Source organism: Mesoplodon mirus (assembly GCF_964341445.2).
Source record: "Mesoplodon mirus genome assembly, chromosome: 6".
Classification (NCBI taxonomy): Eukaryota; Metazoa; Chordata; class Mammalia; order Artiodactyla; family Ziphiidae; genus Mesoplodon; species Mesoplodon mirus.
Window position 1 is genome coordinate 123848734 of NC_138982.1, and position 144179 is coordinate 123992912.

Sequence of the window (144179 nt, forward strand, 5' to 3'; positions counted from 1 at the left end):
ATGATTTTTATGTAAAACCTGAATCATTTGGCCTTTGAATTACAAATGAGAGCTAAAGTTAAGCAGTTTACATTTTTTATGATGCTATCAAAAATGTAATAGCATCTGAGTTACAACACTTAATGCATTTAATTTCAATCAAACTCATTATAGATGGATCTAGAGATAGGAGGTAAATCTAAGCGCTTGTTTGAGTTGGCCTTAAAGAAACTACAGGAGAACATACACAGCAAGTACAAACTTAAGAATGCAAATGTGTACAAAAATACAACTCTAAATTTCTTCTCCTGAACTTAATGCTAACATGAGCGTCAACTGTAACCAGTATGTTAATTCAATGTAAGAATAATCTAATAAGAGTTTTTTCAGTTAACCTAGGTTTCCCTCTTCCCTTTCTTCACAGGGTAGATAAAAATTATGAAAAAGTGGGTACATGGTCAGCACACTGACAGAGGAGCTGCTGATATTTGGTCAATATATTTCCTTATGTTCATCCAAAGAGACATATATGGTTGGGACATCATGTCATCTGGTTCTAACATTGCTTTCTCAGTGCATTGTATTAACTGAGATGTCCTTGATCTGCTGTTATCTTATATATATATATATATATATATATATATATATATATATATATACACATATACATATATGTATTAATTTTTATTGGAGTATAATTGATTTACAATGTTGTGTTAGTTTCAGGTGTACAGCAAAGTGAATCAGTTATATACATAGATCAACTCTTTTTAAGATTATTTTCCCATATAGGTCATTACAGAGTATTGAGTAGAGTTCCCTGTGCTATACATACTGTAGGGTCTTTATTTGTTATCTATTTTATGTATAGTAGTGTGTATATGTCAATCCCAATCTCCCAATTTATCTTTCCCCACTCCTTACACCCTGGTAACCATAAGTTTGTCTTCTATATCTGTAATTCTATTTCTGTTTTTCTTCTATTTGCTACAACTTTCCTCCCTCAAACTATGAAGGCTCTCCAAGCCCCACTCTTTTCTCATCTTTATCCCCAGGTTAAAGGTCTTTCAGTGTTAGGTAACAGAATACCTGTTGAAAAGCAAGTTAAATAATAAGGTTCTGTTTTTAAAATGTAATAAGATTTTCATTTCTCTAATAATTAACAATGTTGAGCATTTTTTCATGTGCCTCTTGGTCATCTGTATGTCTTCTTTGAAGAAACGTCTATGTAAAAAGTAGAATAGAATAGAACAGAATAAAAAATAAAATAAAATAAGAAGTGTAGGAGTAATTGTCCTACAATTAATTTATCAGAATGAAAATGTCAGTACTGTGGATGACTTTAATTTACTGTTCTTGTCCTTCCCGTTTATACACAGGTTGGATGTTACAGTTTCAAATATTATCTAATCTTATAATGCAAGCAATCGAGGGACATGTACCATAAGGACATTAATGAAACACCAAAAGTTGTGCTTAATGACCATAACTTAGCCTGGCTTCATCTGTCATACATCACCAAACACGTATCATTTAACTTATTGCTCTAAAATATTAAATTAGTTATCTGGGAACTGCAAACTATAATCACATTGAGAGAGCTCTTTTTTTAAAATTAATTTATTTATTTTATTCATTTTTGGCTGCGTGGGGTCTTTGTTGCTGCAAGTGGGCTTTCTCTAGTTGTGGCGAGCAGGGGGTACTCTGTTGTGGTGCATGGGCTTCTCACTGCGGTGGCTTCTTTTGTTGTGGAGCATGGGATCTAGGTGCATGGGCTTCAGTAGATGCAGCACGTGTGCTCATTAGTTGTGGCACACAGGATCTAGAGCGCAGGCTCAGTAGTTGTGGCACACAGGCCTAGTTGCTCCACGGCATGTGGCATCTTCGTGGACCAGGGCTCAAACCTGTGTCCCCTGCACTGGTAGGAGGATTCTTAACCAATGTGCTAACAGGGAAGTCCCGGAAGAGCTCTTAACCCCTATGAAAATGGTCTAAATTGGAAATAATGACATCCCCAAGATAAATGGATATGTGTATAAAACAAATATAGTCTTATACAGAAAGATTTATAGAAAAGAATATTTTTCATAATAGTCCAAGCTGGAAACAATCCAAATATTCAGCAAGGAGAAGGGATAAGCGATAAATGGATTGTGATATAACAATAACATGGAACCTTACTGAATTATCAAAAGGGGAAAAACAAAACCATATTTGCAACAACATAGGTGATCCTAACAACATGCTGAGCATAAGAAGCAGAGAGAAAAAAATACTCGTTGCATGATGTCATCTACATGAACTGCAGACAGGATGAAAGTTCAAATAATAGTTAGTTGAGGAATTGTGAAGGTGAGGGCTGACTGGGAAGGAACATGATAGATTTTTTCATCTAAGATGATGTAAATTGCCTATATCTTTGTACCAGTGTAAGTTATTCAGGTGTGTGCAAATATAAAAACTCATCACACTGTATGCCATATATAAATTTTACCTCAATTACCAAAGAAAAGTGACATACTGATACAAAACTATAGTTTCTGAAAGATTCTCTGGTTTTTCTTTATGTTTGACATGCATTGGGTAACAAGACCCTGAATTTCCTAAAGTGAAAGAGAAAGTTTTGATATGTCATAAAAGAATAATGATGATACAAAACTTTTTCTTCTAAACTAAATGAAAAAATGCTTCTTTGAACTTCAGTGATACTCCAGAGCCTATCAGGAGATGATATGGGAACACCATCTCAGTTAATAAATAACACCTTATCTAAACTAACAAAAGCTGTCATAGATAAAATTCGCTAATAAATATTTTGTTAATTCATTTTATTCTTTGGATTTTATTGTCTATAAATAAAATCTGACTCATTGGACATTTTGCCTTATTGTATATTACAGGTCTGAATACGTAAATAGGGTAGGAAAGCATTTGAGAGAGTCCTGTGATTAAATTCAAAGTATAAGACTATAACTTGAAAATTATTTTATTTTGATAAGCAGAGTTTTCTATGTAGTATTAATCTGTATCTTTTTATAATTATTAAGTAATATTTTTTAAAAAATGAGAATTAACTCCAAAAGCATAATCAAATGCAAGATTATATTAGAAGTATCTACAGAAACATGTTTTTATATGTATGATATTTATGCATCTATCAACAAAAAAGTCTTGTGTTTGACTGAGACAATATTTTGAAAAGACTTTAGAAAACAGATCCATTTATTATTATTATTGTTATTATTATTATTACTAAATTGAATTCTTAGATTTTTCTACCTGTAAATTGTATACTCTTTCTCATTATGACAGCTTGCCTTTTAATTTGATAACTATGTATACACTTATTGAAAATTACATATTCTTCCCACATAAATAACACTTTTTAAAGTCTACATTTCCTCCACTGTCATCAAATTATCTTCCTCCCCTCACCTCAGTGTTTCCACATTTCTCTCTATTTTTCTTTCACCTGCAAGCAATAAGTCTGTATGAAGATTAAATGTAGGAACACGATGTAGGATTACAGAAGGAAACATAAAATAAATTTAACAATGGCAAATTCACAGTGTTTAATAATGTACTTTATTAAATATATGATATTTCAATTTTACCTTCTCATTTTAAGAGAGTAAAACTAAACATATTCTCAGATTATCAAAAAATATAATCCAGAAAATTTGTTCTTACTTTATTAATCATTTTCCTTTAAACAAGTATAACATTTAATTTACCCATATGTAGAAGTAAACTTAACCATTTTACCAACTGGTGTGATAAACGAATCGTTCATCTTTTTACACTGTATTCAACTCAACTGTTTACTTGCATACTTTTCCTACTAAATCACAAATTTCCTAAATACAGGACCTAAATTCAGGGAGCACTCTTAAATTACAAACTTTTATTATTCATTTAGGTATCACTATTACCTATTTTGGTATGTGAGATATAGTTAATAGTCAATAAATATTTTTAATTAAGAAATATTTCTTACCCAAACTGTTTTCTAACCATCGAATTCTATTTTTTTACTTTGTTTGATTATCTTAGCTCAAATATTGTCAATATTTTAAGTTAACAAGATTTCCAATTAAAAAAAAATATTGAATGAAAGATTCTTTAAATTCTATAGTGCTTTACAATTTTCAAAAGTTTCACACAGATGATTTCATATAATTTGATAATAACCCCCTTTGTTTTCTCCTAGCCCTATATTGCCCCTCCCCTCTTCCCTCTCCCCAGTGGTAACCACTAGTTTGTTCTCTTTATCTGTGAGTCTGCTTCTTTTTTGTTTTATTCACTAGATTGTTGTATTTTTTAGATTCCACATATAAGTGATATCATACAGTATTTGTCTTTTTCTGTCTGACTTATGTCACTTAACATAATGCTCTCCAAGTCCATCTATGTTGCTGCAAATGGCAAAATTTCATTATTTTTTTTTATGTCTGAGTAGTATTCTATTGTATATATATGTACACCACATCTTCTTTATCCATTTCTCTGTTGATAGACACTTAGGTTGTTTCCATATCTTGGCAAATGTAAATAATGCTGCTATTAACATTGGGGTGCATGTATCTTTTCAAATTACTGTTTTTGTTTTTGTTTTGTTTTCTCATATATATATATATATATATACAGGAGTGGAATTGCTGGGTCATACGGTAGTTTTAGTTTTTTGAGACACTTCCATATTGTTTCCCACAGTGGCTGCACCAATTTACATTCCCCCCAACAGTGTACAAAGGTTCCCTTTTCTCCATATCCTCGCCAACATTTGTTATTTGTGTTCTTTTTGATGATAGCCTTTCTGACCGGTGTGAGGTGATATTTCATTGTGGTTTTGATCTGCATTTCCCTGGTGATTAGTAATGTTGAGCATCTTTTCATGTGCCTGTTGGCCATCTACATTTCCTCTTTGGAAAAATATCTATTCAGTTCTTCCACATATGTTTTAATCGGGTTGTTTGTTTTTTTCATGTTGAGCTGTATGTCCAATCCATGTGTCCAATTTTTAACAAAAATAATATGGGAATTTAAAGGTCTGTCAGTTTTTATGCAGCTTAGTTTAGTTATCTGTTTTCCTTTTAACATCTTGAGCTAAATAGAAGAAAATGGGCATCTTAATAAAGTGTATGATAATGGAAAAAAGAAAAGTGAATTTTTCAAGCATGTGTGAATTTGGTCAATGAGTGGATTTTTAAAATTATTTAATTAATTTATTTATTTTTGGCTGCACTGGGTCTTTGTTGCTGTGTGTGGGCTTTTCTCTAGTTGCGGTGAGCAGGGGTTACTCTTCATTGCAGTGCATGGGCTTCTCATTGTGGTGACTTCTTTTGTTGAGGAGCACAGGCTTTAGTCATGCAGGCTTCAGCAGTTGCGACACGTGGGCTCAGGAGTTGTGGTGCACAGGCTTAGTTGCTCCGTGGTATGTGGATTCTCCCCAGATCAGAGATCGAACCAGTGTCCCCTGCATTGGCAGGCAGATTCTTAACCACTGCACCACCAAGGAAGTTCCAACGATGTAGCACTATTTTATTAAGTCAAAAAGAAATTTGAAGACAGAAAGTAACTGGGCGAAATGTAAGTCTGTAAAGGAGACATAGGAGGCCACAAAAAACAAGCATCCACTATTTGACATTTTTGCCTGCAATTATGTGGTTGTTCTCACTCCCCTCTTCCCCTTCTACCTCCTGACTCACTACTTACTACTACATGTAGATTTGTCTTCCTCTGTCTGTTTTTCTTTTTTTCCAGTGAAGCCCAGCCCAAATTCTAGCCACAATATGTACTTCAGTGTTCTAAAGAAAATAAATAAATACAAATTTTCACAAGGGTTGTTAAAAGTATGTTTTTTTCTATACCACGTTTTCAAAAATAGTATTATATTTCTTCTAGGGTTTCCCTGAAGTAGTGTTTCTCAAATATGGCTGATTATTTTAATAACAAAGGGAGATTTTAAAATACAATGAGATCCACACATCGGTATATTTTTTAAAGCACTCCTGGTAATTCAAATGCACAGCTATCGCTGAGAGCTATTGCCAAAAATCAACTAAAACAGATGAGTCATTTAGTGGGCATTTCATACATAACTGATGTCATCTTCAAAATTAGGCAAGAAAATGATTTGTTAGAATGATTTCCATATATGAACTGAGATAAAAGCATTTACCATGCTTAGTTGAAAAGAAGAATAAAATATAAATTTCCAAAACAAATATCTCAGGAAAACACCTTTGGAAATGCAGATAATTTGCTGCTTATTAAAAAAAGTCTACTTTTAAAATCAAGCATATTCCATTTGTCCTCTTCTCCCCCTCTTTCTCTTGGCCCCAAAATAGCACAGAAGGTACAAGGCAGCAACCTATTTTTGCCTTACTCTTTGTGGAATTCTTAAAAAGAAAACATGACTTATAAGATAAGTGGTACTTAATGTTGCAAAGCATTTTTGTAAAAATGTGATATTTGTATTTGAATAACTTTAATTTGGAAAATAAATTTTATTTTTAAATGCTTTAAAAAGGAAATTAATTTGATTAATTCACGTTATGAAAAACAAATTGATAATAAAAGTGGTTATGTTGTGAATGCAATATAAAAAACGTTTTTTAATACACTTTTTTTTTCTTTTTCTTAACACAGATTTTCCAAGGACTAAGGTTCTACTTTCCCCAGAGCTAAGATGATTTGATATCTCAATTTGGCCTGGAAAGCTAAAAATTTTATTCTATATTTTAGGAAACTTCCAGGTCAGAGAATCTTACTCCAGAAATAAGTACTGTATGTATCTTCTTAGTGAGATATCTAAGATGACCTCATTTTGTGCTGGTTCACAATGCAATACATGATTCCTTGTACTTTGCCACAAATTGTTTAGTTTCTCTTCTAAGACTCATTCAGTCCCAAGAGTTTGGTTTTATTTTGTATGAAGGAATCCTGGATGCCAGAGAAATTCAGGATTTAAAGATATTTCTTTTTTTCTATTCTTATATCAAGACCACATGCTTAACTCAGAGGCTATTGATATTTAAGACAAATAGATTCACTTAATCTGCTAGTTACTGTTTCCCTGACTTTGCATTTCCCTGAGGAGAGTCTTTACTCTCAATTCCTCCTGATGTGTGGAAGTGAAGGAAAAGGCCTTATTTAACTGATTTGTTGACACCTCCACATTTTGGTGAATTAGCCAGGCACCGTGAGAAATAGATAAGGAATAACTTTAGGGGAACAGTGTTACATATTAAGATTAGGGATCCTTGTTTATCACAAGAGCTGGTTCTAAACGTGTACCAAATGAGTTTGAGCTTGGTGGTTTATGGTTAGTTTCTACTGACTACTTTTTTTACATGTGTGCTTGACTAGTTTTAATTGCTGAGCAAACAATATCTAAGTGAGCAAGGACAGACTGTTTTGGTAAGAATTTGTGAATCTGATTTTGGCAAGCCCTATCCAGGTACTACTGAAATTATAAGGAAAAGAGAATTTTTATATATCTAGGCCCCTTAGATATCTACGGACTTGGTTTCTTAGGCAAGAGTGCAAAAAAAACATGTTCAGTTTGGAGTTTTACAATATTGGCCAGTGCTGTCAGACAAGCAGCCTCAAACTTACTTAATTGCTATGTTGTCTTTGACTGTTCACAGGACCAAAGGAAGGAACTGTGAATAAGCTAACCTCTTGGATCCATGTGGCTTTATTTAATAGGAAAAAAATTTCCATCCCTCACATGGTTTCTAGTTAACTACCTGCATAAACTCTGAATATAGCTTTAGGTAGTAGACATCAAAGCTTTCATCACCCACAGAAAGGAAAAGTAGTACATTTTATAAAGAGAAAAAACAATGTTAAGCAGTGGGGCACATCTAGAATATGTGATATTCTTTGATGGAAATTGATAAACAACTTGTTGAAATTATTACAAATCAAATACTTAAAAGGAAAAATTTAATACATACCTATAATAATCTTGAAATCATTTTGCTCTAGAAATCAAAAAAGAATGGGAGTGATTTGAATTTAAAATGTCATTACTAGTATCAGAATGAAAATGAAGAGAGAATAAAATAAAAATAAAATACTAAAAAAAAACGCTGTTTATACTTATTTACCTGTTTTAAATTTAAAAATCAGAGAATACAACAGTTGGGGTGACTGTGGATAAAAGAGTTTTCTTGATGTTGAATGTATAAACGACTCTGAAAAAAAAAACCCTTGGATTTATATCATTAAGTTGAACAGTTATATATACCTTATGATACTGTAATTTCATCCTTATATATACCCAAGAAAAGCTTTAATATCTGTGTGCCTGGAGACATCTAAAATATAGGATCACTGAATAACATTGCATTCGAGTGATGTACTGGAACCAAACCAGATTCTGATCCAGTGGGTAACCATATTATAGATAATTCACACAGTTAAATAATTACAGAACAGTGAAAATGAAGGGGTCACCTAGCTGAATATTAGTAATAAATATTGTGTTGAGAAAGCAAGTCCCCAAAGGCTATTAATAGAAGACAATTTTATATAAAGTTCAAATATAAGTAAAACAGTATATTTTACATGTATATTTTTTGAAAAATAAAGCAGGCTATGATAAATCTCAAATTCAAAATAAGGATTACTTTTAGGAATGATAGAATAGAAGAGGGACTGGCAAATATACAAGCACTGTTGACAGTAATTAATCCTCATCTTTGACAATGTGTCTGTGGCTGCTCATCCTATCATAAAAATGTCATGATTGGCAAATGATTCAAGGAAACTGCAGAGAATTCAGTATAGTGGGGTAGGAAGCTGGAGAGTTTGGAAGTGACAGATTGTCTCTTCTTGGGTCTTGAGCCTGCCAGCTTTTGGAATAGAACTTACACCATCCACTCTTCTGGTTCTCACAGCCTTCAGACTTAAACTACAACTGTACCACCTGCTTTGCTGGGTCTCCATTCAGGTTGTTGACTGCAGACCTTGAGACTTCTCAGCCTCCATAATCATCTTTATTGAGATATAATTGACATAAAACATTGTGGAGAGATCAGACCCCAGCTCCCAGCCAGCTGGGAAAGAGGACCTCGTAGCCGTAGCCACAAAAAAACTGGAATCTGCCAACAACATGAATGAGTTTAGAAGCAGGTTCTTCTCAAGAGCTTCCAGTTACCTGACCGGGGATCAAACCTGCACCCTCGGGACTGAAAGCTCAGAGTCTTAACCACTGGACTGTTAGGGAATTCCCCACTTCTTACCACCTCTGACACCCTCGTCCAAGCCACCATCATCTCAGGTTTATCCATTGAGAGGGACTGAGGGTGGAAACATCCCAAAGCAAGGAGCCCACTTAGCAACTGGATCTTAGATTCTGAGTGCCAAGAAATCTGGCAGAGACCATCTTCATCAAATGACTCAAGTAAACAAAGTTAACATCACAAGGAATGCAACAAATTGAAATTGTGCACTCCCCTGATAGGATGCAGGAGGAAGAACACAGCATCACTTGTGTGATATTCCTGCCAAAGTGCATCACTTGGGACCTGTGACTTATGCTAGTGACAACTCCAGTGGAGTCCTGTAGGACATAATACATTTTCCACATGGATAGGAATTATCAAAGCAAAAACTACACTAGACAGAGTTATAGAGCCATGTGGCTGACAGGGTATTGGTGCTCTGGCCTGGTGTCAGGCCTGAGCCTCTGAGGTGGGAGAGCCGAGTTCAGTACATTGGTCCAGCATAGACCTCCTGGTCGCTCGTAATATCAATTTGTGAGAGCTCTCCCAAAGATCTCTGTCTCAACACTAAGACCTAGCTCCACTTAACAACCATCAAGCTCCAGTGTTGGACACCCCATGCAAAACAACAAGCAACACAGGAACACAACCCCACCCATTAGCAGAGAGGCTGCCTAAATTCATAATAAGTTCACAGTCATGCTAAAACACACCACTGGATTCAATCCTGCCCACAAGAAACACAAGATCCAACCTCATTCACCAGAACAGAGGCACCAGTCCCCTCCACTGGGAAGCCTACACAAACCACTGAATCAAACTTACCCACTAGGAGCAGACACCATAAACAACAGGAACAACAAACCTGCAGCCTGAGAAAACGAGACCACAAACACAGTAAGTTAAGCAAAATGAAAAGACAGAGAAATACACAGCAGATGAAGGAGTAAGCTAAAAACCCACCAGAACAAATAAATGAATAGGAAATACGTAGTCTACCTGAAAAAGAATTCAGAGTAATGATAGTAAAAATGATACTAAATCTTGGAAACAGAATGGAGAAAATACAAGAAATGATTAACAAGGACCTAGAAGAATTAAAGACCAAACAACAATGATGAACAACACAATAAATGAAATTAAAAATTCTCTACAAGTAATCAATAGCAGAATAACTAAGGCAAAATAACAGATAAGTGACCCTGAAGATAAAATAGTGGAAATAACTACCACAGAGGAGAATAAAGAAAAATAAAGGAAAAGAAGTTAAGAGAGTCTCAGAGATTTCTGGCACAGCATTAAATCACCAACATTGGAATTATAGGGGTCCCAGAATAAAAGAGAAAAATAAAGGGACTGAGAAAACATTTGAAGAGATTATAGTTGAAAACGTCCCTAAAGTGGAAAAGGAAATAATAGTCAATAAAGTCCAGGAACTGCAGAGAATACCATACAGGATAAATCCAAGAAAAAACACACCAAGATATATATTAATCAAACTATTAAAAATTAAATACAAAGAAAAATATTAAAAGCAGCAAGCAAAAGCAACAAATACTATACAAGGGAATCCCCATAAGGTTAACAGCTGAGCTTTCAGCACAAACTCTGCAAGCCAGAAGGGAGTGGCAGAATATACTTAAAGTGATGAAAGGGAAAACCCTACAACCAAGATTACTCTACCCAGCAAGGACCTCAGTCACATTCGATGGAGAAATTAAAAACTTTACAGAGAAGCAAAGCTAAGAGAATTCAGCACCACCAAACCAGCTTTACAACAAATGCTAAAGGAATTTCTCTAGGCAGGAAACACAAGAGAAGGAAAAGACCTACAATAGCAAACCCAAAACAATTAAGAAAATGGTCATAGGAACACACATATAAAGAATTACCTTAAATGTAAATGGATTAAATGCTCCAACCAAAAGACATAGACTGGTTGAATGGATACAAAAATAAGACCAATATATATGCTGTCTATAAGAGACCCACTTCAGACCTAGGGAAACATACAGACAAAGTGAGGGGATGGAAAAAGATATTCCATGCAAATGGAAATCAAAAGAAAGCTGGAGTAGCAATTCTCATATCAGACAAAATAGACTTTAAAATAAAGACTATTACAAGAGACAAAGAAGGACGCTACATAATGATCAAAGCGTCAAACCAAGAAGAAGATATAATAATGGTAAATATTTATGCACCCAACAAAGGAGCACATCAATACATAAGACAAATGATAACAGCCATAAAAAGAGAAATTGACAGTAACACAATGATAGTAGGGGAGTTTACACCCCACTTTCACCAATGGACAGATAATCCAAAATGAAAATAAATAAGGAAACAAAAGCTTTGAATGACACGTTAAATAAGATGGACTTGATATTTATAAGACATTGCAACCAAAACAACAGAACACACTTTCTTCTTAAGTGCTCATGGAACATTCTTCAGGACAGATCATATCTTCAGTCACAAATCCAGCCTTGATAAATTTAAGAAAATTGAAATGGTATCAAGTATCTTTTCTGACCACAATACTATGAGTCTAGATATCAATTACAAGAAATAAAACTATAAAAAATACAAACAAATGGAGGCTAAACAATACACTACTAAATAACCAAGAGATCACTGAAGAAATCAAAAAGGAAATCAAAAAATACTTAGAACAAATGACAGTGAAAACAAAACAACCCAAAACCTATGGGATGTAGCAAAGGCAGTTCTAAGAGGGAAGTTTATAACAGTACATTCCTACCTCAAGAAACAAGAAAAATCTCAAATAAACAACCTAACCTTACATCTAAAGGAATTAGAGAAGGAAAAACAACAACAAAAAAACCCCCACCTAAAGTTAGCAGGAAAAAAATCATAAAGATCAGATCAGAAATGAAGGAAATGATAGCAAAGATCAATAAAAGTAAAAGCTAGTTCTTTGAGAAGATAAACAAAACTGATAAACCATTTGCCAGACTCATCAAATAAAAAAGGGAGAAAACTCAAATCAATAAAATTAGAAATGAAAAAGAAGTAACAACTGACACTGCAGAAATGCAAAGGATCATGAGAGATTACTACAAGAAACTAGATGTCAATAAAATGGAAAACCTGGAAGAAATGGACACATTCTTAGAAAAGCACGACCTTCTGAGACTGAACCAGGAAGAAATACAAAATATGAACAGACCAATCACAAGCACTGAAATTGAAACTGTGATTAAAAATCTTCCAACAAACAGAAGCTCAGGACCAGATGGCTTCACAGGTGAATTCTATCAAACATTTAGAGAAGAGGTAACACCTATTCTTCTCAAAGTCTTCCAAAATATAGCAGAGGGAGGAACACTCCCAAACTCATTCTCCAAGGCCACCATCACCCTGATACCAAAACCAGACAAAGCTGTCACAGAAAAAGAAAACTGCAGGCTAATATCACTGATGAATGTAGATGCAAAAATCCTCAACAAAATACTAGCAAACAGAATCCAACAGCACATTAAAAGGATCATACGCCATGACCAAGTGGGGTTTATCCCAGGAGTGCAAGGATTCTTCAAGATACACAAATCAATCAATGTGATACACCATATTAACAAATTGAAGGATAAAAGCCATATGATCATCTCAATAGATGCAGAAAAAGCTTTTGACAAAATTCAACACCTATTTATGATAAAAACCCACCAGAAAGTAGGCATAGAGGAACTTACCTCAACATAATAAAGGACACATATGACAAACCCACAGCCAACATTGTTCTCAATGGCAAAAAACTGAAACCATTTCCAGTAAGATCAGGAACAAGACAAGTTTGCCCACTCTCACCACTATTTTTCAACATAGTTTTGGAAGTTTTAGCCACAGTAATAAGAGAAGAAAAAGAAGTAAAATGAATCCAAAGCAGAAAAGAAGAATTAAAACTGCCACTGTTTGCAGATGACATGATACTATACATAGAGAATCCTAAAGATGCTACCAGAAAACTACTAGAGCTAATCAATGAATTTGTTAAAGTAGAAGGATACAAGTTAATGCACATAAATCTCTTGCATTCTCATACACTCATTATGAAAGTTCTGAAACAGAATTTAAAGAAACACTCCCATTTACCATTGTAACAAAAAGAATAAAATACCTAGGGATAAACCTACCAAAGGAGACAAAATATCTCTAGGCAGAAATCTGTAAGACACTGATGAAAGAAATTAAAGGTGATAGAAACAGATGGAGAGATATACATGTTCTTGGATTGGAAGAGTCAACATTGTGAAAATGACTCTACTACTCAAAGCAATTCACAGATTCAATGCAATCCCTATCAAACTACCAATGGAATTTTTCACAGAAATAGAACAAAAAAATTCACAGTATGTATGGAACCACAAAAGATCCTGAATAGCGAAAGCAATCTTGAGAAAGGAAAACAGAGCTGGAGGAATCAGGGTCCCGGACTTCAGACTATACTGCCAAGCTACTGTAATCAAGACAGTATTGTACTTGCAAAAAATCAGAAATATAGATCAATGGAACAGGATAGAAAGCCCAGAGATAAACCCACACACATGTGGTCACCTTATTTTTTGATAAAGGAGTCAGGAATATACAATGGAGAAAAGACAGCTTCTTCAATAACTGGTGCTGGGGAAACTGGATGGCTACATGTAAAAGAATGAGATTAGAACACTCCTTAACACCATACACAAAAATAAACACATAATGGATTAAAGATCTAAATGTAAGGCCAGACACTATAAAACTCTTAGAGGAAAACATAGGCAGAACTTTCTGTGACAGAAATCACAGCAAGATCCTTTTTGACCCACCTCCTAGAGAAAGGGAAATAAAAACAAAAATAAACAAATGGGATCTAATGAAACGTCAAAGCTTTTGAACAGCAAAGGAAACCAGAAACAAGATGAAAATACTATCCTCAGAATGGGAGAAAATATTTGCAAATGAAGCAACTGACAAAGGATTAATCTCCAAAATATACAAGCAGCTCATGCAGCTCAATATCAAAAAAACAAACAACCCAATCCAAAAATGGGCAGAGGACCTAAATAGACATTTCTGCAAAGAAGATACACAGATGGCCAACAAACACATGAAAGAATGTTCAACATCACTAATCGTTAGAGAAACGCAATCAAAACTACAATGAATTATCACCTCACACCTGTCAGAATGGCCATCAACAAAAAACCTACAAACAATAAATGCTGGAGAGGGTGTGGAGAAAAGGGAACCCTCTTGCAATGTTGGTGGGAATGTAAATTGATACGGCCACTATGGAGAACAATATGAAGCTTCCTTAAAAAACTAAAAATAGAACTACAATATGACCCAGAAATCCCACTACTGGGCATATATCCTGAGAAAACCATAACTCAAAAAGAGTCATGTACCACAATATTCACTGCAGCACTATTTACAATAGCCAGGATATGGAATTAACCTAAGTGTCCATCTACAGATTGAATAGATAAAGAATATGTGGCACATATATACAATGGAATATTACTCAGCCATAAAAAAATGAAATTGAGTTATTTGTAGTGAGGTGGATGGAGCTAGAATCTGTCATACAGAGGGAAGTAAGTCTGAAAGAGAAAAACAAATGCCATATGAGAAAAACAAATGTCATATGATAAATATCATATGATAATACATATATATGGAATCTAAAAAAAAATTTGTTCTGAAGAACCTAGGGGCAGGACAAGAATAAAGAAGCAGACGTAGAAAATGGGCTTGAGGATACGGGGAGGGGGAAGGGTAAGCTGGGACAAAGTGAGATAGTGGCATGGACATATATACACTACCAAATGTAAAATAGATAGCTAGTGGGAAGCAGCTGCATAGCACAGGGAGATCAGGTCTGTGCTTTGTGTCCACTTAGAGGGGTGGGATAGGGGGGTGGGAGAGAGATGCAAGAGGGATGGTATATGGGGATATATGTATACATATAACTGATTCACTTTGTTATAGAGCAGAAACTAACACACCATTGTTAAGAAATTATACTCCAATAAAGATGTTAGCAAAAAAAAAAAAACACGCCAATAACCCCCCATAACAAACAAACAAAAAGTCATTTTTTTAGAAAATAATTAATAGTAAAGGTCCATTGTCTGTAGCAATGAAGTTAATATGTAATAAAGATTTTGATCAGTCCAGTTTTATGCCAAAGACAGAAGGGGTTGGGCAAACATATAAAGAAAAGAAACAAAACAAAAAAAGGCAAAAGTTCAAATTAACCAGACAGAAGTTTGCAGATTAAATAATAAGTGAGCAGTGTTCCAGCTAGAGAGAAAATTATTTGATTAAAAAATAAAGGGAAACACTTAACACAGTTTCCTTATATCAGATACTGTGCTACCTAGTTATATGCATATTAACTTATATGCATTACAACAACTCCACACCCCTACCCCCATTTTACTGAAGGAAGCATGGGCATAGAAAGTTTACATAACTAGGAAGTGGGAGAGTTTGTGCACTTCACCAGTCCATCATCACATGATAACAACTGCTAGATTGTGTTATAAAAAAAAAAAATATTGTCAGAAAACAAAGATAAAGTAGAAGGAAAGAATACCAATATCCAGTAAATTGTGCCAGTTTTTCATAGAAAGATAACTGAGAAGCAGTTAAGAATCTAATATCTTAATCAAACCCTACTAGAATGATTAGGAGAGTAAGAAGAGAAGGAGATAAGAGCATGTCCCTTAACTTCAGATAGACATTGCTGTTATAGGAGAATATATACTCAGTGATTCAAAAATCCAAAAATCCAGGAGTGACCAGGCTTTAGGAAAGGACCCATGCAAAGGTACTGAAGCTCCCTCTCCAAGGAGCTAGGGTAACTGTGAACCCTGAAGTCAGTTTAATTAATGTGGTCGTCTAGCATTTTTAGGGCCTTTTTAGGGGAAGTACTAAGCTGCCCACAAGTGGGAGATTATCACATCCTGATGGATGGGTCATGGACTTGTTTGTTAAACCCAGTGTATTAAAAGAGGAAAATGTTGGAGATGAAAAGAGGGATCTCCATTTCCATGACTTCAGGTTTTCATGTGGAAGTATTCTTGTGACTATTATTCATGATTTCTCTCTTCCTTATTTACTTCTCTCTCTGAAGGGTAATCTCCTTGGCTCTAGTTCCACTATTTCAGGAAGGTGAAAGTATTGTTACTCTAACTAAAGCAGTACCTAACCTTTCTGTACCTAAAGCAGTAGCGTTGTAAATCATAATCCACCGAATATTGTAGCTTTTAAGTTAATGTTTTAACATCAGCTTTTGAGCAACACAATATTTAAATTACATTTTGATCCAGCAATTCCACTTCTGGGTATGTACCCAACAGAACTGAAAGTGGGGACATAGGGAGATAAATAGATTATTTTACAACTGTGTTCATAGCAGCATTATTCACACTAGCCAAAAGGTGGAAGCAACTTAAGTATCCATCAGTGGATAAATGGATAAACAACATGTGGTATATATATACACAATAGACTATTAGTCAGCCTTTAAAAGGAAGGAGATTTTGACATATGTTAAGCATGGATGAATCTTTAAGACATTATGCTAAAAGAAATAAGCAAGTCACAAATGGACAAACACTGTATGACTCTATTCATGTGAGATACATAGACTTGTCAAATTCATGGAGACAGAAGTAAAATGGTGGTTTCCAGGAGCTGGAAGAAGTGAGGAATAAAGAGTTGTTATTTAAAGGGCACACAGTTTCAGTCTGGGAAGATGAAAAAAAAATTCTGGAGATTGATGGTGGTGATGGTAGCACGAAATGTGAATCTACTTAATACCACTGAACTGTTCACTTAATAATGGCTAAAATGGCAAATTTTATGTTATGCATATTTTACCACAAAAATTAATTAGTTAACTAATTTTAAAAATCTTATTAGATGAAACAATAAATGGACTTTCTAACACATTAGTATTATGTGAAGGCTCTGAAATCATTAGCTTGTAGCTTTTGTTGCAAACATTGTAAGTTCATCCTTCTCAGAGCTTTCACCCAAAAAAAAGCCTTTCAAAAAGACCTTTGTGGGGCTGGAACTGCATTGCCTTTTTTTTTTTTTTTTTTAACCACAGTTACTTGAAAAGGAAAAGAAAACAGCACTACCATCTAACTTGTTTGTTTATTTCTAAAAGTAAATAATTAGTATATTCAAATAATTCTTCAAAGTTAATTTTAAAACATTTTCCAGTAAAAGTTTAGATGATTCACACCTAAGTGTAAAAGTAATAAACTAGCTCTTTGGAATTTTTCTCATGTTCTACCACTCATACAAGATTTACTTCAAAATGCTCATATGTTTCTCTGACAAGAATTAGATTTCAACCATGCAGTACAGCCAGACATAACTCCAAGTAGAATTTTTCAAAACAGAGCCACAGGTTATGTATCTACTAAAGGATTAATTTGATGTAAACAAAATTAAACTAAGAACTTATCAAATCAATTATAAATAAGAGTAATAAATTATATTTAGTTTTGTTTTTTCTACCTCATGAAAGCATTGAATTAAACAGGGGAGTTGTTTGACAATATATTAAATGTGACACACTCCAAAAGTACATTATAATTTATAAGCACTATTTTTTGTCTGTATGTATTTATGTGTGAGGTTATGCATGTGTGTGTGCATGTGTGTTTCTCCAAAATTTAATCCAAAGTTATCTTTAACTCTATCAAATAGCATGAAAGAGACATGCTATTTTTTTACCTACTATTTATATATCTGAATAAAATGCAGATAAAAGCTGAAGAGATCAATCTTTTTAAAAATGGAAAGTAATCCTTTCTGCCTCCAAATAAAATTGAATTACAACATTCTTCTTATTTTTCTAGGTGTCCATGTTGCTTAAAGATTGTAAGTTAAATTTAAAAAGTAGCCAGAAGTCTGTATCTAGAATATGACATTTTCACTGTAATAGTCATCATTATTGTAATGCTTGTAAAGTCCAATTAATGACAAATGTCAAAATCTTAAGTGGATATACTGTGTGCTATAGGAGGGCTAAGATTCACAGAGAGAAATCTACTTTGGAGAGGTAAAAAAAAAAAAGGAAAATTATGATGGCTTTTTTTCTAGGGAATATTCTCTAAAGATATATGACAAAGGTGTGCATTAAAGGACCAAATTTAAAAAGAGTAGAATAAAGTGGGATATTTTAATCTATTTTCTACTTTTTCAACCAGTGTTTCTCTAAGATTAATAGTACCTTTAAAAATTACAGTAAGACTGTATATGAGGAAATGTGACAGTGGGAATACTTGAATTAGAGGAAAGTAAAATAAAATGAAATTGAATGTTAAGCAAAGGTAATAAAAGTGAGAGTCTACACATGTCAAAAACTTTAAATATAGTATCATACTTAATATTCACATTGTATTCTAGTACAGGTATTATTAACTCCCTTTTCAAATGAACAACAGCAGCAAAAAATTAAAAGAGATTAAGTAATTTGCAAAAGATATATAACTTGTAATATAGCTAACACCAAGTGCTTGCTTATTCACTGACTCTCTGCAGCATCCCTCCAAATGAGGCAAAGCACATTGTAGATTATGTATTTGATGAAGTAGCATTTTTTTTTTCTGTGAAACTGAATTCAGTTTTCAGAGAAAAAATGTATAATATAAACTAAGAGATTTTAGAATACCAGACAAAGGTGTCTGGGTTTTTTGAATTTTTAGTCTTGGCTAAATTGTGGCTGAGTAAGCACCAGGTCATGGAAGTTCAGTTGAGGTTAAAAATGACAATATGGGGCACTATCAGGGGAGTTTAAAGGCTCAATTCCTCTGAGAACCTGTGTGACTAAGAACTTGGATTCATAGAGTTAATGGACAAGCAGAACTTTAAGTGATGTGTTGGGAAAAGTACTGTTAGGTTACTTTGGGATTGTGAAGTTACAGAAAGCAAAGACACTGTTCCAGGACCTGCCATCTGTAGGTCAGGTTGACCTTCCTGCTTGGAGGCCCTCATTAAGGGTACACGCTGTGAACACATCTTGAGCCTGCTGCTGGGGAAGGGTTTGAGGAAAAGGAGCACCTCTTGATCTTTACTGAGTCATTAGAGAGACTGAGTGGTTACAGAATATGATGGAAGAGATAACTCTAACAAAAGTTCAGATGTTTTAAACTTATAAGATCCCAAAGAAATAGAGGAGAATCAAGGTTATTGCCCAGGATACAAGATGACGTAGACACAGAGATGCAGGGCCCAGATGCCCCTTTAAGGAAGGACTTGCTGTCAACTCTAGGAAGTCAGTCACTAGACAGACTCCAGCTGTCAGCTCCTTTAGGACCTTGTCTCCACCTCAGTTACCTTTCCAAGGGCCACATCCTTCCAAGAAGCCTGCATTCAGTGGTTTTTAAGGCAGGCAGTAAAAAGGATTGGAAATATCATCTCCATGTGGGCTTTCTGACCAGCAGTCTTCACCCCAGAGCTTCCTGTGGGATTGGCTCAGGCTTTTCAGGCCTGTGAAGACAACTTGATTCCTTCCCCTGCCAAATCCAGATTCTGACTCCTTCTTTTCACAAGTGTGGATCCTTGTTAAATATTAGGCAGGCTGCATCTCAAAATCAGCCTCTGGAAGACCCAACTTGTAAAATCAAGGCTCATAGATCAAAGAATATGTTTCCTAAAAGTTAAAAAAAAGAGAAATATTTAACCATTAGTGGTATGCAGTGTTTTCAGAAGAAGGTTAATCTTGGAAAGAATAGCAATCTAAGCTCCAGTTTATGAATCCAATCCAAGCTCTCAGGTCATGAAAATCTGAGAAAAATCTCTGGTCCTCTTCAGTGGTAGAAACATTGAGACCAGAAAGAGAAGACCAGAAGTCAATTTCAAATCTATCATTTGTTTAATTGCTTGATCTTGGGCAAGTCATTTATCTCATTAAGCTCCAGTTTCTTTCTTGGTGAAATGTCAATTATATAGGTAATCAGAGTACATCCTTTTTTTTTTTTTTTTTTAAATTTGAAACATTTGGTATTCTACCTTCTCTGTTCTGGTAGCCTTTGTTAATTATACCAGAATGTTCCAGCAACTAGAGAAATGGATTTTTACTCAATAAATGATTGAGATGAGCTGTACACAAGATATGACATTAAACCAACTGATTATTAACATTTCTGCTATATTTCAGAAAATAAAGCTTCTCCCTAAATTCCCCAACTCTACCTGAAGTAATTTTGACATTTTTGTCAAAGAACTTAGTGTATAAATGAACTATTTTATTCTGATTAAATTTAGGTCATTGGAACAGAGTGGAATTTATTTATAAGAAAGCCACAGAAATATTATTTCCCTCTATGCAAAACTATTGAAAATCCCACAAGGTTTCTTCTTGTAAAGTATCTGAGAAGTGACCCTCACATTATGATGACTCTTTCAAGCTTCCTGAATAAACTGACAGTTTTTTTCCTTTGTCCATCCAGGGTACATGTGCCTATTTCTTTCAGAACACCTGAGATGCATTGTATTTCATTGAATTAATATCTATTTCCCTCTGCTAGACTATAGGATCTTGAAAGCAATGGCTACTTGGGCTCTGTATCCCCAGCACATTCCCAGTGACTGACATATAATAGATGAAAAAGATGAGTAATGAAAAATTGGTTATGAGTGAGTTGGGTATATCCTATAATCAAATATGTGGCTTTCAAATTGCTCTCAGCTGAGTTCCTTAAAGATCCTTATTTCATAGTTGGAGAGGGAGACGATGGAGGATCACTCCCTTTCCTTACTCCAATCACAAAATAATTATAGACATTTTAAACCAATAAGAGCATTGGGTCACTACACGTTTGTGCACATATTCTGCCTCTACTCCTTCCTAACAGTGTGACCCCATGAAAACTTTCTGAATCTCAGGAAATTTATCTTTACAGTTGGTTTAGTAATCTCTGTCTCACAAAATGGTTTTGAAGAGCAAGTGAAATTACACATGCAAACCCTAACGTGGTACCTAGCACACAGTATGCCCTGGCAGTTATTTCTCCTCTCATCAAAAAAAAAAAAAAAAATGGGCTTCCCTGGTGGCGCAGTGGTTGAGAGTCCGCCTGCCGATGCAGGGGACACGGGTTCGTGCCCCGATCCCGGAAGATCCCACATGCCGCGGAGCGGCTGGGCCCGCGAGCCATGGCCGCGGAGCCTGTGTGTCCGGAGCCTGTGCTCCGCAACGGGAGAGGCCACAGCAGTGAGAGGCCCGCGTACAGAAAAAAAAAAAAAAATAAAAATAAAAAAAAAAAAAAAAAAAAAAAAGAATAAAAAAACTGCATCTTGTGATGAGTTTCCTCCAAATCACTAGGAGGTGATATAGCTACCAAGATCATTATAGCAATAGAATCTTGGATTCTAGATAGTCTCTCCTATGTAAGTTTATTCTGGCTCTCCGAATCTTAGGCAATTTATTGATGTTCTAATGTTTGTCACATCATGTGATCTAGGACATGGACTTCTCCCACACAGCTCAAACTGAGATTTTCTGATCAAAACTTATAAAATAAAAAGCACTTTTCTCAATGCACTATTTCACAACTTCTACTCATTTTTAACTGCCTCCCAACAAAATGATTAATAAGCCTGCCACTACACAGTTACTAATTCGGAAATGATTGTTTTAAAAATGTCTTATTTTCTCACTGTGCACTTTTTGTATTGCCTGTCAATAATGATGCATCTCTAACATTACCATAATATGACTGACTTCATAGGAATTTGAGAAGTTAATGAGACAATGGGTTTAAGGATCTTAATAATGCAATACTTTAGTACATTTCATCTGTATGCTTGAATACTACGGTACTGTTACTAGGAATCTTACTAATGATTTTATTTAGCTACACTTCCCAAATCCATGAAGTAAACAGATATTCTACATACTGGATTAGGGAAAACCAATTGTACTATAGTAACAGGGACTCTTATTTTTAAACATCTAGATTTATTTTGCCTCCTCCTGTGAGACACTTCCATGTTATCTTCTTCTCTCTTTGTTCTCAGCTATTTATTAGGCTGAGTATAATGAAATGTATAACGATACAATATGGCTTTACCTCCTAATATATACCACTCAACTACAAATCCAGAGCATATCTCCCAGTAGTGATCTAAATACTTTGTGAAACAAGGGCTTCTAGAAGTTTTATGGTTTCAGATCTCACATTTAGGTCTTTATCCATTTTGAGTTTAATTTTGTATGTGATGTAAGGAAATGTTCTGATCTCATTCTTTTACAAGTAGCTGTCCAGTATTTCTAGCACCACTTATTGAAGAGGCTGTCTTTTCTCCATTGTAAATTGTTGACTCCTTTGTCATATATTAATTGGCCGTATGTGTGTATGTTTATTTCTGGGCTATCAATTCTGTTCCATTGATCTGCATCTGTATTAGTGCCAGTACCATACTTTTTGATACTGTATCTTTGTAGTATAGTCTGAAGTCTGGGAGGGTGATACCTCCAGCCTTTTTCCTTTTTTTCTCTCAAGACTGCTGTGGCAATTCAGGGTCTTTTGTGGTCACACATAAATTCTAGGATTATTTGTTCTAGTTCTGCAAAAAATATCATGGGTATTTTGATAGTGATTTCATTAAATCTATAGATTGCTTTGGGTAGTATGGTCATTTTAGCAATATTTACTCTTCCAATTCATGAACACAGGGTAGTTTCCATTTCTTTGTATCATCTTCAATTTCCTTTATAAAGTTTTATAGTTTTCAGAGTACAGTCCTTTCACCTTCTTGGTTAAGTTTATTCCTAGGTATTTTATTCTCTTTGATGCTATTTTGAATGGGATTGATTTTTTTGCTTTTTCTTTTGATTGTTCATTATTATATAGAAAGGCAACAGATTTCTGTATATTAATCTGTATCCTGAAACTTTACAAAATTCACTTATTAGTTCTAATAGCTTTTTGGTGGAGACTTTACAGTTTTCTATATACAGTATTATGTAATCTTCAAATACTGACAGTTTTACTTCTTCCCTTTCATGTTTGATGTCGTTTTCTTTGATTGCTGTGGCTACAACATCAAATACTATGTTAAATTGAAGTGGCGAGAGTAGGCATCCTTGTCATACTCCTGAAATTAGAGGAAAAGCTAAAAGCTTTTTCACCATTGAGTATGATATTATCTATGGGTTTAACATAAATGGCCTTTATTATGTTGAGGTATGTTCCCTCTATGCCTACTTTGAGGAGAGTTTTATTAAGGATGGATGTTGAATTTTGTCAAATGCCTTTTCTGTATCTATTGAGATGATCATGTGATTTTTATCTTTCCTTCCATTAATATGGTTTATCACATTGACTGACTTACAAATATTGAATCATACTTGCATCACTGGAATAAACCCCACTTGGTCATTGTGTATGAGCCTTTTTACATATTGTTGGATTTGCTTTACTAATATTTTGTTGAGGATTATCACATCTATATTCATCAAAGGTATTGACCTCTAATTTTCTTTTTTTGTGGTGTCTCTGGTTTCGGTATCAGGGGAATAGTGGCCTCCTAGAATAAATTTGGGAGTTTTCCATCCTCTTCAATTTTCTGGAATAGTTTGAGAAGGGTAGGTGTTATCTTTTCTTTATATATTTGGTAGAATTCCCCTGTGAGCCATCTGATCCTGGATTTCTGTTTGCTGGGATTTTTTTATTATATTCAATTTTAGTACTAGTGATTCATTTGTTCAGATTGTCAGTTTTTTCCTGATTCAATCTTGACAGGTTGCATGTTTCTAGAAATTTGTCCATTTCTTCTAGGATGTCCAATTTGTTGGCATATAACTGCTCAGAGTATTCTTATGAGTTTTGTGTCTCTGTGATATCAGTTGTTATTTCTTCCCTTTCATTTTTTATTTTGTATATTTGGGTCCTCACTCTTATCTTCTGGATGAGCCTGGCTCAATTTTGTTTATCTTTTCAAAAGACCAGCTCTTGGTTTCATTGATCTTTTCTATTGTCTTTTTGGTCTCTATTTTCTTTATTTCCTCTCTGATCTTTATTATTTCCTCCCTCTGCTGACTTTGGGCTTTATTTGTTCTTGTTGTTGTTGTTTTTCTAGTTCCTTTAGATGGTAGGTTAGGTTGTTTCTTTGATATTTTTCTCTTTTCTTGAGCTAGACCTGTATTGCTATTCCCTCTTAGAACTGCTTTTGCTGATTCCCATAGATTTTGGAGAGTTGTGTTTCTATTTTCATTTTTCTTGAGTCATTTTCTGATTTCTTCATTGACCCACTGTTTTTTCAGTAGCTGATTTTTAATCTCTACGTGTTTTTACTTTTCCCATTTTTCTTTCTGTAATTGATTTCTAGTTTCATACCATTGTGGTCAGAAAACATTCTTGATATAATTTCTATCCTCTTAATTTTGTTAAGACTTGTTTTGTGGCCTAGCGTATGATCTATCCTGGAGAATGTTCCATGTGCACCTGAAAAGAATGTGTATTCTGCTATTTTGGGAAGAAATGTCCTAGAGATATATGTTAAATCCAACTGGTTTATTATGTCAGTTAAGACCACTGTTGCCTCATTGAATTTCTGTCTGAATGATATATCCATTGATGTAAGTGGGGTGTTAAAATCCCCTTGTATTATTATATCATTGTCAGTTTCTCCTGTAAGTTCTGCTAATATTTGCTTTAATTATTTAGGTGCTCCTCTGTTGGGTGCATATATGTAAATGAATTTATATATTCATTCCTTTATCATTATATATGTCCTTTTTGCCTTTCTATTATAGACTTTGTTTTAAAGCCTATTTTGTCTGATGAGTGTTGCTACCCCCATTTTCCTGTCATTTCCATTTGCATGAAATATCTTTTTCCATTTGCTCATTTTCAGTCTGTGTGAGTCTTTAGCTCTGAAGTGAATCATTTGTAAGCAGGACATAGATGGGTCTTGTTTGTATTTTTGTTTGTTTGTTTGTTTTTTAATCCAATCAGCCACCCTATGTCTTTTGATCTTTTGATTCGAGCATTTGGTCCATTGACCTATAAAGTAATTATTGATAGTTATTCACTTACTGCCATTTTATTAATTGTTTTCTGGTTGTTTTTGTAATTCTTCCCTGTTCATTTCTTCTTCTCTTTGTTTCTTCACTGGTGGTTTGATGATTTTCCTTAGTAGTATGCTTGTGTTCCGTTCTTTCTAGTTTTTGTGTGTCTATTGTAGGTTTTTGATTTGTGGTTACCATAGGGCTCATATGTTGACCTATAACTATAACTGTTTTAAACTGGTAGTCATTTAAGTTAAAACACTTTCTAAAAGAAAGAAACACTTTTTTACTCCTCTCTTCTACATTTTGTCTTTTTGATGTCACATTTTACATTCTCATGTTTATTCCTTCACTGCTTATTATAGTTATAGTTGCTTTTACAATTTTTTGTCTTTTGTTCTGAGTACTATCTTATTTAAGTTGATTGAGTGTCAGTTCTTACTATGTATTTGCCTTTCCTAGTGTGATTTTTTCCTTTCCTATAGATTCTTAATTCTCGTGATAGCCTTTTCTTTTCCACTTAGATAAGAATGTTTAACATTTAAGGTTAGTATTGATGAACCCTTAATTTTTGCTTGTAGGAGAAATTCTTTATCTCTCCTTCTATTCTAAATTACTATCTTGCTGGGTAGAATATCCTAGGTTGTAGATTTTTCCCTTTTAGCACTTTGAATAGATCATGCCACTCCATCTGGCCTGCAAAGTTTGTGCAGAAAAAATCAACTTATATTCTTATGGGGGTTCCCTTTTTTATGCCTGTTTTTCTCTTGGAATCCTCTCTTTAACTTTTGCCATTTTATTTATGATATGGTATTAGTTTGGGGGAGTTCATCTTGCTTAGGACCTTCTGAGCTTCCTGTACTTGGATACTGCTTTCTTTCTTCAGATTTAAGATGTTTTCAGCCATAATTTCATCAAATACATTTTTGACCACATTCTCTTTCTTTTCTCCTTCTTGTAGCCCTATAATACAAATGTTAGTATGTTTGATGTCATCCCAAAGACCTCATTAACTGTTCTCATTTTTTAAATTTGTTTTTCTTTTTACTGTTCTGATTAAGTGATTTCTATTATTCTGTCTTCCAGATCACTTATGTGTTCTTCTCTATCACATGGTCTGCTGTTCATTCCTTCTAGTGTGTGTGTTTTTGTTTTCAGTTATTGTATCCTTTAGTTATTGTATCCTTTAGTTCTGAATGGTTTTCTTTTTCTTTTTTTAAAAAAAATATTTTCTAGTTCCTTGTTAAAATTCTCATTGTTCATCTATTCTTTTCCCTAATTCAGTTAGCATTCTTACTACTAAAGGTTTGAATTCTTTATCTGGTAAATTGCTTATTGCTGTTTTATTTTTTTCAGGGTTTTTCTCTAGATCTTTCAATTGAGACCAGCTTCTCTCTCTTTTCATTTTGCTTAACCTTCTCTGTCTACATGAATTTAGGTGAAACAGTTACCTAATGCTGTCTTGAGGGGGTGTCCTTGTATGGGGTCATCCCTATTAGTCTGTGCTTGTTCAGTGCCTTTGGTGGGAGACCTGGATTTGATGTGAGCAGAAGTCACATCTTTACCCAGCTTATGCTGGCAGCTATCACTTCTGTAGGAGGTGGGGCTGGAGATGGTAAGGCTAGGACAGGAGGCAGGTGTGAGGCAGGGCTTCCCCTATGCTTAGTTACCATCACTGCCCTATGGAGTGCTGGTGCAGATCCCAAGTTGATGGAGCAGAATCCCTGAGTGTTGGGTTCGAACTGGCTCTTTTCCCTTCAAGTGTATACTTATCTTCTCTCAGCACCAGGAATCCCACCCCAGAGGGGAATGGCACTGGAACAAGTTGGTCCTGTGTAGGGTCTCAGCTCATGACATGACACAGGCTGTGGCGAGCTGGCCACAGACAGTGGTCCAGGCTGCCTCTGATATACCACCTGTGTTAGCACCAACTATGGCAGCCCCCTTTGAGTCCAAGTCTCCTTGTGCTTCATAGCCTATTGATGAGTCCTCCCAGCTTCAGCTGACCTTGTCTTGTGGAGCCACACTTCAGGGTAGGCAGGGCACACATGGGTTTCTTGGGGGTTATCAGGACGTGGGCTATAGGAGTCCAGCCATAACCACTTATTTTAATTTAAGTAGAATAAATGACTCTTCAGAAACACTCTATTATTTTATTGAATTATTCATTTAAATTAAATTATCAATTACAACAATATGGCAATGGAAATTGTTGATTAATCCTAATAGTTACTTTAATGTAGCCTGGTTGAGAAGCTTTGACAGCAAATAGATATTACTATGTATAACACTTACATTGGAAATGTATTAATATAATACTTATCTCTACACAAGAAGTAGTTTCCTTTCCTTTTATATTTTTAATGGATGTGAGTCACACAGCTTTATTTTTATATAATGAACTCTAAGTTCATGGTTGTGATGGTTCTCCCATAGTAAAATAAGGCTTCAGAGAGGAGACATTTTTCAATAGTAGTAAATAAAATGTTTTAAAAATAATGATAAACTTGCCTGAAAGTTTTTTCTTCAAGAAGATATAGAACATTTATTTGTACTTTCATATTATATGCCACCTAGTAGCCATTATCTCTATAAATAGATGAGAAACATGAAGGCTTACTCAAAAAATCTCTGAAATAACTTGCAGAAAGATTATTCTTATAAAGTGAGTGGATATTTTGAGTAACTCTGTTGAAAATAATGACATTAAATTTCCTTTTTAGGTCCATGGCCCCTACTCTTCAGATGTTCTCTCCCACATTCAATCCTCTCTACCTTTTATCTCTGAATGGTAAATGTCCTTATAATGTGTCATTTGTTGGCACCAACTCTCCTGAGCTTCCTTTAATCTCTGCAGCATTAACATTAGCTAAGTTACATTTGCTAGGTTAGATTAAAATTGTGTCTTTATTCATCCAATCCACACTGATTGTTTTCCAGAAATGATTAAGTCATTTCAGGTATTATTTACATTTTTAATTTCCTCTAAGTTGCATATTTAGGACATTTTATACAGAGATTCAAATATATGACTTCAAAAATAAAAAAAATTGTTAATAAAATCTACTTTTATACAGTTTAATATGCATAAAAATAGATTTAAAAATACATTTTCAGAGTAAGAGAATAGATCACTTGAGTGTACAAGTGAACAGCCTTAAAATATGGAGTAGTTTACCAAGAAGAACATAAGATTGATTATGAAACTTTTTGGATTCTGTTCCTAGCTCTGCTGTTGCTTGACTTTGGCAAGATCTAAAATATAGTCAACTTTTCACTTGCTTTATGCATATGAACTAAATTAAATGATTCCCCTCCCACCCATATGGTGGACTTTCTGCACAGATGCAGTTAGTATTACATGCTGTGCAAAATCCCAGCTGTAAATGAAAATGGTGCTTTCATTTATTTTCTATTGTTTTTAGTTTTTTTTGAAAATAAGCTTAAGAAGCAAATGAAAAACAAAAACTAGAACCAGTGTATTGACTCATTCTACAATTAAGTGATGACAGATAGAAAGGGCTGGAAACAGAAAGGAAAAACAGATACATTTAAATGAAAAGAATGATGAAAATGGTAAAACTCACAATATTTGCAAGTTTCTTAAAATGTATGTTCTTCAAAAGAAATGTCCTCCAAAAGAAATATTCAGAAGCCCCAATTTCCTCCAAAATTATATGGAAGATAATGTGTTCTCAGGGAAAATACTGTGTTCTGTTTACTTCCAAAGAGTATAAAAATCTGAAAGCAAGGTAGGGTATTTGTAGTACCTCAAATATATATGAATTAGTATTTGATTAAAGCCATGGGTAATTATCAGCTTTAATATTAATTTATAAAAGAGGTGGGTTTAAAATAAAAGTAACTCTTTACAGTAACTTAAGTCTTCAGGTGTATTTATGAGGAGTTACTGGTCAGAATTTTCTTTGGTTCCAAATTCCTATATGTTTCTCAGTAGAAAACCAGTTTTAAAGATTCTTTAGGCTAAAAGCCAATCTGGAAGGATTCAGCATAGATATGTGTGTGTACAAAACAGCCAGAGACAGAGAGATGTGCCTGAATACAGATGTGAAGTTTAGAAAATAATGCACACAAAAACTCCATTGTTCACGATCATTTTTTTGATAAAGTCTTTTCTGTAGCTAGGAAATCAGTTCTATCACTGGCACAACCTGTCTATATCTAACTCTGTCTCTGTCTTTATGTTTATAACTCTAACATATCTATCCCTATCACTTAGTTGAAACCTCTTGAGTCGGTCTCCTAAAGTAATTTGTGTAGTTGCAAAGTGTCTTGTCTGTAGTCCTTTAGGAAATTGTATTTTCCTCAAGATATTTCAACAGCATATAATAATGAAACTTTGATGAAATTAATACATTTCATTTGAAAATAATTTTTTTTAAAGTTCATATTTCTCCCAAGTTCAGCCTCCTACCTTTACCACAAGAGTACATAATAAGGATTAGGCAAAATTAACAAAAAATGCTATGAACTTTGTTGTCTGTTCTCTTGACTCTCCTATGTAATTCACTGTACCTAAAGTGGATCTTTGATATCATGTGATATATATTGCCAATTTCTTCCCAGAGAAATCTTAACTATTTTCAAATTGCCTACATTTCAGAGTGAAGAATCTTACATACCCCTGCAAATGTTCAGAATCCTTATATTAAATAATAGACAAACACTAAATGGACATACATTATATATTTAAAAATGTGTTTAAAAAATTCTGGGCTAGACCTCAGTCACAAGCAGAGACTGAAACAAATTCTAAGGAATTAGATTAATTAATTAGTTAATGAAAGGAATTCTGTATGTCACTGAATTGCACTAATCATACATGAAGTAATGTCAAATGTTGTAAACTTTAGTGTTCTGGTTATCTATTGCTGTTTATACAACTACCTCAAAATTTAGTGGCTTAAAACATCATTATTTACTTTGATCACAGAGCTGCAATTCTGGCTGTTCTGGGGTGGGATGGCTTCTCTTTATGTCACAGAGTGTCACTGATGTGGCTAAACTATGGCTGGAGAATCTGTTTCCAGGATGATTTGGTCAAATGGCTGCGAGCTGAGCCAGATTTGCCAGCCATGGATCTTGTCTTCTTTCCTAATGGGCATCTCCTTAAAGCTATCTGGGGCTCTTCCTAGGATATGGCTGGGTTTTAAGAAAGATTATTGCAAAAGACAAGAAGTGGGAATTGCCACTTTTCTAAGGCCTGAGCCTAGAACCTGTCACAGCATTATTTCTGACATTTACTGTCTGTCAAAGTAGTCATAAAAGTCTCCCATATTCAAGTAGAAATCATATCAACTCCACCTCTGGGTGGAAAAATATCAAAGAATTTGTAGTCAGCTTTAATACTTACTTAATACTTTAATACATATTTAATATATCCCTTTTGCTTTAATAAAATCAAAAGAAAATCCAATTTAGAATACAATCACTGTGTAGCTCTCACTCAGTAAGACTCAAAGTTAACATGCCATTGCTTGTAAAATTTAAAGTGTATGTTTCCTAAAGTTGTTTATAAAATTGAATGTAATAAATTTTCAAACTGATGTCTGACTATCACAAATACTGTGGTAGGCCATAATCAAGGTCACATTTGTACCAAATGGGCCAGAAGGAAACATTCCACTGAAGTATGAAAGCAAAGAGTTGCTTTTTTAGTAGAGATAGAATCTCTATGTTAGCTGAAAGTAACAAAGGACAGCAAGTCCATTGTTTATTTTTTTCTAACCTGTTCAATTTTTCATTCTACATGGGATTTATTCATCAATGAATTTTACCTCAGTCTCCTTCAGGAGGGCACTTATGAGCACCAGGAGCTATTTGCCCCAGGTGCATCCTCATCTTGTGCATCCTTTGTATTATATTCTTTATTTACCAGGACAGGGGTAAACTGAAGAGACAGAGAGTTTAGCTAACTCTGAGTTATCATTTTTGCAGCTTTTGAACCCTGATTAGGCTTTGTAGTCTAGCTCACAAGCTGACAGAGTTGTCAAAGGCAAATATTCCAGACTCATGAAAGAATTTGATGCTGCAAAAAAACAAGAGCTCTTTGGAGATCATATTTTAATAATCAAAGGGCAAATATTATTTCCTCTAGTCTCAAGACCATCTCTGAAATATATTTCTCCAGTACATACAAAAAATAATATACTTATTTGAATTATAGACTCAAATCTTTAAAGCGGAAGAGATATTCAATACTAGTGATTATTAAACCTATACTTTGCAAATGAGGAAAATACTGAGCATTGTAGGAGTTTGTTTCAGTTACACAGCTCATTAGAAGCAGAGTAAGAGTTGAGACCTAGGCTTCTGGGTCTCCAGTTTAGAGATTTCTTTATGATTATTATACATCAGGGTTTTCTACTAAAATAAGCCATCAGTATAAATCATGTGGCAGACTATTTAAAATCTTCATTTTATTAGCAATTGTATAAGGAAATCTCTTTTGTTGATTACCAGAATTATGCTGAAAAAAGCAATATACATTAATAAAGAAAGCATGGAGCAGATATCTGGCTAAGATGATAGAATGTTATGTTTCTGCTACTGAGATATACAAATGCTGAATATAATATGTAAAAATATGTATAAAGTGTAAATATATACAAATATGTACTTATATAATTTGCAATATATATGTATGTATATATATATATATATATATATATATATATATATATATATATATATACAATTTATAAGAGAGAGAGGGAGAGAATCAAGCTTGAAGTTAACAAAGGGAAATGTTCAGATGCCTTAGCAGCAGATGATGTGGAAGCTGTTTGGCTTGTGTTTAAGGTAATCTAGTTTGCTTGGGATATTCCAGTATATCCTTATTGTCTGGATTAAATAATATCACCCCCTTATACTCTCAGATGTTTTCTGGTTTGGGTGCAAGGTTACATTGTCACTACACACATAGGGTTGTGGAATACAAATATGCTGGGTTTGTTTCAATACCCATAAAGTGAGGATGGATACAAGGCCACGGACCATGACAAAACAAAAATGATCCTAACCATGAGTGGGCAAAGACACTGCCAACTCTGACTAGGAAGCCAACTGAAGTGAAATATGATGAGTTAAAAAGAGTGTCACCTGTGGCTAAACAGAAGCCTAAGTCTGAACCCCAAAATTTCTGGTGATACATCCTCTATTTAACGAACTAACATAAAAATCATTCAGACATAAAGGGTTTCTAGAGTGACGTATCAGTGTTGATTCCATCATGAAAACAAAGTCATTTTAATGAAATAATTGGTTTAATAAATGCATTGAGATTAGATGATTGTTGGAGAGCTGGAGCAGCTATAGTTCAAGGAGTTTTCACCAAATATAAAACCATTGCTGGTGGGAGGTAAGAGAAACAAACCTCAAAGTCTTCATCTTAAGCATTAGATTGGGTGGTTCTCATGGGCTGGACTGAATGATTGGAAGCTCCTATCAAATGCCTCAGTCAGCAGCAGGAAAATGGTTCTTTTCACTTGCTGGCTGACAAGCTACAGTGATTCTTCAGTCTGACCACGAGTAAGGAAGAAAATACCTTTTAAATATTGCATGAGTTGTCTTACTCGTAAACTGTAGCCCAGAGTTTTAGAGGAAATGGGGTTCTGTAAAGGAAGTTCCCTGCTTCTCCTCTGCCATGCAGAGTAAACCAGAAAAGGGGGATGAGGTGGATGCTAAATTGACATTGGACAACCCAGCATAGGCCCCACAGAGATGAATGCACTCCCATCCCCCCATGAAGACTTCTACAGCCCAGAGAACACCTGACACTCCTTCTGAAGACAATTCCTTTGGAGAAAGGCTCACACAGAAAACTGAAAAGCATGTACATGAATCTTTTTCTAATTTGAATTTGCAGAATTAAAGTGAAAATTCAGATCCAGAATCTAGAGATTCAAAATGATCTGAAAACGTATTTTACAATAAACATAGTTAAATTATTCAGAGATAAAAGTAGAAATAGAGTTCATCATGGGCCTAGAACATTTTTAATATATAAATCCCAGAAATAAATCATATCTGCATTTAAATTTAAAAGTGAGTTAATTAGTTACTCATTATTGTTATTGGTTAATTATTTGGCCAACAGATCTTAGGAAAACACGAAGGACACATCACAGTGAATTTAAAGATGATGATTGAAAGAAAAAGAAGAAAAAGATGATGATTGAACTAAGCAGACAGAATAAGAACCTGGATATATGTCTAAAGGAACACCAGAGGGTGAAGAAAAGTGATAGGGAAGGGAATCTATATTTAAGTAGAATGTGATTTCATTTTTATCTAGAAATATAGAAATTTTTATCTAGAAATATAGAAAATATGTTCTCACATTGAAATAGTACAGTGAAATCTGAGTAGGAAAAGTAAAGCAATCTTCACTTTCAGAACATCAAGAGTAAAGACATACTTTTTACACTCACACACACACACACACATATCCATACATATATGTGTATGTGTGTGTGTGTATTATGGTAATAATTGAACAACTTTAAGATAAATGGTAACGTCTAAATTCATTTACAACTTTACAACTTTAACAACTAGCCATTTGACCTTAAAAAAATCACATAATCTTTTCAATCTTAATTTACGCATCTGAAAAGTGAGAATAACACCATTGATTCTACTCAATAAAAAGAAGCCATACTATTTTGAGGTTACTTAAGAAACTGTAGAGGAATATGAGCTACTTGTTAGCTCCATCAGTGATTTCAAAACTTAAGGCACCATTCTATATCTTTCATCCATTTAATCATTGTTTCAAATATTAAAATGACCATGGATATGAAAAAATAGAATAAGAAAATTATTGGAATGTGTTGGGAAGGAAGTTGTAAAAGTGGGTGAATGACAGTTTTTTATAAAGTCTCCTAATTTGCATTAAATCATTCTAAATGTATTTAAATGATGCTATTATATGGAATAAAATTCTGTAATAGAGTACAAGTTCAAGATTAAATACTGCTTTCAAGTATAAGAATTACCTATGATGAAGACTGATGGTTTCAGGTTGTTCTGACCTCCTTAGAATTAGATCTAAACAAAGAAGCCTTTCAGCTTTGGAGACACCATATAAAATTGTCACTTTTCAAGATTTAACTGAGTTATATGGAGGTGGATGTGCAGAATATTACCTGTATTAAGCTAAGTATATACTAATGGTTTTATTTTAAGAAAGAATGATGATTTGGAAAATTAAGACTAAACACAAATCTTCCTGCTCTGTTAAAGATAGTTGTATAAGTCACCTTAAATCTTCAGGACATGGCAGTTATCAGTAAATCAATAAATGAAATAAATAATTGCAAACTTGAAATTTTAGAATGGAAAATGTAAATAAAAAATGTTTTTGGTTTTGTTTTGCTTTTTTACAATGCATAATCCAAACTGAAACCTCAAGTATTTTATAAAATATAGTATATAGTATTTATAGAAAATGTTTCAGTCAGAAAAAAATCAATGTATAAAATACGATGAATCCTCAAAGAACAGATCATTTTAAAACCAAATTATTTTATTCAAACATAGAAAGAAGCTTCATAATGAAAACAGCAATATGAGTAATTTTTTATGGAAAGGCTCCAGAACACTTTTCCCCAAAGAGGTTAAAATAAATTGGGACCATCTTAATCAAGGTTATAACTTCCTTGAGGCTTATCTTCTGACAGAATCATTTACTTTTCTGTTAGCAATTATTGTCTGGGGCTTTTCTACTTCCCCACAGTCCCCAGTCTATAAGTCAAAGAATGATCTGATATTTAGTAATTTGCACTTTAAAAAAATAGTCTAAGCTCAATTAGAATTGAGTCACAATTAGGTATAAACTAATATAGCTTTAATATTTCTGGTTTATGGGTGGTCATCTAATTAGACAGTGAGCCTTTACAATGCTACCTTACTTCCATTGGAAAGCAGTGAGAATGGGGTTTCAGAGAGGAAAGAGGAAGCCAAGCCCTTGGGCTGGTATCTTGAAGAATGGAGATTTCCCAATGACCGGACATCTCACCCAGCAGCAGTGTTCACTTGACTATACTTTCAATGAAAATAGCAGAATGTATTCAATATTTCCTTGTTCCCCAAGATTTTGTTCAATCATGAACAATACTGAATGTTGATTTGCTATGTATTACCAAAACAAATTGATGAGATAAACCTGAATTCATTTCTTGCCATGGTAACAGAGAACACTACCTCAGCAGAGGGGAAGGAGATATTCATTGAGATTTTAAAGCCTGCTTTAAGGTGGGTCCTTTAATGTGAAGACTTGGTTAGGACTGGGTGAGAAACATAATAAAATTGTTTAGGATTGTGGACACAGTAAGGAGGGGATTTTGAGGCAAGTAGGACAAAGGGTCTTGACATGTACCTTTCAGTAAGTTACTGGAATGAAAAATAAAATTATTTGTAATTTTATCTTCTTGGTCAAGGGTTGTCTGTGATACTAATGTGAAGTTGATGAAGTCAGTGGAAGAATAAAGGCATGTTAATGTAGACAGTAAACTGTGCAATGGAGTCTCAGCTCTCAGCAGGGAATTTCCACAAAACAATATCAAGACTGATGAAGCAAGACAAGAAAGCAGACTCTAGAACAGAGAAATAGCAGGCTCAATGAAGAGCAACATTTATGCACAAAGAAAAACAAAATGATATGATTGGATCTTAAAAGAAGTATGGCTTTAAACATACACATACAAATAGAGTAACACCAGAGAATAAAAATAGCATTTTTTTTGAAATTAAAAGAAACTTCAGTATGTAGGCTAATTAGCAAGATGGATATGGCTGAAAAGTAAACTAACAAATAGGTGTATTTAAGTGAGGATTGCTTCCAAAGGGAAAAAGGATTGTGAAGTATGAAAAAAGATGTAAGAGACTTGGGAAAATCATATTAAGTTCCAACATCCAAAAAGCTGGAATGCCAGAAAAAGAAATCCAAGAGACTACTGAGAAATCAAGGATTCAAAAATCAGTTTCTAATGCTCAGTATGGTGAATATAGACAATGATATTGTATTAAAATCATCAAACTTGATAAGACTAGATCTTAATTATGCACTCCTCAAAAAAGAAATGAAGATTATGTGATGTGATATGGATGCTAAGTATTGGTACAATGGCTATCATATTACAACATATAAATGTGTCAAACCAAACTATTGTACACCTTAATTGTATACAATGCTATACATCTAACATATTTCAAATAAAATTACAAATAAAAATTTAAAAATGGGGTTCACCTGAGGATGTTTTAAAACAGACTTAATTATGCATTTTTATCCTAACCAACTATTTTGTTTTAACCTCTAATAAAAAAAAAAAAACATTTATGAGGGGGAGCTTCAAGATGGTGGAAGAGTAAGACGTGGAGATCACCTTCCTCCCCATAAATACACCAAAAATACATCTACATGTGGAACAACTTCTACAGAACACCTACTGAATGCTGGCAGAAGAACTCAGACTTCCCAAAAGGCAAGAAAATCTCCACGTACCTGGGTAGGGCAAAAGAGAAAAGAAAAAACAGAGACAAAAGAGAAGAGATGGGACCTGCTCCTCTGGGGAGCTGTGAAGGAAGAAAAGTTTCCACATACTAGGAAGCCCCTTCACTGGCGGACTCTGGGGATGGGTGGGGGGAATCTTCAAAGCCATGGAGTAGAGTTCAGCAACAGGGGTGAAGAGGACAAGGTGGAGAGATTCCCACACAGAGGATCCATGCTGACCAGGACTCACCAGCCTGAGATGCTTCTCTGCTCACCCACCAGGGCGGGTGGAGACGTGGAGCTGAGGCTTGGGTTTTGGAGTCAGATCCCAGGGAGAGGTCTGGGGTTTGCTGTGTGAAGACACAGTGAGGGAGCTAGTGCACCACAGCTAGCCAGGAGGGAGTCAGAAAATGTCTGGACCTGCCTAAGAGGCAGAAAACCATTGTTTCAGTGTGCGTGAGGAGAGGGGATTCATTCACCATCTGCCCACAGATGGCAGAGCACCACCTAAGCCAGCTCCAGAGATGGGTGCAAGCCACTGCTATCAGCTCGAACCACAGAGATGGGCATGAAATGCTAACGCTGCTGCTGCTGCCACCAAGAATCCTGTGTGCAAGCACAGGTCACTATCCACACCTTACCCGAGAGCCTGTGCAGCCCGCCACTGCCAGGGTCCCAAGACCCAGGGACAATATCTCCGGGAGAACACACTGCATGCCTCAGCCTGTTGCAACATAACAGTGGCTTCTGCCACTACAGGCTTGCCCCTATCCCAATTTTGACTACTGTACCCTTCCCTCACCCTGGCCTGAGTGAGCAAGAGCATCCTAATCAGCTGCTGCTTTAACCCCCACCTGTCTGGGCAGGGAACAGATGCCTGAAGGTGACCTACACACAAGGGTGGGGCCAAAACCAAAGCTGAACCCCAAGAGCTGTGCAAACAAAGAAGAGAAAGAGAAATTTCACCATGTAGCCTCAGGAGCAGTGGATTAAATCCCCACAATCAACTTGAAGTACCCTGCACCTGTGGAATACCTGAATAGACAATGAATCATCCCAAAATTCAGGTGGTAGACTTTGGGAGCAACAGTAGACTTGGAGTTTGCTGTCTGCGATGGATTAGTTTCTGATTTTTATGCTTATTGTAGTTTAGATTTTAGCACTTGTTATCATTGGTGGATTTGTTTATTGGTTTGGTTACTCTCTTCCTTTTCTTAAATTATTTTTTTTATATTTTAATAATTTTATTTAAAAAAAATTCTCCTTTCTCTTCTGAGCTGTGTGGCTGACAGGGTCTTAGTGCTTCAGCCTGGTGTCAGGCTTGAGCCTCTGAGGCGGGAGAGCAAAGTTCAGGACATAGGACTACCAAAGACCTCCCAGCACCAGGTAATATCAATCGGTGAGAACTCTCCCAGAGATCTCCGCCTCAATGTTAAGACCCAGCTCCACCCAACGGCCAACAAGCTCCAGTGCTGGATGCCCCAAGACAAACAACTAGCAAGACAGGAACACAACCCCCCTCCATTAGCAGAGAGGCTGCTGAAACTCATAATAAGTTCACAGACACCCCAAAACACACCACTGGCTGCGGCCCTGCCAAATAGAAAGACAAGACCCAGCCCCATCTACCAAAACACAGGCACCAGTCCCCTCTACCAGGAAGCCTACACAATCTACTGAATCTACCTCAGAAACTGGGGGCAGACACCAAAAACAACGGGAACTACGAATGTGTAGCCTGTGAAAAGGAGACTGGGAAACACGGTAAGTTAAACAAAATTAGAAGACAGAGAAATATGCAACAGATGAAAGAGCAAGCTAAAAACCACCAGACCAATGAATGAAGAGGAAATAGGCAGTCTACCTGAAAAATAATTCAGAATAATTATAATAAAGATGATCCCAAATCCTGGAAATAGAATGGAGAAAACACAAGAAACGTTTAACAAGGACCAAGAAGACCTAAAGACCAAATAAACAATGATGAACAACACAATAAATAAAATTTAAAAAATTCTCTAGAAGTAATCAATAGGAGAATAATTGAGGCAGAAGAATGGATACGTGACCTGGAAGACAAAATATTGGAAATAACTACTGCAGACTAGAATAAAGAAGAAAGAATGAAAAGGATTGAGATGGTCTCAGAGACTTCTCGGACAACATTAAATGCACCAATATTCAAATTATAGGGGTCCCAGAAGAAGAAGAGAAAAATAAAGTGTCTGAGAAAATATTTGAAGAGATTATATTTGAAAACATCCCTAACTTGGGAAAGGAAACAAACAATAACGTCCAGGAAGAACAGAGAGTCCCATACAGGATAAATTCAAGGAGAAACATGAAAAGACACATATTAATCAAACTATCAAAAATTAAATACAAAGAAAAAATATTAAAAGCAGCAAGGGAAAAGCATCAAATAACATACAAGGGAATCCCCATAAGGTTAACAACTGAGCTTTCAGCAGAAAATCTGCAAGCCAGAAGGGACTGGCAGGACATATTCAAAGTGATGAAAGGGAAAACCTACAACCAAGGTTACTCTACCCAGCAAGGACCTTATTAAGATTCGATGGAGAAATTAAAACCTTTACAGTAAAAAAGGCTTAGACAAAAGGTAAGAGAACTCAGCACCACCAAACCAGCTATAAAACAAATGCTAAAGGAAATCTCTAGGCAGGAAACACAAGACAAGGAAATGACCTACAATAACAAACTCAAAATAATTAAGAAAATGCTAATAGAACAAACATATCAATAATTACCTTAAATGTAAATGGATTAAATATTCCATCCAAAAGACAGGACTGGCTGAATGGATTAAAAAACAAGACCCATACACATGCTATTTACAAGAGACACACTTTAGACCTAGGGACACATACAGACTGAAAGTGAGGGGATGGAAAAAGATATTCCATGCAAATGGAAATCAAAAGAAAGCTGGAGTAGCAATTCTCATATCAGACAAAATAGACTTTAAAATAAAGACTGTTACAAGAGACAAAGAAGGACACTACATAATGATCAAAGGATCAATCCAAGAAGATATAACAATTGTAAATATTTATGCACCCAACATAGGAGCACCTCAATACATACAGCAAATGCTAACAGCCATAAAAGGGGAAATCGACAGTAACACAGTCATAGTAGGGGACTTTAACACCCCACTTTCACCAATGGACAGATCATCCAAAATGAAAATAAATAAGGAAACACAAGCTTTAAATGATACATTAAACAAGATGGACTTAATTGATAATTATAGGACATTCCATACAAAAACAGCAGAATAAACTTCCTTCTCAAGTGCTCATGTAACATTCTCCAGGCTAGATTATATCTTGGGTCACAAATCAAGCTTTGGTAAATTTATGAAAATCGAAATCATATCAAGTATCTTTTCTGATCACAATGCTATGAGACTAGATATTAATTACAGGAAAAAACTGCAAAAAATACAAACACATGGAGGCTAAACAATAAACTACGAAATAGCCAAGAGATCTCTGAAGAAGTCAAAGAGGAAATCAAAAAATACCTAGAAAACAATGAAAATGAAAACACGACAACCCAAAACTTATGGGAAGCAGCAAAAGCAGTTCTAAGAGGGAAGTATTTAGCAATACAATCTACCTCAAGAAACAAGAAACAGGGCTTCCCTGGTGGCACAGTGGTTGAGAGTCCACCTGCCGATGCAGGGGACATGGATCCATGCCCCGGTCTGGGAAGATCCCACATGCCACGAAGCAACTGGGCCCGTGAGCCATGGTTGCTGAGCTTGCATGTCCGGAGCCTGTGCTCCGCAACGGGAGAGGCCACAAAAGTGAGAGGCCTGCGTATCGAAAAAAAAAAAAAAAAGAAACAAGAAACACCTCAAATAAACAACCTCTCTAAAGCAATTAGAGAAAGAAGAAGAACAACAACAACAAAAAACAAAGTTAGCAGAAGAAAAGAAATCATAAAGATCAGATCAGAAATAAATGAAAACGGAATGAAGGAAACAATAGCAAACATCCAGAAAATCAAAATCTGGTTCTTTGAGAAAATAAACAAAATTGATAAACCATTAGCCAGAGTCACCAAAAAAAAAAAAAGAGAGAAAACTCAAATCAACAGAATTAGAAATGAAAAAGAAGAAGTAACAACTGAAACTGCAGAAATACAAAGGATCATGAGAGGTTACTACAAGCAACTATATGCCAATAAAATAGACAACCTAGAAGAAATGAACAAATTCTTAGAAAAGCACAACCTTCTGAGACTGAACCAGGAACAAATACAAAATATAAACCGACCAACCACAAGCGCTGAAATTGAATCTGTGATTAAAAATTTTCCAACAAATAAAAGTCAGACCAGATGGCTTCACAGGAGAATTCTATCAAACATTTAGAGAAGAGCTAACACCTACCCTTCTCAAAGTCTTCCAAAATATAGCAGAGGGAGGAACACTCCCAAACGCATTCTATGAGGCCACCATCACCCTGATACCAAAACCAGACAAAGATGTCACAAAGAAAGTAAACTACAGGCCAATATCACTGATGAATGTAGATGAAACAATCCTCAACAAAATACTAGCAAACAGAATCCAACAGCGCATTACAAGGATCATATGCCATGATCAAGAGGGGTTTATTCCAGGAATACAAGGATTCTTCAATATATGCAAATTGATCAATGTGATACACCATATTAACAAATAGAAGGATAAAAACCTTATGATAATCTCAGATGCAGAAAAAGCTTCAGACAAAATTTAACACCCATTTATGAAAAAATCTCTCCAGAAAGTAGGCATAGAGGGAACTTACCTCAACATAATAAAGACCATATATGACAAATCAACAACTACAGGTCTCAATGGTGAAAAACTGAAACCATTTCCTCAAGATCAGGAATAAGACAAGCTTGAGCACTCTCACCACTATTATTCAACATAGTTTTGGAAGTTTTAGCCATAGAAATCAGAGAAGAAAAAGAAATAAAAGAAATCTAAATCAGAAAAGAAGTAAAACTGTCACTGTTTGCAGATGACATGATACTATACATAGAGAACCCTAAAGATGCTACCAGAAAACAACTAGAGCTAATCAATGAATTTGGTAAAGTAGCAGGATACAAAATTAATGCACAGAAATCTTTTGCATTCCTATACAACAATGATGAAAAATCTGGAAGAGAAATTAAGGAAACACTCCCATTTACCATTGCAAGAAAAAGAATAAAGTACCTAGGAATAAACCTACCTAAGGAGACAAAAGACCTGTATGTAGAAAACTATAAGACACTGATGGAAGAAATTAAAGATGATACAAACAATTGGAGAGATATACCATTTTCTTGGATTGGAAGAATCAACAATATGAAAATGACTATACTATCCAAAGCAATCTACAAATTCAATGCAATCCCTATCAAACTACCAATGGCATTTTTCATAGAAATAGAACAAAAAATTTCACAATTTGTATGGAAACACAAAAGACCCGAAATAGCCAAAGCAACCTTGGGGAAAAAAAAACAGAGCTGGATGACTCAGGCTCCCTGACTTCATACTATACTGCAAAGCTACAGTAATGAAGACACTATGGTACTGGCACAAAAACAGAAATACAGATCAATGGAACAGGATAGAAAGCACAGAGATATACCCATGCACATATGGTCACCTTATCTTTGATAAAGGTGGCAAGAATATACAATGGAGAAAAGACAGCCTCTTCAATAAGTAGTGCTGGGAAAACTGGACAGCTACATACAAAAGAATGAAATTAGAATACTTCCTAACACCATACACAAAAGTAAATTCAAAATGGATTTAAAATGTAAATGTAAGGCCAGACACTATAAATCTCGTAGAGGAAAATGTAGGCAGAACAATCTATGACATAAGTCACAGCAGGATCCTTTTTGTCCCACCTCCTAGAGAAATTGAAATAAAAACAAACATAAACAACTGTGACCTAATGAAACTTAAAAGCTTTTGCACAGCAAAGGACACCATAAACAATACAAAAGGACAACCCTCACAATGGGAGAAAATATTTGCAAACAAAGCAACTGACAAAGGATTAATCTCCAAAATATACAAGCAACTCATGCAGCTAAGTATCAACCAAACAAACAATCTAATCCAAAATTGGGCCAAAAATCTAAATAGACTTTTCTCCAAAGAAGATATACAGATTGCCAATAAACATATGAAAGGATGCTCAACATCACTAATCATTAGAGAAGTGAGGTATCACCTCAAACCGATCAGAATGGCCATCATCAAAATATCTACAAACAATAAATGCTGGGGAGAGTGTGGAGAAAAGGGAAAGCTCTTGCACTGTTTGTGGGAATGTAAATTGATACAACCACTATGGAAAACATTATGGAGGTTCCTTAAAAAACTAAAATTAGAACTACCATACAACCCAGCAAACCCACTACTGGGCATATACCCTGAGCAAACCATAATTCAAAAAGGATCATGTACCACAATGTTCATTGCAGCACTATTTACAATAGCCAGGACATGGAAACAACCTAAGTGTCCATTGACAGATCAATGGATAAAGAAAATGTGGCACATATATACAATGGAATATTACTCACACATAAAAAGAAACGAAACTGAGTTATTTGTAGTGAGGTAGATTCTGTCATACAGAGTGAAGTCAGAAAGAGAAAAATAAATTCCATATGATAACACATATATATGGAATTTGAAAAAAAAGAAAAGAAAGGTTTTGATGAACCTAGCAGCAGGATAGGAATAAAGATGCAGACATAGAGAATGGACTTGAGGACATGCGGACAGGGAAGTGTAAGCTGGGATGAAATTAGAGAGTAGCATTGACATATATATACGACCAAATGTAAAATAGATAGTTCGTGGGAAGCAGCTGCATAGCACAGGGAGATCAGGTCAGTGGTTTGTGACCACCTGGAGGGTGGGTTAGGGAGTGTAGGAGGGAGATGCAAGAGGGAGGGGATATGGGGATATATGTATACATATAGCCAATTCACTTTGTTATACAGCAGAAACTAGCATATTGTAAAGCAATTATATTCCAATAAAGGTGTTTAAAAAAAAAAAAAAAAACAGGGCTTCCCTGGTGGCGCAGTGGTTGAGAGTCCACCTGCCGATGCAGGGGACACAGGTTCGTACCCCGGTCCGGGAAGATCCCACATGTCACGGAGCGGCTGGGCCTGTGAGCCATGGCTGCTGAGCCTGCACGTCCGGAGCCTGTGCTCCACGACGGGAGAGGCCACAACAGTGAGAGGTCCGCGTACCACAAAATAAATAAATAAATAAATAAATAAAACCAAAACATTTTTGCTTCACCAAGCAATGTTTTGCTATTTGTAAAAGCAAAAATAAATAGTTGCACTGCTGAGATGACCCTGAAATCATAGTCTCTGACAATTCTAGAAAATGTCCCTTAGTTATGCAATGTGCAATATCTTGTGTCAAAGATGGTCCAATCCAGGACAGAAGTCCCTTCTTCAACATTTCCTTGAGGTCATGAGTATTGCGACACTCTCCATGTCTGAGTGACCAGAAAATTTTAGGATATAAAATCCTATATATCCTGGAATGGATAAGTTCTTCCATTGTCTGGAATTCTCTGTCCTGTGAGTGTACAAAGTAGACTGATGGCAGATCACTTGTCTGAAAACTTTATCTAAATCTTTTGATGGAATCCTTATCCAGTTAAAGATTGTTTTCTGAGTGGTTTGGTGGAGTGGTCTCAGTTAATTTTAATAATGTTTTCCTAACAACATCCACGTTGCCTGTTACCACAAGACACATTGTTCCATACCTTTTATTTCTACATCTGGATGTAAAGTCCCTTGAAAAGGGTGCTATCAAAACAAATCCATTTTACTAAGAAAGGTATGCATGTTCCTTCAAAGTGCTATTCAGAAAAATAAGCCCCACCTGTTAACTGCTTATCACCAATGACACAAGCTAGTTATATTGCTATTTTGGGGCAGGAACAACAATTCTGTCTTTGAGCAGGTAAAGAAAATCTTACTAAAATATCCTTTAATTACCAGCTTTGTCCTTTCTTTAGGTTTGTAATGATTGTTAGCTATATTCACAGAAGAAGCATCCTGCCTGGTTCTGGTGCCCACTGTTACAGCCAGGCTTAGATAACATCTGCTAATTTTGATCTGAATAAAATCATCTCATTTTATTCATTTTCTTTTTTAGCACTAACATAATACCTCTCTTCATATACTTTATCATAGAGGTTACATACTAAATGGAAAGAAGGTGATGCATTTTCATTTTTTTCTTCATCATTGTCAGACCAAAACAAATCTGGATTTACTAAGGATAAATTGTATTTGGAAGGATTATTGCAAGGGTGAAAAGGACTATTGTAATAGGGGGTGGGAAGTATTATAATAGGGAGAACACTCTGATCATAAGGTTTATCGAGCATCTCAAGGGTTAGGCAAAAAGAGTTTTCTTTTATAGAGAGAAATGAACAAGGTTAAAAGGAAATGCCTGACAGGGAGTGAGATGAAAAGGTGGCCTGATCAGAGAGGAGATCAGAGAATGTTTTACTCTGAGGCCAGCCTATTCTCAGGAAGGGCTGTTAAAGAAAAGTTGCATGCTGCCCAAAGATAGGGACCTGTGGAAGGTGAGAAGCTTAACCAAAGTTTTTTTTGTTTTGTTTTGTCTTGTTTCGTTTTAACATGCATTTCGTTCTGATTGATCAGTAGGGACAAGCAGTTCGGCTTCTAATTTATGAAGCAAAGATTGAGAATTTGGAAGGTGTGGATCTGGTTTTGTTATAGGAAAACAAGGGGAACATCCATGATTCTTATCTAAGTCATGTTGGGAAGGGCGGGTGATCAGAGCAGACCTTTTCGTGGAACACAAAAGGGTGGGGGGTTTCTTAACCTTTGCTGTTTTTCAGAATCACAGGGTTCAGGTAAAATTCAATATTGTCATCATAAAGAACATTTTAGATAGGCACCAGAGATGCTCAAACTATGTCTTGAAATTTCAAAGCACAATTCTATAAAATCACTTAGAGTCATCCTGTGAGGTTAGAAGTCATATATTTAGAGGTTCTTCTTTGAATAAAAGCCTGAATTTGGCTGTTACATTTATTGTTTGTTCTAAGTAGCATATCTGTACATACAACAAAATAAGAATGGCATCTGTTCATATTTAAACACCTGAAAACTGTAATACATCTATCTGTAAAGCTGGTAGTGTTTTTATGGATTACATATGATATGAGTTTTGTCAACACAGAAAAACCTAGAATAAGCAGCCAAGTCTTCTATTTTCTCACTCAAAATGTAACAAATGAGTAGATAATTACTCCAAAGTTACATATAGAATATAACTCTTAAAATGACTGTAGAATATAGAATATTAGTAAACTATAGAATATTATTCTATAACAAAATTTCCAAAGCTCTAAACTATATAATTTGAGTGTGGCCAGCCTTCCAATGCTGATTCTGCAGTTTGTTGCAGAATCAATAGTTTTGTCACCTTGGTAAGTTATTAAGTCCTTTGTGCCTTATTTTCTACATCTGTAAATTGATTACACCAATGCCCACTAAATTAAATGAGAATGGGGATGTACAATTCATTCCTTGCATGTGGATTAAAGTCCCAGTAAAACAAAACAGCAAAAAAAAGGGGGAATTTTTGAATTAATAAATTCCTTTATGAATGAATTCTGGTAATATGAATAGTCAATACATGATACCTAAATAAGAACGGGCAGTTGATCAAGAAAAGATGCTACAATTCTTGAATCTACTCACCTACTCAACTCTGTTCCTTACTCTTATAATTTTTTCCCTAGAATAAAATCCACAGGCATTCCATCCTCATATTTTTTAAACTTTATGAAATATTTGTTCTATTAGAACTAAAAACTATGACAGACACATGCAGTTTTAAAAGCAAATCATTTTCTTGTCATACCCCTAGAGTTTCTTCAACTAGCATAATAATAACTGGGCCATTATTCCTCTGAGAACTGAAAATGAATGTTCATAAATAATTGTTTCTAAAAGCCATAATAACAAGGACTTTAAATGTCACATTTACTTATCTTTATTTCCTGCCGTGTAATTTTAATATATTTTATATGTACTATGCATTATCTCTTTCTGTAGCATTATCTGGAAAATGTTGAATTTTTCTGTAACTGAGACTGGAAGAAAAATCTAGAGGAATCTTTGAGACTAATAATTGTGTAAGAGGTGCTATGATTCAATGCTCAGGAATTTTTTGTCTTTATGAGCATCCTTGATAATATTATTACACTGTTTAATAAGAGTGTCAGGGAGCAATGGGACGAACATATAATCCTTTAAGAGCAATTAACAAGAAAGTTTTGATGGCTTACTTCTTCCTTGCATGTACGTTTCTGTCAGGGAGATTTCACTACTAGAGTATAGCACATCGTTTTTGGCAGCAATGATATGAGTCTGTTAAAAAGTAAATTGGGCAATGACAGCAAGAGAAAATGGAACTATTCAAGAGCTGTGCGCAATTATCTGAGGTCTCTAAGAACAAAGTGAAGCAGCTGCTGCTAAGGAAAGAATCAGCAGTAGTTGCCAAAACGCAGCGAAAAATCAACCAATCATGTGGGCAAACATTTTAACACAGTATCTATCCACTGTGGAACCTCAGCTCACCCTGTATTTAACCCTGGACAAAAGCCATAAAGTCCAACAGACAAAAATCTCTGTTAACATTGTATATGGCAAAGCAACAAACTTGTGATCTACAGCCCTTGATATCTGCTGTTTTGGCCATTGTGTCATTTTCTACCTGGTCTACCAATTAGGGGTGAGGGCATTAACAAAAAAAAAGTAAAAGAAAATGCACGAGAGTTAGTTTTCCCAACGTCATTTTTCTCTACCATGTGCCTAAAATGAACTAAAGAAACCTCAGCTGAAAGTGGAGTGGGAACAGGCCTGCAGGGGGAGCTCTCACACCCCTCCATGCATCGTCAGTTGCTCCAAATAGGAAGAGACTTAAGCCTGCATCTCTCACAGGAAGGTGCCTCTACTCTACTACCAAGCAGAAAGAAAGAAACTTCTTTCCACCCCATGACAGCCCAGTTAGGGACTAGCAGCCCAACCAATGAGAAGTCTCCATATTTTTGGACTCCCACCTTCCTCCAATGAACTCTGTTTATCACAGCCCCTCTCAACTCCCCGCTTTACCGTATAAAAGCAGGTTCCCCCTTCTTGTTCTCTGGATTTGCCTTTGGTCTGCCATAGCTTGCATCTCCCAAATTGCAATTCCTTTGGCTATTCCTGCATAAACTCACTTTTACTGGTAAAATAATGTATTATATTATTAAAGTTGACACTTGTATAGACAACGGATACCTACACATCCATCACCACTTAAAGTGTCCATAGGAGGTTTGTTTATAATCTGCTTTGTGGATTGGAACAACGAAAGAATGAAATCCAAATCCTTAGAGGTTAAGCCTAAGTACATTTATCAGATCCATAGCATTAAATTGTGGTTGTAGTTCATAAAGTCAATGTCAAGTGTTTAAAACTTGCAAATACACAAACACACAAAGTGGAATTTTTTCCTCTTGAATGATGGCATTTCTATGTCCTCAACAATAATATTTCAACATTGTCATTTTTCAGATTAGTATACCAAGATTCGAGGAGGGTAAGTGAATTTCTAGAGTTGCAACAATTAAAAGTACCTACCTCAAAGGGTTGCAGTATGAATTAACTAAATAGGTATGACTTAGAAAGACTTTATAATGGTGTTTGACACATAGAATGAGCTTAGAAGTGTTTGCTCTTATTATGACCCCTGTTTTCAAAAGACTGATTTTTTCACCTTGTATTGCAAAGCTTGAAACGCCAGCTATGTCTAAAGTATCAACTGCCCTTTTAGAAGAAATGGAAACACTCCAGGATTCACTTTCAGCCAGGTGCTCTGCACTTCCTGGAGTGATGCTGGCCACAAAAGCAACACTCCTAGAAGATAATGCAGCACCACATGATTGCAAAGTCAAGGAGGTCTAACCCCCAGAGACACTCAAAGGAACTTGATTTAGATTTGACCTGCGCTTGACAGCATTATTGGTATGAAGCAGGCAAAGGTCCAAACAATGCGCAGCCCAGACAATGGAGGGGAGATCCTGGGGATGTGAGGATGGCCCCACAGAACACCGTTACTCAGCTGTGTCATTCCTGACATCAGGACACAAGCTGGCTTCAGGACTTGAGTCCAAGCTTACAAATGCCTTAAGTTAAAAGTGATGGAATAGAGGCAACAGAAGGCATGCTACATTTTTATTGTTATAACAACTTGGTGTTGTCTTTTGATGTTTACAAAACATTTTTTTCAAAATATTATCTCAGTAATTCCCTATAAAAAGAATAGGCAAATATCTTTATTAAATAATCATAATGTAAAAAATAGTATAAAGAGGAAGGTACAAAGTCACATATCTCCTCTGCAAAGTCATTTCCAATACTACTCCTCTTAAAAAAATAGAGTAACAATGCTAAAACTACCAGTCTCAGGCTGGATAGCCAGACAGTCTGATTATAGAGATATTTGTTAACATTATGGGCTTCACAGTTTGAAAATGCCACTTCCAATAGGGGTCAAACAAGTATCACCAGCAGAAGCTTGTGTTGGGTTCAACCCAACTCAGTGAGTGTGGAGTTGAAGAGTGCTTGCCCTTCTAAAGGGGTCAGCTGTTCCCAAGATCAAATGCTGGGCTGATACCCTAATGGGATTTCAAGATCTGAAATTCTTCTAAAGCTAGAAATTCCAATTTCAATGTGAATTCTCCCCATTTTAAAATTAGATGATTAATTCAATTTTGTAAAAACACTACTTCAAACACAAAAATCCACTAGTGAGATTCTGCTATGTCCAAACCCTTTATCCCCAAAAGTGGGAACTTTAAATCAGAAAGCAGTCTTAGAAAGAGAAGTGGGTACGTTTTATAGCAGCACTGGGTGGTAGTGGTGGGACAGTATAAATGCTGTTTAAACACTGAGGGTACAGTATTGCTACCAAGGGGTAGCTTAGTCATGTGTGGTGACATTAGTCTCCCACAGTCTTTAACTCTGCCAGTAAAACCACCTCTAATATATATATATATATATATATATATATATATATATATATATATATATATATATATATATATATATATATACATACATATGTATATATATTTCTATGCCAATTATTTTATAGGAACATTTTGAAAGATATTACATTTTCTAGACTGGTTTAAATTTTGGAAAGATTTTAGAGGCTATTAGAAACTAATACAATTAGATTTAAGTGAAAAATACTGAAAAAACTTGCCATTTTTACAGTTACATTCACCATATTTGAAAAAAGAGTTTCCTTGGTCTGACAGGGAGGCAAGCAGAGAATTTTTGGAGAGGGGCAGTGGGGACCATATACTGTGATGCCAATTTTGTTGGAATGATTGATTCAGATTTAACTTATACATTGCTTTTTTAATAACTAAAAAAAAAAAAAAAAAAAAACTAAAAGCTAAAATAGATAAAACACGGACACGTGATTGAGAATGCTATGAAACTAAGTTATGATTAATTCAGTTCTGTGCAACTGAGGAAAAAGATATAAATGTCACAAAAGCATAAAGGCAGTGGGATAGTTATGCAAACACAATTTCAGCAGATATCCTTGACCTCTCCTCCCAACTAGTCCCTACTTCCTTCCTCTATGAGACTCTGGTGCCAATAAAGAGACTAGGAAAGTGGAAATACATCCATAGTTCATGTTCTATCTGCATTTTGTAGTTTGCAAGAACACATTTCTTGGAACACAAGGAAAGGACTATATTTCCCTTTTGGAATGAATAGATAAAAATTACCTTTATTTCCCCCTATGCTGAATCACATTAGTCCATCCCTAAACCAAAGCACATACCTCTCCTCCAAAACAGAGTTCTTAACACCCAACTTACCTGTAAAAAAATGCTTCTACTAATAAAAGTCAAGATAACCATCTGGGGATATGTAGAACTTAGGCTTTGGATTGGATATAATTGTTTGAAAGCCAGCTACAATTCATATTAGCCCTGTGACTTTCAACAAGTCACTGTATCTTTCTGTGTTTCACTTACATTAAGACAGGTAACAAAAGTGCCCTGCTGGACTGTGTCCCTGATCAGGTTTTATTATACCTGGGTACATTTGAAATCCTGGTAGGGTAGCATGAAAGGAAGCTGATTTGCAAGTGGCTGTTTAATTTTGTTTTTAGCAGGTGAAGGGGAAGTACAGAGGCATGAAAAGGGGGAAGATTTGATGAATCTACCCAACACCAAGCCCAAAGTGTGAGTGATAGATCCTACAGAGATATTAGTTTCAGCACAAACTTCCAAGACCCAGATTTGCAGGTCTTGAGCATTCATTAACCTCTTTCCAAAAAAAAAAAAAAAAAAAGGATACGCTGGAATTCTGTATCTCTATGAGTGATACATCAGCAGACAGCAGCAGAGCAGTGGTGGAGACCATGTTGTTTAGTGGATAATACCAGATGCAGGTTGTTCACATGCTTGGCCTGTTGTCCAAAGAAGATGCCCAGTAAGAGATTGAAGATTCCCAGTGAAAGAGGTACTGGAATAGTGTCTTTTAGCAAGGTCAGAATTCTAACGTGAATACATGTAAGGGCACCACTAGGAATGCTAAGAAGTGTGCATTTTGACACTGCTCTTTTAATTTGAGCAATTTAGGCTGTAGTTCTAACCATCTCAATTTTAAAGCAGTGTACTAATCATTGACAACTAAATATGATCAGCAAATCAAAAAGTTCTCTGTTAAAAAACAATATTTTAAGGCCTTAGAAGATAATTCTTTATCTCCCGATATTGGTGCTCTCTTTTGTTACAATCTATTCCTACAGCATGAACTTTCTAGACCAAGTGGCTGTTGATAACTTGATATTTTTAAGAAGTGGTAATGCAGGTGACATGTAGCAATGAAGCCATTTGGTACTTTTTATTATTGCCAAGAAATCTTGATTATTAACTTTGTCTCCTAATTACTTTCAGTAACCATTAGCTTTCAGTCTAAGCACATTTTTCCTCAAAACTACCAACCATGACAGGAGTAAACCTCATTCCTTAAAACATGTTACTCTTGCTTTCTTTAAATATGCCAAAGATGAAAGTCAGAAGCTCAGATAATGAATGAAAATTTGGCTTAAAAACCTAGTTATTTTGTAAAATTAGCAATAATGAAATCTGGTAGTGTCACAGCAATGTCAAGCATCCAGAAATCTACAATGAAATTTTCTGTGTCACTCTCAGAAATAGTTCTTCTGACTGGTGAAAACACATTCACAAACTGAAATCTTCCCCAAGCAAATGGAGCAAAATCAAATTCATTAGTGTTTTATATAATTACATAGAACAGTTGTCAGGGACGTGCTACAGGGTGTGGCACACAGCTCATGCTCTTTAAAAATAATGGATATATGAATGGATAGATAAATAAATGAATGAATAAATGCTATAATCAGTCAAAATATTTTGCTGTAAATAAGATTAATGGACTCCAGCTAACTTAAGTAGAAAACAAAATCATTGGAAAGATAATAGAAAGATCACAGAATGGATGGAAATCTTAGTGAAACTAAGATATGAAAGCTAATGGGGAGAGTGACTCAGCACTCAGCAGTAAGAAGCAAATCTAAGGACACATCATGGAAACAACTGGCTGATATGTTATGTGATGTAGCTGTAGATCAACTGGTTTTACCATCAATGACCTCATGGTGCTCCCATCTCTGATATGAGCATCCAATATATAGGCTCTTGGCCACACTCCCAAGTCATCTGGGCATTGTCTGGCCCTTTGGGATTCTATAGTAGGAAGGCAAGACCCATACTCTCAAGGATACTCACACAGTAGAAATACTGCTACAGTAGAAAGTGAGTTTAAAGGATGTAAGAAACTAGCAAAATTCACTACAATATTGTAGAGTAGGATATCATCTTTGTTTTTGATATCTCTATAGCTATACATATGGTAACTGATTAATTCTGATTAAAGGGCTGTGAATGAGTTTATTTGCTTGTTTTCAGTTTGTCTGTATTTGTATTTATTAAAAACAAATAATTGGATTAAACTATCAAAGAAAAGAGAGATAATTTTCTGCTTTAGTTTATTAATTCACACATTACTTTACTCATTGATTAATTTGATAAATGTTTATTGAATAACTATTATATTTTAAGGGCTATGTCAGAAACTAAATATTATACTGCAATGAACAATATTCCTAGCCCTTATAAAGTATACAGTAAATTAGAAGAGAACACATTACACAAATCCATAAAGAACTACACATTTGATATGGAAAGAGGCCATAATTAGTTATCAATATAAAGTCTAACTGAGGAAGTGACATAAAAGGTGATGCCTGAAGAATATAAGAGTTTGTTGGGCCTCCCTGGTGGCGCAGTGGTTGAGAGTCCGCCTGCCGATGCAGGGGATACAGGTTCGTGCCCCGGTCTGGGAGGATCCCATATGCCGCGGAGCGGCTGGGCCCGTGAGCCATGGCCGCTGAGCCTGCGCATCCGGAGCCTGTGCTCCGCAACGGGAGAGGCCACAACAGTGAGAGGCCCGCGTACGGAAAAAAAAAAAAAAAAAAAAAAAAAAAAAAAAAAAAAAAAGAATATAAGAGTTTGCTAAGAAAATTGGAGGTAGACCAATCTAGGCCAAGGGCACACTTCTCTGTAAAGAGCCATATAGTAAATATTTTCAGCTTTGCAGGCCATATGACCCACCTTGCAATTGCTTAAGTCTGCCTTTGCGGAAGGAATGCAGCCACAGACAACACACAATAACCAAATGAGCACACCTGCTTTCCAGTAAAATGGCACACTCTTGGCCCATGTGTAGTAGTTAGTTGACCCTCTAGCTGAGCAAAGAGCACATTAGGCATGTATGAAACCATGAAGGCACAAAACCTGAATAGATAGTTTATCAAAACACAGGACATTCACTGAGCACTGTTTCTGAAATAGGAAATACATGTTAAATACTTGCAACTGTATTCATATATCATATTGACTTAGAATTACAGTTTTAAATGAAGGTTTTTCAGACTGTGATTTTAAAAGTTTTGGGTTTTGCGAAATAAATGGGAATTTTTGCTATTTTATCCCATGGCATAAAAATACTATAAATGAACTTGAAATAATAGGTTATATGAAAAGTAGAAAAAAATATGTCAATTTATCCTACTCTGTTGTTTTGATTTATTTATTCTAATTATCAAGATGTAAACTTTATAATTTGTTAGAAAGCTTTCCATTTTTTATTGGTTTTCAAATCCATTGCAGCAGAGATGCGTGTGCTATTTGGGATACACAACTATGTGCAATATTCCCTCTGTTTCTGATAATATCTCCTGTCTCATTTATTATCTTGTATATTTCCTATCCCCCCATCATACATGCACACACATGTTTTTCACTAAGCTTATGACAGACTTTTTGAATTTACTTTTTCCCCAGAGCTAGATTTTATTTTTTATCATTATTCAATTTTTTTTTCCATTTCATCAATATCAGGTCTTATCTTTAATTCACTCTTACCTCAGTCTTAATTTCCAAGTGGTTAAGATAGTTTTGTGACCTTTTAAAATGTATTTTTAACTTTATTGGATTATATTCAAAGATTATTACCTATAAAACTTTTACCTTTCTGAATTTATGAAGATTTTTGTGTGGTAAATACAAAAGTTTAAAGGACATAGAGATTTTTGAAAGATGTACTTTTTATAGATATTCATTAAATCATTATTAAGATTAATTAACTTGTTTTTTAATGTTAGCATTGCTTAATTTTGAGAGTGGTTTATAAAAATCTCATAATCAAATTGATTTTGTCAAGTTCTTCTTAGATTTTATACTTAATTATACTTAATAATTGCATTAAGTATTTATTTGATTTCTTATTATTTTATGCATTTATGATGATCATATTTTCCACAGTGTGCCTTTTTTATATAAAATGTTTCATTTTATTTTGATTAGTAAGTTTTACTTTAAATTCCACTTTGACATATTAATACTGCCATTGTTTTTTTTTCTTTTTAACTTGCATTAAACTAACATCTCTTTTACTATCTCTATTCTATAATTTTTTAGATAGTTTAAGTGTATTTATTGAAAAAATGTAACATTTTAATTTTTAAACTCGTATATTAAACCTCTGTCTTTTAAAAAGATAATTTATTCCATTTTCAATCATTTGTAATTAATTAATATACCTGATTCTTGTCACGAGCTAGGAGTTATTTCACATTGCTCCTCTTCTTTTGTTGTTTAGCTCATGTGTTTTCTGGTTTAAGAAAAAAACACTTTGTTATTTCCCTTTGATCATTAAGAAAATGTGTTGTTTTTATTTTATTAATAATAACTATTTTTCCTTACCCTGCTCTCCTCTTCAGAGATTTCTTCTTTTATATGAAAAGAAAATAAAACAGTAAATTAAATAAGATAATCCAACAAATATTTTCCCAACCCAATTCCCCTAATTCCTCCCTACATAAACTTCAATCTAAAATTTAAAATGCATGTTTTGCCTTACTCTTCCTTATATTTTCATTCCATTGCTCTGCCCTCATACCACCATGAGAACTTGGACAGGAAAAAAGATGCAGATGTAGAGAATGGACTTGAGGACATGGGGAGGGGGAAGGGTATCTGAGACAAAGTGAGAGAGTGGCATGGACAAATATGCACTACCAAGTAAAATAGATAGCTAGTGGGAAGCAGCTGCATAGCACAGGGAGATCAGCTCCATACTTTGGGACCACCTAGAGGGGTGGGATAGGGAGGGAGGGTGGGAGATGCAAGAGGGAAGAGATATGGGGATATATGTATACATATAGCTGATTCACTTTGTTATACAGCAGAAACTAAAACAACATTGTAAAACAATTATACTCTAATAAAGATGTTAAAAAAAAAAAGAGCTTTATTTACTCTCACTCCCCGTCTCCAACCGAACCCCTATTTTCTGGGTTTTGTTGAAGTCATTTAATGTTTTTATTTGTAATTATTATTATAATTACCCAAAGAATGTCCTTTTGGTTTCAAGACTCTAGAAATTTAACACTTAAGTTAATATTCATTTAGTGTACTTCTCACCACTGATTCTTCATTTTTCCTAATTTTGAGTGTTCTTGTTCTTTGATGGAGTAGTTGAATAATTTTTCATGTGTTTTTTGACATAGATTACAGAAGCTATGCTGTTTAAATCCTTGCTTAACTTCAAAGATCTTGACTTAACTCATGAGTTAGCTCTGATTGTTAACTGCTATTTTGGTGGGCATACAGACCTTGGACTATAGGTCTTTTCACTTAGTATTCTTTAGAAGCTATTCCCACTGATTTCTAGCTTCCAATGAAGTAAATGTGAATTTTGTTCCCTGAACTTTTTTTTCTCCTTTTTCATAAGTTTTTCTGTATAGGCAAGTTATTATTTCATCAAGTCATTTAATGTTGCAATTGAGTAACTGCATTGCTATTTTGTTCATGTCATGATCCACTTTTTCTAAGCAGCTCCATTTTGCTGTGTATATTATTTGCTTCTGCAGGTTGAACTCTCTCTAATACAAGGTCCTCTGAGATGGGTAGTCAATTTATATGCATATATATATATATATATATATATATATATATATATATATGGCCACTAGGTTCATGTCTTGTCAATGGATTGCCTTCAACTCCACACACAGCTAGGTGGTGGTCATGTTTTCAGCTCCATAACCATGGTAGAGCAGGAAACCAGGTCATTCTGCTCCTTGAAGAGGAATATAAAAGAAGGAGCCTTACTCACTATGTTTTTATTTCCAGATCTTCCTGTGCAAGTAGAACATGGCCAAGTCTTCAGCGACTTCTTACAGTAGAGGAAATAACACTGTGATAGTTAAGTTTATATCACTTTGACTGGGCAGTGAGTTGCCCAGACATCTGATTAAACATTATTCTGGCTGTGTCTGTGAGGGTGTTTCTTAATGAGATTAACATTCAAATCAGCAAGCTGAATAAAGCAAAGAGCCCTCTCCCATTAGGGTGGACCTCATGCAATCACTTGACAGCTTAAGTAGAACAAAAGGTAGAATAAGGGAGAATTTTTTTTCTCTGCCTAATTATCTTTTAGCTGGGACACTTGTCTTCTCCTGTGTTCAGGCTCAAACTGAACTTATGCCATTCTCCAGCTATCAACAGCAGATCACAGTATTTCTAAGCAACCATAATCAATTATGTGAGTTAATTCCTTATAATAAGCATATCAAGTATAAGCATAATAAGTATACTTATGTGTACATGTTTGTTTGTTTGTTAACATATCCTTATATCCTATTGGTTCTGTTTCATTGGATTACTCTAATACAACTTCCTTACCTTCAAATATCTCTTATGATCAAACTCTCTGCTGGCTGGACCTAGCCATATCTACGCCTTATTGTGGGGACTTCAGTGTCACTATCCAGGACTTTGTCTGGCCCTTAGACACTAAGACTGCACACATTTTCCTTCCATCCTCTGAGGATGATAAAATGAACACATGTCATGCAGATGAATGCATGTCCCTGCATCTGTATTTGGGAAAAGAATATAACTCAAAGGTGGGAAGGAAGGACAATGGAAGTGAATTTAGGTCTTTCTTGATACCTCCTCTAAGAAAGACTGAATTGAACATCTAAAATAAAATCGTAGTACTTTAAATATTCATAATACTTTGATTAAGGTATGCCTCTAGCTCTTTGAAATATTCAATCCTCAAAATATCTGAGATGGAGATTCCATAGTATATGTAATGATGACATCTAATAATAGTATGATGACTAACATTTATTGAGCCCTTTTATAATGATATGTAATTTATATTTATTATTTATTTTAATATTCACAACACCACCATGAGGTTGGCTCTACCTTTTTTCCTCATTTTACAGCTGGAAAAAAAGCTTAGCTTTAGAGAATTTAATAATATATCAGACAATAAGTAAATGAGCAAGGACTTGAACTGATGCCTTATTCCAGTTTTTCTGCTCATAATCACAATACTGTATTCTAAGTAATATAATTCAAAGAGAATGAGAAAGAAATACCCCTGTCTAAAACATTTCAGCTTTTATACTCATTACTCCTACTTTCTGACTCTGCTTACTTTGAAATATCCTTATCAAGAATATTTGAGTAAAGTAACTATGCACTAAATTTCAAAAGGCAATATTCTTATTTAATTAGCAAAAACTTCTGTGACTTCACTAGCACAGGATACGATTAATTACAGGTAGCTAAAAGAACAAGTTTAACTTCAAAAGCCTTATATAACTTGCATATCTTGTAAGAAATTCTATCTGCTTACAGTTGCAATATGATGTACTAAAGCAAGTTTATACTTCTTGAACAAAATTTTCTAATCATTTACTATAGAAAACAATGCAATTATTTCTATGACAATTCAATCAGGCATATTAGTACAATATATTAAAATCAAGAGTTTTTTCTCCATATGTACTTTAATTGAACATTGTTTGGATTTTATAGGAGGAACTTTTACATATTTGATGCAGTCAAGGTATAGAAAGCACCAGTTACTGAAATTTGATGATGTAAATATAAACTATGTTGCTTAAACTTATTGGTGAACTTAGAAACAATGAAGCAATGGTTCTTTAGAGCTTTTCTTTTTCTAAGAGAAATGTGTAACTAAATATGCTACCCATTATTTTTAGTATTTTAATGTCTTTAAATGGCAGAGTGATTTTTATATTCATATGAGTTTTCTATTCCATTTCTCTTGGAGAATCATAAACATGCAACATTTATGGTGACATGTAATTCTTAGCTTGCATTTTATTATCTTTCTTGTGATTAAAAACTATGTTTCCAGGAATAGTCCATTTTTATGACTCATTTCTAAAATTATATTAGATAATTTAATTACAAAATGGTATATGATTGCTTCTTTCAAGTGACTTCATAGAGATATTATTATGATTCTATTTTTGGTTTTCTTAGAGGAAAGGAAGTAGTAAAGAAGAATATGTTAGGTGTCTGTCAATAAAATAAAAATCATCCAATGTTTTATAGCCAAATAATTGAAACCAAATACACAACAGACTTATACTTTGAAACATATAAAATAAAATTTGAGATTTAATATTAATAATAATTTCTTTAAAAACTGAGAGATATGGATAATCTGAAGAGATTAGTTGCTTTGGGAATAGAAAATAGACAGTTGCTCTCAACAGTAGTTCAGGTGCAGAATCACAGAAAATGTTATGGAGAATGACAGATAAGGAGTAGCAATGTCAACCTTAAGCATTTTAGTTTCAATATTTGAGTGACTACATCAGTTGGAAATATAGGGACAGTAAAATGATGAATAATTTCTGGATGAGAGAAAATAAGTTCAGTTTTATATTTTACTGATATCAGGTAAATATTTCAAAATGTGAATGTGGAACTCAAAAATACTTTTTTTCAATATCAAATGTTCAAGCATTCAGATGGGATAGCATAAGAAATAAATAACTGGTTTCAATGAGTTATATGTGGATTTTAACAAAAACAGCTAGAGACAAGAGGAGAATGCTTGTGGCTGAAGTTTGGTAGTGAAGGAAAGAAAAAGGCAATATCTAATTTTTAAGATATAAAGATAGTAAAGATAGAACAATGTCTCCCAGAGGGAGAGAGGGGAAGAGTTGTCATAAAATAAAGAGGAAAAGCTAAGAAGGTAATCCAAAAAAATAAAATAAAATAAACAAATGAACAAGAAGAAGGTCTTGGTGTATTTAAGAATATGAGACTATTATCTGTTGATTTCCAATTACTAGATTAGTAGATATTAAGTTATTTATAAACTACAAGGGACATGTTAGTAATATACTTTAAGAAGGTGAAAATAGTTTAAAAACTGCCTTGAAAAGAAAGCAAACAAATTTGAAAAGAAACAGATAGGTTGACCAACAGTATTAATGGCTCATCTAATAAATTCCCAGTGCATATAATCCTGCTGTGTAGCTTTATCCAGTACATTTCCAACTGGGGAGAGCTGTGCTCTTACATTAAAATCAATCCATGTGGAGGAAGGAGGTGGAGGATTTAACTCCACAAGAGAAAACCATAAAGCTCCTAGCGGATAATTTAATGGAAAATTTTCATGGCCTTGGAATAAAGTATAGTTTCTTGAACAAGGTAAAAAGTTCTAACCATGAAGAAACTATACAATATTTAAATTAGGAAATCGTATTAATCAGTAGCTAGCATTAACATGTGAAGTGCAGAACATGGAGTTAGGATACATTGTGTGCCTATTTAAGCATCAAAAATCTAATCTTGGAATATATAGAATTATTCCATAAATAATAAAAATATACGAGTCAAACTTAAAAAGTGACAAAAGCCCTTGAACAGGCATTTCACCAAAGAGGATATTCACATATCCCATAAATGGATGAACAAGTCCAAAATCTTACTAGTTTCTTGAGAAAATCAAATTAAAACTATGAGATAGCACTACACACCTACCTGCATATCTGAAAATTTAAAAACCTGATTAATACTTAATGTTGCTGAAGATGAACAGCAATTGAAACTCTCATACCTGCCAGCAGGATCACACACTAGTACAAACACTTTGGAAACCTCCTTGGCATTAACTGCAAAGTCTGAACATAGATACACTAGATCATATAGTAATATTATTTCTAGGAGTATGCCCAAAAGAAATGTGTAAAAAATCATGAGCTTAAGTACTAATAGCAGCATAACTCATAATAGCCAAACTGTGCAGATTCATTTCCATCAATAGCAAAATTTATAAGCAGTGGTATAAATAGTATCACACAATGGATTGCATTACAACAATGAAATGAACAAACTAAAGACAATGAAGGAGTCTCACAAACATAATGCGTGAAAAAGCCAGTAAGAAAAGGGATATTAACGTGTGATTTTATTTATATAAACTAATCTATGGTCATAAGCTGAAATTCTGGCAAAACTATGAAGACAGAGAAAAGATCAGTGGTTACCAAGGTTTAGAGGTGGGGGAAGGATGAAAAGGTGGAGCAGAGGGGATTTTTAGGGAAGTGAAATTATGTATGATACTGTTGTGAATACATGACATACATTTTTTAAAAACCATACAAGTATATAAAACAGTGAGCCCTTATATAAACTATGGACTTTAGTTAATAAAAATGTATCAATATTGGTTCATCAGTTGCAACAAATGTACCACACCAATGTAAGATCTTAATAACGGAAGAAATTGTGGGCTTGGGGAGAGGGAGTACATGGGAGCCCTCTGAACTCGCTGTTCCATTTTTCTGTAAACTTAAACTGCTTTAAGAAATAAAGTCCATTAATTAAAGGAAAAAAAGAAAAAAAAAATGGAAGGACAAATATGTTTCCAGGGCCCCATCAATCACTTATTTAGCTGCCACATTCCTTGATAGAGGAAAAAGATTCTCTCAAAACAAACACTGAACTAAGAAGGAGCCATGGATTTGAGCCTTTCTTCCACCAATTAGCTGAGTGTGACTTTAGGACTTTCATCAAAAGTTCTTCAGCCTTCAATTTTTCAAACTATAAGACATGATTAGTTATATAAACAGTCTGTTTCTTGATCTAGCTATGTTATTATTTATTGCAATTTTATTTGACTAATGGAATGTTTTTAGCTTGGGAGCAGCAAGATTAGTTTACTGAAACATAAATAGTAAATTCATCTTTTCAAAGGAGTACAAAAACTGTGCTTTTGCTACTAGGGCTGGTTGTTTTTAAATGTGTGTGTGTGTGTGTGTGTGTGTGTGTGTGTGTGTGTGAAAGAGAGAGATAATTTTCCAATTTGAGCAGTGAATGAAGAAGTAATATTTTTAACAATATGGGGCTTTGAAAAAATTTTAAATATGATGAAATCTGTTATCAAACTGTAATTACTAGAAATGTAAAGAAATAAAAGCCTATTATTTGTTACTAGAAAACTACTTTGGTAGTGTGAACAGCTATATTTTTCTTTATTATTAATTGAATTGTATTATCTGCTTTTAAATCATTTATTTGTCCTAAAAATAATAGTTGAGATTCAGTATAAAAAGGAACAATACTCAATTATAAGACTGACTTATACATGTTTATAATTTGCATCAAGAACAATACATATGCAGATCACAAGTTAAGTATAAATATCTCCTCTTTCAGTCCATTTCAGTGTGTGGTTAAAATTACTTTTTAAATTTCTGAATTAATGCATCTAAAATACTCAAAAAAGACACAGGATACTTGTAAACATATTTTCAAATGCAAATTATCTGCTACTTCCACTAAGAATAGATTTTTCTAACCTTTGAGGATCATTATAGATCATTCTTTAGACTTCCTTATAAGTAAATTTAAGGCTGCATCTTTAACTAAAAAATTTTAAGCACGTATTTCAACTACTATTGTGTCATTAGGTACATATGTCTTTCTTCCAGATTCAATCATTACATGGCTTGCTACTCATGCTGTTGTTAAGCTTATGAAAAGAGATTAATGAAATGACTTGTCTGTGCTTTCTCTTAAGTTAGAATGTGCCTCATTCTCCTCCTTGCGTTTGATTGAAAATTAGCAAGATAACAATCTAGTGAAGTATTCATAAAAGAGCAGATTTGGAGCCACTTGCTCTGTGGATCAGGATCCATTCAAGAGTTTCAGGCTCGGCTGGTTTCAGATGGAGCCCAAGAATCTCCTTTTTGAAAACTCCTCATTGACTGTTATGCATACTAAAATTTGAGAGCTCTAATGCATAGGAGGAAAAAAAATCTAGTTTTCTCTTTCCAAATTACATTTCGAAACAAGTACCTTATTGGAAAATCCAATTTCTAGTTATTCAAGACATATTTAATAGAGCTTCCTATATATATAAAAAACTGCTGTATAAACATAAACAAGGATTGAATAAGTATTACAAGAATACTTATGGAAAGGTCACAGACTAACAAATTCTACAGGAAAAGACCAATTAACAGAACTAATTCATAGACAAATTTCCTTTTCAAAAAAAAAAAAAGAAAAGAAAAAAACACGATACTTTTTTAATGCAGATTTCAAGAGGTCCTGTAATTAACCCTTGGGGAGGATTTTTAGCAAGTAAACCAAAATTCTAAGAAGGATAATATTTACACTAATGTTAGCCACTGCAACAACTACAACCATTTTAAGAATGTTTCATGTACTGTGCACAACGTAGATCATCTCTTATTGAATTCAGTGAGGTATGTATTATTAGTTGTTCTTTCATTTTATAAGTGATATATTAGCGAGATTAAATAATCTGCTCAACGTCATATAGTTTGTGAAGCCATTAATTGAGCAGTCATCAGATGCCCTTGTCTATGTGCTATTCTGTCTCACACTAAATAGGCAGAAAATTTCTTCCAAACAGAAGAGAAAAACTTCTCAAAACTTCTAAATTTTTGTTATCTACTTCTATGCTACATAATGGCAGGAATCTTTAGGATCTTCCTGGAATTGTGACAGAATATCAGAGAGAAGGTTGAAATACCAAACCATGCTCTGCTTAAAGAGAAACCTTGAGGTAAATATAGATATCTCAGTCTTAACACTGCCCCATTCAATACACCAAACCATTTCAAAAGAATGAGCTGTGTTTTGTGAGGCCCTTATTATGTGAAACTTCCTTATACTATGGAATCTCACAAAAGTCTGATCAGAGAAGGTTCTCACACCTTTGAAAGCAACAGAGCACATTTTGAGGGAGTATAGAAAAGTCATTGTTAATGGATTTAGTCATTATTTAAATATATATATATATATATATATATATATAAATATATATATATAATATGTATTTTTTCATTAATGAATTATATTTTGTGCCAGCAAGGTGAAAGGTATAGTGTAAACAGTGTTTTGAGTAAAATAGAGGCATTACCCTGAAGGAAATTGTCTAGTTAGTATAATAAATAAAATTAGATAAATAAACAAAATAAATAAAGACTCTGAAATAACCAACTAGATGATTCAATAAAGTCACATGGTCAAGGAAAACCTGTCTGGGAGATTAATTTACCATGATTAATACGCTAAAAGACTTACTAGAAAAGGTAGATAACATATATAAGAGATGAATACTTAAGCAAAAAGGGAAATTTATAAGAAAGGATCAAATTGAAATTGTAGATGTAAAATCTTGATAGTAGCAGTAAATAATTTCTTCAACCATCTCTAAAGTAGGCTGGAAAATATGTCAGTGGAAATTATCTAAACTGAAGCACAAAGGGAAAAATATTGGAAAAATTATTTTAAAAATCTATGGGATAATATCAAACAGTCTAACATAATGTAATTAGAGTCCAAAAAGGAGAAGAGAATTATTGATAGAAAAATTGGACAGAAAATTAGTAAAGATACAGAAGTTCTGACACCACTGCTAAAAAGAAGAGAAAGGGAATAAAGAACAAATAAGACTATAAGTAAACACCTAAAATACAATAAATTTAAATACTATAGTATTAACAATCACATTAAGTGTAATGGTTTAACCTTCTATTTAAAAAGCAGTATTAGCCACACTGGATTAAAAAGCATACCCCAAATATATGCCATGTATTTAAAAAAAAAAACACATTAGAGTACAGGGGGTGGCATACCTTGAAATAGAAAAATAAACTCAAAACTCCACCCTTCCATAAAAGTGATGAAAAAACTGGACAAAAAGGATCAGAATCAATTTTTTTTGTTTTGTTTTGTTTTTTTGCAGTACACGGGTCTCTCACTGTTGTGGTCTCTCCCATGGCATGTGGGATCTTCCTGGACTGGGGCACGAACCCATTTCCCCTGAATTGGCAGGCAGACTCTCAACCACTGCAACACCAGGGAAGCCCAGAATCAATTTTTCTGAAGTACAGATATTACCTAAAGACTTTCAGCAAAGCAGAGGGTGCTTATTCAAGAAAAGCAGCTACACTGCCAGTAAGCACAGTGAGCTGTGTTGTATTTTAACTTATGCCAGTTTGATCCTCCTTCTCTAGTTTAGCCATAGTCCCTGAAAATAACAGCTTGCATTCCCAGTACTGAAGTGGACACTACAGACTGCATTTGCAAATTATTGTACTAATTACTTTTTAAAATCTGCCCAGTCATTTCCTGGAAGACCAGCTCAAAAGTTTTGCCTTTATTTCACCTGACTCCGAACTGACCCAATGCTAAATCTGTTTCCACGGGTCATTTGTCAAAAACATTTACAGGACAATATTTTAGACACAGTTTCCAGTGGTGATAGATAACAACTGGGGCAAACAAACGACTAGCTAAAAGACATGGGAGAACTGAATGGTCAATAAGATGTTCATAAGGGCTTTGAAAAGCTCCAACATATTCCTGGGAAGCCAGAAGTCCACACTCATGTCCAGAGCTATGCATTTGCTCAGGAATGACCTGAACAGGTCCTCAGTGCTCAATTGTCTAACCTTGAGCCCATGTGGAAACAGGAAGTGAAGGCCAAGCCAAAGTTGTAAACTGCCTGACTGAGTGCTGAAGGGATACTCAAATATACACAGAGCCACTAAGCAAACACTGGAAGGGTTTTTTGGTTCCAGATATTTAAGGAAATTCTCTCCAATCATTAGCTGACTACTAAGCTAATGGAACAGAGATGCCAATAGCCAAACACAACAAAAAATACAGACTTTACAGAATTAGTTTATAAAAGTCATTAAATAAACCAAAAACAAAACAAAACAAAACTACATTGAGAGCAGCAAAAAACAACATGACAAAGAAGTGTATCCAGTTTCCAAAGCTGTCACAATATAATATGTAAAATGTCCAGTTTTCAACAAAAAAATATTGAGGAGTGCAAAGTAACAAAAAAGTATGACCCATACACAGGAAAAAAAATGCCATTAATAAAAACTGTACTTGAAGAAGCACAAACATATGAATTTCTAGAGAGATACTTTAAAGCCAGCTATTCTAAATATTTTCAACAATGAATGAATACCATGTCTAAAAAACTAGAGTATGATATTTCACCAAGTACAGAATATCAATAAAGATACAGAAATTATAAATGGAACCAAATTGAAATTTTGAAGTTTACAAGTATAATAATTGAAATGAAAAATTCAGTAAGGGGCTCAATAACAGATTTGAGCAGAAAGAATCAGCAACTGAAGATACGAGATTATCCAGTCTTAGATAGAAAATATAATGAAGAAAAATGAACAGAGCCTGAGACCTGTGAGACACTATGGAGCATATCAACATATGCATAATGAGAGTCCCAGAAGGAAAGGAGACAGAGAAAATGGAATTCTGAAGGAATATTTGAAGAAATGGTCAAAAACTTCCTAAGTTTGATTAATAATATTAATATTGCTCATTCATCTGGCAAACCAAAACAGGGAGCAAACAGAGGGATTACATACTGTAGCCATATTGGATTTATGGCAGGAATGCAAGGTGTTTCAATATACGAAAATCAATCAATGTAATACACCATATTAATAGAATAAAGAGAAAAGAATCATTTAGATAGATGTAGAAAAAAGCATTTGACAAAATTCAACATGTATTCATAATAAAAACACTCAACAATAAGGATTAGAAGAAAACTTCTTCAGTTTGAAGAAAGGTATCTGCAAAAAGCACATAGCTGACATTTTAGCTAATGGTGAAATATTGAAGGCTTTCCACTTAAGATCAGGAACAAGATAAAGATGTCTGCATTTGCCATTTCTGTTCAGTATTGTACTAGAGATTCTAGCCAGGGCAATTAGATAAGAAAATGAAATTAAAAAGAGATTGGAATAGGAAGAAGCAAAACTATTTCTCTTTGCAGTTGACATGACACACATACACAGAACTATTAGAGCTAATAAATGATTTCAGAAAAATTGAAGAATACAGGGTCAACATACAGAATCAGTTATGTTTCTATACCCTAGCAATGAACAATGTGAAAATGAAATTAAGAGAACAATTCCGTTTACAATACCATCAAAGAACATAAAATACTTAAGAGTAAATGTAATCAAAATTGTAAGACTTATACCCTGAGAGCTATAGAATATATTTTAGTAAAGAAGTATCCTGATGGAAAGTAAACACATGATTAAATGTACAATGTAATTAGTGAGATGCAAATTAAAGTCCCAATAGGATACCACTACAGAACTATTACAATTAATTTAAAAAGTACTGACAGCATCAAGTGCTGACAAGAATTCAGAACAACTAGAATGCTCATGCATTACTGATAGGAAAGAAAAATGGCACATCCAGTTTGGAAAACATTGGCAGTTTCTTAAATGGTTAAAACATATACTAACTATATGACCCAACAATCCCATCCTTAGATATTCATTCAAGAGAACCAAATACACATATCCACACAAAAATCTATAGTTGAATGTTGACAGCAGTTGTATTCATGATCACCCAAAATTGAAAAGAGCACCAAGCTCTGCCAAATTTTGAATGAGTAAACAAAATATTGTTCATCTACACAGTCTTACTCAGCACTAAGAAGGAGTGAATGATTGATACTCACATTAATGAATCAATGCATTACACTGAGTAAAAGAAAGCACTCAATGTGCTTTTTTATATAGTGCATGATTCTATTTATGTAATATCTGTAAAAGATAAAACTCAAGAAACAGGAAAAAGTTTAGAGGTTGTCAGAGAATGGAGTTGGGGGGAGAAAGCTGACCACAAAGAAACACAAATAATCTTTCTGAAGTGATGGAAATCCTCTAAACATTGACTACAGTGGTAGTTACACAACTATATACATTTTTCAAAATTAACAGAACTATATACCTAAATGGAATAAATCTTATTGTATATAAATTGTGCCTCAATAAAGCTGACTAAAAATAAGTACCAATGAATAATTAATATCACCTGCAAAAAACAATAGGTCTTTGTTTTGTGCTCACATGCTGTCCAGGTAAGATATGATTTTTCAAATCTGCAGGCTTTCAAAATTTATCTCCAGGTCAGATGGTATTTTTGAGATTCTCACCCATGTATCCAATTACATAATTGTTATTTTCATTGATATGTTCAAGTGATTCAAACTCATCATATTTAAAACAAATCATAATCTCTGTCAACTCTGCCTCAAACTTGCTTTACATTTTTTGTTTCTTATCTCAGGTAGTAGGGTCAATTATTCAAACCAGAATTCTTGATACTATGCTTGTTTCCTTTTTCTCTCTTTTGCTACATTTGGTCAGATTCAATCTGTATCTAGCAGGTAGTAGAAATGCAAAATATATTTTTGAATGAATGAATATATTAAAGAATTCTGCTCCTGGGAATAAAATCAATATTTGAAGGATACTAAGGAAGCCTGGGACTCCAGATAAGCATCATGAAACATTAGCTCTGCTTTTAGAAACAAAACAATGCAATTAAGGGAAGAGTATGGGAGGAGGGGTCAAAATTAATCTGCTGCTGAGATGCGCAACTTAAATATCTTTAGAGAACTGAGAATAGATTGATTGAGGCAAAACTGTCATAAACTCTACCATGTTTATCTCCTTAAGTTTTATGTTCTACATCCTGGGTCTTATTTATAATTCTTATATCTGTTTCTACTTATAAATTCACAACTGCCTTGTTCTCTCATAAGCACTCCATTTCTCTATATTTTATGTCTGGCTTTACTAAATCAATTAGGTTCAATTGAATTTAGCTAAATAAGTCACAAAACTAAACCCAGAAGACCACATTAACAGAGACATACTGCTGCATTCACTCCTGATGAATATTTAGTAGTATCCATATTTCCTCAATCTGTAAGATTATTTGATTTATTATGTAAGCCTGTAAATAGAATAAAATTGATTGGTCTTAAAACAATAGGCACTCTTATCTAATGGGAAGAAAAATGTAGTAAACTGAAAATAGTGGTGTTTGTGAGACTTATCTTGGTCATTCAAAAATAAAATTTAAATAGGAGTCCTAGAGGGATGTGACAAGCATTCCCTGCCTCTCCTTCCTCATCCCATTTCTATAGAGATAAGTCTGCACTTATAAATTGAACTGGAGCTGCGTATGACTTGTTCTCACAAAAGCATGATGGATAATGGCTAATGGGTAGTACTGTGGCTGCAAAGCACTGTCTTTGAACAAAATAGTTGTGGGACTTGAGGATACCTTCTGCTTCAAAAATACACGAAGTTTCCCAGAAGAACTGGGCAACAAAACTGAAAGATCAGGGAAGGTCAAGCACAAAAGAACTAATAGGATCTCAGGGGAAGAACTTTGCCGCTGGAGGTTATTACCACTCATGACTAGTACAGGAGATATGTTAAAAAAAAATCAAAACTTTTTCAGCATGTAGAATAAATAAATTTATTCTAGACCATGTTGATCTTTCTTTTCCTTCAGATAATCAAGACTGCATCATTTTCGTCCTTCACATTGCTTTAGTCATACCTTTAATACTTCCAAGTGCTCCCTCAGAGTACAGCACTTGCAATTTGGGTCATTGACAGTTTTTTTTTAAACCCTAAAGTTGGGACTTCCCTGGCGGTCCAGTGGTTAAGACACTGTGCTTCCATGGCAGGGGGCATGGTTTTCATCCCTGGTCAGGGACCTATGATCCCGAATGCTGTGTGACACAGCAAGAAATCCTAAAGCATTTTTAAGCTTAAGCACTGGATAAAACAAGGAATACATTAGAATAATATATACCATCAGATTATTATGTATGATCTATGTCCATAGTTTTCTATTGACACTATAAAATAACATACTTTAGGAAACTCTGTTAGGCCATTTTTCATGGATTAATTAATTTAATCTTCTTTCTTGGTTATGTATTATTACTATTTTTCATGAAAAAAATAAGATACTAAGAAAAAAAGAGAAAAGGCTGATTCATCTGACACAATATCTTCTTATCACTTAGAGCTGTTTAGACAAATTAGACACAGATTTTCTTAATCAGCCATTACCACTGTACATATGTAAGTAAAAATATAAGTTAAATTAATTAGTTCAGGTATTCCTAAAATGTATTAACATTGAGAATCCAATTATGAATCACTTTTTCACACAGATTTATCATTGATAATATTATACTTTGTGTCAGTAAGAATTTGCAACATTAGTTTGAAAAATGTATAAACTATCCAGAAGCCACTGTCAGTGTGCTGTTAAGCTAACTTTATAAAAACACCACTCTGAGATTATTGCTCTACATGTTTGATTCACCAACTCCCTGAAACCTGCCCCAGACTAAGTCAATCCTGAGGATATAAAGAATGTCCCAAGGGTGTTATTCAGATTATCGTCCATGCCGCTGCCATCCATTCTACAAATTTTCAAGTTGGATATTTTTTACAGGCAGTGACAATTATACCATGACTATTCTCCAGCTATCATTAATTTTAAGACAATGTCAATTATAAGATGCACAGTGATAGCAAAGATGTTAAACTCACTGCAAACGCATATCATGCCCAAAGATACACAGCTAGTAAATGGTCAAGCCAGGATTCAAATAAAGGCCTTTAAACACAAGAACCCACACTGTTAAAGACTTTTAATTAGACCTATTTCACATATGTATTTGCATATTAAATATTGTGGATGGAAAATGGAAATTTCAAATAAATTTTTTGTAATCTACTTAATTTCCCAGATTAATTTCTGATGCACTTCTCTAAAACTGCTATCCTATTACCTTTAGCTATACAGCACCTAACTATCCCAGCTGTGTCAAATTACTCATCTATTCTTCAGGCCACAAATTCTTTCTTTGTGCACAAATGTATGTGAGGATATTGATTGCTACTGTAACAAATAAGCCCCCAAAATAAAATTGTTTCAAAAAGAGTTGTATATACCAATTTTGGTTAAGAGTTTAGGTAAGTCTTCAGGGGTCACAAGTTGATGGAAGAAATCTTCAAGCCATGGTTTCCAAGATTATTTCATCCTATAAGCCAGAAAAAAGAATTATACATTGCAGGTGCACAATATTTATGGAATGCATGAATAAGCGATTGGATTTTGTGTTCACTTATCTTGAATAAAATATGAAATATTTATTCTTGATGGAACAATCCCTCCTGAGAAGTCAGTCATACTGAAAGCATATTGAAAATGTATGCTTTTCAGTGAATAATTCCTGCTGATCCAGTTAAACCAGAATAAAATTGGAAATCATTGTCACTTTTATTTTTACTAAAGAATATTTTCTCATAGGACAGAAAGGGCTATCTCATTTTTAGTATATTGGTGAGGATGAAAATGATGGTGAAGTGTGAATGACTACCTAGTAGAAATGAGAGCAAAAAAAGATTTCTAAAGACATAAAAGAGTATGTCATTCAAGGATATTGTAGATCATATAACAGATCATGTATATGAACTACAGAAAAATGGTGATTCACAATATATTGGTCTTACCCAAATCAATTAACACTTCTAAAAGTTTTATCAAAAAAATGCAAAAGTTTTTCTAGAGGTATTATAAGACTGTACAATTTTTTTTCAAGGTCTGACAACAGATAAAAATTCTATCTAACAATAATTAAAACAAGAGAAATGTATGCTTTTCAGTGTACATTAACATATGTTATCCCACCATAGATTTTCACTTGATTCTTTAAGTTAGGACAAAAGTTATAATGGTTTTACAAGTAAGAAACCAGGACTCAAGTTAAACCATAACTGACAAGTTCAAGAATTCAACTTTATGGTCTTCCTTTACATCATTTCCATCATTACCTTTAAGAGCAAGTCATAAGTGAGGTCATTTACTTATGTAGCCAGCTGTGGTGTAAGAAAGCTACATGTATCCCTATTAATCTGATTCCTCAAACCAAAGATGGCCAAAGCTGTTTCACATATTTCACTCACCCAAATGTAAATAAACTGCATTTTATGTTCCCTCTCTCACTGTGGTCCATTTGAAGTAATCTGCAGTGTGCAGCCATGGCTCGCTAGACTTGGTCAGAACTAAGCCCTTGCTATTTTTATCTACTTTTAACAACCTTTTGACTATTTATCTCTGACATTGTTTCACATTTGCTTCAGTTCAAATATTTTGAATATTCAAAATATTCGCCCTAATCCTTCTATTGATTGGATATTCATTGCCTCTAAGTTTTCAAACCATAGAAGCAACATAAGAGCTTAAAATTTCATCTCGGTCCATAACTTCCCAAGGAAAGAGTCATGTCTTTAAAGGACCAGCTTACTCTAGTTGTTCTGAGTAAACTTCCAAGGAAGGAGGCTATCCTACTGTGAATTTTTTCACTGAAAATGTTGGCTTGGTTTAAATGCCTCCTTTCAGTCATTTTGTGGTGATATGAATAGAATTGTCCAAAAATATCCATGGAAGTTCACTCTGAATTTCCTGGTCAATGAACCAGTTGAGATAGTTGGGAGTTCCTCCATCCCAGCCCCACCTTCTCTCGCCAGATGGGGTTATGCCCAGTTTCAGCTCCCCATGGCACAAGTTGTTGCTGTTCCTTGACAAGAGAGGATATAACATCCCATGGGCACCAAGCTCTCCAGGTGCTGTGCAGCTGGTATTCTCAGACCACTTCTGTCAGTAGCTGGTATCAAAATTCCAGACTGCATGAGACCAAGCTCCCTTCGTTCTCCCAGTTCACAAGCTATTTTGTCACACTTGCTTCAAATAATGAAGAATAAGGGAAGTCAGTGTCCCTTCACTAGAACATAAACACCCTGTATGCCCAAGCACCCAGGCCCTGATAAAATTCTCTCTGCGGAGGAACCTCAGCTTTCTCTTCACTTGCTGACCTGGCCTTGCAAATAGGACTTTGTTGAATTCAGCAGAATCTCCATAGAGGAAAGGTTAGAGACCCAGAAGAAACCCACTTTGCACAGCACAATACTTTGCAAACTCTTCTGAGCCCTAACTAATCAGATAAACTTCCAGGCACAGAGTGAGTGACTCAGAAGCAATTTGCACTAGGCATTATGTCTCTCACCTTCTAACCAGTATTATAAAAACCAGCATAACTCCTCATTTCTCTTTAAGCTACCAATTTCTTTTGTTTCCCTAGATCCTCTATAACACAGGCTTAATTAACCTGAAATAATTATTTTAACTTAAGCAGAACTTCCAGCTGTTTTTGAAAAATTTCTACTTCAAATCTTATAGCATTCTCTTATTTTTCATTGGGCTATTTAAGGACTCAATGATAAATATTTTTTACTAATTCTGTTTATAAAAATTTATGCCACTATTTCCACCCAAAAAGATGCTTCCTTTATTTAAAAATACTTATATAAATTCAAAGTTGTATCATTATTACCATTACTATAATAATAACTTGATTGTGTAAATGTATACATTTTACTGCCTTGGTGTTTTTCTGTTATAGACATCATATTTTCTATATTATATCCTAATTTCTGAAACAAAGAATATTACCCGAAGTAGAAAGAACAGAGAACTATAACTGAATATAAAGATACAACTTTATCTTTATATAAATATATAAAAATATATTAATGATACCATATTTTTGTATTCTTAAGTTCACCATAAAGTTTTCATTGTTATTTTAATTTTAATATGTAATTGATCTTTATATGCATTTTGTATTGTCTAATTACAAAAAAAGGAAAATATAACTGGTTATCTCTGAGTAGAGGGATTACAGGTGGCTTTCAGTTTTATCGATGGTCTACAGTTTCTAATTATTTCAGATAACTATATATTATATATTATATAACTATATATAAATATAGTTATATAGTTATATATAGTCATATATAACTATATGACTATATATAACTACAGAACTATTATATAACTATAACTGTGTATATATATATATATATATATATATATATATAACTATTTTATATATTATGTAACTATATGTTATTTATGAACATTAAAAAGTCTTAGAAATTCATAGGTGGCATCTGAATAGTTTTGAAAATACTTTTTCACTAGGTACTATTAACTATTTATAGGAAAAATATTGTCCAACTCAGAGTCTCTGGGAGAAGTATATAGAATGTTGAAGAAGAAAGATATACCAGCTTGCATATACTTTTAATAAAATCTTAATGGAAAGGAATCAGTCATCTTCCAGGGTCTCAAATTCCACATTTAGGAACTCACCAAGTACATTCACTAAATGTATCACTTTTTAATATCATAATTCTACTATCATAATTCTACTATTACCTTGGCCTTTTCACTTGGTAAGATTACCTTTTTGATACCCATCATGATAATTAGGCCTTTGTAAACTAGCATATGTATGACTATGACTCATTGTTTTCTATGTCCTGGGAACAGTATTTCTGTTGGTCACAAGTACAACAAAAGTTAAATTTAATTAGCCCAGTTTTAAGGTAAAACAAATTAAGACAGGTGTCATTGCAAGAATTCCCAGGGTCACCTACAAGTAAGCAACAGAATCAAAATTTAGATCCCATTCTTTCTCCAGGGTCATTGCCTTGCCTAGGTCCAGGGAGCACCTTGGTAGTCGAAAGGAAAGGCACTTACATTCCATCATACACCACAGGTCTCTGCTCTGACTATAGAGCTGCTGTCAATTCCTTCTTTATATACCAGGCTGCCTCCCAATTCCCAACAGCCAAATGTGGTAAACGGGTTGGCCTTGGAGCATACAGCTAAGTCTACAAGTGATCACACTATGTCCTCCCTCTGAGAATTCATAAATGAAGAGACAACTGCTTTATCGCTGGTATGAGAGAGGAAGCTACTAATGTAAGATTGCACTGTCATTACTCTTTCTAAGTCAGAAAAATAACATAAAAATGAGAATGTTGACTTGTTTGTGGATTCATTTTTATACAATTTTATTTGAGAAGAGTCACAATCAATGAAAGTTCTAGCATTCATATTTTTCCAGCCACTGATGGATATTAAGATTGCCTCACCTTTGCTGACTTGTTATGTGAGAGGCTAACTTCCCTGACTGCAAATCATCACTGGTAATTCACCATGATGGTGGGGCTGTACATCCTGACCCAAGGGAAATTTGCTTTCTGTTTGATAAACTGAGATTTCTCAATACTCCTGTAATAGCTGAGTGACCTCCCTTGTTCTGGAGAGAAGCTGCCCTTGTTTAATCTCCTCAGATGATTCTCCTATTGGCCTAAATGAGAGTCTAGTTGCTCCTTCAGACAACACCAATAATACGGTGGTGGTGAAAATGAGGTAGGAAAAGAAAAATAACTGGTATCATTTGTTTTCAAATAAAGCCTCAGGTAAAAACACTAACTGCCTTGTGCTTATTTTTAAAGAAAAAAAAACAAACAATTGTTTCAGGCAATTACATGAGATGAAACGGGAAAAAAACATATACAGCAACTTATTACTACTCTTACTCTTTCCTGAACTACTGTGTTTCAGTCCAAGAATTTTACCTCCAAAGAAGATATTCTAAACATTGCTATCTTTTTATCCTGACGTGTTATACATAATGGAATCACATTGGACTAAGATTTAATGACATTAATTAATTCTAAGGAATTTTAATAGCTCTTGTTTATTCCTTTTTTATATTCAAAGTATTTTTTTTTTCATTTAAGGCATTGTAGAAATAATACAAACAGATATATCAGTAAAACGAGAGTTAAACATTGTTTGAAAAAATAAACCTTTTCTCACAACTAATTATATTCATAGAAGATAATTTATTCATATTTACTGCGGTAGTGGGCTTGCCTAGAATCAGGATAGAATATATTATCTGGAACAAAAATATTCGTTAGTATAAGGAAAAAAGTACCCACGTTGACCGTGTTAGATTCCATGGGAAAAGCAATAGGGATTAGACTAAATTTCAGTGCACTTAACATCTAGCAATTTAAACTATACTAGACAAATTTGGATGGGGAAAGGTAGTGGTATTGAAAAAAAATATCTTGCTTCACTGAAACCACTGATAACACCATTGGTGTCCCTCTGAGTCAGAAGCCTCTGTCTCTCGTGTGTTCTTCTCATGCCTCTCCCTTCTGCCCAAAGGACCATCCTAGACTTCAGTGTAATACACACACCAGACCATCTTGAGATTTCCCATGACAAAAGTTAGCTATATACAAGCATTTTTTTTTTTTTTCTGTTGAGGTTCCCTCACTTTGACAACTAGTCTACTTGGAAAAGGTCAAAATATGTCTAGATTAGTTCTACCACGGCCACTTCACTCAGAAAAGTGCTCATTTTGGCTGAATCAAACTTTGGAAAGAAGGGTGGCTCTCACTGCAGCCTAGAAAAGAGATTTTACTATCATCACAGACAGCTTCAAGCTGCCTCTCATCTTTAGATTTATCCAGGAGTCAGGCTCCATTCCAAGAGTTCAAGTTGTCCCCTCTCCAAATTCTTATTATGGTCTGCTCTTGTTCCATAGAAACACTAGACCTACACTTGTCAATGAATATCCGGCATCCTTTTTCCTGAGATACACTAATACTTCACAAGTCTCATAATTCAGTCCCACTATACACTTGTGGCTTGAAGTTACAGAAAGGATAAATGCACAGCAATGGCTAGTACTATCTTTAAATAAATAGTCACCGTCTCACAAATCTCTTTTCTGCTCGCGTATATTGGCTAAATGTGGTTGCTGGATAAGAATCAGAGAACATGTTGTTGATCATTGCTGAGCAAGTCCTGCTAATATGCTTTTAGAGCCTCCCTTTAGAATGTCACGGACACTCCTTTACTTTGGGGCTTCAGCCAATATTTTGCACTGTTATTAAAAAGTTTGGCATTTTGTTTTGCTTTAGAGAAGGACTAAATCTCTTTAAAAAGGAATTCGTTTTAGAAAACATATTAGGAGGTTTGCAAATTAACCTATCCAGAAAGATTTATACCTCACAATTCAGGAAAAACAGAGAGGTTAGGTACAATCTTTTCCATCAAAGACATTATAAACTAAACCTAACAGAGGAAGGCAGGCACCATAAGTCAAAGGAAACAAACCAAACTTTTCATTGATTTATGTACAAAATTCTTATTGAGCCCTTAAAGTAAGGATCATGACTGAAGTGAGTAGAGTCTACAGATAAGACTCAACTCATTTACCTCATATTGTTCATACGTATGGGATGCTTTAGATTATAGATATACCTATAATATACCTGTTAGGTACATATATATATATGATAGGTGTGTGTGTGTGTGTGTGTGTGTGTGTGTGTGTGTGTGTGTATATATATATATATATATATATATATATATATATATATAGAGAGAGAGAGAGAGAGAGAGAGAGAGTCATCAGTCCATCTGTGTGTGGGAAGGATTGGTTTTCCAGGACCAATATCAAAATCAACAGATGCTCAAGTCCCATAGTCGGCCTTTCATATGTACAGACTCTGCATCCACAGATTCAACCAACCACAGATCCTAAAAATAGTACATGATCCACAGTTGGTTAAATTTGTGGATGTGGAACTCATTGATATGGAAGGCCAACTGTGTATGTATTGAAAAAAAAAAAAACATGCACAAGTGGACCTGTGCAGTTCAAACCCAGGTTGTTCAAGGGTCGAATATATATAGTGTTTTGGTATCAGTCATGTATAGTGTTTATATACATATATAAACTCCCCAGGTTTGCTTGTTATTTACTAGAAGGACTCAGCATATATTCATGCTCAAGCCTATAATTTATTATAGTGAAAGGATAAAGCAAAATTAGCAAAGGAAATGTGTATGGGACATGTTATAGACTGAATATTTGTATTCTACCAAAATTCATATGTTGATGCCCTAACTCCCAATGTGATGGTGTCTGGAATTATGGGTTTCGGGAGGTGATTAAGATTAGATAACGTCATGAGAGTAGAATCCTGGTCTGATGGAATTAGCGCCCTTATAAGAAGAAATACCAGACAGCTCTCTATGTCTATATCTATCTGTATCTATATCTATCTATATCTATACATCTATATATCTCTCTCCATCTCTATCTCTCTATATATTTATATATATCTCCCCCCATGTGAGGGTATAATGAGAAGGTGGCCAACTACAAGTCAGGAAGAGAGTTCTCACCAGAACCCAACGATATTGGCACCCATCCCTGAGATTTCCAACCTCCAGAACTATAGTAATTTTCTGTTGTTTAAGCTACTCTGTCTATGGTATTTTGTCATGGCAGCACAAGCTAATCAATGAAGTGCCTTTTCAGAGGAAACTAGGTACAAGCTTCAAAGAGTCCTCTTCCAATTGAGTCACATAGTATGTGCTTATTTCCTCCAGCAATGAGCTGTGACAACATGTGTAAAACGTTGCCTACTAGAGAAACTCATTAGGGTCTCAGTATCCAGGATTTTATGGAAGCTGGTCCTGTAGGCACCCTCTGCCTTTCATGTTCCAAAATTCCAGATTCCCAGAAGAAAAGCAGGTGTTCAGTATAAGCCATATTGTGTGTACAAATAGTCTAGTCATACTAAGCCATTCTATTTAGTTTTGAGAATGGTAGGAACACACCCTAAATCTCAGATGCCAGCCAAGGGCTGATCTAGCAAATGGGCATTTTGAAGAATAGTAGTCTCAGGACTGCTATGTTAACTCTTTTCTGCATGTAGCCCAATCTGGGTTGCACCAGGTAGAGAAAACTAAGGAATTCTACAGAGGAAGCACAGTAAATGTTGAAAGATGAAGCTTTGAATGGGGCACTGAATATAAGAAAGAAACATTGCAGCATCAAATTTCTGAGAGCTTGAGAAACACTGACAGTTAATGTAGGCTTTTGGGGGCTACCCTTGAGAAGATGCCTGGGGTGAAAGCCAAGACTGCAACATTACTGGAACTTGACTGGTAACTGGCATTCGATGAAGAGTTTGACAGGAGAAAAATTGCCAGTGAGACATATGTGGAGTGTGAGACCATCTGGCATAAGAAGTTGAAAATAATTTTAGTTTTGTAATAATATGAAAATATTATTTTCAAAAGTCAGTGCAGAAGGAAACCAAGGAAGGAGACTCAGAAAGCCAGGCAATAAACAAGGACATGTAGTTGGGACTCACCTTACTTAGTGAATAAATCTGGGTTATTTTAGCCTCAACCCAGGACTTTCAAGGAGCCTGATAGCTTCCCTCCAACCATGATTCTCCATCATTGTTAGAATAATTCAGGTGGAAAAGGAGAAAGTCTTAACACACAAACACCTACACTACCTACCTACCTACCTACACACACACACACACACACACACACACACCTGCTTGTAGCATCAGTTTAGGGTGGTGTCACATTAAACTGGGTAAAGCAGACGGCCACAGAGCAAAGAAGATTGTTATGTTGGTGGCCACATTAAAGCAAGTAGAAATTGGAACACTGCTAACTTCACCTTCTACAATCATCACAGATGCATGTAGAAAATTGGCCCAGAACTCAGTGAGGAGGTTGAAAGTTGCAACATAAAAAAGACAGGGAAGAAGAATTCCATTCCTTATAAACTTTTATTTTCTGATCACGCTGGTCTTAGAATGGCATAATTTTCATGAATTAATAGATTCATTAAGTTAGTACAATGCCCTAAGGCAGGGAACTATAGCCTCAGGGATACTTCATGATGAAGGCTGTGAATGAAGACTGTAGACAGTGGAGAAAAAAGTTGTGTTCTAGTATTGGATTCTCTATTCTAATGCATTCCAAAAAAAGGATTAATACTGAAATCTGATTTAGGGAACACATAAGCTGCAGAGGACATTTTAAAAAAATGCAAATCTCAGGAGAGTTTTGCAGCCTTTCATACCTAGAGAATGTTCCTTCTAGGGCACCATGGTATAAAAACCTACGTACTTTGTCTTTCTCCTTGGTTCCTGACACAGAGCTCCTAAAACCCTTGGAATTCCCTGAGTGATAGGAGCATCTAATGTTACTGATAAAGAGCCCTTTACAACACCTGAGTTTATGCCATATGGATTAACTCATGATGGGACCCCTTGATAACTCCAGGAATTGGGCTGGTCACCAGGAAGACCAGTCACATGATTGGAGGGTTGGAACTTTCAGCTCCACCCTCTGACCTCTGGAAAGCATAGGGGGACTAGATACTGGATTATAAAAACTTTTGACCAATGAGATTTGGAGAGATTCTGAGTTGGTGCACACATCAATGTGCTGGGAAGGTGTATTACTAGGTGAAAACTCTACACCTCCCATACTCCATACCTTGTCCTATGGAATTCTTCCATTTGGCTGTTCCTGAGTTGTATCCTTTATATCAAACCAATAATTGTAAATAGAGCACCTTCCTGAGTTCTGTAAGTTGTTCTAGAGAATTGTCAAACCTGAGGAATAGGTCATGGAAATCCTCAAATCTATAGTTGGTCAGATAGTAATATGAGTCGCCTGGGACACCCATTTACACCTGGTGTCTGAAGTGGGGGCAGTCTTTTAGGACTGAGCCCTTAGCCTGTGGGATCTGGGCTCCATACATATATCAAAACCATGTGGAACATGTAAAACATATATGTTAGATAGATAGATAGATGAATAGATAGATACAGATGATAATCATATTGCCATAAAGTTATCTAAAATATACCACCTATTAGTATTGTATTTGAGTTCTTGTTGCTCCACATCCTCACTGATACTTGATACTATCTATATTTTTCAATTTAGCCATTTAGTTGAATAGTAGTATCAACTTGCAGTTTGAATGTATACTTCCCTGATGACTAATAAGTTTGAACCATATTTCTAATGTTCATTGGCCTTTTGAATCTTCTCTTTTGCAAAGTGTTTAAGTAGTCTGCCCATTAAAATAATTTGGTTATCTAGTTTTCTTTGATTTGCAGAAATTATTTATTTATTTAGGCAATGAGATCTTTACTAGCTATATGATTTATGAATATCATTTTCTACCTTGTAGCTTAATTTTCACTCTTATTGGTGCCTTTTGATAAATCAGAGTTCTTAACTTTAATGTAGCTTGATTTGTCTTTTTGCAAGTTTTACATCCTTTTTAAAAAATTATTGTCTGCTCCAAGATCAAAAAGTTGTTGACATGTATTGAGATCACAGTCATTTTCACACTTCACTGAAGTATCACCACTGTTATAAATTAGGAGACATCATATGTTTTGTTGTACTCCCAGAATCTATATCCTATCCATATTGGTTTTTCTTTTATTCTTTCACCTGAACACAATGTGTTAAGTATAGCTTTATAGCTTATTGTAGAATTACATTTGCTACTAAAATATCCCTAGGTTTGTTCTTCTACTAGAAGATTACTTTGCCTTTTTTGGCACTTTGCATATCCATATGAATTTATAATCTGTTTACTAACTTCTGAGAAAAACCCTATGAATATTTTGATTGGTATTGCCAATATATAAATACATTTGACATATTTACAATATTGAGTCTTCATAAACAAATATGTTTATTTTAGGCATCAGTAATTTAAAAAATATTTTATAGATTTTAGTATGAAGTCCTTACAAATTTTTGTTTGATTTATTCTTAGATATGTGATTTTTTGTTGCCTTGTAAGTGATATCACTTCTTAAATTTCCAATTGTGTTGTTCTTTTTCTGTAGAAATATGATTTTTTGATATTGATCTTGGATCCAATAGCACATTCATTAATTTAGTGAAACAATTCATAGAATATTTTAGAGTTTTTAGTTATGTTATCTTCAAGAAAAAAGTTTTATTTATTTACTTTCAGTTTTTATCATCGTATGCCTCTCTCTTTTTCCCTTGCTTATGTTCAGACTCTCTATTAAAATATAAAAGTAGAAATAGTGAGTGTTCTTTTCCTCTTCCCCCTCTACAAGTTTCCAACTTTTTAAAAAAGATCACTGAATATATATACCCTCTATGTTTTCTGTAGTTATTTCATGTCGTTTTAAAATTTTCACTTTTTGTCCTAGTTTACTAAAAGAGTTGAAAGAATGTTGAATTTTAGTAAATGCTTCTTTTTGACTTCTGTTGATATATATATATATATATATATATATATATTTTTTTTTTTTTTTTTTTTTTTCTTTCTCAACTGTTCTTGACAGGATATAGAATTCATGGTTTGGCCAGCCTCAGAAAAGTAGATAGGAAAGGTCACCTTCAATTTTTTTCTGTTTTTCAGAGATTTTGTTCAAGATTAGAGTTACTTATTTTTTACATATTTGGAAAATTTTACTATTGAAGCCATTTGGTTCTAGAGTTTCCTGTGGGAACTTTTTATTTTATTTACTTTATTTATTTATTTTTTTTTGCATTTTTTTTTATTAGTTTCTGCTTTATAACAAAGTGATTCAGTCATACATATACATCTGTTCCCTGTGGGAACTTTTTAAAATAACAAATTTAATTTCTTTAACAGGTGTTTCACTACTAAGATTTTATATTTCACCTCTTAACTTCAGTAAATTGTAATTTGTGGAGGCACTTATTCATTTTAACTAAATAATAAATTATTTTGCTAGAAGTTGTTCATAGTGTTCTTTTGTTATTTATACTATAGATCTATATTTATACCATCTTTTCCATTTTTATTTTTGTTATTCTGTTTTCTTTTCTCTTTTTTGCCTTGATCAATCTTGTTAAGGATTAACAAATTGATTAATATGTTCAATCTTTTCAAAGTTCTAACTTTTCACTTTATTTTTCTATTCTACAGTATTTTTCAAATTTCCTTCATTTCTGTTTTCATTTTTATTATTCCTTTATTTTTTCCATGTTCCTCCTTCTTGAGATACAAAGTTAAATTGTTGATTTTCACCCATTCTTCTTTCTCATATATGCATGTTAGGCTATAAGTTTTTCTTTAAATATTATTTTATATCTCACAAGTTTTGATCTGTTACATTTTATTATAATTCAATTCAATAATTTTCTGATTTCTATGCCTATTCATTCCTCGATCCATGAGTTGTTTAGGAATGTATTATTTAATTTTCAGGTAGTACACCTTTTTCTGTTATAGTTTTATTGCTGATTTCCATCTTAATCCCATAATTAGGGAACATGCTTTGAATTATTTCAAATATTTAAAAATTTCAACATATTTCAGTATTTTAAATTTTGTTGAAGCTTTCTTATAGTTCACCACGTGGTTGATTTTGATGAACCTTACATATGCACTTGAGAAGAAAATAATTCTATTGTTGTTGGGTGAGGGTTATACATATGTCAGTTAGTTCATGTGTTAATTGTGATGTTCAGAAACTTTTTTTTTTTTTTTTTTTTTTTTTTTTGCGGTACGCGAGCCTCTCACTGTTGTGACCTCTCCCGTTGCGGAGCACAGGCTCCGGACGCACAGACTCAGCAGCCATGGCTCACGGGCCCAGCTGCTCCGCGGCATGTGGGATCTACCCGGACCGGGGCACGAATCTGTGTCCCCTGCATCGGCAGGCAGATTCTCAACCACTGCGCCACCAGGGAAGCCCCAGAAACTTTTCTGTCTTTCCTTACTTTTGAATGATTTTCTATCAACTGTGAAAAGATACTCCAGATAATTGAATCCAAAAATTTCCAGATGGATTTCATTTAAATGAACTTTTAATATTGTTTCACATTATTCTAAATTGTATCCATCTTTGGGAAGATTTAGTTGAGTGATCTATGTTTTGGTCATTGAAGTAATCCTTGAATGGATGACAATAATCCATCTACAGCATAAGTTTATACTAAACACACATATGGGGCAGCTTTCCAGAATATCCCATTAACCCCCCCCCCTTTTTTTTAATAATAAAGTGTTTCCAGTAAATGCAATCAAGAGAAAACACGTTTCTTTCATAGATAAATATATTTTTTTTTTTTCTTTTTGCGGTATGCGGGCCTCTCACTGTTGTGGCCTCTCCCGTTGCGGAGCACAGGCTCCGGACGCGCAGGCCCAGCGGCCATGGCTCACGGGCCCAGCCGCTCCGCGGCATATGGGATCCTCCCAGACCGGGGCACGAACCCGTATCCCCTGCATCGGCAGGCGGACTCTCAACCACTGCGCCACCAGGGAGGCCCAGATAAATATTATTTTTTAATCTAACACTATAGCATTTTGTAGATGTATATGCTTAAGTTGTAAGGGAGTATGATATTTTGATAAGATCTATCTTTATATTTAAATATTTTGAAAAAAGCCTTTAAATATTCTTTCTTGCTAGTTATCCTATGAATCACAGGATGATTTTCTTATTTTTAGTTATTTTCCTAAACAAATATTTTTAGATTATATTTGGGGTTAGCAACTCGTCCAAAAAAGAGAGAACACATTCTTTTAAAAAGTGTAATCCTTAAATTAGACAGGGGAATCTGGTAGCCTAAGGGCAAAATTTAGCCCTTAGACATTTTGTGTTTGATCCATGGAATTTTTTAAAAAGTCAGTATTTTTAAATTGAGAGATGTTATATTAAAATGGTAATGTTAATGCTTTTGAAATTTTAGAAATTTGACAAAATCAATGTCATAATTTTCTCAGCACCCTACAGCCTCCAGTTTTGGAACAAGCATCTTTATCCTAGTAGATTCACCTGCTTAAGTTTCCTGCCTGGTAAATGTAGAGAGATACTTGTGAGTCCTTCCATAAATAAAATTCTGTGATCTTAAGCATCCTAATAATCATCATTCAGTCCACATCTTGTCAACTGGAGTGTGTTTGGGGTGCTGACTGGGTGGAGAATATTGTAGGTCAATTTATGGTACTGGCCAAAAAGTTCGTTTGGGTTTTCATAACATCTTATGGGAAAACCCAAATGACATTTTTGGCCAATCCAATATAATAGAAGTTGTGGGGAGTAACTGGCAAATAATATGCAAAGGAAAATGCATTGGATTTGTAAAATTATATGCTTGGATGTTATTCTAACAAAGTTGTTTACTGAAATTCTAATTAGGCTAAAGTTGTATCTGAGAGTATTTAATTAAAAAATATTAAATATAGATGAATAACATACCCCTAGTAGTGGTAACATGACATCAGAAATAGTAGTAGCGATGGACAACAAACCTAGACAGAGAGACTGGGATCTAATTATTGCCTTTAAGGAGCCTTCCTCTTGTCGCCAATCTCCAAATCTTTGAAGCAGAGGAACAAGAGAGAATTCCCCACAATGAGCAATATATGTACATGTTATATGAGTTACCCACAGTGACCAGGAAGTTCAGTGCTCAAACTTTGTATGTGTCTATGCCGCATAACACCATTTAATGTTAACGGAACTTAATGGTAGTTTCTGGAATAATGACAATCATAAAAATGTGCCATTTTCTGGAATCAGAATATTAGTTTAGAGGGAACCTGAAGGAAAACTGACTTGATCATAAGTTTCTAAACCATGTGAAATCAGAGGTTATGACATCATTCTGCCTGGAAATATTGTTAATCCAACTGTTTAAGATAGGGATGTATTTTCAGAGAGGAAGGGGTTAAGCTTCCCAGCAGCTGTGGCAGATTAAATAGCTATTGACATTCATTTTTAAGGTGAGAAATAATTCACTGTGGAAGCTATTTGCTTCTTTAGGTAGAGACACATCCAGGACAATTTAATTTGAATGTATACTAAAACTGAAAGAAAATTAGTTGTCTGATTTCTCTAAATCCATGTACATTCTGGGATGTGCTTTGACTGAACAAAATTGAGTAGCAATATTTTAAATACCAGCAGCTCTCTCTTCCACTAAGAGACCAAGTCATGGTTTAAATATAAGACGGAAAGAAACAATTGAAAAGAGTGTAAAGTTTAGATAACTAGACAGAAAGCTGAAACACAGAAGAAGGTTTTTGTTTTTGGACCTTATGGGTAAATATCTTTCCTAAACCAATGTGATTAAATGTATCTTCCAGGAAAGAAAAGAATAAATACTGCCTAGTAGCACAACTTTTGAACAACACTATAGTGATCTTTGGATAACAGTACTGATGTAGCTTAAAAATTCACTGGAATATATAGGTTCTTCCACCTTGATTTCATATAATTCACTATACATATATATATATATATATATATATATATATATATATATATATATATATATATATATATATATATAAAGATTTTATGATTTACCAGGACTGTATTTGCTCACCCAAAGATTCTCTGAATGAACTATTGAAGGTTTCCACAGATGTCTGCATCTTATTCTTCACCTACCTTGAACTTCCAAATTATTCCCTGTGAAGAAATACTATGAAAACATACACAGATGGCCTAGAAACTTAAATATATAATTGGAATCCCCCCCCATCTAGAAAAAGAAATAGTTCTGGTTGAAGCCTAGGATGGCTAGTTACCCAATATCTACATTATAGCTTTATTTAGAGCCCATTAAATTCAATATAGACAGAATTTTAAAACTAATACCAGATAAAGGCAAATGACATAATTTTAAGCATTTAAGAGAACTCATTAAACAGTTTCTACTGTCATACTCAAGCACATTCTCATTCTAGAACAATTACTCCTTAGGTCTTCCTGTTTTTAGTTTTGTTATTGTTAAACAAATCTAAAAACAGGAAGACAAATACTGAAGGAATACAAATACTAAAGGCAATTGCAAAATGAGTAAGTATTCCTCTCACCTAACTCTAAGGAAAATAATTTATTGGAATACAGCTTCATTTTCATATGAGAAGTTTTCATTAATTTTTATGGGCCTTTGACATATGAACATTTTGGGGAAAAAGATGTGGAGCCTGGGGGAATATATCTACAATAGTGCAAGGGTGTCTTATTATAATATTTTTCTGGAGTTTCCCTTAGGGTCTTCCCTTCTAGTCTTTAATCAACATTATATTTGTATCATACTAACATTATTATCCCTTGACATGTTGAAATTTGATGGCTGCTCTTTCAATCAACATTTCAAGATTTTTTGATACTTAATGCTTTATCATGTACAGCTTTGAAAATCTACACATGGCCTCAGTTGACTTTTAAGACATTTTAGTAGGAATAAATGTATTAATTCAACCAACATTTATTGAGATCTTATAATGTGTCATGAACAACAGTAAAAAGAACTGGAAGAGCTAGAAAAGTAATCAAACAACAAATACGAAAATTAAATATACAACTGGTATGATACAGGTAAGAAGTAGTATTCATTCACTTCATTTTTTAAAGTTGAGCAGAAATTAACATGGGAAAAAGGTGGAGGGACTGTTCATGGAGATAAAGATACAGAGGCATTAGGAGAATGGAACAACCTTAGAGAATACCAAAGCAACTGCTATGGCTGGAGCAAGGGTGTGGCTGGTGGATTGCTGAGATATGGGTTAACCAGGTCATTTGAGACCGGATCTCGAAATACCAGGTGAAAAGCTGTATACAGAAGCTATTGAATCATTTAAATGAGAGTAACCGAATGAGTGTTTTGGTTTTTTGTTTGTTTTTTGGCTGCAACACGTGGCATGCAGGATCTTAGTCCCTGACCAGGGATCGAACTCGTTGCCTCCCAGCAGTGCAAGCGCAGAGGCTTAACCACTGGACTGCCAAGGAATTCCCAAAATTGTATTTTAGAAAAATTATTCTAACAGCTGTCATAAGCATGGATGAATCGAGGAGGGAGAAACAACAGGTAGAGAGAAATGAGGAAGGGGATCAGGAGGAAGTAAGAAGTATATTATAGGGATAACAAGTAGAATAGAAAGGATTTGGATGTGGAGAAGAAAGAGAAATATAAAAGATTTCTTGTGCAGATAAGCTCATTGGGTTTAGCTGAATCTCTCTGAAACAGAATACAAAGGAGGAGGACTACATTTTGGATGGAAGATAAGGATACTGGTTTTAGATAAATTAATTGAGATTTCAGTATGATTCCCTAAATTGATAATTAATCAGTTGTGATATTCAAAATATTTAATAACTGATACAGCAAAGGCTATGGTTAATCAGGGTAGATGTTGGTGAATTCCCTGTAGTAGGGTCCTAGAGGCTCCCTGACACGCTGGGTACTGGGGAAGGGAAAAGGGGCTTAACTGTGGATGGATGGTAAGGTCTATCATACCAAGGTTGGAGCAAGGATCCCCAGTCCAAACAGATGATAATTAAGGGTATGGGACAGTGGCTTTAACTAACTTATATAGTGTATTTCACATGTCTGCAGTGAACCAGGATGAATATCAGTCCCGGATATGTGGACTTGCAGATTAGGAGAACAATCTGTATTAGAGGCAGATGTTCGGGAGCCTTTTCCCTTTGCACTAGTGACCAAAGTCCTTTATATGAATAGAATTTCTACTCTTTTTATTGTATTATTCAATAATGCTTTTACTCAATTTCTCACAGGCTTATTTACCAAAGAACAGGGGATATTCCTTTCTCCCTGCCTTGCACTAAATTAATTAAATGGTTTTTTTATATAAAAGTGTCAAAGAAAGAATAATAACAAAACCCCCCAAAGACAGACTTATTCACAGGGAAGTTTAAGCAAGTTTCTTTTAATTTTCTACTTGGGTTAATCATTAGACTAGATATCATTTATTTTGGCTTAATAATTTTTTTCTTCCATTTTTAAGAATAAGAGCTGGGATATCTGTACTCACAGCATGTCTCAGTGTGTCAAGTACAGTGAGAAGTCTTAGATTTTATCCTCCTTGCAAGCGAACATGTGAGCCTGCTGCTGTTTTATGGATGCTAGCAGAAGGCATGACAATCCTGGGTCAAATAATTTTATTAATCACAACAATTCCAGTGGCCAGAATATCAGCATTTTTCTTGAGCAAGTTCCTCAAGCTGCAGTTCCCAGAGGGCATGGCAAAAATGGCCAGGTGAAGCCTGCACATGAGTGAATTTTTTAATAGGAGAGAAACTCTGAGCTTAGGAAACCTAATCTTTTATCATAGGTATTAAGCATAATTTCTCTTTGTTCTAGACATAGACACTATTTTACTGTATTGGACAATTAACAAATCTGCTGTTTGTGTTGAAGGGAGATATTATTTCTATCTTTCAAGGCTCTTTGCTGTGTGAACATCATTGAAAGTAATGATGCCCAAGATATGCAGGAAAATAAGAGATCCATAGAGGATTGTCTCCCCAAAATACCTGCCCCTCATTTTTTACAATCTTGACTTCTGGGAAATTTTCTCATAAAAATACCTCTCCATTGACTATTTTGGTTAACTTGACAGTCAGTGGCTGGGACAAAATCTGTTCCATTTTTCTCCTTCCTCATTTAACTTAGGCTGTTATCAACATGACTCCAAGCAGCAGGACAAGGCCTGCCTGTGGATTTCAAAGATGCCCTGGCATCCTGGTCTCGACTGGCTGAACAAATCCCATAAACCATCAGTGTCTATGTTAGAAAGCCATGTGCTATTCTTAGGTTTCTAAATTCGCCATTCCATGTGGCCTGAGACATGGATCCAGTACCCCAGGATTTATAATCTATTAAACAGACCCTATGCTTGCATGAAAAAAAAAGAATTCTAGGGCATATCTAAATTCAAAACAGACCAGTGACTTGAGGATGACCTGAAAGTCTTCCAGGGCCAAAAGAGTATTTTCTTAAACACTTGAAGGTCACTTATAACCATATCTAATGAGCAAGTCACAATGTTTTTGAAAAGGAGGCAGGTTAATACCTGGTTTCCACTCAAGAACTATAGTCAGAAGTCCCTAGTTGAGTCTGAATAATTGGGTTAGTACATGAAAGACAAGGACAATTTTATTGAACTTGCAAATATCTAGTGTTCCCCACTTTGGCCTGAGTGGTCCATGGTAGTATATTCAACCAAGTGATCATTATCTTTTATGATCTAGGACTATGCTGATTTAACATGAAAGTCTAGGTAATTTACCTGGAAATAAGTGTGAATTCCCTAGGCTCCTTTTTGTCCAGGCTGTCCCTCAGAGTATATACCAGAGGTTGACCTGAGGTTGCCTTTAGGGGGAAGAATGAAGCACCATACACAAGAATGGTAAGGACAGGAACCAGAAAACGGGTGCATATATCTCCAACTTGCTCATCCTGATCATTACCCAGGAAGCAATTGAGAGTAGATTATCCCATTCTGGTTACAGTCTCATTCAGTGACAAAACTTCCTTACTAAGACATGTGAATAAAAAGGAGTTAAGGTGGTAGTCAGAAAACGTTTTACATCAATTTTGGAAGAGATGTTTCTAACATGCAAACATACCAGTTGTCTGTAAATGGTAAAGAGTATGGAAGATCCATTGAATATCTTGAAAATCATTTATTGTTAAGTGGTTTTTGTGACAAAAGCTTACCACTATCAGATTTCAAATGGTCCAGAGACTGAAAACATGACACATATTATTTTCAAGGGCTGAGTTCGTATGGCAGAGTCAGCAGATTGGACTAGAGCCGCAGCCCTCTAACCTAAAAAAGTGTCAACAGCAGTAATGCATGACATTTCTAGCTCTTGGGGTCTCCTACACTATGTGAGTTGGGTCTTCTAAGTATAAAGGCAAATGGAGGCTGACAGCTATTACATAAAGAACTCCCATGAAGTTGACTTCTCTCATTCTAGTACATTCATAATTTCAGCCTCCATCATGTTCTTTCCTATTTAGCATGCATATTCATTTATTAGGGCCCTGTAACACAATACCACAGACTGGATGGCTTAAACAACAGAAATTTATTTTCCCACAGTTCTAAAGGCTAGAAATTCAAGATCAAGGTGCCTCCAGGTTTAATTTCTTCTGGGGCCTCTCTCCTTGGTTTGCAGATGGCTGCCCTCTTTCTGTCTCTCCAAATGTTAGTCCTCTGTGCACATGGCCCTTTGGTGTGTCCTTGTGTGCCCAAATTTCCTCTTCTTAGATGAATCCTAGTCAGATTAGATTAGGGCCCACCTACATGACTTCATTTCACCTTAATTACCTCTTTGAAGCCCTTATCTACAAATATAGTCATATCCTGAGGTACTTGAGGATAGGGCTTTTGAATTTTGGAAGGATGTGATTCAGCCCATAACAGCATGTTTCCTTAAATATTAGTGTTCTAAAATGTCCATCTCATCAGGGTTACTACCTCTCATATGTTAGTTGTCAGAAAAATTTCCCTAACTTCCATGGAATGGACTCAGAGAAAGGAGAATTTTAGATGCCAAGATTCAGCAAAGGAAGAAAAGGTATGCTTTGCTCAATTTATCATCCATCAGAGGACATGTGAGGGACAGTTTTGGGCATACAAGATGGGTTTGTAATCCAGTAAAGGGACCTTCTTAGAGTAAGCAATCTGATCCATGGGGAAACACAAACAAGTTACAGATTTGGGTGCCAGGCTGCCTGGATTGGCTTCTGGCTGCTTTCAAGTGTTGTCTTAAAATAAAAACATCTTTGAAATTGAATCTCTCTCAGTTCCACAGGAGAGTGAGAGAGGACCCTGAGGTAGTGTCACATAACACTCACGTCATCTCTTTTTCAGAGGGGATCACGAAACAATCTTCTAAGACTCAAACAACAGTGTTTCAATGTTTGCCCCCATGGCCTATGCAGATACATGTAACGTTGTCAGGGCACCATGGTAGCGCCATTCTCCTCCAGATGCCCTTGGATCATTGTCCATGTGGCCCATGGTAAAGATTCAGGGTCATTTTCAGAAAATCCTACTTCTTCTAACAGATATAGTACTTTGTGATAATCAACATCCGTCTGATTCTTATGCAAGAGGAATGATTTCTGGATATCGGTTTGATTGCAAAATGGAACTTGTATATTCTGTAGATGTAATTTGATCCCAGAGTAGTAAAATAACTCATTTTAAGAAAAAAAAAGTTAAGTTTAAGGTTGAAGACAGAGATGCATTAATGGGGATTGCCTGTTATTTCTGTCTTTGATCTTACTGTCCTTAAACATTCCTGAAAGGAATTTGGTCATTCTGTGAGAGGTTACTCGGGTCCTTTGTGAATAACAAGTTCTAGCAGATGTTTTAAATTTCAAAACACCATGGTGCTTTTTAAGTCATTTTGCAGCTAAATTATTCAATGTGGGCAGATAGTTGGAGCCATCTCACTGATGGCGTATCTATTTGTTTTCCCTCTTTCATGTAAATTATTGTAATGATGGTTTAGGTCACTTTAGATGTCTGGAGGCCAGTAACTTTGAAAGAAGCACAGGATATTTTAAAAATGGAAAAGTTCTCTTTTCCATTTCACTCTAATATGAAAAAAATATGAGATTGGCACCATCATACTGAGATTAAAATAGACTCATTCAACAAAATGTCTTTTTTAGTTGTGACATGTATATTATATGATTTTTCAAAATGTGAGAAGCATAATCTTATTTCCTGACATAACAGCATGTGATTTATATATATATATATATATTCACACAGATAAATTAATGTCATTAGCCAAATGATCATATAATTTTAGTTCATCACCTTTGCAAGCTGAGAAAGAAAACACATTGCATCATAATATCTTTCATTGAAACATTGCAAAAATAGACAGTTTTAATAAGCAATAGTGCTCAAGAGACGTGAAAATAGAGTACTAACAGTCAGCTTGGGAATACACAATGAAGATTAGTCACATTGCTTATTCAGTATCATACTCCATAACATCTAACTAAATCTGTACTATATTTGGCATTAACAGTCCACAGTAGAAAAAGAAATAATCATTTAACAGTGGGAGGTGATCTATCTTGTTTATCTAATACAGCAGTTTCTAATGTGGGGAGCAAGATTGGAGGGGGTCTACAATTTGGTCCAGTGAGGTGCTCAAGGAAGGTGTTTGACATTCCATTCACACTTATTCTATCTCTTTCACTTTATTTTCATTTTGGACCTTTTAATTATGTTTGTTTATTAGCACTACATGAATATAAGTTATATAGTCACACATGCATATATAATTTAAAGAAATATAAATATGTTAACTGTGTGTAATTATTTTTGCTCATGCAGATGAGAAAACAAATAAATTTAAGAACAAAATGGATAATATATTCCTCTTTTATGCAAATCATTAGGTTATTCTTCATTTTATGCTTAGAGTAAAAAAGGCAAAAAATATCACATGACTTATATTACTGACAATTGAATATTCAAAAATATTTCAATGACACAAGACATTGATAAAAACCAACAAGCTCAAAAACCAATTGTTTAAAACAAACTCAATGACTCTGCAAAAATCATATTTCAGAATAATATGTGTTTGTGTCTTATTGCCACTGTAACAAATTACCATAAATTTAGTGCTTTAAACAACACATATTCATTTTGGAAGTTACAAGTCTAAAAAGGGTCAGCAGGATTGTGTTCTCTGAAGCTCTAGGGGAGATTCCATTTCCTTGCCCTTTCCAGCTTCCAGAGGCCACCTACAGTCTTTGGCTCATGGCCCTCTTCCCCAGATTTCAAAGCTGGAAGTGTAGCATCTGCAAATTTCCTTTTCTGCCCCTCTGCTTCAGTAGTTGTATTGCCTTCTATCAGACTCGAACTCCTCCCATGTCCCTTCTATATGGACCGATGTGATTACAGTGGGACCACTTATATAATTCAGGATAATGTTCCCATCTCAGAATCTTCAACCTGATCACATCTGAAAAGTCTCTTTTCCTACTTAAGGTAACAGTGACAGATTCTGGGGATTAGGACCTGGACATCTCAGGAAGCCATTATTCAACTTACCACACATAGAAAACATTTTTAGCTTCCTAAGCTCTTTCTAGTCAAAAAAAGTTTCACTTAGTACCGATACCCACTCAAAAATATGTCTTTACCCTCTTCATACTATTAATTTCTTGAAGAAGGAGGAGGAACAGTAAGAGAAGGAGAAGAACAAGAAATTGTATGCAAAGTCAGGTAGGGCTTAGGTTTACCCCAGATGTGGAGTCCAGCTACCATACTTACAAGATTCCATCTAACCAGATTTACTAGACTGGGATTCAAATCAGGTAAGAGAAGTCTAGATAAGACATTTTTTATCATAATTCTCTCAATCTTGAATTACTAATGTTGATCATCTCTTTGTTTTTGTCTAGGATCTATCTTCAAGTAATTTTTCAAAGTGTCTGTAATTTCTGTATTCTTATATATGAGAATAATTTTGTAGCCTTCACATATGAAAGACAATTTCACTAGTTATAAAATTATCAAGAGAGCAGATCATTTCCTTCTTAATTCTGAATACATTACTTCATCATATTCTGAAAAATTATATGTTTAATATAATTTTTCTTCCATGTGTAAACTTTCCTTTATTTTTAATTTTCTTTTATCTTAAACTCTATCAGCCAGGAACTTTCAGAACTACTTTACATGAGCATAATTAATCCTTGCAAAAATCCAGAAGTGTGTGAAATCATAAGCAATTTTTAAGATAAAAAATAACTACGTCATAGCAGAATAACTTTCTTACATAATATCACTCAGCATTTAAGTGCCTTATTATTCAATAATAATGGCTACATTATGTTGCAGTTAACAACTCCAGGAATCCACAAAAGGTTATTTTTTAATAGAAGTCTGGTGCAGAATCAGGCAACTTTTCTAGGCTGCTGTGCTCCTTGTGTTGGCTCAGAATTCAGCTGCTTGATCTGATGGCCCACCTTGTTCTTCTATACCCAAAACTGTTGAGGAAGAAAACACAGTCTTCACTGGCAATTAAATGACTCAAAGTGACATACACTGGCCAGACCTATATGCCAGAACCAGTCACAAGGCCCTGTCTAACTGCAAATATGGTGATAGGAGAAAATCCTGTCATGTGATCTGGAGGGGATGATAATTAATTATCATTAGTTGTAAGTTGTCTTCACAAGTGTCTTCCACAATGGCAGAACAGCATTTCAAGCCCAGACAGTCTAGCTCCAGAGTACTCTCAACCCATAAGTTAAACTGCTTGGCAGCATGTGTAATTTTTCTTTATTTTTATAATTTAACCTGTATCAGGATTTATTCAATTAATTGAAAATTTTTATCTGTATCTACTAAGTGCCTGGCAATGTTCTTGGAGCTGTGAATACTTCAGTAAACAAAGTATCTGGCTTCATGCAGCTTAAATTCTAGGCCCTGATCTTCTCTCACTGTGAAGATCCATTTCAATCTGTCTCCAGATTAAAAATAGAGACTTTTTTATTTTACTTCTTTACTTTTTTTAATATACTTTTTTTCTTCACTTAACCAGTTTTATCAATTTGATATCCCCTTCAGGGGTGCAACATACTATTATTTTATATTTTACTATGAAAGTAAAAGTCCCATCAATTAAGCTGTGAGACTTGCTGTAAGCCTCTTCCTTATTTTAAAAACATTAACATGTAGAAAAATAGGACATTAGAATTTAAGTATAGTATTTCTTGAATTATTACTTTGTTCTAATTTTTCTTTTTTCTAACTAAAATAGGTATAATTCTAACTTTGGCTCTCTTTTTTTTTTTGACTTAATATTTATGAATGTCTACCTTTCCTTCATGTCTTTCAACTTCCGTTAAATTTGGTCAGTGCATCAGTGTGTCCTATAATTTAATGTTCTTGGCCAATTCTTTTTTTTTTTTTTTTTTTTTTGCAGTATGCAGGCCTCTAACTGCTGTGGCCTCTCCCCCAATTCTCTTTTTAAATTGATTTACTTAGAAATTTTTTGCCATCCTATCTTATTTTACCCATCTTCCTTTTTATCTTGTCTGATTTTTGCTTTACTCCTGTTTCAAATACATTTTTAGGTACCTGCCCAATGTTCAAATACCTTCTTTCCTAAAATTATAGGCCTCTGTGGCAGACACCGATTAGATCATACTGCAAGAAGAACATACTGTTCACCTTCAGGGAAGAGAGTTATCATACAGCCGCCAGCTGTCAACACCAGGGTCAACCTCAACAGTCTTGTTTCAGGTCATGATTTTTCTGGGACAAGCCACCTTTGGTGACAGAGTGTAGCTGGAGTGTAAATGCCTGGCCAGATCAGCCCAAAGGCAGACAAATTTCATGAACAATATTTGCTCCAAAATTTGCCAAAGCTTTGGTGAGCCTGCATTTCTGTTCAATTTATCCCTTTTCACAATTCTGCTTCATCTCCTTTCTTTTCAAAAATATTGATCCCTAATGATTATCTTGCACTCTAAATTGTATATCAGTGTGTGTAATCCAGAATAATCATCCTGCCACACAAACAATATACATTTAGAGTTTGGCTCCAGGGTTATATTAACTTTCACACCCCTGTCACCTCTGTCATAATATTGTCTGAGGAAACCTAGACCATTTGAAAGTCTTGCAGAATATCACATTGACCCATTATATTGATAAGACCATGCATATTGGGCTAATATGCATGAGCTAATACCCTGGTGGGCTTGGTAGGATATATGTGAATATTCAACAACCTACCATGTCAGTAAAACTTTTAAAATTATGGTGGTCAAAGGCATCCCCTCCAGTGTAAAAGATAAATAATTACATCTTGTAATTCCTACCATCAAGAAGGAAGTATAATGTCTGTTATTTCTTTAGGGTACTAGAGGCAACACATTCCACACCTGTGAATATTTTTATGGTTCATATACTTTTGATGTGAAAGTTTTCCAACTTTAAGTGGGATTCAGAGAGGGAAAAGGGTCTGCAGGTTATCTAGCTTCAGAGGAAGCAGCACTGTCATGTGGCCCATATGATCCAACAGATCCTATAATTTAGGGGATATCCATGGAAATGTGGAGTTTTTGTTAAGACTCAGTGAAGAAATCATAATGCATGTTCTAAGAATTCTGGAAAAAAAATAATGTTATCAGAAACAGACATTATAAATCTTGTGAAAAACAAATCCTAGTTTTGTACTCGACTCAGGTAAAGAAAGAATACCTTGGAATACCATGTTACCATGAGACCAGAGCATCCCATTATTAAACAGGTCCTATCAGATTCACCAAGTCATAAAGCCAGGTGGATCCATCCCCATCCTTTTTTTTTTTTTTTCTTTTTTCGGTACATGGGCATCTCACTGTCACAGCCTCTCCCATTGAGGAGCACAGGCTCCAGACGCGCAGGCTCAGTGGCCATGGCTCACGGGCCCAGCCGCTCTGCAGCATGTGGGATCCTCCTGGACCGGGGCATGAACCCGCGTCCCCTGCATCGGCAGGTGGACTCTCAAACACTGTGCCACCAGGGAAGCCCCCCCATCCATTTTTAAACAAGGAAATAGTACATTTGGGATTGAGCTTGAGCATGACTATAAGGCAGAAGCAAGATATACAAGGAGGTAGACCACAATTCCATGGTTTCCAAAGTTGTTGCGCTAGTGTTCTTTCTTCAACTTATACCCAGAAATAGGTCATTCTCATTGAACCACTTTAAGAAAATAGAAAAGAAAAACAATGCCCATTTGGTTTATAGATGGCCTGGCTTGCTAGGTGAAAAATGGATAGTGGCTGCATTATGCTTCTTTCAGGAGTGATTTTGAAAGATAGAGCTTAGTAAAAATGCTCTCAATGGGCAGAGTTTCAGGAAAATTATCTACCTTATGTGGAACAAACAGAGCCCAGTGATCTGAAATATATGGTCTTATAGGCAGTTGCAAATGGCCTGGCCAGTTGGTCATGGACTGGAAAGAAAATTAGTGGAAGAATCAAGGAATTCAGGGGGAGAGGCAGGAGGATGGACATATTGGAGTGGCACAAAGAGAGGATCTTTCCATCACATGTCCATCACCAAAGGACATTCCATCACAGATGCTGAATTACACCACCAAGAAAACAAAATTACTGGGTAGGATGACATCTACCAGCCTCTTCCATTGACCACTCTGGCACCAGTACAATAGACACAGAAAAGTACCGTTCACTATGGAAATGATAGAGACTATGCATGGACCCAACAGAATGGACCCTCACAGCTACTGTTATTGTGAAATGTCCAGCCTGTTAGAAATAAAGAACAATGCTGAGGCCCCAGTATGGCACTATTCCTCTAGGAGACAATCCAGCCACTCACTGGCAAAATTTCTGCATTAATCTCTTTCCATATTGGAATGGTCAGCAGTTTGATCTCACAAAAACAGGTGCATATTCTGGATATGAGTTTGTCTTTCTTGACCTCAGACCCTCAATAAGCATCATTATTTGAATGTTTGCAGATTGTTTATTCCAATGGCCTGAATCCCACTGAATGTCACCTGGGACCAAGGGATCAAATTTCCAGCATATAACTAGGCCCATGACCATGGGATCCACTGGTCAGATAACACAGTATGTCACTCAGGATCTGATGACCTGATGTACCATTGAAGTAATGGCTAATGCATACCTGAGTCATCATTCTGGATGTAACATTCCTTAAAAATGGAATGCCATCCCTCAGGAGGCAGTATACATATTGAATCAAAGACCTTTATATGGCTTCATGTCCCAATATAAAGAATATATAGCTCTATGGTACAGTAAGCTCTATGCTTACTCAGTTATGTTCTTTTTTCATAAAGGTTACTTTTGTCTATGAAAAAGATATTCATAATTTTCTTTGGGTTTCTGCAGTAGATAATTTTCAGACATTTGCTTTCCTCTTGCATTTTTGTGGTAATACTGCCTTTACTTCACTTTCTATAAAATTTCATAAGAATTTTTGCTTTTTTCTTCAATTTTTTATTACAGATTAAGTAAGAAAAATTTATTCAGACTCATTATTTTTCATTAATCAAAGTGTGGGAATGTCCCTTACCTGGGCACACATTTTGCATAAGCATTGGCTATATCTCCTCTTCATATCTAGACTTGAAAGTTGGTTTATAGAATGCAGTGTTCTGTCCTATTCCTATTAGCCAACTGCATTCATAGAACACAGGTTTCCTATACTGAGCTCCAAATAAGACCATTGCTTGGTTTTCTGATAATCTAACATAAAGGAAAACAGAATGCTGAGAATGCATTATTTCCAAGAATATTCTCATATTTACCCTGCTGAAAGTGTTTTATTTAGGATGAAAATGCTTCTAGGTTGCAATGCTGTATGCTTCTATACCCCTTTCCATATTTCTGACTCCCTGCTGCATTGATTTCCTAGAATTGCAATTCCCAAATGGCTATAAAACTGTGGGTAAGAGTACAAAAACCACTTCAGAATATATCAACTGTCAAGCATAATGGTAACTATCCAGTTTTCCAGTTAGTAGAGACATGGGTCTCTGGGTTATATTTTAAAGTTAGAAATAAATGAAGTGTCTGTTTCTATTAATGAGTAAGCTCAATTTCTTGAGTAAAGTGTAAGTCAGTCCATAATTACCTTTCTCAATCAGGTTCAATTATCCCTGTAGTTAGTGGAAATACTTCCAAACCCTAGTATCAATTATCTCAGGGTCTCACTCTGCTGATTTTGTATTTTATTTTGTCTCGTTTCATTCATTCATTCACCTGTTTACTTATTTATTTTCAGCTAGCTTCTGGTCTGAGTCTATTTTGAAATCATAAATTACTCTGTATTTGTTTAATCCATACTTGATTTTCTCTTCCATTCTCTCCATTCTTGATCATGCACCATCAATTAATACAGCAGCCTTCATAGTCACCTCTTTTCTTGTGCTATTAATTAAGCTACTGTGTCTCTGCTTCACACTTTGCTTTCTATATTCAGGCTGATTTTACTAAGGCTGGTGCTCTACAAACCATCTTACTCAATCAGCTAACAGGCTGGCACCTATGACTTATGAAGCCATGTGGATGAATTTTAATTATGATATGTTGATTGAGAAAGAAGCCAGACAAAAAAAAACTACATGCATACTGTATCATCCCATTTATAGGAAATGCTAATGCCAGGCAAAATAAATTTAAAGTGACAGAAATCAGAACAGCCTTTGTCTGCGGTGTGTGTGGACTGGAAGAGGGCACCAAAAATTTCCTTAGATGATTCTATCTCTATTGATTACACTTGTCAAAACGTATCAAATTGTATACTTAATATATGCACATTTGTACATTCAACTGTGTGTAGGTTTTAACTCAGTTTAAAAAAAAATATTATCCAGGGTAAGAAGTAAGCTAAATCACAGATAACAAAGAAATCCCAACACCAAAATCAGCAAAACCAAAAATGCAGCAAAACATTAGTGTGAAAATGAAACCTATGCTTTTAAAATTCAAAATAATGGTTACATTTCAAACAGGTAGATAGTGACCTAAATGGAACATGTTAGAAACTTCTGGAATGCTGGGGATATTTGTATTCTTGATACGGATTCTGGTTCTGTAGTTATGTTCAATTTATGAAAGTTAATTGAGCTGTGCATATTATATGTATAACATATCTATGTATAAATACATCAATAAAATATTAAAAATGGCCTGCAAGAATTTTTTTTAAAGTCAATGACTTAGCATTGAAATATTTCTTGAGAGAATTATCATAACTAAGACAGAACACAGTCATTCACAGATTTGATTATTATCAGCAAAGAAATAAAATAAATGAAAAAAAAGAAAAAGCACAGCAGAGAAGAAAGGAAAGGTGTGATGATGAACCAGATGAAACAAAGGCCACTTTGTAAGAGGCAAAGTTTTGAGTCTTACGGAGTAGTGGAGTTTGTTTCATGCGTCATGTGATGTGAGCAATAAATTTCAGCTCTGCCCTCCTGGCTGACAGCTGTTCTCAGAATAAGAAAAGTGAGAAATTAGAATGATTTCTACTTGAAGAAAACAGATGGCTACATAAGTGTGTTAATTTCTGCCATTTAAGATTAAAAGCAGAAAGAAACACATTTTATACATAGTCTTTATTTTCAGACTTTTATTGAAACTGTTTGCCTATTAGCTACATTGTTCATTGCCATTTTCAGTTGTCACTAATGTTGTCAATTTTAAAATGAGAAATAAATATTATGGTCACTAAAACTGTAGCTTGTTTGATGTACATGTATGTACTGTCTGATCAATATATGTATCTTTTGTTATATGTTTATTTTCCAATTTTACACATATGTCTGTATGCATTTTCTTTCCATAGGTATATTAATAGATGCACTATCAAACTATTATGGCATAAATATTAATAATTTCAAATCTCCTATAAAACCACAGTCATCCAATTTTCTACATGAGAGAAATGCTTTTACACCAGAGTAGTAACTGAGCTACACTGCTATAAAGTTATAAGCACTTAAGTTATTACAAAGGTGTTTTAATGATTTAACAATATTTTTTTGTGATCTTTACTGAAGAGAAACCAAAAATATTGTCTGTTATTCTATTATAAATCTGTCATCCTAACTTTCTAGATGTCTAGTCTAATCCCTTTCTCCGGAGCTTTCCTAAATTGTACACTGGTACAGAAGACTTTACCTGGTGTAGGTCCTTGTTGGACCAGGTTTCTTTCATCCCTAAGAAAAATAAAAATAAAAAAAAAGCTATGGAAAACTTTCTCTCTGAGTATTTCTAATAAGATGGGAAATATTTCAGAGAGGGGCCTATTTAAATGAACTACAGGAAGGGTCACACTGTACATTTCAATATCTGGGTCCCTACCACTCATATTACCTGGGTAGTGATGGCAATGCAAAGTCATTGAGAGAAGAGTTATATGTCAATCTTCTGGTTGAGCGAGAAAGATGAGAGCTTCTTCTGGGGAGGTTGGTAAGTCTGAGAGAGATTTAAAAATAATTTAATATCAAAGTAATGTTCTTCATTCTCATCCACAGAAAGAGATGATTCCCCAAGCTGTACAGAATTATAGCTCCAACTCTTATCATTATTAAGCCTTACCTGTTGAGAGTTCTGTTTAGGCTGGCTTATATTCCAGAAGATATGTCGAGTCACACTGCAAAGAATCAAAGAAATAAAGTCAACATAGCAAAGAATGCAATAAACTACATTGATGTCACCTTATCTATAAAATTTGGAGTGTAGCAAGAACAACACAGAAGCCATTGTTACCTCATTGTTAAAACAAAACAACAAATAAAAAAACAGATACTCTCATTTCAATTTGGGAACTTATAGATTATTTCTTGGTCTTAAAAGTAAAAGATATTTTCAGCAATTTTCTGTCGTTTTATCCCTGAATACTGAGTCATAGTTAGGATAGCGATCTATTGAATACATATAGAGTATATATACATATATAAAGTATATAGAGATACATACACTTAGGTTTACAAATATATGTACTTAGCTTTATATATATACTTAGTTTTATATGTATATATGTGTATATATACATATATATGTATATATATAGAGTGAGACAGAGAGACAGAGAGAATGTGCATGCACATGAGTACAGATATCTATGTGCCTAAATACTTATCTGGCTGGATATTTAATAGATATTTATATTTTTTAAAACATAGTTATTACTAGAAATCTAGATAACCTCTAGCAAGAATGAAAACTAGAGGCAACATAAAGATCTCACATCCAGTGTAGACTTGAGGCTCTGTTAGCCGAGAAAATATGTCAACTCTTTATTTTGAATAGCAACATTAATCATTGTATGAAAGTTTGCATGAAAACAGTGTAGATTAATTTCTTTCTGAAACAGAATATTTTCTATATTAGAGCATTAATACCTGTGCATACCCTAGTCACTTTTATAAGCTGTATTACATTTATATGCCATGGGAAACAATAGAAGAAATATAAAAAATGGGTTTGTCTCAAAATTACTTTTTATAAGAAAAAGATATTAATAAGTAATAGTTGAAAATACCTAACATTTATTCATTACTTAATACATACTGTAGAGTTTTCTAAGTGATTTATATTTAATAACTCATTAAATCTACATTACATTAACGAGAAGTAGCTGATTATATAAATGAGTAACCCAGGACAGAGAGAGGTAAAATAACTTACTTGAATTTATAGCTTACTCAAGGTCTGTGCTTGGAATAACAGGCAGTTGAACCCTGACATCTCAGCTAAATTAATCATATGCTTTACCTTTGTATACTTTCTATACCTTCTTATAACTGATCATGTATCCCTAGATTTATAGATTTAAATCTATATTAAACTAATTCCCTGAATTTTCAGTTACTATGATATTAAATTACAAAAATAGAAGTTTTAAAAATTGTGTGTAATTTTATGTTACTTCTAAATTAGAGTGTTAATAAATATGTAAAATGAATAGAAACAGACTTATAATTCAAGTGACCTCACTACTGTAGATATGGATAAAACCTTTTTTTAATCTTCAATATAAACACATTAAAGGAAAAAAGGAAGTGATAAATGCCCTATTATCTAAATCCTGAAAAATGCAAAAACAATGATAATACAGTGTGCAGAGAGTACCCAACTTTTCTTCTGCTTTCAAATACTGGTGATGTATAGACTGAGATAGAAAAGTTTACGTATATTGGTCTCTGACACTATCCTGTGACTTTTGAGACATCCCCAGTATATATCATGCTTTTAAGCAACTTTGTAAAATGTAAATATAATTTACATTTATAATGTAAATAATAAGTACAATGTAAATACTTGTATGATTTGCATGCTCCCAGAATAATAAGTACAGAGAAAAATCAAGATGAATCGGGATCTTAGTTATCCTCCCTGGAAACTTCCTAGAAAGGACACATAAGGTTGTTAGACCCTTAATCTCACCCTATCCCACTTTGTGTTTGAAGTCTCAATAAATTTCAAGTGATATATGAGACTAGAGAGGAGACACCAATAAAATGATGTTCAACTCTCAATTCCTAATGGGGATTTTGTTCTTCTTTGTATCTCATAAATGATATTTCCTTCTCTTCCCTAAGTAATGGCTCTAAATCCTTTGAAAGACCCCCTACCAATCACTCTTGTCATACTTAGCACTGAAGAGGTGTGTGCTGCCAAGGAAGGAAGAAACCAAATGTTTTAGTGGCATCGACCTAGAGGCATAAGTCAAAATAGTTATGTACAAAATCACAAGATTTATTTAAGTTATTGTCAAGTTTATGCCCCTAAAAACGTACAATTAGCCACATGCGAATATAGCTAAAGTCATTCTTCAAACCCCTTTGACTCATTACCCCATAGTGCTCTCTCTCTTCTCTCTCTCTCTCCCCTGTCTCTCTCCCTCACTCTCTCCTACAGGGAAAAACATGTCAGAATTTAGACTCGATGAAACATTTATCTTTGCATGGGAAGCGACTGATAATTCAACACTGACATTGCCCCAAGTGAAGTCTATAATTTCTTCAAAAAAATACAAATTTCTTGTAAGCACAGTATATCACCAGCCTTAATTCTTACTTCAAAGATCAAGAGTTCACAGGAAAATTGAGCATGCAATTCCTCCAGAAAATGGTGAAATAAACCACATTTTTCCTATTGAGGGGCATTAATTTTATGGTTATATATTTATTTTTAACTTGTCTAAAAATGAAAATAATTAATCAACATTTTCAACAATGATATGAAAATAATCAACATTTTCAACAGTGAGTTTCCTGCACACATATATACCCAATTTCTTTATTCCTGAATTTTTTACCTCTTGAATATCTAATAATTCAGTCCAGTTAAAATACAGAGACCTTGCAGTGTTGTTTCAATCTTCCCTGCTGATTATGAATTACCCATTCAGCAAAATTTGTCTCCAAAACATTATTTTTTTCTTGTCCTCACTTTCGTCACCATCAGTATTTTCTCATAATCTTTCTCTTGGACCATCTCATAATTTTTCTTTCTCCATGTGACCCCCTTAAATAAATTTCCATAAGGTCTCAAGAATGATACACCTGAAAGAAAGTGTGGCTATGTCATAACCCTGAATTAAACTCTTCACTGTCAGCCTGGCACACATTGTGGTGGTTCTCAAATAGAAAAGCTTAGCAAGAGAAAAATCTTAACAATTGCTCTCTCAGTCTACCCCATTACTTTTCCCTTTATTATATGGCATAGTATTAAAAATTATTGATTTCAAAATTCTCCTAAGTAATTCTGCTTCAAACATCATCACTTACTTTTTACCTATCCTTCCTCACTCTGATTGATTGGCAAAAGTCCAAACTGCTTGAAGTAACACAACAATTAAAACTTATCCTGTTCTTCTTTCTCTGTGAAACTCAAGTTTCATTACTTCTTAAACTTCCACAATAATTACCATTAATAGCCAACTGCTTTAGGTCCCTCTGCAAACCATATTTATCTATTCATATATACTAGTATCTTTGCCTAAAACAGGACTCAGAGTTTTATCTGTTTTTGCAGTTTTATTGGAACATAGCCAAACACATTCCGTATGTATCATCTATGTCCGCTTTTGCACTACTATGGGAGAGTTGTGTGGCTGCAATAGAGGCTGTGTGACCTTCAGATTCTAAGATATTTACTATCCGTCCCTCCCTTTATAGAAAATTTTGGTCAATACTTGACCTAAAATATCCTTTTACTTTTTCAACTGTCTGATCCCTACTTATATTCAAGATTCAGATGTGTATTAGTTTTATAAGAAATATGAGAAATGTGCATGTTGTGTGTTGAAATTGGGTTATTGCCACTAGTCTGAGCAAAGCTTTCTTCTGAACAACCATATTCCTTAAGCATATGTCTATCTATTAAAGTTTTCTATAGATTTGCTTGTCTTCTTCACTCTGCTTTGTAAGAGACACTTTCCCTTTTGTCTTCTGTATCACCAAAAGCCTAGAACACAGCAAGCAGACAATATTATTTGGGGATTTGAATTGAATTAATATATGCCAGCAACTGTGCTGGGAAGTGGGGAGACCAAGATAACAAAGGTGCTGTAACTTCAGTCAAATAGATAACATTGTGAGAGCAAAAATTTTGTAATTAGTAACTATTAGACTACAATATGATAATGATGCAAGTTGTGATAATAAGCAAAGAGAAATGGAGGTTCATAAAGACAAAAAAATTAATTGCCAGAAAGGAAGTATGTCAAGAAAATCTGTACCAAAAAAGAGATTAAAAAAGAATTTGAGCACCAACCATGCTTCAAATGTGTCTAGCTAGTAAAGGAGTAATGATACAATTTTCTTACATAACTAAAACTCTAAGAAAGAAAATAATATGACTAAGTCACAAAATTAAGGAAGAGATAAGTATTGAGTGTTTTCACTTTCTGAAGCTCAGGCCCTTCATTAGATGAGACCAAGTTTCCCCCTTGTCCCTCTTTCCAAGGTGGTGATTAAAGCCTGGATGAAAATACCAATCTCAACCTTGACTCAAATTCCATCTCCTGCCCTCCCCCCAGGGCTATGCATGCTTGTACTTGGAGTGTGGAGTGGATAAGAAAATGTAGTCAGATTTTCACCAGGCATGTAACTCCGAACTCTTTGAATAGGAGATAGGGGCAGGATTTGACTCTAGGAAAACCTCTCCTCTCTTAATTTCTAATATCCAGTTTTCTCTCTTTTTTAATAATAGCATTTTAAGTATTGTTAATTAGTCTCTATCCTAGATATCTGCTTCTTCGCCCAGAGACAAATAATATATACAAATAATATATCAATCATAGGTATAAAACTCAAAAAATATATTATTCAATAAAAATTAAACAAGTATAGTTAATAAATGCATTATTGGAATATAGGAATATATTTTGACTGTGTTGACAATATACTTAGAATACAAATTATTTTTAATAAGGTCAGGAAAAGATGTATATGAAGAACACATTCACAAAAATACTTTGAAATATTCTTGCAAATTTTCTATAAGAAAATGTTTATGAACAACAATACATCCACAAGGAAAGTATTCTTGAGTATTTTCTTAAATAAGAAAATTCATAGAGACTTCCCAAGATCCTCTACTTCTTCCTCTTATAGACTGTTAACAACTCAAAGTTTGATGATGATCCCTTCTCATACTGATGGTTTGGGCTGCTTAAACCAACATTTCATGCATGAATATCTCCAGCAAAATGCAGGCACCAGGCTCTGTGGTCATAGTCATGCCCAAAACAGGTGATACATATCAAGCTCTCCTATGGACACTCTCTCCATACTCTCCCCAGCTTGGTTAAACTGCTTATTCTCCAGTTTATCAAACTTCTTGCCAAGGATCAAGGTTTTACATCCCTGTTTGTAGACACCTCAGTATGAAGGGATGATTATCTCAAGATTTGGCTGGAGTGTGGGAAAGGAACTATCTCAGAAATCCTTACATAGCATGATTCTCCATTTCTTCTTTCCTGCAGTCTATGTAGACAAAAAAAGATGAGTGGGAAGCTGGGGTGATTTTTGGAGTAACAGACCTAGTATGATCATCTTTCAATAACTTCTCAGAAATATTTATGACTAATTATTATAATGATTTGATGACCCTTTCCTTGGAAGATGGAATATTTAATGTGTCTTTTTCTATCCTTGAATCCTAGTTGCCAAATCTAAGGCAACTGTAAAAGGTACCTTCAAGATTATATTTCATAGTTATTAAAAGTTGAATTATCAGAGAGGAGAGGCCAACTGGAAATAGAGCATTCAAGTCACAGGAATCAGTATAGTGAAATATGCAGAGACATGAATGGACATTGCACGTTGAACAACACTAAATGCTCAGAATTTTGGAATGTAAGGAGTAAAGAAAGATGGAAGAAGGTGAAGAGAGAAAGGGGACTGGGAAACAGATAAGGAAGTGTCTTACATGAATATTGAAAATTTTAAAGAATATCTATGTTTTAAATTTGCTTGATTAAAACATACTCTGATGACATATAGAAATTTTCACAATAAATATTTTAAAATGTTTTTATTTAAACATATTCTACCAAAATCAAGTCCTTTGTCTTTATCCAGAGGATCCAATGAGCTTCATATGCATAAAGGGTATGAAATATGTAAAATTTTTTTTCTTATTTTTTAGAAAATATTACTTTACACAGAAAACATTCTTAACATTATATATATATATATATATATATATATATATATATATATATATATATATATATATATATATATATTAAATGTTAGCACCAGAATCTGAATAAAGGTGTTGAGTTTATTCCTTCCTTTCTGGCAGTTTATTTTACAGCTCTTTGGGAAACTCTTGAAAAGTAGACCAGTGAAACAAATACCTATTCAGGAATATATTAACAATGGCTTAACAACAGCAGTTGATGTTACACTGCTGGAAATCAGCTACACACACACAAACACATAGGTAAGTGTACTGGGTGTTCCTGAAGCTATAAGTTATCCTGAGTTACTCACCTATCAAAAGAATATGATCTACGTGGGTTTTTAACTGGATATTAAAGGAAGTCTCATTATGTAAAAAGCAGATTTTTATAGCTCTGGAAAGAATATGCCAAATAGTATAAAAATCTGGATGTATGGTTGAATAAAATTATCAGTTTCAAAGGTAAAATAGGAAATTCTAAGAATAAAAGTGTTGTCCATTTTTATGTTGCAAACTCCAGTAAAAATAGCCAGTGTTTCAAGTGATAACAATAAGTAGAGGCTGGGAAGTCCAACTTTATTCTGTAAATAAACTATATTACATTTTCAAAACCAAGAATACATATTCAAAGAAAATGGATAAATATGTATAAACATGAAATGGAATCTCCTTAATGACTCAAATTTTGAAATCTGAATAGACTAAGCATAAATGTGATTCATTTTAATGATACATGTTCTCAGATGAGAAAAGTCTATTGCCATTTGTGGACTTTTTAGAAAGCTGCTTTCATTCCTAATTAAATAAACATTATATAAGTATAAATATTTAAAATATTAAGCTAAAAAATATTTTGTTGGCTTCAATGTTACTTCCAGAAAGGATGCTAGAAACAGTGTATTGGCAGGAAAATGATCAGTGCTCATTAGGGGTTAGGTAAAAGATAAGAAATTTTAATTTGCAAATAAGTATTTCAAGAAAGGTGAATTAATCTAAATATGTATATTGATAAAATCTCCTACTGTGATTAAATACATTTGAGTTTCATATTTTCATATAAAAACCTTTTTTACTTAGAAGGAAAACATGTTGAGGCAAGGACTACAAAATATAAAAATCAATTCTCAAAAAGTTGACAGAAAGCTAGCCCTTACAGAAACGCTACCACTGAAGTATGATTTCCCAGTGTCTTATACTTCAGTTAAGATTAAGGACATTGTTTCTTGGTAGAAATTAACAAAAGTAGATAAAGAAAGGTCAGTATTTTAAGTGAAAAAGAAAAGGCAAAGTCAAGTCTCATGGCCACTGCTTCACTCAGAAATCATACTCTACGTATCACATAATCCCTAGTAATGACACATATCACTTTTTAAAAAGGTGTTTTTAAATTTTTTATTGGAGTATAATCACATATCCCTTTTTATATCAAAAACTTATATGTCTCTGCTTTGTGTCTGTGTTGTGTTGATATAAAACTTTCCTATTGGGTTTTACACATCAAATGTCAACAATCTCTAATCATCAGAACTCACAACTACTTGTGAGCCTCTGCTAATATTTAGGTCTTCACTAGCTCTAAACACTTATGGTAAGTCATATAAAACTACTTCATTAATAAGTTGCATAGGTAATAATGGGAAAAGTTTCCAAATATGGCACAAATATCTGTAATTGCTCTCATTCTCCATTTTTATTTCCTAGTGGAGTTCTGAATTCATAAATTGCCAGTTCAATGTGTGCTCTAAACCTCACATAGAGTGGTGACATTTTCAATGATTTATTCTCCACAGATACTCACTTTACTTAATTTTAGTTATGGTTCAATGTAACTATCTTTATTGAATCATCTAGAAGGTTGATGTAGAATTTGTTTATATAATTTATCATCTTTTGAGACTCATATAAGAGAGACTTGTGCAAAACATGAAGATTCCAAAATTAACATAAAATCTAGAGTTACTATTCACAGTCTTCTGGGGAAGACAAACACATATCAGATCCTTTTAATAACATGTGAAAAGTACAATAATAGAGATATTCACATAGCATCGTGGGTTCACAATGAAAATACTTTACTCAGACTTGGGAAATAAGAAGTGGTTTTCTAGGTAAGGTGCCCAAGAAGCAGAGGTCTAAATGCAGGAACAGGGAGGATAATCTAGTGTTGAGCTGGGAAAATGGAGAAAAGCACATGAACAAAAAGGAAAGCTAGCACAGTGTAGGGTGTTCAATGAATCAAAAGTAGAAATAGAAGAATAAATTCTAGAGGCAGAAGATTAAGATAATAAAAGAGAAAAAGTCCAGGTCATGGAGATTCCTCTCAACTAAAGTTGTTTAGGAAACTGAAGGAAGGGCATGAGCTGGGATCTAGGAATATAGGAATATGGGAAAGTGAAGTGGCAAACATTAACCCAAGATTTGCCCATTGGATCCCTTGGTGGCTCATAGAGGCACCAGAAGGTATAGCAATACAGGAGAAGGTAATACTGATGTAGTTTTCCAGTTAGAGACACAGTGCTATAAGCAATAGAAGGCAATCCTGGTTATCTTAAGCAGAAGGAAATGTATTGAAAAGCGTGGTAGATAGCGTCTAAGATGCCCCCATAAGATGACCTCTTTCCCCTGTGGTTAACACCTTTACATAATCTCCTCCCCTTTAGTGTGGGCTGGATTTGTTGATTCACTTGTAATAAATAGAATAAGGCAAAAATGGTGAAAGGTTATCTCAGCGATTAGGTTGTAAAGACTGTGGCTTCCACCCTAGATTCTCTATCTTGCTCCCTCTTGGATGATGATCAGTTTCTCCCTGGTGAAAACTAATTGCCATGTTATGAGAAAACCCTGTGGAGACTCCTATGGAGCAAGCTTGGAAACAGACATTCTGAGGTCTATCAACCGCCAAGTACAAGATCTGGATTTACCTGTCCTAGTTGAGCCTGGTGATGACTATGACCACCCCACCCCCAAGAGTATTACTTGGAATAGGAGACGTGCAAATTGGATAGAAACCGGGGAAAGAACTGGGGCTGAGAGAACTACTCAATCATGCAAGAAAGATGACACCATTTGCATAAACAGACTGGGTTTTCGGTCCTAGTATCACAACTTTCAAAATCAAAGAGAGAGAATCCAGTTGTCTATTATTTCAGCCATGTGCTCACCCTTAGACCACACAGGTAGTAAAAGAAAGGATCTAGCAGAGAGCCTTTTATATTCTCCAAAAAATTGCTTTGGCTTCTGTAGTGAGAGAGTCGAATCCCTGGACTGACAAGAACTCACTCAAATGAGAATGAGGTATTTCTCAAAAATAAAACTGATATGCTGTCAAGAAGGGAAAACTGATGTTGGGTAGTCAAGATACAATGAATGTCCACTGTCTGAGAAAAGAGAAATTCAGTACTGAGCATAGTAAAATTTTTATGATATCCAAGTGAAGATGTGCATGCAGTTTAATAAGTGAATTGGAAGCTTAAATGAGAGAAGTCAGAGACTTAGTTGAGAGGCATCAAAACTTATTATTTGAGTTCAGGTAATTTTATTTGGTCACACATGGAGACCAGGATGAACAGGAGCCTTTAACTGAGGGAAGAATGTTATGAAATATTAACATGGGAAAGAAATATTGCAATGAAATATCAACATTGCAAAGAAACAGAAGAGCCCATAAAGGTGAACAAGAAATATTGGTGAAAAAATTTGAGGAGAAAGTAGAACCCTGGGTACCAAAATTAAGAGATAAGAGCATTTCTAAGAGAAAATGACTGACAATATAAATTGTATTATAATATTTCAGTAAAATATGAAGGCAAAATTGTCCTTACATTTGGAAATCAATGTTTATAGATTCCTTTTTTTGAAAACAAATCATTTCAGTAGCCAAATCCTGTTCATAAGAGTTAGTGGCTCTCCTTTGCACTAAGAATCAAGTTCAAAATTCTAGGCCTAACTTTTGATATTCTCCCATAGTCTGTCTACCCAATTTACTATTTATAAATATGGCTTATGTCCTGAGCAGGACTATATTTTCCTTGAAGGCAGAGACTATATATTACTTTTATATTATATTATCTAGTCTATATTATAGTAATATATATATAGTAATATATAATATATAATAATATAGTAGGTTATCAATAAATCTATTTTAGATAACAGGTTTTTATTGCTCACTCATTCTATCTATCTATCTACACCTATTTATCTGTGTATGTATGTATCTACTTATCTATCTATCATCAATGTACCTATTTTTACAAAACCTAGACTGTTAATAAACTAGCTTAAATATTGTTTAAATTATAAGGCTGACACAGTCTCTTTCTCTCTCTCTCCTGAATATCAGGTTTAGTCAATAGAACAGAATTTCCTATATCTTCACTCTTTTCCCCCTTTTTCTACTAATTAACAAAGGGAACAGACGAGGTCTAAATACTGAGTTACAGTTTTATCCATATTTTCTTGACAATTTATCTTTTTTTATATAGAAAATAAACAAACAAAAGTAAAAACAACTAATTTCCACTGTATGTTTTCTTCCCTAAACTAATATTTCTTAAACTATAGCCAGCACGTTCTTCAAAAAGACAGCTACACTATCATAAATACAAGAGTTTTTGTGTAAGTCCCATTAATTAATATGTTTGAAAATAAGCTTTAATACTCAAAAAAAGAGAAAGGAAGAAGGAAGCCTGAAATAAAAGTTTATGTGTTATCTACACCATTCCATTTTTTAATTTAGGAGCATTTTCATCTGAACATTTGCCAGTCTCTGGTTACAGGGAAGTAAAGTGTAGGAGAAGTTCCTGTAAAACACACAAGCTTCCTGCTTTTCTCTACTGTTTGAGTCACCTTCCTAATTATCATACAAACTTCAGGAAAATATTTCATAAACCTGGTTTTAAAACTAAAACTCTCTTTTCAGTTTTTGTTTTATTTAGTTTGGATATATATTTGGAAGATCTTTTCCCAGGTTCATAGTAATCCTGATTTTTTCAATGTCTCCTGGTGTTAATATTTTACAAGACTTATATGCAATTTGTGACATGACTTATTTAAAGTTAGCAGGAGAGCAGCAATCCTCCTTTGACAATTCCAGTTTGCATACTAAATGCAGGTTTTCTCATGCAGTACAACACCTGCATAAATTTGAAAAACTGAGAATCATGAAAATGGTATCTCAATAGCAATTCAGTTCAGCAAAGGGACAAAATTTACCATGCAATATGACACTGTGAGCAAGGTTAATGCCCTGTGGAAACTACATTTCCATGAAGATTTGTTGTTGTTGATGATGATTTAAAAAAAAAATACATACATAATCCTCCTATTACACATACTTTTCTGTCAGATGGGTATCAAAATACTGCTAAGATACGTCTATATCATGTGAAGAAAAGCCTTTAGCTACAGCAAAAATAATGCACAAGACACCCATAAACAAACAAACAAAAACACACAAACACAGCTGAGTGGGAGTGGATCAGCAACTCTTTTTAAATAATGTGCATCTGATGTAATTTTATTGTATTGAAGGAATAAATGCCTGTTAATTTTTAACTTTCCCTTATCCATTCCTAAATTCAAAGGTAATGACAATTCTGAAAAAACAGAAAATTGTAATATACTTACCTGAATTACATAGCAAATTATCATTTTTTTCTTTCATTCTAACCAAGGAAAACGGTCTCATTTTAGCCAACCCACCACCCCCACACACAGAAAGTGAGAGATAATACAAAAATCTGTCCCCTGCTATCAAGTTATGAATTGTTATGATTATGAAGAATTTGGTACAGTCAGAAGTTTCTGAAATGTGGAAGCTTAATTGAACTGAAAATGTGTAATAAATAAAAATAAGTATGTCCACTATAAACGAATCCTTGAACCAAGCCCAGGGTATCACACTCATTATCTCAGTCTCTGTCTCTGTCTCTTGTCTCTCTCTCTCTCTCTCTCACACACACAAACACAGAATTTTTTTCCACAAGTAATCAAAGCTAATTATTGAAATTTCCAAGACCTCGTTGTTTTATAGCACAGAAAGTAACAAATATTGACAGAAAATCTTATAGAGAAACCCTAGGACAACAGAATAACTTACTCAATAAAGACCTGTAAAGTTTCTATTTTTGTTTGTTTCATGAAGGTGTTCATATGGTGTAGCTAGCCCACAAGTTTAAATTCACATATATACAAAATTACAATCTAAAAAGTAATTAATGTGATATTCTTCAATTCTTATTTTTAAATAGATCTTTATTCGAATATAATTGTTTCACAATACTGTGTTAGTTTCTGTTGTACAACAAAGTGAAATCATCCATATGCATACATATATCCCCATATCCCCTCCCTCTTCAGCCTCCCTCCCACCCTCCCTATTCCACATCTCTAGATCATTGTAAATCACCCAGCTAATCTCCCTGTGCTATGCTGCTGCTTCCCACTAGCTATTTTACATTTGGTAGTGTATAATTAGTTTTCAAGACACGGATTAAAAAATCAGCTCAAAGCATCAATTTTCAAAAGAAAAGTCAATATTCTTTAGGAAGATATAACACTACAGTTTCCCAGTAATTGATGGTAACATCTCTCTCTTCAGCTCTGGAACTACCAGAAAGATGACTAAAGAAAAGTCCAGGCAGGCTTTCTGCCTCTCTTAGACTCAATTTGATTAGATAATTATTTGAATCTCCAGAAGTACCTTTGGAAATATTTTAGGAAATTACAGTTGACCTTCAAATCTCTTCACTGTTCAAATATTTATCCTTGATTTTATATATATATATATATATATATATATATATATATATATATATATATATATATATATGTATATATGTTTATAAGTTTCCTGTGGAATCTCGCTTAAGGAGTTTGTGTCATAATTTTCAAATAATAAAATGGTGCTAGATTTTCTTTTAAAAAATTCTATTTGAATACTGTGGTCTGGATAGTAAGAGAAGATGGCAACACATTTCCCACATTCAACCAACTAATAAAGTCATACCATCTGTGACATGCAAATAGCTAAGTGCATTATTGTTATAAAAGTGTCTTGTACTTCTCTATATAACTTCTAATTCTAGTGATGTATAAATAATATAAAATAAAAACTTAAAATTATAAGTTGATAGGTGGTGGAGAGATAATATTTTGGCTTAACAGTACTAAGAGACATGAAAGTTAACTGTAACCTTCTGAGAGAACCATTTCCTGTGTCAGATTCTGGGAATAGAAAAATCATCAACACATTTATTTTTTACCTCAAGAAATTCCATCTTATTTTCATGTTCCCTGTTTTCCTGTCCTTCCATTACAAGCATATTTCCCCTACTTGCCAACACTTTTACTCCCTTTCCTGGTAATGTGTGCACACTCATCCAAGTGACACTATAGGTTGCCTCTAGAGCAATGTTGGTTATACCAAGCATGTCGAAGTCAATACTTTCTTTAAATTCTAAGTTATCTAGGTAATTCTTTTATAAGAATGAAGAAGTGATAACATACAATGAAAAAGGGTTAGAAAATCAATATAAGAAATTCAAAGACAGAGAGGAGGGTATGTGAATCCTTTCTGTAGTGTTGCAAGAAAGCTTTTATGAGATCAAAATTTGATTTGATTATTTTAGGCTAAGGCTTATTTGACCAGATGGTACCTGGAATTGGGGATGGAAGAGGAGGAGCCACTTCTGCTAGAGAATATATCATATGACAAAGTGCGGAAGACAGAGAGGAGTAAAATTCTGTAGTTTTGAAGTATAAATGTAAAATGAGGTCAGATAAGGAAAAGATGTGTGTTAACAATAAGATATTTAAATCTTTGATAATCAGGAAGTATTGAATAAATGAAGTACAGAAATGTCATCCTTGGGCTTCCCTGGTGGCGCAGTGGTTGAGAGTCCGCCTGCCGATGCAGGGGACACGGGTTCGTGCCCCGATCCCGGAAGATCCCACATGCCGCGGAGCGGCTGGGCCCGCGAGCCATGGCCGCGGAGCCTGTGTGTCCGGAGCCTCCGCAACGGGAGAGGCCACAGCAGTGAGAGGCCCGCATACAGCAAAAAAAAAAAAAAAAAAAAAAAAGAAATGTCATCCTTAATTTTAATTTCATATTTTAAATTTTAAGTACATGAATGAACATTTTTAATTTCATGTCTGTAGTTTCATTCCTTATATCTTGAGGAACAACATTTAGACTCTAACAAGATCAGTGTTCCTACTGTGTGTTTGCATAATATACTGATTTAGATCTGCATTATAATTTGTCACATTAATTGTGGTTTAATTCTTATAGTCCTATAACATTCATGCATTGAGGATAAAGACCATAGTTCTGAATCACCCAGGTGGCCCTTATTTAACACGTCAAATAAAATAAAATTGTAACAATTATTCAGTGAATAAGTGAATGGATGAATCACTCTTCCACTATCCTTGCTCCTGGGAAATATTTGCTCCTTACCCATTATGTTCTATCTCAGTAAATGTCACCACAGTCCATCTAATTCGTCAGAACATTTGCCTGGAAATTTTCTTTACTCCACTCTCATACAACCAACATTAATCCATGAGAAAATCCTCTTAATTCTTTAAATTATAACATGAATTTGACAACTTTTCACATACTCAACCATTCTCTGAACTACTGCAGTATCCTGCTGACTTATTTCTTCAGTTTCTGCTTGGCAGTCTCCATAAAGCAACAAGAGTTATCTGTTAACAAAGATAAATCAGAGCCTGTCACTACTATGCTCAAAAAAATTTTCTGGTTCAACATATGGAATTTTGGAAAGAGCACCACTCCCACTTACACAACAATAAAATCCAGATATGTTGTTAGGGCATGTTCTAATTTCATTCTTTTACATGTAGCTGTCCAGTATTCCCAGCACCACTTATTGAAGAGGCTGTCTTTTCTCCATTGTATATTCTTGCCTCCTTTATGAAAGTTAAGGTGACCATATGTGCACCAGTTTATCTCTGGGCTTTCTATCCTGATCCATTGATCTATATTTCTGTTTTTGTGCCTTGTACCATACTGTCTTGATTATTGTAGCTTTGTAGTAGTGTCTGAAGTCAGGGAGCCTGATTCGTCCAGCTCCATTTTTCTTTCTCCAGGTTGCTTTGGGTATTCAGGGTCTTTTGTGTTTCCATACAAATTGTGCAATTTTTTGTTCTAGTTCCGTGAAAAATGCCATTGGTAGTTTGATAGGGATTTCATTTACTCTGTAGATTGCTTTGGGTGGTATAGTCATTTTCACAATGTTGATTCTTCCAATCCAAGAACATGGTATATCTCTATGTCTGCTTGTATCATCTTTAACTTCTTTCATCATTGTCTTAGAGTTTCCTGCATACAGGTCTTTTGTCTCCTTAGGTAGGTTTATTCCTAGGTATTTTATTATTTTTGCTGCAATGGTAAATGGTATTGTTTCCTTAATTTCTCTTTCAGACTTTTCATCATTAGTGTATAGGAATGTAAGAGATTTCTATGCATTAATTTTGCATCCTGCTACTTTACCAAATTCATTGATTAGCTCTAGTATTTTTCTGGTAGCATCTTTAGGATTCTCTATGTATAGTATCATGTCATCTGCAAACAGTGACAGCTTTACTTCTTTTCAGATTTGGATTCCTTTTATTTCTTTTTCTTCTCTGATTTCTGTGGTTAAAACTTCCAAAACTATCTTGAATAATAGTGGTGAAAGTGGGCACTTTGTCTTGTTCCTGATCTTAGTGGAAATGCTTTCAGTTTTTCACAATAGAGAATGATGTTGGCTGTGTGCTTGTCATATATGGCCTTTATTATGTTGACGTAAGTTCCCTCTATGCCTACTTTCTAGAGAGTTTTTATCATAAATGGGTGTTGAATTTTGTCAAAGGCTTTTTCTTTATCTACTGATATCATATGTTTTTTATCCTACAATTTTTTAATATGGTGTATCACGTTGATTGATTTGCATGTGGATTAAAGACCTAACTGTAAAGCCAGACACTACAAAACTCTTAGAGGAAAACATAGGCAGAACACTCTATGACATAAATCACAGCAAGATCCTTTTTGACAGACCTCCTAGATAAATGGAAATAAAAAGAAAAATAAAGAAGTGGGACCTAATGAAATTTAAAAGCTTTTGCACAACAAAATAAACCATAAATAAGACAAAAACACAACACTCAGAATGGGAGAAAATATTTGCAAATGAAGAAACTGACAAAGGATTAATCTCCAAAATATATAAACAGTTCAGGCAGCTCAATATCAAAAAACAAACAACCCAATCCAAAAATGGGCAGAAGACCTAAATAGACATTTCTCCAAGGAAGATATACAGATTACCAACAAACACATGAAAGGATACTCAGCATCACTAATCATTAGAGAAATGCAAATCAAAAATATAATGAGGTATCACTTCACACTGGTCAGAATGGCCATCAACAAAAAATCTACAAACAGTAAATTCTGGAGAGGATGTGGAGAAATGGTAACTCTCTTGCACTGTTGGTGGGGGTGTAAATTGATACAGCCACTATGGAGAACAGTATGGAGGTTCCTTAAAAAAATAAAAATAGAGCTACCATATGACCCAGCAATCCCCCTACTGGGAATATACCCTGAGAAAACCATAATTCAAAAACAGTCATGTACCACAATGTTCATTGAAGCACTATTTACAATAGCCAAGACATGGAAGCAACCTAAGTGTCCATCGACAGATGAATGGATACAGAAGATGTGGCACATATATACAATGGAATATTACTTAGCCATAAATAGAAAAGAAATTGAGTTATTTGTAGTGAGGTAGATGGACCTAGAGTCCATCATACAGAGTGAAGTAAGTCAGAAAGAGAAAAACAAATACTGTATGCTAACACATACATATGGAATCTAAAAAAAAAAAAAAAAGGTTCTGGAGAACCTAGGAGCAGGAGAGGAATAAAGACACAGACATAGAGAATGGACTTAAGGACACGGGGAAGGGGAAGCTGAGATGAAGTGAGAGAGTGACACTGACATATATACACTACCAAATGTAAAATAGATAGCTAGTGGGAAGCAGCCGCATAGCACAGGGAGGTCAGCTTGGTGCTTTGTGGCCACCTAGGGTGGTGGGATTGGGAGGGAGAGAGGTAGATTTAAGAGGGATGGGATATGGGGATATAACTATACGTATAGCTGATTCACTTTGTTATACAGCAGAAACTAACACAACAATGTAAAGCAATTATACTCCATTTAAGATGTTTAAAAAAATCCAGATAAACTACAAAATTAAAGCTGTCCTTGAACCTGACACTCAGCTTCCACTGTTCAATATGCAAAGTTCAAAGATTCAATCACAAAATATAAAACTCTTGAAAGAAATAAGGGGAAAATGTGTATTACCAAAAGACAAAGCAATCAACAGGACCAGACTCAGAGATGACCCCTATGTAGGAATGCACAGAGTGCTAATTTGTAACAACTGTGATTAATATGGTAAACTGCCTAGTGGAATGTGGAAATTAGATGGGGAATTTCAACAGAGGCAGAAAAGGTGAAATGGAAATGCTGCTGGGGCATGGGAGCAGGGTAGCAGGAAGAAACAACCACACTACTGAAGATAGAGCACTGAGGGACAAGAATACAGAGTCTAACACATTTTATTATAGTAATTTAAAAATTTACCTATTTTTGTCTCATACTAAAATATAAAATTCATGATTGCAAAGTTAAATGTAGTCTATCTGTGCCTATTTTCTTCACCACATTTTTTTATAGCCAGTGGAATAATAACAGGCAAATAGCAGACAAATGAAAAGTCTTTACTAACTGGAATCACCATATGAAGAACTTTTATTATCATTTTACTTTTCTTAAGAATATCAAGAATCTAAGATTTCTTAGACTTCCGAAATTTTGCACTGGATGTTTACATTTATTTATTTATTTATTTATTTATTTATTTGTGGACTCTTCTGGCAGTTGTATGACACCTTTATCTTCTTTCACAGGGCCTTTTAAAATCCTTAAAGTAAAATATTAAAAAAAAAAAGAAACACAAATATGTTGAAATAAAGTTATAAAATAATTTAAAAATTGTATGGTATAGTAATATGAGTGCATCATTATTAAATACATTAGTAGGTTTTAGCAGGAAGGAATCTAATAACTATGATTACAAAGTGGTGATGAATGTAAAACCTATATACAGTACAGTATCTCTAACGAGATAGGAAAAGAAAAACATGTATGATTTCTCTGGGTAACAAAGTACTTCAAATACTGCAGTGATATATTATCCACATTTCTAATTGAAAAAAAATAAATAAAGGCTAAATATCAGTAGGGGACAAATATGTAATGCTTTTTTCTATCTCAGTTCATGGATTTCTTATGCCCATGAAGCTCTGGAATGACTGAAGACACCAATTTAAAAACCTCTGCTTCACGGAAATATATACATTTTAAATGTTACTCATTTTTAACAGTAGAGAATGTTGTACTTAAAAGTTTAGTCATCAACAATGAATAGATAACCTGACTTTGTGTCTCTGTCTCTGACTCTCTCTCTCTCTCTCTCTCTCTATATATATATATATATATATATATATATATATATATATATACACACACACACACACACACACACATATCTCATCCCATAGTAATTTTGCAAAAGAATACAAGTTAAGAAAAATAAAACGTTATAGAAAGATTTCTTATTGTGAGTGAATCAAAGAGAGTTTCCTGCCTTTACAAAATGGTGCTTGCTTTTCAAATAGGTATCTTGGGATCCTTAGCTATTTCACAGAAGAAAAGATCTGAAACAATCTAGTGTTCAGGTTTGGAGAGTTGGCTGCAGAATAGTTCTCTTGAAAGCATCTGATAGAATCCAGAGATAAAGAGCCAAAGGTAACAGGGAGGTCTGCCAGAAGACTCTAGAGAATTGAAAGTATTTGCACAGAAGTGCCCCTCAGGTAATTGATAAAAAGTAGAGGTATAGTCCACTGAGATAAGAAACTACCAAACATAAGAGAATAAAAATTTCTTCTGGGAAATACTGAGGTAATCCATCAACTTTATTATTTTAGTCCTTTTCTATTTCACTTTTCTTCAACAAAGTATTTTGACAATGTAGAAAGGTTTACACAAACAGTTTGTATTGGAAAATGTATAATAATCCCTAAATTCACTTGCTAAGGCAAGTTTACTTGCAACAAAAGAAGGTAGAAGGCCTGCAATTTTTAGTATATTTGGACTAACCGTAAGCAAACAGGGCTTTACAAAAACATTGTGGAAATTTAGTTTGGTTAGTTAAATGCAACTCTGGCTCTTAGTGGAATAAAAAATAGAGGTTACATTAAGCAGCCAAAATTCATTTCTGCTTCTCACCCAAGAATATGGCTCTCTAAAATATAAAAACTCCTGTTTTAATAAAAATTAGTACTCTAAAACCATTTTCCTACTTTTCCTGAATGAGTTATAGAATTGTCAGGGAAGAGACCAATACTTGATGATAATGATATTTACCAGAGATTTTACTTGGTGTAAACAAATGTGCCCTAAAATGTATTAGCTGAAGGATCATAGGAAAGGCATTTTAGCAGTTTGTCTCCAATTTTTTGGATCACAAGACATCATCCACCAAATATAAAAGCCTTAAGCTCTTATTCTGCTTGTGACTTTAGGAATCCCCAAAGTAGAAGTGTCTCACAAAAATCTAAATTACTGCCTGGTGGCCTATAGTTATCTGATCTAGTTTTCCCTAACCATGTCTTTGCCTTTTTGTCTGCATCCCTTGTATTCTGCATCAATCCACCTGCCATGGCCTGCTATGTGAACAGTGCTTTCCTTGAGCAGTGTTATTTGACCTCTGACAACCTTGGGGAAATTATTCCCTTTGTAGTCACTACTCTGAGTTCATCATTATCTCCGACTGCTTCTGTAGTTTTTACTTCTCTCTTAGGAAGATAGGAAAATATATTCCCTTTTGTATGCCTGACTCTTGTAAAAAAAAATTACAAAGCAGAATTGTTTGCACCCCCAGTGATTCAGTCCTGTTATTGTAGTCTTCTCCTTTCCAATATCCCCAAGATGAGAATGCAGAGAGTTTAATGAACAGCTGTACAAAATGGCTGGTCCACTGTACCATGTAGGCACTGCTCAGTCTGAGCCCCCAGACCAGGGTCTTTTCTCATAATACGCATATTTTTCTCTAAAGTATCTTATTATCTTTTTCTGTAATCTATGTTTTATGGCATTCTATTCCCACCATTATTCTGTCAGATGGCTTTGAGTCTCTCTCTTCTATACCCCATGGGGATCTGTGACTGTAAATCTGGGGAAATAGTTAGATACAAGCTTAGAAAAATAGTAAGCATTTGATAATGATTAATATTATCAGAGTTATGTTTGCCCAAAAATCCATTTGGTAATCTTCAGGAGGCAGTCTAATCACATAGGCCAACTTAGCCAGCATGTCCCAAACTCAGCTAAGGCTCAGAAAGGGCAACATATGACAGCCCCTCACACATGTATCATCTCCCCAATTCTCACTATAATTCTGTGATGCTGTTTAGAATTACTATTTTATAAATTGTAATAAAAGAAATCAGGATAAATTAAAGTCAAATAAGAATTGGCAAAGCTGGGGAAAAACAAAGCGTATCTAAATCCCCAAATGGGTATATCATTATTCAAAATGTCATTAGATTTATCATAACAATTGATTAACTACTAGGAATAACCCAGTGCAACAATCCTTTTTCCTTTGTATCCCCAGTACCTGGACAAGCACTATCAAATGAATTCAAGTCTGAGAGTGTTCGTTCCTAGATGAAACTTAACATAACAGCTCTTAATTTTGGAATCTCAGGAAACAATACAACCTTCCTTATCCCTCCTGCTTCTTAACCAAACTGTTCAGACTCTCTCCAATATTTTGTGGGAGGCAAGCTATGTAGTGGTTAGACCCATGTACTCTGGAATCCACAATCAAACCCTCTACAAATTCCACATCTACTACTGACTGACTTGTAATTTGAGATAAAGCATTTAATATATTTGCTTTCATTTTCTTATCTGAAAAAAGGAATACTTATAGTACATTATAGCATTATTTTGAAAGTTAAATGAGATATCACTTGTAAAGAATGTAATACATTGTTTAGCCCTCAGCAAGCACTTAACGAATAATAGTTATTTTAAATTTGAAAAAATACAATGCATAAATCAAATCAGAAAATAAAGGAAGAAACTGAGGAGTATGTGTTTTAACTTTCACATTTAGGTATCCCAAACATATTTATTAAGTCATTGTGGAAACAGTGATTGTGGACTATGGTTAATATCTACTTTCAAGGCACTAACATTATTTTTTCTAGTACTGTGATAACTTATAAAATATAGTAGATGTTTGAGGACAGAGGAAAAGGTATATAATATTTGCTTTCGAGTGGGAAGTTAAATGGACTAAGAAAATATGGCTGGATTGCAGGGTAGCATTAAAGGGTCACATGTGGTTAGCAGTCCTGACTTTAAAGTCAGGCCAGTTAGCAAAGCAGATCATTGTTTTTCAGCCATATTCAGCTTCATGCTTTTAGTTATAATAGATAATAAAATTTAACCAAGATAGGCCTTTTGCTATAAAAGTGCAAGTAATGGAGAGACCAGCTGTATCAGTTAAAGGAACCTAGGTTATGCTGCAGAAAATAGGATAAATAATACTCAGCAGCTTAAAACAATCCAAGTTTATGTCTTGCTCATGTTACAGCTCCATCACATCAGCAGCAGTGGAAGGTTGTTGGTTGTATCAAGCTCTGGAGAATCTCCATTTGACTAAAGATTTCAGCTTCAAGGGCCAATTAATTCACTTCTCCTCAGAACTCATTGAGCTGGGCAAATGGCCACACCCAACAACAAGGGGACTAGAAAGTGCAGTCCTACCTGAACAGAAGACAATCAGGGTATTTAGTAACAGCACTGATGCCACACACAATTGAAAGTATCATCTATATATATACTGATATCAAGAAAACATGTGACAGGGTCAATGTAGGAGTGAGATTCAATGAGTGAAGAGGTAAAATCTTAAAGAAATGAAGGATGGATGATCAGGAACTCTTTAAATAAGTGAAAAAAGAATGAATAACAGGTACTAAAATCAGATAAGAAGCGTTTCAAAGCAGAGATGAGGGGGTGGGTTCAGCCTGAGGAAATGAGGAGCAAGACAGGTAATAGTCCTCCGTCAGGTTTGGTTTTATGAGAGCTGCACGTAAAACAGTGATTTCAAGTGAAAGCCAAGTATCATTTGAAGCAAAATGGTAAAAAAAAAAAAAATGATGAGAGGTGAGTTTGGGGCTAATTTTCTTTTTCTTTTTCTTTTTTTTTTACTTATAATGAATCATGTGATTTTAGAGGGCACAATGGAAGAATTTCAGAAGTTGGGGACAATGGCAGATGGGGTCAGATTAAACAATATACAGGTCCATATAAAGATGTATTTTCAAGGAATGAGGCATGACTTAGGCTTTCTGGGTATCTTATGATTACTGATGCACAAAGACAAAGGGCAAAATGAAATTTGTGTCCATGCTCTCCAAGGCTTATTGCAGTGGTGACATTGTGGAGAAAGAGAAGAAAGAGACTTGCCCAGAGCACAGAGAACTCACTGGTTCCATCTAATCTGTACCATTTTTCACCATCGTGAGTGTTTAAGTCAAAAGAGTGCATGGAGTTGTAGGATAGTATTGATAATTGTTTAAAAGATTTGAACTACAGTAGCAACACATTCAGATAATAAAATATTGGAATGCATTTAGTGTCCCATGTAGGGTAGTCTTTCAGTTTACTCCAAAATCTGACCAGAGTTCATTTGCTGTATGGATGAAGAACTTAATAAAAGTCCTAGTTAACTTGACATTCACTTCTGGGAAATAAGTAATGGTTATGTACCTGGTTAGATGTTGGACTACAGACATTGCTGGAATTTTGCATATGATTCCATTGTTAAAATTTTGTTATAGTGATGAGGTTTTTGCCTTTGTGTTTTATCGAGCTGAATTGTTGAGTAGGTAATTACTTTAAAAAATATATCTATTCAACTAAGGTATTAGGGTGAAAAGCTATTAAAGAAGATAGTGATACAATTGGTTTCTGACCCAGTAAACTGTAACTTGAGGAAATAAAATTTTTATATCACTTACTTTATCACATATGTGTTTTTTTTAGTTTCCTGTAATTTAAAAGCACCATTGTCCCCATCTTTACTTGTAATGAACTCCCTACCGATTAGATCACCTGAATGCTTTCTCTAAATTTGAATTAGCAGAGGTTTATACAATAAACATATCTATTATACATTTCATATGACCACTTAAAAATGTCTAATTTAGAAATAAAAGGTTTTGAATTAAGCAACTTATTAAAAAAGAAAACCCAACAATTTGTGGTAGCCTTGCAAAAGAAGTAGTGCATTATCTTAAAATTAAAGGTTTAAAACTTCCTCTATAAATAATATAAAAGGGATATATTTTATTAATATGCAGAAATAAACCTCAAGGAAGTATTTCTAAAACTAATAGTAAAAGAACAAAACACTGAATAGCAATCATCCTGTCTTTATAGATAACGTACTTTCAAGTTACTTTCTATTTACCTCTAAAAATCAACCCACAGTGAGGTTTCGCTTGACAATAAGGGATCACTGGGCAACCTCTTTTGTACTTCCAAGGCCAAGATGAGGTTATTTAACAGACATTCCTTAAAGAAATCTAATCTGTGTTATCCCTATGTTCTCCTTGTTTCTTGTTTTTAAGAGGTGTGCTTTGCCTGATGAACTAGTTTTTCTTGTGCGGTAGGTCTTAACCACCTTCAAGTAAATAATATACAATTTGGGGCCTCCATTCATAAACAGCTCATATAGTCAAAAGGGTCTGTGTACCAACTTCCACTATATTCTATATTATGGAAGTCTGTGTTTTGTGTTTGTAAATCAGATTCACTACTAGATGTGTGGAAGGAATTTAAAAAGTGAGAGATATTTTGACATCCATGCTCTTAAAAATCATTTTAGGGAAAATTTAAAGATGATTATGGAAATTTTATTTATTTTAAAATAGGTGTGGAAAATATAACTGAGGTGGTATTTCAGATGAGTTTGTTAATTAATAAATTACACTATTCAGCTGTGGTTGACATGGTTGCAATTTCTTTCTTCTGGGACAAGAGCTATGAACCCAATGAACTTGTAACGGCAGAGGAAAAACTCCTTTGCTGAGCTTGTTTAAGAGATTAGCTGTCTTTAACCCTAGACTTGATTATGCTGTAGATAGGTTCAGACTGTACTAATTCTCCATGGCTAAAATGCCTTCAACTCAGTAAAATCATGGTTTCAAGCATTGCTGAGCAATTTGTTGATAATAATGTCACAGTTTCAAATTGAATGGCTGATTTAGATGAGAAAAGCTCCTTGGGATATGTGTGAATTATGAAGTTTCTTTCCTATATGCGTGCATCAGATTCAAGTACAGCTGATTAAGATTTTGTCTCATAACTGATGGCATATCCTTAAGGTTTAGGGGACAAGTTTATGAATTCAAGAATTTGTTTGGAAAATTTCGTAAACAACTGTAGTCAAATTTTGGGTCCTTTGGCTCTGATTGACCATTCATCATATAAATATGTCAGACATACTTTACTAACTTAAAATTCCTCAAATTTTTACATACTCAGATTCTTGAATAAAGATTACACAAATATCTTTATTCTCATTGGCTTAACAAAAATCTATCAATAATTAGGACCAGGCCTAAAACTGTATCATCACATATCATTGCTAAAAAGATCTGCATTTTGAATAAAGACTATATGTATTTAACACTGCTTCCCACATGGTTGATTTTTAGTTCCAAAACATGGCATTCCAAGCCCATCACAGTCTACCTCTTTCCTTACTTTCCAAATTTACCTATTTTATATAGCACTTTATTCTTTATTTTCTAGTAATTAAAATTGCTTATAATTCTCAGAGTCTATTATGATATTTTACACTCCTTTATCATTATGTTATAAAATTTCCTCTTCCTTGGAATACCTATTCTGTTTCTGCTACTGAACTTTTACTCATCTTTCAAAATACACCTTAGAAATAAATTCCTCAAGTAAATTTTCTCCTGTTGCCTCAGGCAGGAAACTTTAGGATAGATCTCCTGGGTCCTACATATTATTTGTAATACTTCAGTTCCATATTTAACAAACTATCTTAACATTTATATTTTGTGTTATAAAGCTCCTTTTATAGATAATTAACTCATTAAAGGTAAGTACTCCTTTTATCCATATATGATCAAAATATTTACTGCATAAACTATGTAAATAATAATTTATTGAATCAATAAGGAAATGTTTACTAACAATAACAAATCATGTGTGACAAATTCACATACATAGGAGTTGGAATACGATATGTCATTGAAAAAATCTGCAAAACTCCCCAAACTCTGAAACTTCAAGAGTCCTAGAAGATTCCCAAGGGCAGTAGAACTGCTCAGGGAATTTTCTAGGACTCATAATCTCTCTAATAGATTTTTCCCCAGCTCAAGGCTTTTCTGTAATCCCTAACTAATATTCTCTTGTAATAGAAATGCATACAGTTGACATCAAGGATAAAATTTGGGGAGTGGGATACAGGATATATTTTATGTTTTCTTTCCCTGAATTGTCACAGATATTATCCTTGCTATGTACATTTTTCAAGCAATTTACTGAATATAGTTTACATCCCTTAAAACAAAAATAGACTACTTTTAGTTGTAATTTTTCTTTTTAAAATATACATATAGGGTTTATGAAAAGGACGAATTAGCTTTTATTTAACTTCTATCCCTATGGAATTGATAAGTATACAAGTGATTCTAGTACAGTAAGAATCAAAACATTTGAGAAAGAGTTGTCTGCCCCACATATAAGTAGAAATCCTGCAGGGGGATTAAACTCATCCATAAACATGGATGGGCTCATATGGCCTCATAATCAATCAATCAATCAATGTCATAATCTCAGAAATATACTAAAAATTGTGGAAGATAAAAAAATTAGCATCAAATTGGTTAAAATCTATTTGGAAAGTCAGTATTTGTTAACCTGAAACAAAAGTTTATATTAAAAAAGAATATAAAATTTCAGGGTATAAAGAAATAAAATTAAAGGGATCAGTAACAGAATAGATTGTTGTGCAACTATTTATTCTCCCTCATAACCACTTTATAGATCCCCATTCATTATCAGGAGTTACTCAGTTGCTCCTTTGATAGAAATTATGTCGTTACTTCATTTTGAACTTGACCATGAAGTACGCTTTGACCAACGGAATGTGAGTAAATTTGATATTTATTATGTGAAAACCAAAACTTTAATATGATTGCATGGTCTGACTCAGTCTCTCTTTTATTTCGGTGCTATTTGTTCCAGGAAAGAATACCATGCCCCAGACAGAGGTTGCTTTATTCAGTCCCAGACTGAGAAAACATGGGGAGGAGAGCAGAGCAGGGCAACTGCCAAGTTGTCCTTATTGTAACATAAGCAAAACATAAATGTTGTAAAGAACTGATATTTTAACATTGTTGTTATTCCAGGACTTATACAGAAATTAATACTAGAGTCAGAGTGCTGCTGTAGCATATATAAAACTAAAATTGGGTGCTACGGACTTTGAGCCAAGTGTCAGGCAGTGTGGACATCATTAATAAAGTTTAGATAAATGACAATCCAATGTTATTTCTGCCAGATTGTTTGGTAAAACTATTGCCTATTTTAAAATTAGGTAGTATACTTAATGAATTTGTGCCCACTACACTGGCTATTAACTGTGTTTTGCATGGTACCACAGAAAAGAGATGAGTTTAAGAAAAAAATTAGGCTGTTGGCAATCAGAGATGAAACAAAGAATTCCCAAAATTCAGGACTTGCAGGTTTGAAAGATGCACTCAACTACAGTAGTCAAATATAAACTTGAGAAAAGGCCTGAGCCACAAAAGCCAATGAAGACAAAGTCTTAAGGAAAACACCATATCAAGGCACAGAGGGAGAGGTGATCATCAAACTCTTTGTTAAGACCTCTCACTGACTTATGAGCAGAGAAAAGAGACCAAATGTGTGGTCCCCAAAAAGCTTGGTAAGATCAAAATAGTTATCAAGACATCTAGACAAGAGATACATCTCAAAAAGAATTGTGGGTGTGACTGCTGACACAAGGGGCTGACTGAAGTCAAAGAGCTAAATGGCAACAAGTTTTTGAAACTTGTATCTCCAAAAGTGCCACCAGCTTGGTTTGAGACTAAAATACAAAACAAGCCTTAGGCTCTCAATTTTCTAACAGCAGAAACAGGAAGTTACTCAGCTTCTTCGGTGCTCAGATTCTCCCATGTGCCTGTCTGATGTGACTGAGGAGGGAGACGAAGAAAGACGAGCCTCCAGGAGAGCAAAGTCTAAGTTACAAGAAACATGGATTGGTGATCAGTAACCAACACAGGAGTGGGTTAAATTGGGGGTTAATCAGGGAATATTCCCTAAATTCTGTGATTGCAGACCTTTACTACTGTGACACAGGGATTAATTGCCATGCAGCAGTGACTCTGAGGGTCTCTTCTTTTTCTCTATCTGAATGAGTATGTTTATTTGGTTAGAGTATCCCTGTTTCACCATAAAATATTGGGTGTGGATGAGGAATATGCTTGTATTATTTGTTCATTTGTTTCCAGATCAAAAGGAACTGCATTTGGACCTGATTGAGGTCATGGGATGTAGGACTTTGCATTTTATGTCTTAATTAAATGCATTTGCTTTATTCCTAAGGGAAGTATTGAGTGCATTTTTTCATGCAGGAGGAAAGCCAATTATATGTCATCAAGAGTGCAGATTGGAATAATTGATGTTATTGTTTGAATATCTGCTCTCTCCCTTCTAAGAGTATTATATAGTCCTATTTCCCATAAAGTGGAGTATAATTTCCTCCTCCAGTGTAAGGCATGTGCGAGTGATTTGTTTTAGACAACAAAATGAGAGTAGACATGATACACAAGACACCAGTTCATACCGAATCTTTAGGTACATCTATGTAATTTATTTCAAACTCTTCCTTAAGAACAACATATCCCAGATGTTGGTTAATCCTTCACAGTTTGTTCTGGAACTAGATGATGCATGGAGCTAATCTGAGTTCAGTCAAGTGCAGCCAAACTCAGCAGAGCTCAATTAACCCAAAACTGACCTATAACCTACATTCTGCCAAGCCATAGAGTCGATTTTACTGTAGTAAAAGTGAATGTTTCCTATTTCAATAAAGAAAAGTAATCGGGAAAAACTTTATATATACAGGTGGGATTTTGCCATATTGTGGAGATTTGGCATCTGGATAACACAAGGATGAAGCAAAATATTTTTGAAACAAAGGTAAGTGCAATTGCAAAGGTGGGGAAGCAAGAATAAAGTTGGCTTGTTTGAGAAAGAATAAAGAGGTAATTCTGATTACATAAAAACTGCATGATGAGGAATAGTAAGAAATGGACTAAAACTCTGAGCAAATTGTTAAGATTCACTGTCTCTGGGGCTTTATGAATGGCATAGTGGATTAACACAGAGAGCCTATGTTATGGTCACATGATTCTAGCTTCTGTTGTCTTATGGCTAGTGTATATGTTTAGAATGTTTTCCTCTCAGAGTGTTCCTAATGGCACAAGATAGGATCTAGAAAAGCAAGTATATTTTCCAGGTTCTCAATTTCATATTATGATTTGTTGGAACATATTTAAATCTTAATTTGTTAATGTAAAATATTTTAAGCTTTTATTGACTCTGAATTCAAATCCTTAGGAATTGGTCATAATACTAATCTGAATGTAGAAAAAAGTAATAAAATGGCACAAAGCATCATTTCAGTTATCTCTATTGTTTAACTGGATTTTTATTGCCAAACACATGTTATATATGTCTAACAATAGTAGTAATAGTATCTTACTCAGTAAGAGAATAGCACTGTCAGATACTAAGAAAGATTATCTTTGAAATATGTGATCTAATGCCCTGTGGTTCTGAGGGTAGAGCCTTCAGCGACATTTCTTTCAATCTTAATGTCATCAGAGGCAACGTTTAGGAGACATGAGTTTATTTCAAAATGACAGGTAAGTCTTGTAGCAATTTTTATTGTTCCCTTTCTGAAAAATGATGATTTTCAGTTTAATTCATTTTTTAAAAATCTTTGATGGATGGTAGGTGGCCCACAATAGTGAAATATATGTCTGTTTTTATTTAACCTGTGAGCTCCCTGTGTTACTAGGTGATTGAACTCATCTCCAAAAAAGTGGAATTTTACTTATTGCCATAAAGAAGAGTTTTAACATTAGCAGATACCAAAGAGTTTGACAATGTGGTTCAATTCGTAATCCAGTGATTTATTGATTCGATTTAGTTATTTTATATTTTAGTCCCGAGTGGCATCAGTTCCTTTAAGATGTTAGTTTACATTTACAAAAAAATAAGCCATTCATATTTTATTTCTCTGTATACTGTAAATGAGATTGGCTTATTAGCAAGCCACATTTGAAAACCAATCTTACTACTTGAACATTAAATATCATATTTACATAATTATTCATTAAAAGTAATTTTTAGAATGTTTATCTAGACATTGAAATTTGAAAATATAACCTAATTGGTTTAATTGACTTAGTACTATAATTTAAGATTTGCATTCCATAATAGCCCAACAGACAAAATGACATTAAAGTTTTCAGAAGACCTCCTACAGATGCCTGCCCCTGGTTCAAAACAGATTTGTTTCTGGAAAATTAGCCATGTGACTAAGAGAATTCCTCTCTGCATCTCCCTAACACCTATTCACTCCTCTTTCCTTTGGCCTGGAAGGAAGTATATGGAATTCCAAGTATTATTATTTCTATTTAGTGTCTGGATGCTTGTAAATTTTTAAGTTATAACCTCATTAAAACATGTCAGATACTTCAGTACTTTTCAAGTGCTATTTTTAGAGCATTTAAAGGTTTTCCTTGGTTGTAGGATATATTATAGGCTCCATATAACCTCAAAGTTCTTTTAAACGTTTTCTTGGATCACTCTCCAGTTGAAATCCACACCACAAATCTACATCCAGTCCCTCTGATCTTATTTTGGTTCCTTGAACTTTTCACACATCACAGAGCTCCCAAGTGCTTGAAAACTATTCCTTCACCCCTGTTTGCCCAGAAATGTCACCTGAATCTTAATTTCTCAAGACTTAAATCATTTTTTTCTATGAAACTTTTTCTGAAGTCTCAGACAAGCTTAGATGCCCTTGTTACATACTAACTCAAAAAGAGTATATGTTCCTTTCAAATATTTATATTCAAATCTTAATTTATGCATTTATCTTTAAGGCTATAATATGGGACAGCATATTATGTTTACCAATTCCTTCTTATTTATTTAAATCTGGGAAGAATAGCATCCATAATTAATTTCTCTGAGAATAGTTATCTAAGTTGGAGAAAAGCTGTCTATGGTTGAAAGGAAAATAAAGCTAAACTCTAGAATGACAAAAACTGACATGACTCAGAAAAGAAAAGAAACACGTAGAAAAGAAATGTGATTAACTCTCCCAAATGTTTTTAGAATTATGTAAATGTCTTACTCCACTTGAGGATGATATTTTCATTGAATGCAAGCTCTTTATTAACTCACTTTAATTGCCTATCTAGGCAGATATTTGGTAATTGCAAGGTATAGGTCAAATAAACTCCCCAGTATGTTTTTCAGCATTTTCAACAGGCTTCCTGTAAGTTAAATGAAAATATCAAGTAAGAAATTGCAGTATCAGTTTTTTTCTCCCTAATTAGAACAGAACGTTCTTATTACCATTTTGAGTGTTGCTGTTTCATCTGTGATCCTGAAGTAGCTACTGCCTAGTGACTCTGGTAGAGAAAAAAAGGTCATGGCTAACATTGTATTGGCATTTTGCCTTTGTCTAGTCACAGCAGGAGCCATTGCTCTATAGAATGTTTAAAGGAAATAAATCTGTGGCTTTTATGATGATTGAGAAATTGTACAATCCCTGGGTAACGGGTTAATTAGAAATGAAAGGGCTTAAAATTTCTCTCAAAGCAGATCTCTTTGGGGAGGTCATTTTCAGAAAGCATCTCATTTATGCATCTCTGAAGTGCTTTTTAAAAAGCATATTCTTTAAAAAAAACAGAACCAGAGAAAAATCATGAGGATCAGAACTAGAAGGGATACATTAATGAATAAGAAGTAATTGTAAAAATCCATTAAGAAACCTAGTAATTTCTGTCTGTCTAAATAGTGCTATTTGCATATATTTTACCATCGATATGATAAAATAATGCTAATTTTTTTATAGCAGGCATTTTGTAATTGATGGTTTCAGTCATTTTTCTGTTTACATTAGAGGACAGATGTTATTCTTACATTTGTATTTGTGATAAAATTGTGTTCAGAGTAAGAGGGAATTATATAAATTGTCTGCAGGGAAGAACCAGTTAATTTTGTCCTACTTACATTACAAAACATAAACAAGATATTGTAGAGACCGTGAAAGAAAATCTGCCCTTTCATTGAATATTCAAATGACTATAGGACCTTATACTAGCCACAGAAAAAAGAAAAAGAAAATATTAACTTACATAGGAAATATTATTTACTTTCTGGTAGCTTATAGTCTAGTAGAAGATTCAAAAATTAGTATAAGATAGTGGGTGTCACTTGCCAGGTCCCCGAAAATGCCATCACCATACTAACTTGTGGATAAAGTAAAGCCAAGTTTATTACTTCAGTAGGGGGAGCCCCTGTATTGAGTCTTAGTAGGGTCTCAGAAGGGAGACATCAATGGAAATATAGTCAGAAAGATTTGGAGGTCTCAGTTTTCTCATTTTTCTTTGAGCATTTCCTTTAGAAAATTTGTAATTTTAAGTATTTTCTCCTCTCTTTGAAATGTATATAAATCCTTTGAAAACTAGATTGGTATTTTATTAGTTTATGACCTAGGAATGTCTTTCTCAAGGACTTGGAGACTATTTCTTTGAAATGTAATCATCAAGAGAGGTAGCACCCCTTACTCCCAGTCTCTGTGGGAAGGTAGGAGCCTATTTCTGTGGGCACTTTGTTCCAAGGTGATAAACTACTTCGTATTATCATAAAGATACGTGAAGTTTGTTTTTCCTCTGGATAATTCCAATTAACTCACACAGAAGGACACCCCCACAATAAGGCAAAGTTAAGATGAGCTATGTGTGATAAATGGTGCTGTTAAGTCCTCTGACTTGAGGACTAGTTATCACTTACCTTGAAAACATGTAATGGGTTGTATCTGCATGACTGTGTAAAAGAGAGATTTATTTTTGTTTTTGAAATACCTTAGAAGATTGCTTGTAATGCACATCCCACTCTGGTCTAATTAATGTTTATTCAATAATGAAAGTGTTCTCTTTCTCTACTACCTTTGTGTAAAGAATTTCTGGGTTGTGAGACTTTGTTTTTGATTCTATTTCCCCAAATTTCCATCGCAGGGGACCTGTTTGGGACTAGGCAAAGTTTTTGTTGTAATAGTTTAGGACTGGTGGGCACAGTGAGAGAAGGGTTTTGAAGTGAGTCTTGAAGAGTAAAGATTTGTTTGTTCAGCTAAATCGAGTATTATTATTCTGAGAAGGAGCTATGGGTAAGTAGACTATTCTATTGTTCAGATAAACAGGTATTCTGTAAGTTCCTAAAACAATGAAGGAAGTTATTCCAACTTCGTCTCCCTAGGTAAAAATTTTCTGGAGTATTAAATTCATGTTAATTGCAGGCAATAGAATATTAAATTTGTGTTAGTGTACACAACAAGTTGTGGGTCTGTAAGTGGTTTCAATTCTCATGTGGAAAATTGCCATTCAAATTATATAAGCCAACAGTTGTTGGTGTTCAGGGTAAAGAGGCTTCATATTTCAGTTGTGATAAGAGAAAGCATGTTCATAACTCTGTTGGAATTCATGACTGTCTTTTTGTTTTTTTCTGAAGTACGCTGGTCTCTCACTGTTGTGGCCTCCCCTGTTGCAGAGCACAGGCTCCGGACGCGCTGGCTCAGTGGCCATGGCTCATGGGCCCAGCCGCTCCGCGGCATGTGGGATCCTCCCGGACCGGGGCACGAACCTGTGTCCCCTGCATCGGCAGGTGGACTCTCAACCACTGCGCCACCATGGATGCCCCCATGATTGTTCTTGAAGACAAGAAAGAATTTCAGTAAAAAGGCATGAGTAGGAAAGATGTTCTAGCTAGGATTGATTCAACAGCGTATGAGGCTGTAAGAAAAATAGGGGAGAGATTCTAAGGAATTTTGAGTGTTGACCCTTAGGACTTTGGTTTTTACTTGGTAGGAACTGGGGAAAGAAAATCAAATCAACAACGGATTGAATAAAGGCATGTTTATTTAGTGATATGGCTAGATAAAATATATCAGCTAGAATGTTTTAGGAGCAGGATATATTATTATTGATTTTAATTTTCAGTATTAAAAGATGTCTGGAGCAAGTGGTTCAAGGGTTATATAACTCAGCTTCTCAACCATGCCTGGATTCTAGGTCTTCATACTGTTCTCTTATTCACAAGAAGGTGGTCCTATAGATCCAGCATCACATACTTATGTGACCAGGTCCAATCCGGGATATAAAAAGGTGGCTTTCTGTCTGCTCATAACTTTTTTTTTCTTTCTTTCTTTTTAATCAGGAAGGCATACCTTTCCAGAAATCCTCCAGAAGACTTGACTTCAGATCAGAGAGTGGACAAGATTAGGACACATCCTCACACTCTTGTTGCAAGGGAGAGAATATGAAAGTAAGTGGAAAGGAAAAAAATATCCCCCTATAGTTATCAATTTATATTATATAAAGCTTCAAAAATGAAAAAAAAATCTATTTTGCCTCGATAACTGACAGATTGAATTGATAGACAACTTAATGGTACAGTCAAGATAAGATAGAAACAAATGATAATGATTACATAAAATGTCAGAGGGCTTGTGATAATAGGTTAACAACTTAGAAAACAATCAAGGTATACTTGAGCCTCATGTTATATTATAGCATAAATACCAGAAGATTAAATTAATTAATTACAAAAAATGAAACTATAAACTAGACATGAGTATATATTTTTGATTTTGAGATAAGATTATATCAAAGCATAAAAGTGATATCACAGAGGAAAAGAGAGATCACAAAGAAAAAATATATAGTATAAACTACATGACCAAAATAAAGCATCAGAAAAAATTGTAGAAGAAAATGCTTTTAAAATATTTGTCATTTACTTTATGAATGCTTATATATGATTATTAATTTAAAAAGCTTTAGCAGAATGATTTTTAAAACACATATAAATGACTCCTAAATGGATAAAAAGCAGAAAGAGAAAAAAATAAAGAAAAAAATATGAAAAGAAAGTTACTACTAATCAAGAATTGCATATTTGAGCACAATAACATTTCATACCATAAGTCAAAGAATAATAAAAATTAGTGTATAAGAGATGTTAAGAATGTTGGAAAATTGGTCTTTCACATCTCAGTCGACGAAGCAAAGAATGAAAACGTGCCTCACTTCTAGAAGATTATTTGGTAATATATATCAAAATATTAAAATGTGTTTTTTAATTAGTATTATAGCCCATAGATATTGAGTAATACTATGGTGAAAGTACTATATATATTTTATATATAGTAACCTGCGTCAAGCCTATGGAGTACAAATCATTTTTAATATCTTTCACAGATGAGAAAACTGAAGCACTGTGGGGTGAAATAAACTCAGTGACACAGCTGATAAGTCTTGGGGCCAAATATCAAAACTATGGTGTCTGTCTCAACAGGTCACACACATAAATATAATGTTACCTTGCTTCTCTACTTTAAATAATCTTACTTAAAGAAAGAGAGTAATTATAAAGATGTATGTTAAACATATTTGCATAAACAATTTTAAAGTAGTTAAAACTTGCATATGAAGTAAGTATCCAAACAGGAGGATTTTGCTTAAAAAGTTTACATTTCTCAAAATTGGCAGTGATTATTTTTTGCTTCTGGCTGGCAATTAAACACACTCATATTCTTTACTTTAGAGATTTTAGGTAAATGACAAAATTCGTGCTCTGAAAATGTCTGATCTGTAATCTTTGTTTTTTTGTTTTTAATTTGAACAACAGTTTGACAAATTCTTGACAATATCTAGAGAAGCATGGATTTCTGGAACGGAGGAAGTAAGCTTCAGGTAGCATTGAGTATTCAAATTGTAGGATTGCTTGCTGAATGTCTTACTTTCCACCTTCCTCCTGTCTCCCCTAGAGAGCCAAAAAATTCAACTGCAAACTTCTATTTCTGTGTTGTTTTCTATTCAGAAAGTATGTTGCCATTTAGTCATTTCAGATAGGGATCATGGACCGAGCCTGTTTTGCTGCCTAGTCTCTGCATTAACTTAACCCCTTCTTAGACAACAGATAGATGATAGATAGATAGATAGATAGATAGATAGATAGATAGATAGATAGATAGCACAAGCAGCTGGAGATGGCTGCAGAAATGGAGGGTCCAGGCCCTTGAGGCGATAAAGGAGGCAAGATGGCTTTTACCCAACAACAGATTTCTAAGACAGGGAAGCTGAGGACATGTCAGGAGTGTTTGAAATAGTTTGGACCAGCCAGAGGATAGAGGCTCTGAGGATGAGCTGGAGGAGAGCGGTCAGTTAAATGAAAGCATGGACCCTGGGGGAGTTGGACCTTATGCCCTTGGTATGGAGCATTTTGAGAAACTTGAAATCTCAGAAACTACTGTGAACAGAGGGCCAGAAAAAGTCAGGCTAGAATGTTTCAAGCTACTTTGGGTACTTGGTAAAGGGGTCTGTGGAGAGATTTTACAAGTAAGAAAAGTAACAGGAGCAAAAACTCAGAAAATATTTGCCATGAAGGTGCTTAAAAAGACAATGATAGTAAAAAGTGCTAAAGACACTGCTCATATAAAAAACAAGATGGAATATTCTGGAGAAAGTAAAGCATCTTTTCATTGTGGATTTAATTTATGCTTTTCAGACCGATGGAAAATTCTACTTCATCCTTGAGTATCTCAGCAGAGGAGAATTACTTATGCAGTTAGAAAGAGAGGAAATATTTATGGAAGACACAACCTGCTTTTACTGGCAGAAATCTCCATGGCTTTGGGACATTTACATCAAAAGGGGATTATCTACATACACCTGATGTCAGAGAAAGTCATGCTTAATCACCAAGTTCATGGAAACTAACAGATTTTGGACTATTCAAAGAATCTATTCATGATGCAACAGTCACACACACACATTTTGTGAAACAATAGAGTACATGGCCCCTGAAATCTTGATGAAAAGTGACCACAGTAGTGCTGGGGATTAGTGTAGCTGGGGAGCATTGATATAGGACATGTTTACTGGAGCACCCTCTTCATTGGGGAGAAGAGAAATAAAACAGTTGATGAAATCCTCAAGTGTAAACTCAATTTGCCTCCCTACCTCACACAAGAAGCCAGAGATCTGCTTAAAAAGCTGCTGAAAAGAAATGCTGCTTCTCATCTTGGAGCTGGTCCTGGGGACACTGAAGAAGTTCCAGCTCATCCATCCTTCAGATATATTAACTTGGAAGAACTGCTAAATGGGAAGGGAGAGTCCCCACTTTAAACCTCTTTTGCAACCTAAAGAGGATGTGAGTCTCTTTGAGTTGAAGTTTACACATCAGACATCTATCTACCTGTTGACAGCTCAGATGACTCAGCTCTCAGCAAAATTGCCAACCAGGTATTTTTGGGTTCTGCATATGTGGCTCCATCTGTACTTGAAGATGTGAAAGAAAAGTTTTCCTTTGAGCCAAATCTCTGGGCAAATTAAAGATGTATTGGCAGCCCATGAACACCTGTCAGCCAGGTCAAATTTTCTCCTGGACATTTCCGGGGAAGAGTTGCTTCAGCCACCAAGGCAAATCCTCAGACACCTGTGCAATATATGGTGGAAACAAGTGGCAGGAATAGACCAGATGTACGCGACCATGACTGGGGAAACTTCAGCGCCACTTCCATTCTGACCTCCAAAGTCCTTGCCATACAAAATCAAGCTCTTCCCATGATCGCCAAACAACAAGAGCACCTGATATGAATCTGTGACAAAGCAATGCTTTTTAAGAATTTAAGGCAGAAAGGTAGGGAGGGAATGGGTGAGCATCCTTCAAGGTAAAAAAAAAGAAGACTCTACATAACAGTCTTGAAGAGTCAGTGTCATTCCATAAAACACTTCGGACAGGGGAAAAATAAACATGGATTTTCAAAAATCAATCAGTGGTGCAAGGAACTTAAGCGAAGTCGAATTTTGAAACTCTTAGGCACTAGGCACATCAATTAATTGATTCCTAGTGGCATCTTCTCAAACTTTTCAAGGATTTTCATGTTGTTGGCTTGAAGTTGATGGTATTAAGGGTAAGGTATTGCTTCTGAATCACTGTTGAGTTCTGATTGTATTGAAAAATAGTTATCCTTTCATTAGGCAAAGTATGAAGTTGTCTGTAATACTTGCAGCTAAGGATAAATTAGCATGAAACTTGGTCAAACTTTATCCAGCAATATGGAATCAAAGACGAAGGAAACTTATCAGTTGAGGTTTTATGTGCAAACAACCTAAAAGTTGCAAGTTATGGTTTATTCAGGTAACTTACTGAGCCCAGGAGACAGCCTCTCAGTTTCTAGGTGGTGATGAAGACCCCTCATTTCTTCCTGCATGAATATTTTAAATAAAAAATAAAAATCATATAAAAAGAGAAAGTAAAAAAAAAATGTATGGGCTTGTTTTTTAAAATGATGTTTTTAAGAGTATTTAATGCTATGAGAAACACTCGTGGTATTTAAGCTTTAAAAACAATGTAAAACCTGTGTATTTAATTTCCCATTTAATACAACTTAATATATATATATATATGCATATATAAACATTGTGTATTTGGAAATTTTCTTACACTAAAATCTAATTTGTAGAAACAAATTTGTTAACTCATTTGGTTTTGTTAAGGAGCTGACTTGCCAGGTAACAGAAACATAGAAATATAGGAACGAATAAATGAATGAATGGATAAATAAATAAATAAAAGAATGAATAACTAAATAAATCAAGAGATTTTAAGCATACCTCTTTTAAAACTAGTATAGGGTAATAATTAAAAGCATAGGTAATTCTTATTATTTTTAAGTAAAAACAATTAGCCACTTGGATTTCTGTCATTCTTTTCAGCACATCTATGTGATGGGTTTTGGGGTACGTACGAGAGCCTGTATCACCTTAAATACTGGCAGTGAATTCTGACTCTTCATTTTCTAAGCAGTAGTGTGCTGGTAAATGTTTAAAAATAAACTCCGTGAAAAATAAATGAATGAATGAATGAATGCATGCCCTGATTTTTGGCACTTGTCAATTTCCATGGTATAAATACTCCAATGACTGCTTTTCAAACTACCAATGTATCGGAAAGAGCTGTGAACAATTGGTCCTAAGAAGTGGTAGGAGCCTGTTTCATACTCCATTTTTTCTGAGGCATGGTTCTGTGGACATGCTTCCTAGAGCTTCTATTCCTTGCATGCTGGTGTAACATAGTCTGTTCTCTCTATTCTTGCTCAGGACCCAAATATTATGTCTCACCTGTGTCTGGTTGAAGCTCTAGAACAGGAGTTGGCAAACTTTTTCTTAAAGGGACAGACAATAAATATTTTTAGACTTGTGGGCATTTGGTCTCTATTGCAACAAACTCAACGCATCTACTGAAGCTCAAAACAACCTTAGACAATATGTAAAATGACAGACATGTCTTTGTTGCAATAAACCTTTCTCTTATAAAAACAGGGAGCAGGGCTCTAGACCTTACTTTGTTGTTCCTGCCCGTGAACTCCTGACTCTCTGCTGCACCCTGCATCCAGCTCTGTGCCTCAGGCTATGACACTGAGCCTCCCTGCAGGACTGTGGTGAATATTATCACATCCATGTACACAGTTGTATCGTATAGCCACAGTCCCTGTGCTTTCATCCCCAGATCAACTTACTAACACCAAACCAAGAGATGGAAGGACAGAAATAACAATTTTGGTCACTTACTTTCCTTTCATTTTCTTCAATTTTTTCTTTTCTAAATTCACACTAAAAGGGAAAGGCATTATTTTTGCCATGTCGCATAATCCGTTACTGAAGAACAAACATCACTTAGCCAAATGGGCTGGTGTAGGCTTCACTCCACGTTAGAATTCTCTGCTCTGAATCCTTCAGACTGGCTCTTTAGGAATGTGAAATATCTCTTTTTTCATCTAAGCCTGGATTTCAAACCTACTGCCTTGCTAAAGCAGTCAACTACCCTACATGTTGTGGATAATATCCTCGTGATTCAGTATATGATGTAAAAGGGAAATTAAGGTGCATTTCAATCATTTCTATGATATGAATGCATTAATAGTGGACAAAAATCAAGATAACAACAATAATTTGTGAGTATTAAGTAACTTGTTAAAATTACACAGAATTATTTTAAATCATAATAATAAAAATCTTAAAATATTTCAAAATGAGGACACTGTGGAGAGCTTATAGAAATATTCTATAAATTGCAAAATATTATTTTCATAAGGATTAAGTGGAAATTTAGACAATAGACTAATTGGCAAATGAGAAAGGGAAGAGTCTGGTACAGCAAATGTAATAGACTCCCATGACAAAGTTTGCCTAAGCATTTCAGCTGCAGACAAGGGGGAATAGCTGTGTAATAGGAATGTCATGCCAGATGTTCCAATTTCCCTGAACCTAAACTAATCACTGCTCTTGCTTTGGTCTATGAGAAAAAAAAAATCATTTGAAAGCATTAGGATTTGTGTTACATAAAATACCAGTTCTTTCTAATTCTTATTCTTAGTCCTATCACCAAAAGTCAGAAGAGATTAGAAATATGCCATTTGAATTTTTACAGTTAAATGTTATTTTATACAATTAGACCAATGCATTTCTCCATTTTATGGACTTGATATCCACATTTGAAATGGACTCCAAGGGGTATTGAAGAGGATAAAGATGTGGAAGAAAATCTCCCAAATAGACTTCTGCAGCTTAATTTTATATTGAAGGACTTCCATAATCTAGTTTTATTTGTCTGTGTTTTAGTTGCAAAGTGACATTATATTTTGTCTGTGTGGAACACATTTTTTTTTTTTTTCGGTATGTGGGCCTCGCGCTGTTGTGGCCTCTCCCGTTGCAGAGCACAGGCTCCGGACGCGCAGGCTCAGCAGCCATGGCTCACGGTCCCAGCCCCTCCACGGCATGTGGGATCTTCCCAGACCGGGGCACGAACCCGTGTCCCCTGCATCGGCAGGCGGGCTCTCAACCACTGCACCACCAGGGAAGCCCCTGGAACACATTTTAAAACAATATTCTTCTTTAATACTGTAAGAGATACATAGTATTGCATGCCTCATTGATATATGAACGTGATTAAGAAAATGAAATTGCCCATGCCTAAATAATTCTTTAAAAGTGTGCCATTGGAAAAATCAGAGCATGACAAGTTGTAATTATTAACTTTTATAAAATATCACTATATTTAGAAAAATAAGCATATTGTGGTGCAATAGCCATTAGTTTCACAGACAAGAAAGTAAAGCTAATGCTAATAAAATATATGCTTACAGATTTTTTAACTAGATATTTTCTTAATTACCTTTATTAAGGACAAGTTTGGATTAGTACAACTAACCTTTTTACTTCAAATGATTTTTTTTTGATTCATGCTTTTTTAAGGCTAAAGTGGCTTCCTTTGAAATATCAAAATCAATAAATAATGTCACCACTTATTAACGACAAATTAAATGAAAGAGGAGATAGATAAATGCAACATTAAAAATTCAAAGATGTCACACAGCTCATCTATGCACATTTTCTCGACTTATAGTTAAGAAAACTCAGACATTTTTTCTGCTCTCAACTGACAAAAACTAACAAAAATAGATAGAGTTCCTGAGTTTAGAATACACAAATGAGGGACCTGAGGCATAAAAGAAAGAAAACATGAATGTCATGGGTAATATAAAGCCAGGAATACTTATCAACTCACATTGGACAAACAGAAGTTAGAATGGTGGTTGCCAAGGCTGAGGGGAGGTGGAAACAGGGAGATGATAGTTAAAGAATATAAACTTTTAGTTGTGAGGTGAATAAGATACAGCATGGTGACTATAGATTTTTTTTTTTTAACTATAGTTAATAATACTGTATTCTATACTCAAAAGTTGCTGTGATAGTAGACCTTTAATGTTCCATTGTAACAGCAACAACAACGAAATGGTAATTATGTGTGGTGAAGAACCTGTTAATTAACCTCATTGTAGTAAACATTTTGCAGTATATAAGTGTATCAAATCATCACCTTGTATGCCTTACTTACACAATGTTATATGTCAGTTATATCTTAATAGAGCTGACAGGGTGGTGAGAACAAGTTAACAGGATAGAGTTTTCAAGTTTATCTCATTAAGTTCTTGGTGGCAAAATCAAAAGAGTAAATATGTTTTATAATTAGATTCTTAATTGTTTAAGCTAAAAAGAAACCACTTTTATAGGGGAAATAAAATTCATTTATTTTCATGCTTGTTTGTTTTTCTGATACTAATATCTGAATGTAATGCCTCTAAGGAGTTTCTTATGATGTAGAGACATAGGTCCTCAAAATACCCTAGTGACATCTAATTACCTCTTTTTATTATTTTCCTCAATGAAAGACAGATTTCCAAGGGACCAAATCACTTATCAGCACTCAGTTGTCTGATTAGATTTGAGGAAAATTAAGACTACCTGCAGAAGTGATTATTTGATAAAAACCACACAGCTATTTCAGGACTAACCCAGATCTCTGGAGTTATAAGTAATAATATCTCCAGTATTAAATTTTATATATAATTGGTAATTTCCTGGACAACTGAGTGTATTCAATCTGGTTTCTCTCTCATTTTTCTTTATACGTTTATTTTTCAACAGAGTCTCTGATAGATTTTTCACTTTGGAATGTTTATTCTTTGTTATTCTCCAAAAACTGATTATAGATTTCCCAAGCTACAGGTGAGGAAATAAGATGCTATCTGAAAAATAATTTGACTGACTATCCAATTCCGTCAAATAACTGCATATAGACAGAGCTTGAAAATAATCAATTTGCAGAGAATAAGTATACAAGTTCTTTGCAAGTTCACACATGGCTCAAACACACCTTGGTTGTTATTTTACAACCTCACTTAATCATGCTTTTGGGTAGAGATTATTTCTTTTGTAATCTTTTGTTATTTACAGTATTTCAAATAATGTGTAACACATACTACACATTTAATGGATTTTTATTTATTATTATTATTATTTTTTTTTGCAGAACTTCTCTGACCAGGGATTGAACCCATGCCCCCTACTTTGGGAGTGCGGAGTCTTAACAACTGGACCACGAGGGAAGTCCAGTTAATGGATTTTATATGAACAAATAAGTGATAAATCAGTCTTAATTGCTCTGTTTTACCCTGTCT

General features: G+C 34.6%; 1 pseudogene across 1 annotated transcript; it reads left to right on the forward strand.

Annotated features, from left to right (window-relative positions):
• Positions 1-137242: 137242 nt before the first annotated feature.
• LOC309806015 (ribosomal protein S6 kinase beta-1-like) lies at positions 137243-138753 on the forward strand (annotated as a pseudogene). The gene has a single exon. The product of its transcript is annotated as a ribosomal protein S6 kinase beta-1-like (transcript).
• The last annotated feature ends 5426 nt before the right edge of the window (positions 138754-144179 follow it).